This window comes from Puma concolor, chromosome D4, assembly GCF_028749965.1.
Source record: "Puma concolor isolate L17-30 chromosome D4, mPumCon1.1.hap2, whole genome shotgun sequence".
NCBI lineage: Eukaryota > Metazoa > Chordata > Mammalia > Carnivora > Felidae > Puma > Puma concolor.
Window position 1 is genome coordinate 93958139 of NC_141679.1, and position 115653 is coordinate 94073791.

Below are 115653 nucleotides of genomic sequence, written 5' to 3' on the forward strand. Positions count from 1 at the left end.
CCGACAGAGCCGAGCTGCCGCCCACCCCACCCCTGCAGCCCGGCCAGGCTGTGGAAGCAGGGGCCTGGCCCAGAGCGGTGTCGTGGTCTGTGGACAGTGGGCTGCGGGTGCTGTGGGTGGGCCCCCCGGCCCCGGCAAGGAGCGGGACACCTGCTCCACCCGGGGCCCCGCCACACTGGGGGCTCTCACAGCCACGAGCATTTGCACACAGGCCACCCCTGCACCCCCGCGGAGCGGTCCCCAGCCCCTCGGGGAGGGCAGAGGGGACCTCGCTCAGAGAGAGTGGCACTGGTAGGTGTGAGCAGGGAGGAGGCAGGGGTGGTCGGGAGGGAGCAAATGTGGCAACAGAAGGAACCTCGGGGCCCAAATGGGGGCCAACCTCCAGCCGGGCCTGCATCTTGGCTCAGGGTTAGGGGAGAGGCTGGGGCCTGATCCATGTGGGGCGTGCCCCCCCCCCAAGACTGTGGTCTCTGCTGTGGCCTTGTGGTACCTGGTGCCCACGCTGCTGCTCGTGGCCCCGGCCGCTTGTGGTCACCCCAGCAGGTGTGAGGGAGCCGGGGCAGTGCGTGCCAGGGTCCACGGAGGGTCCTGGGCAGGGAGAGGCCCTGGGGGCTCGCACGTCCCCTGATTTGGAGCCGGGCTAGAAGCCCGGGTGGTGAACCAGATCTGTGGAGAGGTGCGGCACCCACGGAGGGGGGCGGAGGTCGGGGGCCGGGGAGGAAGTTCTGGGCTTGTCACCGCTCACAGAGCAACGACGAAGCTGGTTATTTTCACGTGCACACACATTCGTTTCATGATTTCGCTTTTATCAACTCCAGGGCGTTGAAGCAGACTGCTTCATCGTGTGTATGTATGTATTTATGTGTATTTATTTTCAGAGGAGGGGAGGGGAAGAGAGAGAGAGGGAGAGAGAGGATCCCAAGCAGGCTCAGCGCTGTCAGCACAGAGCCTGATGTGGGGCTCGAACCCACAAACTGTGAGATCGTGACCTGAGCTGAAAACAGGAGGTGGACACTTAACCCCCTGAGCCCCCCAGGCGCCCCCCCCCCGCACCATCGTATTTATGAAATAGCTGCTTCCTGAGGAGGGAAACTGCTCACGACCTATTTCTGCTCAGAGAGCCCCTCCCTCTCCCTTTAGGGATCAGGGCTAGAAAGTTGGGGGGACGCTGGGGGAGAGTGATGAGGGCCTGAGCGCCTGGCGGGGGACACGGCCGCAGTGTCGGTGGGGTCCGTTGGCAGGGCTGCGGGGGGTTCTGCTGAGCTGTCTCTGGGAGTCTCCTCGGTTGTGCAGCCTGTAAGGGTGGTGGGGACACCGTGGTCACGCCCTGGGGAAGCCACAGTGTTCCCAGTCCCACCACCCCCAGTTTTAGCAGAAGCTGCCCGCAGGCCCAGTGTACCCCAGCTCGTGCCCTGAAGCTGTCCTGGAAGGACGCCCCCCCCCCCCCAGGCTCCCCTGTGCCACCCCGGGTCAGCCCTCTGTGACACTGACCCCTCGCAAACATCGTAAAGGAACACAGGGGTGGGACCCGCCGTAGCCTGGCCTCACCGGGGAGCAGGCAGGCCCAGACAGGGCGGGACTCCCCACCAGGCGGACGCGGCAGAGCGGGAGGGTGGCTACAGTGCCACCGGCAGGGGGACCTGGCCACGCAGGTACGCGGAGGCACGCCCTCGGTCTAGGCCACCAGGTGTGGTCGAGGGCCCCGGGGCCAAAGGCTGGATCTGGGGTCCCGCGGGCTCTGTGCCCTGAGAGGCGCGCCTTCTGCGCCTCGTCCCGACCTCAGGAGAAGCCACATGGGAGAGAAGGGACGGCACCCCGCAGTGCAGGCTGGTCCCGTCCCTGGGGTGGGTCCTCTCACCCTGCTGGCGGGACGAGGTGGGGGGGGCCATGTCCACCGCGACAGGGCCCTGCTGGGCTCAGGACCTCGCCCTGTGCCCTGCCGCCCTGCCCCTCTGCAGCCGCCTCCAGGCATCTCTGCTTCCCCCGGACAGGCAGGAGGCCCTCCATTCTGCCTTTTGCTTCCTCGGGGCGTCCCGAAAACGAAGTCTTTGTAACCCGCTCAGCCACCCGGCCGCCCCACTCAGCGCCCCCTGCTGGAGTGAACTCACCAGCTGCTCACAATACCCGGGGGGCAGGGACAGGGTGGGGTCTCTGGTTGCCCGAGGTTACTCAGCCGGCTGGGGGCGCAGCGGGGATTTGAAGGAGCTCTGCTCCGGGGGACCATGCCCAGCTCAGAGCCAGCTGACTGCAGAGTCGTCGAGGTGACAGGACGCCCACTGCAGGTGGGCCGGGCTGGGGTGCAGCCCTGGGAGTGCAGGGCCCAGGAAGCAGGCCCGGGGCTCCCGGGGCTCAGGCGTCTTCAGCTGCTGCTCCTGTGGGCAAAAGGGTGTCCCGAACCTGTGGCAGGGCGAGCCGAGAAGCCAGCGCCCACTTCCCGTGACCAATCCCGAGAGGCCGAAGGCAGGGACCTCGGCAGTGTTTCCGAGTTGGCGTCGGGGCCGGAGCACACAGCCTCTCGTCCAGCCGCTGGGGACGCGTCCTGGGCCGGCTCTTCTCTCCCGCCCCGGGTCTTCCAGGCTGACCCTGCCCAGAATCGAAGCCTGAGCCCGGCATCGGCCCGGAGGCCACCCCACTCTGCCCCCAGCCCCTCTCTGTGCTCCCACTCTGGCCCAGCCGGACCGCAGCCCCGGCCAGTACACTCACCACCCGCGCAGCCGCTGGCTCCGGTGCCCTGGGAGGAAGGGGGTGGGGCCCTGCCCATCGCCCCAGCAGGAGCTGAAGGCCTCGGCCCTGTCGCTGAGTGACGTGGGGTTATTATGCTGTCACGGGCCACCCAGAATTCTCTCCCACCCTGCTAAGAGGCAGCTCGTTAGAAAGCCCCCCGCCCCCCGCCATTCCAGCCCAGGGCCCGGCAGCCCACCATGTCTGCCCAGTTTCCACAAGTGTCCCGAGGGTCTCCATCGTGGGCCAGGGGACTGGAGAAGGCCAGCCGGCCCAGCCCGCGCAGGGATGGATGTCGGGCCTCAGGCCAGCAGGCTGCCCTGTGAAGGCCCCATCTGTGACCTCAGGGCAGGCGGTGACCAGGGGGCTCACCAGATCCCGCCCTCGGCCCGGCCCTGGGGCCATGTCGATCTCGGTCCCGGGAATGCCGCCGGTCCTCCTAGGAGACACGACCCAGTCCCACCCCAAAGACAACCTCGAGGCCCGGGGCAGGCCAGCCGCCAGGAAGGCTAGAGCCAAGCCCAGGTAGTGTCTGTGCCTGCCCCCTGGGCCAGGTGGGGGCTTCCTTTCCCAGGAGGGCAGCCCGGTCAGCATGAGGACAGAGGACTTGGGGGCCTCCGCTGCATGCCTTCTCCAGAGCCTCAGTTTCCCCATCTGCAAACTGGGCCGATCGTGGTGCCTTCCCCAGGGCCTCAGTTTCCCCATCTGCAAATTGGGCCGATCGTGGTGCCTGCCTCAAAGGCTCCAGGTGGCCGTCCCAGGGGACGTCACAGCGGTGCCGTGCATGGGGCGTTTCACTGGTCCCCTGCACCTTCCTTGGCGGTGGGCCTTCTGAGACAGGAGAACGAGGGAGCAGGAGGGGTGCTGGGCTGGGGGGGGGGGGGGCGGGTTGTGCCGTGTGAGATGTTCTTCTGCTCGGCATGGCCGGGTCCCCACTCCTGACCGGCCAGTCTGCTTCTCTCTCCCCAGGGACTCCGGGCTCCGTCTATCTGCGGCTGATGATGATGCCATGGCTGCCCTGAGGTGGGCCAGGCCCTCCCGGCAGCCAGGTGACCTGCGGGGAGCTCCCCACGTGGCCTGGTCCGACTACACCGAGCAGCCAGGCCCCCAGAGGAAGGCCTGCAGCCTCCTGGGGTGGTCCGAAAGCGAGGAGGCCGGGGATGGGGACAGCTCGGTGTCATCAGGCCGCCTTTCCGGCTCCTCCGGGGGCCACGAGTCCTGCACATCTCTCCCCGGGCCCTGGAAGGAGCGGCCCCCCCAGGTGCAGGGGCCCCGGCGGCAGCTGAGAGAGAGCAACCCACGACTGGAACGGCTTAGGGACAAGATCCGGGCCCAGGCACAGTGGCAGGCCAGCTGTGCCTCTCTGGGCACCTCAACGCCCTCCAGTGCCTTGCGCCTCTACAGAGTCTCCAAGCCAGATCCCCGCAGGAAGGCCGGAAGGCTGGCACACCCCGATCTGGCCCCGTGGGACGTACTTGGGCCTGGGGCCACCATCAAAGGTGCTGCGTTTGTAGCCTTTTGAGCGGCTGCCGGATGGGGACCTTTTCCTGGAACTTTGCGGAACCTGTCTCACGATGCTCCCTCTCATCTTCTCCAGGCTTAGGCACCCCGAGCGAGGCTCCGTGTGGAGCGGAAGACAAGGCCATCCCGGGCCGGGGGCGAGAGCCCTCCAGGGTCCCCCAGCGCCAGGCCTCAGGTGAGCCCGTTTGGACACCCAGGCGGCGGTCGGGGCCACACGGTTCTGGACCATACAGCTTCCCTCTCCCTAGGCGATCGGCTCTATTTGATCACACTCAGACGGGGACACTAGAGAGGGTCCCAGCCCTTTATGAAAGGGCTGAGCAGGGGTCTGGACCCAGCCCGCCATTCCGTGGGGGTAGGACTTCCGAACCTCGGCGCCCCCCTCGGGGAAGGAGTGCAGGCTGGCACCGTTTGCAGATGGCGAGGGGGAGGAGGGCGTCCCTCACGTGCAGAGACAGCCTCACTCCAGCAAGATTTGAGGGGGTGGGGGCCCTGGAGTGGGGGAGGGGGAGGGCCTCGGGAGCAGAAATCAGGCTGCCCTGGGACGCCCGAGGCTTCTGGGGTCCTCGGTGCAGGGGAACAGGATGGGTTTTCCACGGGGCAATAGTGGCACCGAGGGTGGGCAAGAGGTTGGTCAGCATGGGATTTGGGACCCCCGGGGCAGCTGTCACAGGGGCGTTTTTGGGTGTGTGTCCTGCCCCAGCTGGATGTGTGAGCCGAGTACAGATGCCGGTGGGGTCCAAGGTGCCTGCTGATCAAAGCCAAGGGGGCCGGGCCCAGCTCTGGCTAACGTGGCCGGGGGCTGCGACAACTCCCCGTAGCCGGACGTCCAGGCGGGCCGTGGCTCACAGCGATCACCCTGCCTTTCTCCTCCTCCACCCACGGGACCCCTACGGCCTCAGCTCTCCCATCCGCTCCCATCCCACAGAGGCCACTGGGGCCCCTCAGGCAAGGACGGGACTTGGCCATTGGTCACTCAGCACCTGGTGTCATCGGTCACCAGTCCTTGATAGTCACGTCTCCCCCTCCCAGCTTTAGAACCCTCCGGAAGTAGGTGTGGGGCAGGGCCGAGGTCTTTTCCTTTTTTCTTTTTTAATTGTGGTGAGATACACACAAGATTTACCGTCGTAACCACTTTTAAGGACGCAGTTCGGGGGCGTCAGGCGCACTCACACTGTCGTGCAGCCGTCCCCCCCCCATCCGTCCCCAGAACGTGTTCGTCTTCCCAGACTGGACTCGGTCCCGTTCCACGTGGACCCTCCCCTCCCCCAGCCCCACCCTCCGGCTCTCCGTGTCCGTGGCTCCGACTCCTCCAGGGCCTCCTGTGAGTGGATCCTGTAGAATTGTGCTTTTGTACAGGCCTGGGTGCTGGAGGTCCCTCCTGCCAGCGGGTTGCGGGCACCGAGGACAGAGGGACCGGCCAAGGCCTGGAGGCCTGGAGAGTCCTTCGGGCCAGCCTTTCCCCGAGCGCCCCCGGTCCTGCTCACACATCGCTGGCTGATTGGCTTCTCGGTGCTTCCCGGACACGGCCCCCAGGGACGAGCGAGGCCAGACAGCACGGGGAGAGGGGCCCCACTGGCCCTCAGGAAGCTGGCCCACTCCTGCTGGCCGCTGTGCTTGCCCGGGGACTTGGACAACCTCCACCCCCCGCGGTCTCCGTGTCTTCACACGTCCCGCCAGGGTGGACCCCACCACGCAGAGCCCCTCCCCCCACGTCCCCCTGCTGGGCCGCCTCTCCGCGGCGGCCCACTCGGCCGTCTATTCAGTCAACAAACACGAGGGCCACATGGCAGACCGAGATGGTTGCGGGCAACTCAGACGGGAGGCCGTTCCTGTCCTCGGTGGCTCGCGGCCCCGGGCACCTGGGCATTCGTGACCAGTCGGGGCGTGAAGGGGGGGCCTGTGCAGACCACCAAGAGGCGGACGGCCACGTGTGCCCCTCCGGCCCTGCACTCAGCTGCCCGCGCCGGCACAGTCCCCGGGAGCAGGCAGGACGGGCGCGCGGCTCTGTAGGGGCAGGGGGCCGCCAGCGTGGCTGGCCGTGTGGCCGTCATTGCTCACCCTCCCCGCCTTCCCTCCTCCTCTCTTCTCCCTGAAGCTCCACGGGAGAAAACCAAAAGAACAAAAACCCGTCCTTGCACAAGGGAGAGAGCCCCCCGGTCGCCCACCTCTAGAAGAGATGCCAAAGACACAGGTAAGGTTTGCCCGTTTGGGGCCCCGGCAAGGCCTGGGGTAAAAGTCTGTGACCCGGCTCACTAGGTGGGCACGCGGCTTCTGGTTCCGATGCTGCTGATGGACGGGCGCCCCGGGGGCCTGGGGCGCTGCGTGCACGGGGGCCTGGGACGGGCAGGGGCCGAGCTCGAGTGGAGGGTCTGCCACGCGTGAAGGAGGGGAGGCACTGGCGTCCGCATCTCGGGTGAGTGTAGACCCTGCCTGGGTGTCACCGGGGCGCCGCGTGGTCCCCGCCGGCACAGGGGTCATCCGCCGTGAGGAAGCGCGAGTCCACAACCCCCCCGTGCCGCGGGCTGTCCTTCCAGCACCCCTAGACCAAGAGAGTCTGTAGGGACACGGAGCCGCTCTCCGCGATTGAACGTGCATTCAGTCTGTGCTCCGAGGCATCACTCGTGAGCGGCGGGGGCTGCTGGAGGGAGAGGTCTCCCTAGGCACCTGGCCTGGGATTGGAATCCAGACAGCAAGCCCGAACACCTGCCTTCCCCCAGAGCACTCGGTGATAGGAAAGGCCTTAGATAGTGCCCACTGTCTCCCAGCCCTTTGGGGACTTGGGGCCATCAGGCAGGGGTGCGCTTCGGCCGATCACATCCCAGGAGAGTCCGAGGAAAAGCTGGTGACGGTGGCAGGCCTGAGGTCACACCCCGGGGCCCCCAGAGGTCGGGGTTTGGGGTGTTGACATCCAGCAGGGACCCAGCTGCCCAGGCTGGGTCGGTTTGTGACCCTGCCCTCGTGGTGGATCTGCCAGCCCCAGAAGGGCCACTTTGGTGTGTGTGGGACGAGGGAGGCGGTGTTCCCCTGGGGCTTGACTGTTCCCGGCGGTCAGCGCTGGCTCTGTGTGCCTCGTGCTCTCCGGACATCCGCTCAGGGACCCCCCACAGCACTCCCCTGGGGTAGACGGGCTTGCTCCCGTTCTGTAGGTGGGGACACTGAGGCTCGGCGAGGTTCAACAGCCTGCCCAGGGCTGCACTGGTGTGCTGGCTCCAGGCCTGTGCTCCTCACCTGAGAGAGCCAAGGGCGGGTGCTCTGGCCATCTTTCTGCTCCCTGCCATCAGACCTGCCGCCTCCACTCTGGGAGAGCGCGGGTTGCCGCCGGACGAATGAACATGTCCCTCCTCCGCCATTGGCTTCAGGGACCCTCGAGGGAGGCGGGCAGCCATGGGGGCAGACATGTCTATTCAGCAGGGTAAGAGGTGACCAGACAGCAGGGAAAACCTCCACTCGAACCTGACAGTGAGGGATGCTGGGAGCCACAGAGAAGGTTCCGGAAGGCTCACTGAAAAGGCACAAAATACAATAGTTTTCTGCATCGTTGTCTCCCCCCCCCCCTCAGCTTTTTGGTTTGTTTTATTTTAATGGCTCGCTTGAAAAATGACCTGCTTTCTGTCTGACACTGGGTCAAAGGGCATGCCACTGGCCGCATCCATCATCGTAACCACCGTGTCACCCTGACGGAGCTGACCATTAGTTTCTGTCAGTGACCAAGTCACAGCTGGGCTAAGGAGAGATGAGCTTGGGTTCAGAGGTCAGAGCCGCAGGACTTGGGAATTGGATGAATTAGAAATTTGCTGTAGTTAACAAAAAATTAAATCACAATAGTTATAAAATATTCATCCATCCGGGCTGAAGGAAAATGAAGCCCTATATTTAATTTCAGATTATACCGCCTCACTTTGCATTTTTTATCATAGATTAAGTCGGCCCTGGAACTTTGACAGGGCACTTGGGGACTTCATCCATTTCCACAGATTAAAAATCCTCTCGTAAAAAAATTAATTGCCATTAAACTGCTCGGCGGAAGAAAAAATGTGCCCATCAGGACCCATTTATTGACCTGGACCCCTCTGGCGGGCTAATGGGGGATGAGCGGCCAGTGATGGAGGGGCCTGTGGGGAGGGTCCCGGCCAGCGGGCAGCCCCCTCGTCCAGAGCAGGGCCTGCACGGTGGCAGGGAGGAGCGATGACTTTGTGCAGGTCAGCAGCGACAGGGGCCAGGACGCAGGAGCCTTGCTGGGGAGCCCCCAGGAGCCTTGCTGGGGAGCCCCCCCCCCCCCGCCCTCCCTCGGTACCATCCAACACCCAGGTGCGGCCAGCTGGGCAGTGCCGGCCTCAGCCCTGGCCTTTGTCTCTGCCAGCGGAACCCTGTCCCTTCCTGGCCCACCCCGTTTCATGCCTGTGGTCTTGTGGGGAAACCGAGGAGAGTCACTCGCCCGAAGCCCATAGCTAGTAATCAGCAGAGCCAGAATTTAAACCCGGTCTGGGATTCCCCAGACCACGCATTAACCTCCGGTGTTCCCGGGCCCTGGCGTGGGGGGCGTGGCCTCAGGGGCCCTTCCCGGAGGGGTGTGGTTTGTGGAAGGCGTGGCCTTGGCTTCGGGTCCTGAAGGGGCGTGGCTTTACAGAAGGCAAGCTTTCGGGGCGTGGCCTAGGGAGGGCGTGGCTTGGCGTGGCCCTTTCCCCTTCCTGCAGCCGCCGGTTCAGGCTTGCCTCTCTCTCTGGGTCTGGGCCTTGGGCCAGGGATCCTTAAGCGTGTGTTGGGGAGGGGCCTGACCCTGTTGGTTGCCTGACCCCGGGGGTCACCTCTCCTGATGGTCTCTGCTCTAAGTCACCCTTGCTTGGCAAAAACTGGCCTCCGCCACGGCCCTTGTGGATGGGTTTGTAACGATGGTGGGGCTGGCATTGGCATTTGGTGAGCGTATTCCGGGATTATGAAGAACTTTGATAAATGACGTTCCTCAGGTCACAACATTTGTTAACAAAACCTCGTTTGCGTTTGGGACGCGGTGGGTGTTTGTCCGTGCTCTCCGGGACCCCTCGTCGTGCTGGCCTGGGTATCCTTGTTGGTGCCCAGCCCCTTTGCTGCGGAGCCACACCGGCTTAAAAGCAAATAATTTGCTGCAGCCCGGTGCGAGTGGTCAACTGTGGCCGTAGCCTCCCACTGGCCCTGCCTGTGCTGATGGCTCTTCGTTATTACCGTCCTTGTCACTACGGGCCGGTGTTTACTGAGCACGTGCCGCGCACCTGGGCCTGTGTTGCTCCCGCGGGGAGCAGCTTTTATTGTCCCGTTAACCGAGGGTCAGAGAAGTCAGGTCACCGTCCAAAGTCATCCTGGGACTCAGCCCTGCCTCTTGCTGCCTGGTGGCTGAGGCTCACCCCAGCTCCTCTGGGGGCGTGTGAATTGGTCCCAGGGGACTGCCCGGGGCCAGCAACCTCCCCGTCTGGGCCGGCACTGGGAAGGCCCCGGCTGCTCGGCTGTGTGTGCGTTTTCTCTGTTTAAGATTCTGAGTTGGTCGGTGTTTATGCCTGGAGGAAAGGACCAGCCCTGGCGAGAGCCCTGCTTGGGCCCCCTCCGGCCCTCCCCAGGCTCCAGAGGGAGGCTCCCTCGAGAGACCAGGCCCCCGCCGCGGAATTAGGTACCTGGTGCCTCGCCTCTGGCTCCTCCTGCCGCACTGTAGCCTCTGGGCGGTGGGCGCAGAGGGCGAAGGAGGGACATCAGGTCCAGGAGCAGGCCTCTCCCCAGCGGCCTGTCGGATGCCCTCCAAACCTGCCATCAGACAGGACTTGGGGGAAACCATTGCGTTTGAAAGCCTAAGGAAAGGATTTCTGTCCCCGAGAGACACCTTTCAGGCTCCCAGGAGGCTAGGCTTTCCCGACTGAGGGAAGGCAGGGTGGGAGGGGCCGGGGCTCCTCCGGCAGACACACGTCACCCCCATCACGCTGTGTTCACCGTGTCTGGGGTGAACGTGCCCGGGCACAGCCTCGAGTCACCAGGATGTGGCATGTGCACCTGGAGGGCTTCTGCAAACCCATGCTGTGTGCAGGGGCCAGGAGGGGCTGGGAGCAGGGCCAAGGGTGCTTCTGGGGGGAGGGAGGGGAGCTGGCTCTGCTCCCCCCGGGGCCCTGCAGCCCCTGACACCCGTGACCACCTATGTTTGCAGGAGACAGCAAGAAAGTTGGAGCTGCTAAGAGCTCCCCTCCCCGTCCCCGGATGCCCAGTCCAGCCTCTGTCCGCGGCGGCCTGCAGGTGTCCGCCAATACGCCCAACCTGTCCTCCTGCGAGCAGCCTGTGACCATCCAGAATGCCATGGCTGTCCTTAGAGACCTCCGCCAGCAAATCCAGGCCGGGCTGGAGTTGGCCCGGAGCCACCGCCCCAGGGGAGGGCCAGAGCCGGGGCGGTCAAAGTTGTGGCTGCAGAGCCTGGCAGAGAGGAGGCAGCAGGGCCCCTGGAGCACCCCAGATGTTCGGGGCTCCTTCTCGGAGAGTCCTCGGGCCTTAGAGAGGGCTGGCAGCTTCCCCACGGGGCATCGCTGGAGCACCTTGGCTGGGTGGGAGTCCTGTCCCCAGATGACCTGGGCGGCCCAAGGACGGAACCCCTCCTTCCAGAGGCCTGGGAGCCCCCCTGAAAGGCTGACCTCCTTCCCTCAGCGGCCCTGGAGCACCTCAGCCGGGCAGCCCTCCCAGCCCCAGAGGACCTGGGCTGCTCATGAAGACTGGGAGAGCTCTGCCCAAAGCCCGTGGAGCCCAGCGGCCCAGAGGCCGTGGAGCGCCTCCTTCCTGCGCAGCAAGGGCACCCCATGCAGGGGCCGAGGCTCGCTCCCGCCTCCCTCGGAGCCAAAGCGAGCCTGGATGAGGCCGGCCCCCGGGGCCCCCAGGAACGCCCCTGGGAAGGAGAACGAGGTGAGGGTGCCGCCACCCTGCCCGAAGTCCCGGGGGGTCCTGGGTCACCCCTACAGCTCCGAGTCCCTGCGGGAGTTCATGCGCCAGAAGACGCTGGCCCGGAGGCGACAGGCCCTGGAGGAGAAGGCCTCGGCCCTGCGGGCGCTAGAGCTGAAAAACCAGAGGCTGCAGGATGTGTACAGGAAGCAGAGGGAGGCCATCCTCGGCAAAGCCGTCCCTGTGGTGTCCCACACGACCCCCGGCATCGTGACCTTTTTTCCGCATTGTGCACAGTCCAAGGTACGCGCAGCGTGCCGGTGAGGACGCGGTGCTGAGTTTCTGACGTCCCCAAGTGCCTGCCTCCCTGGGTATGGTGGGGCTCTGGAGGGACCCCACTGCCTCTGTCCCAGCCCCTAGAGAGGGGGCCCCCTGAGGGCTCCAGCTCTGAGACCCTTAGCTCTGGGACTAAGGGACAAGGTCTCAGGGTCTTTTGTCCGAGGCGGGCTCTGACCGTGTTCTCCTCTGCTTTAGGGCCTGGAAGCCTCTGGGAGCCTGGGGTCGCCTGTGATGGAGTGGAGCAAGGTGACCTCCGGCATGGTGCTGGGGGACCAGGAGGCCCCGGGCAGGTGGGTAGGCAGGTGGGGGCTGCAGTTCCGGGGGGGGGGGCGTTCCTCCAGGCTGAGGCGGCTTCCTCTGCCCAGAGCTGGTGAACAGGGCTGTCCCGGGTTCCACAGCCCCTTAAGTGAGCCATTGAGGGCACACGATGGCGGGGGGGGGGGGGGGGGGCATTGGGCACCTCCCCAGTGTCGTGTGACCACCACCTCTCTCTGCACACACAACATCGCCTCACCCCGAAAGGGAACCCCGTACCCGTCGGCGTGGCTCCAGTGCCCCCCCGTGGCCCCCCCGCCGCCCCAGTCTGCTCCCCCCTCTACAGATTCACGTCACTGGAGTCTAGCAGGGCGTGGCCGCTGGGAGGCCGCTTCTCTCTTGGAGCGTGTTTTCTGGGCGCGTCCGTGTTGTCGCGCGCATTAGGGTTTCGTTCCGTCGTTATGGCCAAACCCCGTTCCGTGGCCTGACGGCCACAGATGGTTTATCCGTTGGTCTCCGTGGACGTTTGGACTGTTTCCCCACCCCCCCACCCCGCCCCCCACGCTGCCGTGGTTAGTGCCGCTGTGGATGAATTCACTGAATGCCTATTTCGTGTCCCTTGTTACACACCTGGGAGTGGAATTGCCAGGCAACTTTATTTGAAAACTCGGTGTTTAACTTTTCGAGAAACCGCCAGATGGCTTCCCACACCGGCTGCCTCGTTTTATATCCCCACCAGCGACGGAGGAGGGTCCCAGTTTCTCTGTGTCCCGCCAACTGCTTTTGTTTTTCACCCTCCTGTTTTTGTTTGGTTTTCACTATTGCGTATTTTAACGGAGCCGGGCACCTGTTCAGAAAGCCCCTCCCCGGGGCGGCACCTTAAAGCTCGGGGTCAGGAGACCGTCCCCCACTTTGCTTGGGGCACTCCCGGGGGTTACAGGTCCACAGAGCAGCCCAGGAGGCTGCGCGGCTTTCAGCTTCTTAAACTTGACGTCTGGGAACATCCTGAAGAAGATGCGGGTCCCAGGTTGTGCAGCTCAGTGACGTTCACACACTCCACACCTGCATCCCGACGGAGAGACCAGCCACTGCCCAGGGCAACCCCCGTCCTCCGCGGAAAGGCCGGCCGAGGGCTCCTGGCCGCCTTGACGTGATGCCCGCGGGTCGGTCCCCCGGACAGCGGGAGTGTGGGCCCTTCATCTTGCTTTCTTGTGTTCTTTTTCCCCTCCACGTTTTAAAGAAATTGTGGGGAAATACACACAATGTAGATTTACTGTCTTTAAGCACATTCACGCTGTCATGCAGCCGTCCCCTCCGTCTGTCCCCAGAACGTGTCCACCTTCCCACCTGTCAACACTGGTTATTTTTAATTTTAATTCATTTATTTTTATTTAGTTAATTTTTTTTTTGAGAGAGAGAGAGAGGGAGCGAGTGGGGGAGAGGGGCAGAGAGAGAGGGAGAGGGAGAATCTCAGGCAGGCTCCACGCTTAACGTAGAGTCTGGTGTGGGGCTCGATCCCACGACCCTGGGATAATGACCTGAGCCGAAATCAAAAATCGGACGCTCGCCCGACCGAACCACCCAGGTGTCCCTTTTATTTATTGTTAAGTCGTAGGCACCCTGACCGCTGTGAAGGGGTATCTTACTGCCATCTGGATTTGCGTCTCCCTGATCACCCGCGATGTTCGGCCTCTTTTTCGTGTGTTCATTGGCTCTTTGGAGAAACATCCCCTCAAATTCTTGGTGCACTGTAGCTGTTGGATGGCACGTGTCCCTTATATGCTCTGGGTTCCGACCCTCATGGGACGTGTGGGTTGTAATAACTTCGTCCCATTCTGTAGGTCACCTTCTCACTCACGATCGCGCCCTCGGTGCACATGAGTCATACGTTTTGAAGGACTTTGATCTGTTTTTTCTTTTGGTGCCTCTGCTCTGGTGTTAAACTCCAGAAATCACTGCTGGGTCTCCCTCACGGCCTGGTGTGGTCCCTTGCTGTATAGACGCGCCCCGGAGCCAGCCCTCCGGGCCATAAACTGTCACCGTGAAGGGACGCCATCGTCACAGACACTCATCCCGCCTCCTACACGTTTCGAACTCGCTCGAGGCCGCAGGCGCCAGACCTGACCCTCTCCACCCTCTCTCCCTGCAGCTTCTGCCTGTGTCTGAACAGAGCCCCGAACCGCACTGAGACGCTGGGGACAGGCGGCCCCACGCGGATGTCCGCCCACTCCTCCCTGGGTCCCCTGAAGCTCCAGGACCTCGCCACCCAGGGCCCGCGTCCAGGGGTGTGCATCTACCTAGACCCTGAGGAGAGCGAGCGCCTGGGCACATCGGGGCCCCTGCACTTCCGCTACAAGCAGGCCCGGCTACAGGCTCTGGAGACCATGGCCAACGTCCTGAAGCAACGGATCGACATCCTGACGGCCAAGCTGCACAAGTCGGAGGCACTGGACCCTCCCGGGGACCCGGTCTCCGACCCGTCGCCCTCATACCTCAGCAGAATGGCTGCGGCCCCCACGCCCACAGCCCCCGTCCACTCCGGAGCGTTAGTGCCCCGTCGGGGCGGAGGGACACCCTGGAACTGGGCGGACACGCAGGCCAGGCCGCCGGCCTCACCCACCTGCTTCCCGGACAGCAGGACGCCGTCCTGGAGCCCTGACTGGGAGCGGTGGCACAGCGTGAGCCCGGGGGCCCCCCGCGACAGCCAGCCCCGAGGTAGGTGGCCACCAGCCCCAGCAGTGGCCCCACTCTCTCCCTCAAAGGAAGAGGCCGATGACGATACCACGGCGGGTGTGTAGGCCGCTCGGAGGGACGTAGGGGCCGTCCTGGCGGAGCCCGGCCACAGGCTCAAGTTCCACCGGCTGTGGCCTTGTCCATGGCTTGGTCCTGGCGGGTGGAGGGGTGAGGCCTGGCCCTGAGGCTTGTGTGCCCACCCGCCCCCCCCCCCCCCCGCCTCCAGAGAGGGGCAAGAAAGCACACACAGCCCACCAGGCCCCTCCTGACACGGGCCAGGGGTGTCCCCGCTCGGTCCCCAACCGCCGGCAGCTCCTCCTTCCGGGGAATGAGCCTGGTGTCCGTGTCCCCCAAGGTCTCACGGAGGACGGATGTTTGGAGCCGGGCAACAGGCTGGCGAGAAACACGGACTCCCTCCAGGCCCTCCGCCCCTTCATCGGGAGGTGAGCCTGCGCCCTCCACGCGCCCTGGCCGAGCCGCGAGCTGCTGGCCGTGCACAGCCCGTGCACAGGGGTGCGCAGCGGTCTGGGTGCAGCTGGGCTGGCGGCAGGGGGTGGTGACACAGTCCTGACCCCACCGTGAGAAGCCCCCGGACCTGGGTCAGGGCCTGCTGGCTCTGGTGCTGGCCAGGGTGGGGGGGACGAGCCCAGAGACCCCTCTCTGGCTGGGCTGTGGGCACTGGGCCCCTCACCGAAGGCCCCCGCTGATGGGTGGGCAGCCCCCGGGATGCACCCCGTCCCCACACACCTCTGTACTGGCTCCGGGCCCAGCGGACACTATCGGCCACACTTTCCTTGATGATTGGCGGGCTGGTCGTGTGTGGGTATCTTCCCACTCAGGTCCCGTGTCCCGTGTCGAAGTTCTCAGGACCACCCAGCCACAAACCCTTGTACTTTTTTGTGCTGGCCACCCCCACCCCCGCCACCGCTGCCGGCTGCCCAGCCTCCATCCAGTCGGTGGACCTGAATGATTACTGCCAGTAGGGGGCAGCATTGGGCTGGACTTCTGGTTCTTGGCCAGCTGCCCGCTCCCCAGACCTAGGGGAGAGGCAAGGGATGGGAAAATTGCCAGACGTGAACCATCGGTGCCCCCGGGCTCCAAGGCGGACGCCCCACATCTCCCTGTCCCACTGCTGGACGGCCAGTGGGGCCCTGCAGGGCATTCCCACCCAGCGCACCCCCACACCTGGGCCCCGCGTCCTCCCCGTCCCCCCGCACCCACCCCGATCAGGCTGTGCAGAGTTGTGCCCTGGACGACTCAGCGGCCTTGCTGTGTGGGATCAGGGCCCAGGGCCTTCCCGGCCCCTCAGTGTGTCCAGAAAAGCCGCCTGGCCGGCCCTTCTGAAACAGCACTTGCCGCCCCGCTGGCGTCTCTCTGGTGGGGTCCGAGGATGAAGGTCGAGGCCCCCGTCCAGCTTGTGGCCCCCCAAGTTCTCCAGATCTGGGGCCTGGCCCATCCCGCTGCCTCTCAGGCCAGCTTTTGAGTGCCTGAGTCGGGGAGAGACCACCACCCGCACTGCCGTCCTCTCTCCGCTGGGACCGTGGGGCTCGGTGCTGGCCGGGGACCCAGCCCATCACCAGCACCCACTCCTGCCCTCCAAGGGCCCGTCCATCCCGGCATCTCTGGAGAGAAGGGTGGCGGGGTGCCTGCCCCAGCCGTGTCCCTGCAGGCGTCCCTGCACCTCGGGCAGTAATTTCAGGATCCTGTGAGATAGATTCCCGTTCCCACTGCACAGACCGGAAAACTGAGGCCCAGAGAGGTGACTTTGCCAGGATCTCATGGCTCATAGGAGGGCAAGCCAAAACTCAGGCGCAGGGCTGGACACAAGAGCCCAGGGTTCTTCCATTAAGCCCGTTCCCTAGTCGAGCAGTTCTCATTCTGTTCCCTGAGAACTCGTTAGAAACGCGGAGTCCCGGCCCACCCCCGCCCTCCTGAACCCGGTACGCTAGGCTGGGCCCGGGGCTCAGTCCTGCTGGTGACGTGCTGCACACCCAAGTGTGACAACCGCTGCCCTGGGAAGTCTAGGCAGGGGCCAACGAGCCACAGCCACGTGGCCCACTGCCTGTGTTCACAAATAAAGCTTTATTGGCACACAGCCCCGCGCATCCTTTACCTCGGGAGTGCGGCTGCCGTCAGTCATGCTGCAATGGCAGAATCGTTCCTACAGAGGCAGGGTCTGTGGTGACCTGGTCCCTCCCGTCCCCTCATGGGCACGCGCTCTTGCAGCAGCCCCCACCCCATCCCGGGGTGGGGGGGGCTTCCAGATTCAGCTCCTGGGCCTGGGCATTGCTTCCTCTCTCCAGGACCCTCTTCCACACCATCTCCCTTGCAAGGGCCCGGGGCTGCAGAGGTGGGGGCTGGGCGTCCCAGCAACGTGTGGCTGTTGGAGGGCCACATCCCCCCCGCCCCCGCTCCACAGCCTGCAGTGTGTTCTTCGTCACCCCGGCGGTCCGGAGTCCCCATGCCGGCACGGACAGCCGCACCCTAACGAGAAATGTGAAGGGAGGCAGAGCCGTGCACCCTGCTGACACAGGCCCCGTCTCCTGGGCTCCTGCCGTCTCGGGGAAAGCCCACCTCCTCCCAATCCTAGGGACCCTCGCAGGCCACCTCAGGGTCGGGGGTTAGCTCGCCCTCCCAGCAGGCAGGTACCGAGTCTAGCTGGCCCCTGTGACCGCTGCCTGCTCGGCCCCCTGGCCGGCTCAGCCTCCCTCTGTGGGACGGGACAGCATCTTGGGGCATGAGCAGGTAGTGGTGAGGGTTAGGGCTGGTTGTCCGCCCTGCTCCACTCCAGGCCCGGTGGACACAGCCCCTTAGCAGGCGGCAGAGGGAAAGACGGAGGCGAAGAACAGGCCCATGTCCCTCATTCCCAGAGTGGGTGGCTCGCCCCGTAGGGCCCGGGGTGGGAGCAGGCCCAGAGCAGGCACGGGCTTCCAGGCAAAGGGCGTTCTGGTCCCATCCAGGGTGCCCAGCGGTGATGATGGCAGCTGGGCCCCAGCCGTCCGAGCTCCTGAGGGCTGCTGGTCCCCCGGGTCCCGGTGCAGAGCCCCAGGCTGCCACTTCAAGCTGGGGGACGCTGCTGGGGTGGATCCGTGGGTGCCCCCTGTCCACTGCTGCCCTCCTGGTCCTCCAGGCACGGGCCCATCCCCCTACCCCCTTAGGCCTCTGGCCCTTGGCTTCGGCCCTGGTCACTGTGGGTCTGAGAGCCGCTTTGTTCAGGCCGAGGGAACCCGGGTCCCTGCCCCCGCAGACCCCAGCGGCCTCATACCTCATGGATCGGTCCTTGCCCGACTCTGCTCACGTGTGTGTTTGCGTGTCCCCAGCTCACTCGGGGTGACAGCCATGCTGGACCCCACCTGCGACTCCCTGCATCTGGAGATGCCGTCGGCCAGAGGGGCCGGCTTGCTCACGCCCCGGACCACGCGAAGCTGCGGTAAGGGCGAGCCCGCGGACAGGCCCTGGGCTGGCTGGTCGGGTGGCCGGGGAGGTCCGCTGGGGACCCCCTCCACTGCCTGATGCTCCGGCGAGGTCCTACAGGTGTAGAGAGAGCCTTTTCTATGTGGAGAGCATCCGTGTATCAGTATTAAAGTTTTTTGGAGGCTTTCGGGACCCAGCTGCTTGCTACGTGCCCCTGCAGCGCCTCGGTTGCGACCTATACTTGCCCGGGTGAGGGCTGACTGCGTGTTTCGTCGAGGGCCCTGCTCCCGGGCCGCCGCGTCCGAGCATCTGCCCGCCCAGGCCTCTGCCTTTTCTTTTGCTTCTGAAAGGTTTTGTCCCTGGGTTTCAGCTGAGGAGACTTGCTCAGGGCCACGGAGCTGGTGCAGAGCGGGGGGTGCGTGGGGCAGCGCCCTGTCTGGTAGCCCGGCCTGGCCGAGGGCCCATGCTGAGGGGTGTGGGCGGACTGTGTGGGCTGGCTCGGGGCGTGCTCAGGGGTGAGCTGCAGGGCCCTGGCACAGCGGCTGGGAACCGGGACTGAGTGGCTCGGGAGGTGTGTCGAGGGGGGCCCACTGGGCTCGTGCCCTGGGCCCTCTGGAGGAGGAGGGGTCTGTGCCTCCCCCCAGTGCCATGGCCGACCCGCTCCCGCCTCCTTTGCTTCTTGGTCCGGGAGACTCTCCAGCCTGTGCTGGGGGCTGCGGGGGGGGGCCTGACCCCTGGCCTGCTTCTCCCGGTCTCCCGAGCACCAAGAGCCCCCTAATTCATTTGTTGGTTCCTGTCTCTGCTTTTCCAACTTGTCCCCACTGAGTACCTGCTGTGCCCGGTGCTGACCTGAGATCCGGCCCTGCCCTCCAGGCACTTGCTCCTTAGCGTGGGGCAGGCATCGGGAAGTGCTCGGGTGACAGCACACGACACGTCAGGTTCTGAGAGAGAATCCACCGGGAAGCCGGTAGAGATTTCCTCCGTGTTTGCAGCCCCAGAAAATGCAGCCCAGAGGGAGCAGCGAGCAGCCCAGGAGTGCCTGGGATTGAGCTGTGACCAGGGCCTGAACGCGGGTACCAGCACTGTCTATCCCTTGCTGTCCTTCTGGAAGGCTGGCTGAGCAGGGGGTGGTGGCTGGCTGCTGTGAGAGTCAAGGGTGATCCCCAGTCGCATGGGGCTGGCTGCCTCTGGGCCAGGGTCCTGCAAGGGGGTCAGGCTCTGGCCTTCCCTCCGGAGGGGACAGCCCTCTCTTTACCCCTGAGCCCCACTCACTGGCTCCTTGCTCTTGGGAGTGTGGGGCCACGGTCCCGGAGCCCCCTTGAAAGGCTCCGCCAGGAGCAAGTGCTCCAGTCCCTGCAGTGAGGCTGGGGTGTGGACCTGAAGGCACCTGCTTTGGTGGCTTCAGGGGACGGTGGGGAGGCCCCCCGCCCATCACCTCCACACCTGGGGCCCTGGCCGCCTGGAGACCTTCGCTGGACCCGCTGCCAGGATCTGGGCACAGCCGCGTGCTCTGGAAAGCTGGGACAGCTCAGGTGCCCCCTGCCCCTCTCGACCGTCACATGGGGCGATGTGGGGACTCAGAGTTGAGGTGGAAAGCACTAGAACCTGAGGACAGCCCCCGCGGGGCTCCGTGCTTTTGCCTCTGCTGGGCAGCAGCAGCAAGTGACTCCTCCTGGGACCCGAGGCACGCATGCGCCCCACACACTTGCGCTTCCCGCGCTGTCTGCCCACGGGGGGTGGGTGCGGGGAGGCGGTCGACATCTGGGGGGTCGGGCAGGTGGCCCATGGGGAGGGGCGTGAGAGCACAGCTAGGGGCAGAGAAGGGGGCCCTCTCCAATCCCAGAGGGGAAACCTTCAGTCACCGGTTGGAAGGACAAAATACTTGCATTGTGGACCCACAGCCCCCGTGTGAGCTTTCTCAGCGACTCATTCACGGGAGCGACAGTCGGGGGGCAGCCTGGGCACCGGGGCGAGGACAGCCCTCCCTGCACAGCTGCCCCCTCCCCGCAGGCGCCTCTCAGCCGGGCAAGGGGCTGGGCCTAGTTAAAGAGCGCCCCACGCCAGCCCGCTGTGTCCCCAGGGCTGACCCCAGGGGTCCCACCCACACCTTCCAGAGAGAGACGGAGCAGAGCCGTCACCTTGAGAAATGTCCCCAGTCCCCTGCTCCATGCCCATCTCCATGAGCGTCCCTCCTGGAGCCTCTGAGGCCTGGCGTCGGCCCCGGGATCTGGCAGCTCCCACGGGCCGAACCCAAACAGGCCAGATGCCGGGCCTTCCGGAAAAACCCACTCTTCCTGGCTCTGCCTCCAGGCTGCTTCTCCAGAAGGCAGGGGGAGCAGGACGGGTGGTGCAGTGGAGGCCCGCCCCAAGCTCCCTGTCCCTCCCTGTCCCTCCCGCGTCCCTCCTTACACTCTCCGTCGTCGGGCAGGACCTACCTGTCCGTGGGCGGACTGAAATTCTGTGATGGGGCCTCTTTATCCTGAGACTCTAGGCAGGCCCCCCAGAGTCATTTGAAATCCGAGCTGCTCCTGCCCGGCGTGGCCGAGAGCAGGATCTTGGGTACCCTGAAACCAAGCAGTGAGCACCTGTGCCGGGCGGGTGTCCGACGCCTCCTCCAGGAAGCCTCCCGGATAGCACGCGGGCTGGGCCAGGTCCTGCCGATCGCCCTGCCGTAGCTTGCTCTGCGGGCCGCGAGGACTCACTGCAGTCCCAGCCAGTGCCCGCCAGGCACGTGTGCCCGGGGAGCGTTTGCTGAGAGCCTGAGTGAACTGAACGCCCTGATCGCCCCGGACCGGGCACCGTGTACCACACATGGGTCTCGCTGGTCTCACCGTGCCTGGGGCCGGGCCCGTCCCCGTGCTCTGCTTATGGAGGAGGGACCTGATGCTCAAAGAGGCACCATGGCCTTGGGCCAGATCTGTGGCAGAGGGGGGATTCGAACCCAGCTCTTCCTGCTGGGGCAGCGCTGCCCACTGGAACTTTTGAGACCCCTCTAGACCAGTGCTGCCCAGTAGCACTTACTTTCAAGACTCCACCAGCCAGCACCACGTTGTCCAGCAGAAGCTTCTGGGTGGAGGGAAGCGTCCTACACTCCGGGCTATCCAGTAGGGTAGCCATTAGCCACGCATGGCCGTCTGGCCAGTGAAATGGGGCCGGTGGGACTGAGGAGTAGAATGTTTCGCTGACTTCCCTTTCGCGGAAGTTAAATGACAGCAACACGTGTGGTGGGGGGCGACTGTGTCTCCACCCAGCGTGGGGGGGCGGGGGGTCCCGTCAGCTTCTGGCTCGAGGCGGTGACTCCCCGATTCCAGCCTCCTTCCTGAGAACATGCCGATGACTACAATCATGGTCGTTACACAGCCGTGTCGGGGACAGCTCACTTTCTCCTGGGTCGCCACTCGGAGCTCAGGGGCACTCGGCCCGTGTCTCCCTGGTGACCGTCTGGGGTGCTGGCGTGGTGTGGCCGGAGGTGACAAGGAACACCCCTCCCTGAGCCTTGGAACCTCCCGGGTGGCCGGTGGGCGCTCAGGCTGGTGGGGCCTGAGGGGTCCTGGGCATCTTCTCCGGCTTCAGTTTCTCTCAGTGGCCACAGAACAGAAGCAAAAGAGGGTTTTTCCTTGTCGAGGGAACTTCGGCTCAGAAGAGACACGTCGAAACGTTCTCCCATTCGGGCCTTCGTTTCCCACGGAGGCCAGCTGGCGGGGGCAGGGGGAGGGCTGCCGTGTGCTCAGCACGGGTCACACCTAACTGCTCCCCCTGGGGCTTCCGAGTTTCCCCCGCACTGCCGTGGAAACGCCCAGGAGCTGGTTCAGCCACTGCCCACGGCCTCTGCCGCTCCGACCCCGGAAAGCTGAAGCACACTGGCCAGCGATGACCGAGGAATTCCTCTCAGAGCCACCCACAGAGCGGACGCCCTCCTCTGCCCCCTTCCACCAACAGCAGGCCCGGAAGACGGGAGGCGGGCCAAGGAGGGAGCGCGCTGGGCCCCCTCCGGCCGTGGAGTCGCCCCTAGAGGCCCCCTCAGGGGGGCCAGCAGCACCAACCTGTGCGCAGAGCCCGAGCCAGACCCTCGGGGGGCCACCAAAGGGAAAGAGGAGCCCCTGTGGCCTTCCTGATCCAGGCCGGGAGGCCGCGGTTTTCACGCCCCTTCTCTGGAGCAACCCCAGAAACCCCAGGGACGCCTGGGGCCCTGTGCCTCTGTGTTAATAGGCACCCGCCCGGCCGTGACCATCGTTACGGTGGTGACCGCTGCCATCCGGCCAGCCTGTGTTAGGTCACCCCTCCAGCAGGGAGGTGGGAACCTCTGTTTGTCCCACCGAGGCTCTGAAGGGCTAGCGATTTGTTTTAGGTCACCAGGGAAGGCGGGGTGAGCCCGGGTCTGCCGCTGGGCTCCGACTCACCATCTCTGCAGACTTGGGCACGGCTCCCCGGGGGAGTGCGGCTGAGGGTCAGGCCGAGCCGACGCTGGGGGACGGCGAGGAGACGCAGGAGCTGTCTGCCTCCTCCTGCCACGGGCAGCCCTGTCCTGCCCCCGCTGGACGCGCGGGAAGGGACTGTCGTGCTGGGAGTCTCCCTGCCGGCCACTTACCTGCCCCTTCTCTGTGGCTTCCACAGGTCAGCATTCCGGGCACCTTGCCAACATCCCCCAGAAGTCCCTGGGCTTTCTCGAGTCACTGAAGGTGCGTCCCACCCCATTCTGCCAGGCCGATGGCAGCTGTGTCCCCTAGCGGCCTGCTTGGGGCGAGCTGGGGGCAGCCCTCGTCCCCCTGAGGCTGAGCGAAGGCCCCAAAGCGGGCAGCTGTAGAGTGTGAGCGACGGCTCTTCCGCGGGGGAGGCTGCGCGGGAAGGAGGGAGGGGACAGGCAGCTCAGGACGCCGACCGCCTCAGCCAAGAAAGGGAGCAAGCAGCGGGCTGGGGGGAGGCCCGGCCACGAGTGGGGGCTTTCGAGCCCCGCCCCCGAGAAGTGTCCCGTTCCCCGCGATGGCACTGCCTGCCCTCATGGGCTCAGGGCTTTTGGAGAGCTGTGGGGGCAGCAGTCTGGGCCCCCCCCCCCCGCCCCGGGAATCCCGAGGCTCGGCCCTCCCTGCAGCTTGACCAGCAGAAGCGGAAGCAGGCGTTGGCCCTTCTGCGGCAGCGGGCGAAGCGGGAGGTCTGGGAGACACAGAAGGCCCTGGACGAGCTGCTCTTCAAGCACCGGGTGCAGGTCAGGCACGGACAGGCCCCACGCGTGGCCCTTCCCAGGTGGCTTCACTCTCTGGCTGCGTGGGGGCCACCTGCCTTCACGGAAGGTCGAGGCGGGGAGGGTGCGGATACAGTGCCACCTGAAACGTGAGCCCTGCCGGTGCCCAGAAGAGGAGGGGGGCGGCTGCGGCCAGAGGCCAGCTCGGTGGGCTGCACACAGATGCTCACAGGACATTCTGGCCCACCGCTGACCCGGGGGCACCTGGCTGGGGGGACAGATGACCGCCCGCGCCTTCCACCCGCCTGTGTCCCCGGTGGCACCAGAGTCTTGGGCTCCCTGTTGGAGCTCGTGAGCTGATATGTGCCGGAAACTCACAGCCCTGGCAGGTCGGCCGGGAGGGGAAGGGGACCCACATCTCCAAACCACCTGTGCCCGGCCCCCCTGCGTTCACTGGTCGGGATGGCCCCGGCCGATGTCCAGGATCCGCTTAGAAGTGATGGGCTTTCTCTTCTCTGTGTCTCTGGTCCGGGGGCTGATGGGATGGACTCACGCACAGCACATCTGGGGAGGCATTCCCGGGAGGGTGCCCCAGCCTGGGGAAGCACGTGCACATGCGTGTACACGCGTGTGTCTGTGTGTGTGGGCAACATACACACCCGGCCCCTGCTTCCTCTCCTTCCCTCTTTCTTCCCAGCACCACAGCTGCTGCAGCTGAGAATCAGGGCCCTGGCTCCCGCCGTCCTTCATGCAGCCAGCACCCCCCCCCCCGCCCCCGGCCATCTGAGACCCCCCAGCTTTGGGGTGCTCCAGCCCTGGCCTTGCTCTGTGTCTGCCGGGCACCTGCCACCCTCCCCCACCCCGCCACGTCCAGCCCTGTCTGGGGGGCAGGGAGGGACTGTCAGCCTCGCGTGGAGGCCTCTGAGGTTGGGGCCCCCACCACACACCCCACTCTCCCGTTCTCACAGCAGCGGATGGGGAAACACTCCACCGAGGCCAGGCCGAAACCGGCTTCGGAGGGGAAGCAGCCACAGGTGTGCGGAGGTCTGGAGCCAGTGACTTGTCTGAGCACCGTGACAGCCAGACCCAGGTGGGGCCCGAGGGGGGGGCGGCTGGCCGCCGCCACCTCCCAGCATAGAAGAGGGCGGGCAGGGCATCTGGGACAGGCTGTGTCTCCAGCGCCTCTCTCCCCCCACCCCTCCCCAGATCGCACCCAGCCCAGGGCAGAGCCGTGGCCACGCCCTCCCAGGACCCCCGGGAAGGACAGCAGAGTCAGGAAGGCAAGTCGGCTCCTGCAGGTAAGGGTCTTGCAAAGCACACACGCGGCGAGTGTCCGGCCGGCAGCCGTGGGCAGAGGGCCCCGGACGGCGGCGGGCAAGGGCTCGTACGTACGGCCCAGCCCTCAGTGACAGCAGACTGTCCCGGTGCCCTGTGCACCTCACCCAGATCTTTCCTGAACTCCACCGTAGTTCCTTATGACCGTGCTGTCGACGCTCGGTCAGCTTTTAACCAGTCCGTGCACACCCGTTCCCGGTGCTCGCTCTTGCTTTGTGTAGACACGATTCCCGCCCCGGCGTCGCGCCGTCCTTCTGCCCGGAGGACCTCCCTCAACGCTTCCGGACGGGGGGAGGGGGGGGCGGTGGCGACATCTTTTAGCTTTTGTACGTCTAAGGACAAACTCATCGCGTCGGTGTTTCTGAAATACCCTTTGCGGAGTGTAGCCCAGGCGGACCGTGTCTCCCTCCGGCTGGCAGTGGCGCCCCGTCTTCTGGCCGCGTTGTTTCGCACCGCAAGCCTGCGGTCAGCGTCGCTCTTCTCCCGCGCATGCTGTCCCTTTCCTCGGGCCGCCTTTCTGGCTTTCTCCTTGTTACTGCCTTGTGGCTACTTGATGTGATAAGGTTGCGTTCGGTTTCTCTTTAAAAGGCTCTCGTGCTTGGGGTGCGTTGCGATCCGGGCACCCGAGAGTTTATCGTTTGCCTCGTGCTTGGGAATGTTCAGCCACGGTGTCGTCTGTCTCCTGGCCAACAAGCCTCCACTGGCAGGGACGTCAGGACACCTGAAGCGCTGTGCTCGCGAGGCTCTGTTCTGTTTGATTCTCTTTTTCTTCTGTGTTTCCTTGTGGAGAGCTCCAACTGCCATGCCTTCAAGTTCATTACTCTTTTCTTCTGTGGCCACTGATCTGTCATTAATCCCATCCGGTGTCTTTTCCTTCTCAGGTATTTGGGCTTTCATTTCTAAAACTTCCACTTGGACACTTTTTTATATCATCCCTGATTCTACTCAACTTTTTAAATATATAGAACACAGTCACAAAAACTTTAAAAATTTTTTTTAATGTTTATTTGTTTTTGATAGAAAGAGACAAAGCACGAGCAGGGGAGGGGTAGAGAGAGAGGGAGACACAGAATCCGAAACAGGCTCCAGGCTCCGAGCTGTCGGCACAGAGCCCGACGCGGGGCTCGAACTCACGGACTGTGAGATCATGACCCGAGCCGAAGTCGGATGCTTAACTGACTGAGCCACCCAGACACCCCCAGGTAGAACAGCTTTTAAAGGCCTTCTCTGGCTAATTCTACCGCCTGAGTCAGTTTCTACTGACTGTTCTCGTGATAGGTCGTGGCTCTTCTTCCCGTGCCTGCTGAACATTTTGACTTTTACCTTGCCGGGGGGCTCCGCACACAGTTGTGAGCTTTGTTCTGGAACGCAGTTACTTGGATGCAGCTGGAGCCTCCCGGGTGTTGCTTTCCTAATTTGTTAGGTGGGTTTGAAGCAGGTGTCCCCCTGGGACAGAGGCAGGACCTTCTGTGCACTCTGCCCTGAGACCCGTGGAGCGTGAGGTTTTCCAGCCCGGCTGGCAGAGACAGGCATGGCCCCCAGGTTCTGATCCTTCCCGATGCTTCTCTCCCCAGCGTGGGGAGCTTCCTCACATGCTTTCACCAGCCAGTTCCCACTGAAGGCTGAAGTGGGGGGCACTCCAAATCTCCAGGTTCTCTCGGCACAGCCCTCTTCTCCCTGGTCCTTTTTCCGCGAGCTTTACATGCCTCGGTCTCTCCAGACTCCCAGCTCCATCTTGTCTCCTCTGGGGGTCTGACAGGTTCTGCCTCAGTTTCCCCTTCTTGCGGTGGAGCCTAGAAACACTCTCAAGGCAGTCAGCTGTGACAATCAGGGGTCTCACTGAATTTGTTTTCTGTCTCTCAGGGATCACCGTGCTATATGGCCTGACGTCCAGGGTCTGGAGAATTGTTTTTTCATATACGTATTGTGAATGTTCATATATGTGTACATGCATAGACATAAGTAATTTTTTTGTTTTGTTGCTTTTTTTACTGTTTATTTTTGAGAGAGAGACAGACAGAGCATGAGTGGGGGAGGAGCAGAGAGGGAAGGAGACACAGAGTCCAGAGCAGGCTCCAGGCTCTGAGCTGTCAGCACAGAGCCTGACGTTGGGCTCGAACTCACAAACCGTGAGGTCATGACCTGAGCCGAAGTCCGACGTTTCACCGACTGAGCCACCCGGGCGCCCCTATTCTGTTGCTTTTTAAAGTCATTTTTAGCGGGACAGTAAATCCACGATCCGATCCCTTTTACTCTCTCGGCGGGAAGCACAAGTCCTCAAATTAACTTTCTAAAACTATAGAGTCCTTTTCCATCCACCCAACGCAGAAGGGACAGCTAGTAGCGGCCAATGCCAAAAGAGCTGCTTAAGCCCGGAATCTGCTGCCTCCCCACCTGCTGGATGCCGGACCTCAAGGGGTCACGCTCTGGCTCTGGGCCTCGGTCTCGGAAGTGAAGCCGCGGGACCAAGTCATTCCTGAGGCGCCTCTCCCTTGGGTCCGGTTTCTGATCAGTGCTTTGTATGATCAGTGGGTTCACACACAACTTCACACCGGCACTAAAGAGGCGGTTAAATCCTCCTGGTGCAGCCTTGTGAAGATCTGATGTGAAGCTGTGTGTATGGGGGGGGGATTACACTACCCCAGATATCCTACCTTTGAGAGGCCCTCCCGTAGAAAAGGCCACTGGAACCCTTACCTGACCCAGCAGGCTGTCCAGAACCCCTACAGGGCCCAACCACAGACTGCTTTCTGTCCTCAGAGCCCAGGCAGGAAGAGAGGCCAGACCAAGCCCCCTCCCAGCTGCCCCTGGCCAGGCTCTACTCTCAGGACAACCCCACCCACCAGGTACAGGGAGAGGTACTCTGGGGAGGCAGGTTCAGGGGAGGTACTGGCATTAGCTCTTAGACCCAAATCCTCCCTCAGCTGCCTGGAGCCGTCGGGTGCTGAGGCCCACCTCTCCTAGAGCCTGCACTCAGAGGATCTCTGCTGCAGATCCTGGGCTGGGATGGGGGTGGGGGGAGGCACTCCCTGCCATGGGCATCGCCCACCCTTCCAACTGACATCTGCCCAAGCCCCTTCCTCATGCCTGGGGTGGTAGGTGAGAGCAGGCATTTCGGCAAAGTGCTTCAGGCAAGGCTGGCCCCCACCTTTCAGGTTGCACATTTCAGGGCAGGTGGCCCAGTCTTTCCTCAGCCCTCTTGGGCACAAATACGTGCCCAGACCGAATCAAGGCAAAAGACCAAAATGATGAGGACCGCTCCCCGCCCTCGGGAGCCCGCAGTCGGGAGGGGGGTACCCCGCCCCAGGAAAGGAGGCACACAACTCGGGATGAGTGGAGCAGACAGTCTGGGAGGGCTTCCTGGAGGCGCCGGCCTCCTCCCCTAGGCTGGGCACCGCTCCCATCCGGCGAAGCTGGTCCCGGAGCGGCCCGGTCGGTCTGCCCCGCCCCAGCGGAGCCCGGCGGGGCCCTGGAGCGCGAACCCCGGAGCCCTCGGCTGCTTCACGCTGCAGATGCTTGACGTGAGCCTGCGGGAGGCGGAGCTGCGCGCGCAGCACCAGGCTGCGATGCTGCGCCTGCGCGAGAAGGCGCTGGAGGAGAAGATGCGCGCCGAGCTGGCCTGGCTGGAGCATCAGCGAGAGTGAGCGCGTGCGCGGCCCCGCCCCCGTTCCGACCCCGCCCCCGAGCCGCCCCGCCTGCCACTCGGGCCCCGCCCCCGACCGGACTCCGCCTCCCACCGGTCTCGGCTCCTGCCCCGGTCCTGACAGCGTTACGGGGAACAAACCGAACCGATGCAGATAGTAATGGGTGTTTGCGGGAAGTTAGATAAGGCAGTGAAGTTCCAGAAACAAGTAACGTAAACATTTAAAGCACCCGCAGTCCCACCTCTCCCAGACAGCCCCTGCGTATTTTCCAGTCTGTCCTGCCAGCTCTCGTTGCGGGAGATACACAGGGCCGTTTAACAGCATTCCGAGAACACTCCGCTGCTGTCTTGTGACCTGGGTTTCCACTCACAAGTCAGGAAAGCTTTCAGAGCCCCCGCGTAGCCGCTGCACCGTGCAGGGCACCCTCCCCCCCCGACTGACCACACAGCTCCTTTAGGCCCGTGGCGGGGGGGGGGGGGGGGGGGGGGGGGGGGGGGGGCTCCAGCTGCCTCCTGCGGAGGAGACACGCCCCCCCCACCCGGCCACCTCCCACTCTCCCAACTTGGGCAGTTTAGGAGCCCGGCAGGCTGTGGGGGTTCTATCCCATGGTGGGCCCTGAGCCCCGTCCCAGGGGACCCTTTGGGTGGGCTAGAGCTCCAGGGTGGGAGGCGCTGCCCTTCATGTGTCAGGCCCGAAAGTGGTCACGAAGAGCGGGTGGGGAGAGTGACAGTCCAGACTGAGCCCCCGGCCCCGGGTTCCCCCAGCCTGCCCCTGGTGCGTGGCACTGGGAGGGGGGCGTCCCAGGTCCACCTGGCCGGCCAGTTTTCACATCCTCTTCCTGAACCTGAGGTGGATAGTCAGTCCTGCCTCCCCCCTCAGGTGTCTGGGCAGCGAGGGGAAGGACACGATGCTGGCGGCCTTGGCAACGAGGCAAGAGCAGGGGCTCAGCAAGCTTGAGCAGGAGCAGGTAAGGGTGACCCAGCCCCGTCCGGCGGGCAGGTGACCAGCACCGAGTTGGTCCTGCCATCCTCCTGGCTGGGAGTGTGGGCCTTCTGCACCACACCTTGATCAGTCCCCAGCCCTCGCCACCCTCCAGGGCCGCTCAGGACCCTGTGGTGCATGGGGAGCGCCCAGTGGCCGGGGTGGGGTGTGGCCCTGTAGTCCTGTGTCCTGCGGCCTCTTGGAGCCTCAAGAACGGGAGAATGACAGCAGTGTCTGTCGAGGGGCCGGCGGGGCTTTAGTGCAGCCAGCACTGACCAGGGTGAGCGTGCACCACTGCAGAGAGGGCTCAAGCCCAGTTTCCTTCGCTGGAGAATGGGCACTGGGGCCGCTGTGCTGGTGATCTCGTCAGTGTCCCAGCGTGCTGTGTGGTGGGGACTAGTGTTAACCGCCTCCCTTTATGCAGATGAGGAAACCGGGGCTCAGTGTAGGGGGCTTGTCTCTCTCAGGGACCCTCCGAGGGGAACGAGGGCTGATGCTGGACTTTGGGTTGGCAGAAAACTTCCGCCCAAGGTGGCCTGTATGGGCCGGGGGGGGGGGGTGGCAGATGTGGGACATGGCAGTTAGTGGGGGCAACAGGAGGAGACCCAGAGAGAAAAGTGCAGGTGACACCATCTGTTGGGCACACCCTGACCAGTGAGCTGTGAAGAGGACTTAGAAGGAGGTCCAGTTATCAAATGGCAGCTAGGTTCTGTGTTGCAGGCAGAGCCACTGTGGAGGAGGCTGGGGTCTGGGCCCCTGGCCACCGGGGCTTGAGCAGGACAGCTCTGCTGAGCCTTAGTTTCCTCTTTGACCTAGGAAGGCCTCCACCCCCCAAAGTGGGCGTGCAAAGACCCCAGCAGGTGCTCCAGGCAAGGTGGCTCTGCTGAGGGATGTGCCATCAGAGACAAAGCAGGGACCAGAGGACAGATGGGGACGGTTGAACGAAGGGACAAGTTCCCTTTGGGTGGGCGCAGTGCCCGGAACCTGGAGACAGGGAGGGCCGAGTGGGGGAGGGCGGAAGGGCAGCCGGCCTGTGCCAGTCTCGGTTGGCCGACCCAGGGTACGACACCCTGCCTTCCCTCCTGCTTCCTGCCAAGGCTCCTGGGGGCCAGCAAGCCGAGCAGGACGAGAAGGGCGGGGGGTGTGGAGGGGCTCAGGGAAGGCCCCGTCGGAGCTGGGCTGCCCCCACCCCCAGACACCCTTTATCCCTTTGATCACGCGTGCACGTCTCCTCAACGTGTGCCTGGGTGCGGGCTTGGGGGTTTGCTGACGTCTTCCCTGGCCGGTTCAGAGAGAAATCCGATACCTGCGGGACATTCACCTGTTTTCACACCAAGAGAGGAAACTTCTCCTGCAGCATGAAAAGGACATCGTCTCCCTGCAGAGATCCATGATGCACCTGCGGCGGGAGCTTCAGGCCCGGACCAGGCTGCCTCAGGTGGGCGCTCTCACTGGGCTGGAGGCCAGGAAACGCTTGGCACCTGGCTGTTCTGTGGGACTGTCCCTCGTAAATACGCTTGTGACCCAGGGAGGGGAGGGACCGAGGAGGAGTGCAAAGGGAAGGCAGGAGGGGCACCCAAGGCGGTTTCCTGGACACAGTGGCCCGGCTGGGCTCTGGAGGAGGAGCCCCCACAGTGGAAGGTGCTCCAGGCCCAGTGGTGTGGGTGGGAAGCCCAGTGGGAAGGAGGGAGGTCAGGCTAGAGCTGGGATGGGGCCAGGGCTGTACTCACTGGGGGGCAGGGCTGGTGGGGGCTGAGGCCAGAAGCAGAGGTGGCCTGGGCTCCTAGGGGGAGCAGCCCCTTGGGGGACCCTGAGCAGCAGGGGTGTCCTTGCTCCAGCTCCCCCTCCCACCACCTGTGGCACGGAGGGGGCTGTGGGGACACAGAGCAGGGCAGCTGTCCCCAGCCCAAGCTCTGTTGAGCTGCGGATGCTGTGGCCTTGCCTGGTTGGATGAGGATGGGATGAACTGGGTTCTCTGTGTTAACAGTCACCCTGCAGGGGGGGCAGTTGAGCGGTGTCCTCCCTGCCCCAGGCCGGCCCGCAGGGGAGGTGACCCAGGGCTGCCTGCTGCCAGAGCATGGCCTTGGGTGTGAGCTCGGTGACCCGGGCAGCCTGCGGCAAGGACTCTCCAGCTCTGGGCCTGTATCTGCCCTGCCTCGGGGCCGCTGCCCTGCCTCGGGGCTGTTAGCATGGCATGCAGGGCTCCTGCGAGGCTAGGACCACCTGCTTCAGCTGGTGAAGGCCGACCTGCGGGGGCACACTGGCCGCCGTGCTGTACGTGAAGACTGCCACCCGCTTCCCCTGAGGGGCGGTGACCCACACGTGTCTGTGCCAGCTCCCTCGTGCTGTTTCTCATAGAGTTCCGGCCTTGAGGTCAAGACCACTCAGACGGAGGGGTCTGAGACAAGTGTGCAGCTGAAGGGCCCTGCACAGGGCTCCTCGCACCCCTTGTCACCGCCCGGGCCCGCCAGCCCCGCCAGCCACTGCCCCCGGACAAGCCCTGAGACCCCACGAGTCCAACAGTGAGTTGTCCCCGGGCGGCCCCGGTGCTTACCATTAAAAAGCTTTCCTGTGCTGCTGGCTGGGGTGTCCTCCCCTCTCTGAGCCCAGTTCGTCATCTGTTAAGTGGGGACAGGGCTGCCACCATTCCCGAGACGAAGCGAGTAGACCGGCCTTGCTCCAGGGCAGCGGGCGGCACCCGGGTGGCCACGCGGCGGCCAGGAGCCCCTCCGAGGCTGGCCTGGGGCCCTTCTGCCAGCTGTGGTGGCCAGGCCTTCTCTCACGGGCCTGGCCACGTGGCCGCTGGGCTCGTTTTGCAGCAGAAGGGCCTCTCCCCGCACACTAGAGGGGCCCTGCCCAGGCTGAGTCACCGTGAGGGCGGAGGGGGAGGCCGGTGAGCGGTGCCACCTGACCGGGAGCCTCGCTGTGGGAGAGAGCCATCTGCCTCAGCCATCAAGAGCGTCCCCGCGTCCCTGCGCGCTGGGAACGCCGCCTCCCCTCTGTCTTAATTACAACGGCCCCAGGGCTGGCTGCCCACGGCCAGGGTCTAATGACAGGAGCCTGGGGGGTGAGGGGGCGACGGTGTAGGAGGCAGCCCCCACCGCCCCAGAAAGGGCCCGCCCCTCCCCGCCGGGAGCGGCCTTTGCAGGGACCCCTGTCTGCCTGCGGGGGGCACCAGCGCCTCCAGTGGCCTTCCTCCCTGCGGGGGGGGGGGGGGGGCCCTTTGCACGCCTCCTCCGTGGAAGGGGGTCAGCGCCCCCTCGGCTGCCGGGGCCACGAGCCCCACTTGGCTGCCCTGAGAGCGTGCTTCTCACATCTCAGCACGGGCCCACGCAGCCTTCGAGTTACCATCGACTGCCGGATCTCTGAGGACACTCCGGGCCGACTGTACCCTCTCGGTGCCCAGGAGCTGGTTCCTGAAGCTGGGTGGGCGGGGCCGTTAGCACAGGCTTAGCACAGGCGGGGGCGGGGGGGGGGGGCAGGGAAGGAGGGTGCAGGCCGCAGTCCGTCCTCCTGCAAGGCGAGGCCTCCTTTGCTGTCCTCAACACAGCAGCGATGCGTTGTCATCGCTGGGAAGTTGGGGACCAGAAAGGCTGTGTCCACGTTGGGAAAATTTCAGATGGCTTCTAACCGCCGCCTCCGTCACCGTGAGAGAGACTCTGAGTTTTTGCTGGGGCCGTGCTACGCAGAGAACTAGCTGTCCCCCCTCGGTCCAGGGGAGCTGAGCAGCGCTGCGAGTGGGTCAGGGCCCAGGTGCATCCTTGAGCTCTGCCTGTGGAGCCACCCCCCTGCACTCAGCCCACAGGGCTCCTGGCCTGAGACCTGGGGGGGGGGGGTGGGGGGTGGGGAGAGGGGTGACAAGACTTTGAAAGGGCTCCAGGGGCTGCCATTCCAGTTTGATTCCTGAGGCACCTCTGGGGGGCGGGTGATAGGCTCGGGCGCACACCCCTTGCTGTGTCCTCAGGGTCCTTGCTCCTGGGGCCAGGCAGGGGCCTGCATCTGGGACACACTCATGGGGACAGGTGCCTCCCAGGCCTTGCCCCAGAGAGGCCAGAGCTCCAGCCCCTGCCTCGTCTCCATCTGCAAAGGCCCCAGATTCCAGGCACCGAGGAAAGCCCTTTGACCCCACTCCCCGTTCACAACCCAGATGCCCAGGGCCCCCTGGGGGAGTTGTAGTATCCGAAGGGAACAGAAACAAGTCAAGCCACACCCTAAAGAGTGGCCGGTGTCCCAGCTGGTCCCTCCGCCTGCATTGTCCAAGGGTCAGGAGACCTGGCAACCTTGCCCCCCGGCTGCCTCCTTGAGGCTGGGACGGGGGGGGGGGGGGGGTGGTTTCCTGATGCCCGTCAGTGTGCTCAGAGCATGGCAGCGGGTCTGGGCATGTGGCCTCCCGGAGCTCAGGTGGGCCCGGTGGTTTGTCCCCACGGAGAACTCTTGCCGGAGCGCCCTGTGCTGGGGAACAGGGACAGGCGGACGCCTCCGGCCCATCACGCTTTGGCGCTGTGCATGCACCTCGCGAGCCCCCAGCAGGGACCCGTCTGCTTGGGAAGCTGCCTGGGAGGGGAGGGCCCAGGACCTGTTTTCCTGCACCCGTGTGGTGACCGCTCGGCCACCGACCACAGCCATCCCCCGAATGTGACACGTGTTGTCCCATTTGTGGAATGTTGTGGTCGGGGCTTGTCCCCCGGGAGGCCATAGCCCGGGTAGGCAGTCCCCGCCCCGCCCTGCCTTACAGCCTTCTCAGCAAGCAGGCGGATGGGACGCCCCCCCAGGCAACCTCAGCTGCGGAGAGTCACCGGCCGCCTCCAAGGCCCGCGTGGGGAGAGGACACTCCTGTGGCCAGCAGCTGGCCCGACACGGGGCGCCGGCTGGAGGAGAGCCACAGCCCCGTGGACCAAGGTAACCGGGCACCACGGTGGCTGCGGTGGCAGCCGAGGACAGACGGTCACTCTGGCCCTGGCAACTGGGGGCAGCATCGGGCTTGAGGTCAGACAGACCTGCGTCCTGGCACGCCTCACACGCGCCGTGTGGCCTCCCTCTCCGTGTCTGGGCGCACGGCGGGCCCGTTTGCAGGAGGGCCACCTGCGTGCACCTCGACCGACGTTCCCGGGCAGCGGGGGCTGGGCGGGCGCGGAGGCTGTCCTCCCTTCCCTCCGTCTCCTCCTCCGTGTGAAGAGGGGCCAGCTCAGGGGGTGTGCACCCTTCCCAGGGCTGATTTTCTCACAGGACTTCATAATTCCTGGACGCTGTGCCCCCGCGTCCTCCGTTCTGTGCCCATCAATGCTGACAGTCCCCTTGCCTCACAGGAGACCCCCAGAGCAACCCCAGCCCCACGTCAGCAGAGGAGAAGACCCGGCCTCTGACAGACAGCCGTGCACAGAAGCTCCAGGGCCCCAACTCCCCGGGCGGAGGGGGTCCCTGCGGCCCCCTGGAAGCCAGCGTGAGTTGAGGCTAGGTCCTGCCCTGGCTGCAGGCAGAGTGGGGGCCTGGCCGTGGCTTAGTCGGGCTCTACCGTGTGGCTTTCGGTGGGGGCCGCCCTGTCCACCAGATGATGGTGTTGAGGGGATGGGACCTCTTTGGCCCTTCTCATCTGGATTCCTCTGTTGAGGGGCCTTTGGTGCCTGCTGGGAGGAGGGGTATCTGGTAAGTGGGGGTCTCCTCGGCGATCTTTAAGGGGATGGTCTTTGTTCCTTACGGTGGTAACTCCATGGGAGCACAGGGCTTTACCCACGGCTAAGGGGCACGGACCGATGGCCTCGTGGCAGTGGCCACACCCTGGCTGTGGTCTTTCTCCCACAGGTGGTTGAAGGCCACATCGGCCTAGCAGGGTCAGAGCTGGGGCTGGATTTTGCCAGCAGCCCCGTGGAGGAGCCCCACAGAATGGAAGGCTGGTGGCCGGGGGAACAGAGGTATGCGGTCTGGAGGGTTGCCTGAGCCCAGGGGACCCGCAGGCAGGGGGTGGGGTCCTGGGGCATGGAGACGCCCGTCCTCTCGTTGGAAGAGGACAGCTCACTCTGTCCGGGTGCCCCTCGTCCTGAACCGGGTCCTCTGTGCCCCCTCAACCCACCCCATGCCCTCCTGAGTCTGACCCCCTCTGTGGAAGCAAAGATGTCACCTGGGGAGTTGGCCCACGATCCCGTGCTGGGGGCAGCGGGAGGGGCCCTTCCAGGGAACGGGTGCCTCTGAGCCTCTCAGAAAGCAACGCCCCCCAGAGACCTGACCCAGTGGGGACTGAGGCCAGAACCTCCTAAACACGGGGCCCCCTGCCCCCACCCGGGGAGCCCTGCGCTCTGACCGTCACCTCCTGTCGGGGCAGATACCTGGCGGGCACGGGTGTCAAGCTTACGGGGGAGTTGAAGGCCCCGTGGAGGCCCTGAGCCGTGGGGATGAGGCCGGGGGATGGGGCCCTCTCCTGGGCGCCCCCTGGGACATCCGCACAAATGTGTTTGCAGGACTGAGAGCTGCGGCCCCTTCTCTCCACCGGAAGCCGCCCAGCTGACCGCTGCTCCAGGTGAGGCCCCGCCGTGCACCAGGACCACGGAACCCCCACCCGCGGGTCCTCCGCCACCAGCTCCTCCTCGGCCAGAACCACCCTTCCCCCAAAGCCCCGCGGGGGAGCCCCGCCCACTCGCCATACCCATGGGCCGGCCGTCCAAGCGGAGGACTGTAGGGAGGGCCCCTGTCTGGAGCCGTCATGCCCCAATAAACACAGGACGGCTGCAGTTCTGAGGCGGGGCCCCCAAGGCACAGAGATGTCCCCCCAGACGTGGCGCCCTTACTTGTGCTGGCGGGTGGGTGGCCGAGCTAACAGGTGTGGAGCCGGGGGGGGGGGGGGGGGGGGGGTGGCGCTCCGCAGACCACGCTGGGGCTGTGGACCTTTCTTCCGCCTCCACCGGGCCCTTCTGGTCCCGATCCGCTGGCTTAGGGGCTGTGGGGTGTGGGCCGCAGGGGTGGCAGGGGGCGAGGGCTGGGGGCCTCACCCCCAACTCCCCCCTCTCCGCAGCTCCGGTACCACCCAGCCGGCCTGAGGGCAGCCCCCTGCCGCCGCTCAGGGCCCCCTCGGACCCGGGCCCGGAGTCCGAGGCTGCTCCCCGGAGCTGCTCGGGGTCTTGGGCGGGGTCCCCTGCCTCCTCCTCCCCGAGTGGGGTGTCCTGCCGCTCTCTCCAGGAGTTCCAGAGAGCAGCCGCCGTCCTGGTTCAGCTCTGCGAGAGCCCCGTCTCCGTGTCAGACTGGGGGGGTGGGGACGTCCCAGACACGGACCCCAGCTGTTCTGGGGAGCTCTCTCCTCAAGACTCCTGGGGGCTCCACCGGGGCGGGGGGCAGGTGGCCCGGGAGAGGCCAGAGGGCGGTGGGGCCGGGCCCCTGGGTGGCCCCTCCACGGAGCCGGGGGGCGTCCTGCGGGAGGGCTGGCCGCTGCCTCCCCCGGACGCCCCCTCTCCGAGGTCAGGGTCAGAGCTGTCAGAGGCGTCCAGCGAGGTCTGGGACGAGGAGAACCTTCTGGAGCCTGGCTCGGGGCCCTCCTTGTCTACAGGAGGCTCGTCCCACCTGGAAAATGGCGGGGCGCCCGGCTCTGCACTTGCTTCCTTGGGCCCTGGGGAGGGGCAGGAAGCGTCTGGAAGCACTGGGAGCCTCATCCGTGAACTCACCACGGAAGAGGGCCCAACAGACGTCCCCCGAGGCTGCCCGCGTGCCCTCCCGTCCACGCCCTCGTTCTCCAGTGACTTGGACCTGTCCCTTTCCTCTCCCTCGGGGTCCTTGGCATCCGAAGGGGCGGATTCTGGCAGAGGAGAGACCAGGCCTCTGCAGGCCTCGGCTGCCTGCCCAGAGGGGCCCTGGGACGCTGCCCTGAGTCTGCCCAGCGACAGGACGCCACGACAGTCCCAGTCTGAGCCTGAGGTCCCCGTGACCCCGCGGGCTCCTCCTGGGGACCCTGGCGGTCTGGTGGCCCTGACACCCCAGGGCTGGGCACCCAGATGTAGGGGCAGTGGAGACTCCCCTGCCCCCGAGGAAGCCTGCCCCACGCCGTCCAGCAGGGCCTTGCCTGAGATCCTGTCCCCCGTTGACGAGGTGCTATCCTATGGCAGTGCCGACCTGTCCTCCGCTCACAGGGATGCCCACCTCCCTCCTCTGCCTCCCACCTTCCCAGCAGAGGATTTGGCCAACACGACCAGCCCCGACTCAGGAGACTTCCCTTCCCCACCTGAGGATGTCATGTCTCCTGGGAGCTTGCCGGGCCCCCCGGGGGAGGATGCCTCCATCAAAACTGGGGAGTTGCCCTCCTTGTCTGAGGAGGACACACCCGAGGCACCATCCCCAGGGCCCCAGGAGTCGGGGCTCTGCCTGGGGGCAGGCAGACAGGGCGGAAGCCTTGGGGACAAATTGGGTGAGTCACATTCGGTTTCCAGGGATCAGGCTGTGGGCAGCCAGTGGTCTGACCCAGCCGGCTGGCCAGGGTGCCCCTCTGGGGGCAGGGCAGGAGACGCCCCTGGAGGGCTCCCAAGGCTGCCGGTGCGGCCCCCGACCCTGTCCAGAGTGGCCTTTATGGCCGGGGAGGGTCCACCAATGCTGTCAGCCGCTGGCAGCCCTGGGCAGGGTGACCCAGCTCCTGCTCTGGGCGCGGGCCCCTGCGCTGACCTGCCGGGCACGGAGGGAGCCAAGGTGGTGGATTTGGTCTCCAGCCAGCTTAGCAGGAGGATCCTGTGCGACACACTGGCTGTGCTCTTGGAGCCGGCCCAGCCGGCGGCCCCCTGACGGAAGAGCCGCCGTGTCCCGCAGCCTGGCCCGGCGGCCGCTGCAGGGCCTCGGGAAGACAGGGCCCACGGTGACATGGGGTGCCATTGCGCATGCGTGTGCATGGTGTGTGGGATGCTCTGGGAAGCCTGGGCCACCGAGGGCAGAGCCACCATTCAGAACAGCCTGCCTGTGGCTGGCCTCCAAGTAGTCGTCTGGTGCTGGGCTGGGGCCTGGGCGGGGACATGGCGGCCAGTGCGGTGAGCTCTGTGTTCTTCCGGATGTTGGGGCCGCTGCGTCCGTCAGGCGCCTGGAAGGGCCCCTGATCCAAAGCCTTTAAGAGGCGGGAAGGTAAAAGGTTGTGCGGGCGTGTCCAGAGGCTGGCGGGTCGAGGAAAGGTGTGGAGGTCATGGATTGACAGAGAACGGTCCGGAGGGGAGCGGTCCCCAAGGACGAACTGGAGACCACATGCCAGGAGGCAGAGCCATCGGCAAAGGCGGGACGAAGAGAGAGAGAGCCGCTCTGGGGGGACAGGGGGGCAAGGGGCAGTGGAGACGGGCTGGGGGTCACGTCCGCACGGACTCACACCCCAGCTTGGCGGCTTCTGAAGGCCAAGGGCATGCACGTGGGCCGACCCCACTGTGGACATCACAGATCTGTCAACTCAAGGGCCGGAGGTGACCAGTCACGCCCCAGGACTGCCCTCTGGCGGGAGGTGGGCCAAGGGCTCCTTGAGGACTCAGGACTCCGGGAGAGGCCAGAGTCCGATTCCTGGTGGCTGTCCACCATCGAATGACCCTCGGGATGCAGGGCGGCCTCGGAGCAGGGAGCAGTTTGCAGAGGTGTTCTCGGGTGCGATCCCTCTAGGGCTTGGCTCCTCCCCTCCAGGGCACGGACTTCCCCGGCCTCAACAGAGGAACTCCTTTGGAGATGACACTTATGGACCCCTGGGGAGCCGGCGACTTCTGTGCACTTGCGGTTAGCTGGGGGGCGTGGAGGAGCCCAGAGTTCTGCCTGTGCCCTCCACCTTCCAGCCTGGGAGCGGCGGCCGCCTCCAGGCAGCCCTCCACCAGGCCCCCGCTTCCGGGCAGCCTCCTGTATCCAGGCCAGCTGCTCGCCAGACGGACTTTTGTCACAGGCTCACTCGTCCGGTTTCACGGCTCAGGGAGGCACCAGCTGAGACAGTTCATGCTGATTTCGCACTGGGTCCCCCCACGCCCACCAGGGAACCCCGGGACGGGCTCGGGCGGGGGGCAATGTGCTCTTGCTGTGCGTATGCGATTTCAAAACAACTTCTGAGCTACAGGTTTCCTATTGATTTCCTTCTAGTTTTCTGAACAAATCAGTCTGTAATTTTTTATTTTTTTTCTATTTATTGCTGACCCTTTTGGATTTACGAGGCCGTGCGAGAGGGATTATGTATTTTACACACACACGTTTGGCATGGTAATAAATCTCCCACCTCAAAACCCTGCAGATTTGCCTCAAACCCCATCGCCCCCTTTCTGGTCGCCGTGGGGGGGGGGGGCGGCTGTGCTCTTGGCGGGGCCACGGGCCTCCCAAAGGACCTGTCTGGGGGCCGCCTGCACCGGTGGCCCCTCGCCCACGACAGCGGGGCCCAAGGGAGGCCACGCTACGAAATGAGCTCCATGTTTCAGGTCGGCGCCGTGGAGGGTGTCAGAAGCCCTCCGTCTCAGCTGACACGGCGAGTGAGGGGCGTGGGCTCCGAGGTCCGTCTAATGACAGGCAAAACATACACACCACACTGCTGCCTTCACAGCCTCACTGCGCTCGCCTCGGCTCCAATCCCTGCTAACCTCTGGGGCCGATAAATCTTGGTCTCCAGAACGGCCATTATCCTTCATAGAAAGTGGTTATTTCTGGGGCGCCCAGGTGGCTCAGTCGGTGGAGCGTCCGACTTCGGCTCAGGTCACGGTCTCGCGGTCTGTGGGTTCGAGCCCCGCGTCGCGCTCTGTGCTGACAGCTCAGAGCCTGGAGCCCGCTTCCGGTTCTGTCTCTCTCTCTGCCCCTCCTCCACTCATGTTCTGTCTCTCTCTACCAAAAATAAATAATTGTTAAAAAAAAAAAAAGAGGTTATTTCTTAGTTAAAGCCCACGTTTAATTTTGCAGTCTGTCTCTTTCAACGGCCCCTCTTAGCTGTACCCTCCTGCATGAAATGCCCACGGATGCACCTTCAGCATTTCAAATGCCAAATCACCAGACCAGCTTTAGGAAGCCTTTGATTCCTTACCACGTGCGGCCGTGACAGCCGCCCCTATAAAATACAGCGAGGGGCCCCCGAGGGCAGGTACAGAGAAGTGACAGCCTTGTGCACTCCGGGGGAACACAGCAGCACCCGTTTGGATGGCGCCTTCCTGTGCCGGGGGCACCTGGCTCCCGGGGTGGGGGGTGGGAGGTTAAGTGACCAGGCTGGGTCCCCACCCCATGCCAGGCATCAAACGGCCAAGCTGCTGCTCTACATTCCCAACGGCGTGCACACGGCTGGGAGCAGACCGCAGTGTTGGCAAAACAGGACTACGCGTTTAGGGCGCGAGGCAGGATCGCGCGTGAACACATGCGCCCACACATGCACCCCGGCCCTCCCAGGGCTCCTGCGGCTGCCCCCCAGTTGGGGCCCTTTCTGTCCGGCAGCTGTGTCCGTCCAGGCTGTAACGTGACACAGCCAGGGTGTTCAGTGATGCTCAGAGCCCTTCCTAAGTCCTGCTCTCCACGTCTCACTGGGGTCGTGGCAGGGACCCCATCCCCGTCTGTGCCTCCCTGGCCACCGCCCCTGCCTTCCCCCCCCCCCCCCGCCCGTGTCACTGTGAGGACACAGGATTGTCGCCACCAGGCTCTGTCCCCGGCCCGCAGCAGTGCTCTGGAACAATCCTCCTGGTAGGTCTTCCGGAGAATGGGCGTTCTTCCTAAGCGGCCGTGCCCAAACGCAAACACCAACTGGGGGCAGGTCCTCGGAGGACAGGGCCCGCTCCGGAGTCTGGGCTGTGGCAGGAGTTCAGAAGCGTGTGTGGGGCGCAGAAAAGGCACAGTGGCCCTGCCACCCGCCCCCAGGGCCCCTCTCGCCGCCCCGCAAGCTGGCGTGGCTGCGGCACTCAGAGCAGGGAGGGAGCTCCGCCTCTGCCCCTGAGCGTCAGCGGCACTCAGGCTTGAGACCCCCTCTGTCGAATGTGTGCCATGTGCCCCTCACCATAGTCCGTGGCCCTCTGAGCCTCAGTCTCCCCCTCTGTAAAACAAGAACACAGATGCCTCGCTCCGTCAGCTCCGAGATGCAGACCTGCCCACGTTGGAATCACCGCGAAATCAGAGCGCGTCCTTCGATTGGAGGCATCTGAAAATGGCAGCGGTTTCCTTCCTTCGTAGCACCTGCGATGGTGGTTCATCTGACGGTGGCCCAGGGCCGAGCGCCCCCTCCGTGCAGGTGGAGGAACCGATCCAGGGGGTCTCCAGGGTGGGGTCACGGGCTTTGAGCCGGCCGGGAAAGCAATGGAAGCTTGGAAACTGTCTCTCAGACCCTAAGATCCAACCCCCTCCCCCACACCCTGTTTTAATGTTTCTGAGTCTGGCTGCATTTTACAATCAGTGGGCGCTCTTCCTAAGAACCTTCTAGTGGATCGACATGGGCTGCAGGGCCAGTGGCGCTCTGGGTTTGAGAAACGACCCGTGCTGTGTTCAGGGTGCTGAACAAAGTCCGGTGCCACGGGCCCCATGCCGCGGAGCAGGTGTGGGGTGAAGTAACACCCGGCCACGCTGACTGCACCCCGGGGTGGGCTCACAGTGTCCGTGGCGCCAGCCTTCCTCACTTCCCGTGGGGTGGGGCTGGTCCTGGGGAGGGACACCGTGCTTCGACCTGCCTTCCCACAGCAGGAAGGGGGCACTCCTCCAGCACTCCCCAGGGGGATGGCTGGCAGAGGAGGGACCAGGAGACCCTAGTGGCCCTTCAGTGGGGCCAGCACGCACATCGTCTGGCTGCCCCTGAGACGCCCCTCTGGCTCCCTCAGCACGTGGATGGGGACACACAAGCCCTGGGGAACAGTTGTGACAGCACGACTTGCACCTGGGTAGGGGAGGGGCACGGTCCTTCCAGGTGGCTTTGGGCATTTGCTGTGGACTGAACTGTGTCTCCCCAGAATTCATTCATGGAAACTTGCCCCCAATGTCACGGTGCTAGGAAGCACATTAGGGTTTGATGAGGTCACGAGAGTGGGTTCCCACGATTGCCCTTGTGCCCTTATGAGAACAGACCCCAGAGAGTTCTCTGTCCACGAGAACACACAGAGGGACGTGAGGACACCTCGAGAAGGCGGCCGGCGATCTGTGGGCCAGGAAGCGGGCCTCTGGGAGCTGACCCTGATGACCCTGATCTGGAGTTTCCAGCCTCCTGAGCTGTGAGAAACAAAGGTCTGTCGTTTAATAAATGCCTGTGCTGTGGGGTTTTGTTACGCAGCCTGAGCCGACTGAGACAGTGTTCAGAGTTAAACCCCTCCGGGAAGGGTGGGGAAGGGTGCCTTGGGCCTGAGTGCTCAGAACCCACCCAATAGCCCGCCCCTGACAGTCTTTGCCCCCTGGATGACCAGAGCTGGTCTGCGCCCTCAACGGTGGCCGTGTGACTTCATGGCCACGCCCCCAGGCCGAGGCCAACAAGTCAACCTGGTCACAGGTGGAGGGGGGCAGGGACCGGTGAGGCTGAGACGGGCTCCACCCCAAGGGCAGCAGGGGACGCCAGGGGCACCCAGCAGAGCAGGAGGGGCACCTGGAAGCATAGGCTGCATGCGGGGGCTCCCCTCGGAGGCGGAGGCAGCACCTTCTGTGGAGAGAGGCGGAGAGAGGCTGAGCTGCTCAGGTGCAGGGTGCAGCGGCCCCTTCCAGCCTTGTATCCCTTGGTGCCCACGCACCCAGGGGTCACCTGCCTCCTTCCCCTTGCACTCCACGAGGCACACCCTGGCTCTCCCCCACCTGTTCCCTGCCGGGCCTCTACTTCCTGCCTGGATCTCCACTCTCCTTCCCCCACCACCTCCCGAAAACCTCCTGGGAGGAGCCACCGAGCCTCTCCTCTTTCCCTCCACCACCCTTTCAGTAAACGCCTTGTCCCTACGTCACTCAGAACACCTTTGTCCAGTCGCTAGGGAGCCATGCCCCCCCCCCACCAGGCATCTGTCATTCTTTCCTCCCCACATCTATCCTTCACCTCCGTCTCTGCCCTCTCCTGTCCTCCTCCAACCTCCAGGTTGCTCCTCTGCCTCCCCCCCCCTACCCCATTTGCTTCAGTCCAGGGCTCGGGGTGTGGCCAGTCCTCTTCTGTCCCCGTGGCCTCCTGTGGTGACCTCAAGCGGTCCAACCTACCCTCTGAGCCCAGACTCTCACAGCCAACCAGTGGCCTGGCACTTGCCTCAGATGTCACAAGGTCAACAGATCCAAAACAAGCTGGAGTTCCACTCTCATCCCAACCTCCGTCAAGTGCAGCTTCCTGCTTGCAGCGGCTCTGGCCAAAACCCTGCGAGAAGACACGACCCCTCCGTCTACACTCGGGATTTAATCCACCGCATGTCCTACCTTCCAAACACACCCTAAGTCTGACACTGTCACTAACATTGCCACCCGACCCTCACCTGATTCCCACCATCTCTTGGAGGGCTGTGACAGCCTGTCACAGCTTTCCCTCCTGCCCCTAATACACAGCAGCCAGAAGGGCAGAACCACATCTCTGCTCAGAATCCTCTGATGGCCACCGTGGCTTTCAGAGCCAGGGGCCCTAATCTGCAGCCTGCCTGGTGAGGCCCCTCCCTGTGTTGTTCTTGGCCGCTTCCCTGGTTCCCTCTCTTCCCCTGGCTAACTCTGCTCCAGCCACACTTGGCCTCCTTGCTTTTCTTCGAACGCGCGTGTCCCTTCTACCGCAGGGCCTTTGCACACGCAGTTCCTCTGCCTGGCGTGTGTAGGAGCCAAGTGGCCCGAAACAAGAATTTGAACTTCCAGGCCAATGACTGTTGCTGACTCATATCCGCTCTGCGACCTACTTCCTTTCTTTTTTGTTTTGGTCACACAGTTCAGAGAAAATGTTGATATGCATAACAATCAAGAATAGCAATGTAAAAACCAGGTCTCCTGTTGAATTAAGCAGAAAGTCACAGGAAGCTTTACTTCCTAGGGCTGCAAAGGTCACCTGGAAAGTCCTAAACTTGGGCACCATAACACGTCTGAATCTGTGTGGATGTCTTGCTAAGTTTCCCAGAGATAAAAATCTCATATTTAAAGGTCAAGGTCAGGGGAGCAGACACTCTGAAGCCCCAGGTGGGGTTTCCAGATGAAGCGCAGGACCCCCAGTTAAATGGAAATTTCCGATAAGCGGCCAGTCGTTTACGAGTCCAAGAACTTCCCGTTAAATTTGCATCTCAGACGCGGGGCATTTTCGTTTGCTAAATGTGGCGACCCTGGGGTGGGGAGGGGCGGGGCCAGGCCCTCGGGGGCGGGGCCTGGAGGGCGCCTGGGAGGCGGGGCCGGGCGCTCGGGGGCGGGGCCGGGCGCGCGCGGCGCACGTGACGGCGGTTGCCAGGGTGAAAGGTCAGGCGCGCCGAGGCACTCCCAATATGGCGGCGGCCGGGGCGGCGGCGGCGGCGGCGGCGGCGGCAGCGGCGCGCAGCTCGGGAGCCCCGGCGACGACGGCGGCCCGAGCCCGGCGGCTGCCTCCGCTGCTCGTGCTGCTGGCGGCGGCGGCGGCGGCGGGCCCGGGGGCGGGCGGCGCGGCGCGGCTGTACCGCGCGGGCGAGGACGCCGTGTGGGTGCTGGACAGCGGCAGCGTGCGCGGGGCCACGGCCAACAGCTCGGCCGCGTGGCTCGTGCAGTTCTACTCCTCGTGGTGCGGCCACTGCATCGGCTACGCGCCCACCTGGCGGGCCCTGGCCGGGGACGTGCGAGGTGAGGCGCGCCCGCGCGGGACCCCCGACCCCGGCCGGCCGGCCGGGCCCGGCCCCCCACCTCCCCGGGCCCCGCAGCCACCCCCACCCCCCCCCGGGACAGCCGGGCACGTTGGCGGCCTCGAGTCGCAACGGCGAGAAGCCCTCTTCCGGCCCGCACTCCGCAGCTGCGGACCGGGGAGCCCCCCTCCCAGGGTCTTGGGGAAGAGCGTCGGTGCCTCCCCCCAGCCTTTGTCCTAGCTGTTTTCCGACGCACAGCCCGTCTCCGTGCCTCGGAGCCCCCTTCCCTTGAAGTCCTGCGCCGTCACCCTCTTCTGGCCATATGGTGGATGCTCAGAGCGAGCCAGCAACTTAGACAGACGTCCAGATGCCCCGCAGACCTCTGTGGAGGCAAAACAGGACCTTCGGAGCCTGTCATCGGGAGGCGCCTCGTTCCTAGAGGCGCAGCCCGTGGTTGACCTGACATCCACCGAGCTACATTTTATGTTGTTGGCAGTTTCATCAAGCTGCCAAGTGCTAATCAGTCCCTCGTTACTCGCCTGCCCCGGTGGCAGAGTTGGGGGTGGGGGTGGGGGGCGGGTCTGCGGCTCCCTTCCGCCGGGCTTTTACACGGCATGCGAATCGCTCTGAAGTCCGTGCTGTCCTCAGCGAGAGTGAGGTTTGGCAGGACCCTTGCTGGTGCTCAGCTAACCTCTAATTACATATTTCCGCGGGCCAGAGGATAACAAATTGCTACACTCTCTTCCAGCACTGTTGTTTTTTAAGGCTCCTTTCCTAGTCTGTTGTGATTTTCTCATAACTGAACAGGTTCCCAAACTTCTTAAAAGCCTAAGTAGGGGTTTTGTGCAGAATCGTAAAAGATTGTCTTTAAGATGCATTCTCATATTACCTCGGGGAGTTGGGGCCTTTTGATTCTGAAGGGCCTGTTCTTTGATCTCGTGTTTTCTGAAGTCCCAAGTGTTCGGCACTGTGGCCAGAACAGAGGTGGACGGACAAGTCCTTAGTGGGCTTTCTCAAAGCCTTTGCTTTGGGAACAAACAAACTTTCAGAGTGCAGAGAACTTCTCAGTTCTCGTTTGTCACTCAGTGGCAGAAACACAGATGTGTAACTATTCTGTAGTTGAACCAGCGTGTAAGGAGCCTTGAAAATGGCCCCTGGAACTTGGAAGAAAGGTTTCTTCTGGAAATGAAAGTGGCAAAACCCATACCTGATGGTGTGATTCACTCAACCCTTAGCTAAGTGAGGTTATCTTAAAAGGATTGGACGCTGCCCGGGTCGGGCAGGATGAAGGCCTGGGACCGAGGGAGATATGGCTGAAAGTGAAAAGCAGCTGTGGTCTGAAAGACAGTGGGGACAGCCGCGGGGCACCTGGGCAAAGCGTCCCGAGAGCCAAACCGCCGCTGGAGGCAGGGGCCTCGGCACTGGGGAGAGTTCCACATGGGCTCCCCAAAGAGAGGTCACCTGGGGACTTGTTAGAGACGCACCGTCGGTCCCAACCCGGGTCTGCTGGGTCCGAAACCGGGCGTGAGGCCCAGCATCCTGTCAGCACAAGCCCCACGGCTGGAGGATCACCGTTCTCGGGGACACCAGCCCCGTGACGCACCTGCAGAGAAGCACCCGTGGCCAGGATACGTGGCATATGGACTCCCCCTCGTGGATGTCCCAGTATACAAGGATTCCCCAGAAAAGGAGTCCATTAACTTTTTAAAAAAAATTTTTTTATGTGTGTTTATTTAAAAAAAATTTTTTAATCTTTATTTATTTTTGAGAGAGAGACAGAGCGTGAGCAGGGGAGGGGCAGAGAGAGAGGGAGACACAGAATCCAAAGCCGCTCCAGGCTCTGAGCTGTCAGCACAGAACCTGACGGAGGTCTCAAACCTGCAACAGTGAGATTACGACCTGAGTTGAAGTTGGATGTTTAATCGACTGAGCTGTCCAGGCATCCCCCTTCCTTTTTTAAATGTTTATTTATTTTTGAGAGAGAGAGAGAGAGAGAGAGAGAGCGAGAGAGCACAAGTGAGGGAGGGGCAGAGAGGGAGGGAGACACAGAATCCCAAGCAGGCTCCAGTCTCTGAGCCGTCAGCACAGAACCCGATGCGGGGCTCGAACCCACGAACCATGAGATCATGACCTGAGCTGAAGTCGGACGCTCAACCGACTGAGCCACCCAGGCGCCCTAATGTTTGTTTATTTTAGAGAGTGATATACAGAGCACCAGCGGGGAGGGCAGAGAGAAGGAGACACAGAATTGGAAGCAGGCTCCAGGCTCCCAGCTGTCACACTGCATGGAACCTGACTCAGGGCTCCAGCTTGAGGTCGTGACACTTAACCGACTGAGCCACCCAGGTGCCCCTGGAGTTCACTAACTCTTAAGCCTTTGCTTCCTGTGTGATCGACCACAGGGCTCTTTTTGTGACTAATCCTGGCCCGCTCCCAGTGGAACCACTGAGAAGCCGCGGCCGTCCCCAAGGGAAGCAGGTCCCCATTGCCCCCCCATGTCCTGTGTGAACACAGGCTTCACGCCCGTTGTCACCCCTTTGGTGCCGTCAGTCACCTGTGAATTGGGCTGTCCAGTCCCCGGGGCACACGGACCTTGCACTGGGCCCCCATGGGTGCCCCTCCCCACCCCTCTTGAAATGGAGACCATCCAGCTGGCGTTTTTCCCCATCCATTGCTCCCCTGTGAGATCGCCTGGGATGGGGGCAGTGCTGTTTCCCCTGCTGTCCCTCCACCATCACCTGGGGGGGGGGGGGGCGGCTTCCATTTGCTCAGAAAGGACAGAAGGCCTGAGGGGTGGTCTGGAGAGGGTGAGGCTCCTCCCCCGCTCTGGAAGCGTCTTCTGCTCAGAGCTGAGGGTACTTTGCTTTCCTGAAGGACTTAGATTGAACTTTGGCAATTAACTGACATTTTCAAGATATTGAAAATAAATGTTTTTCCTTGTAACAAGGCGGCTTAACGAACAAAAGGTCTACCGTTGGGTGTAGCCCAGAGTTCCTGCAGTGTTTGTGTGGATCTGGCTTACGCCTGTCACTTCTGAGTCCTTTGTAAGACAAAACCCTGCTGTGTTCCCGGAAACATTTAGCCCGGAGCTGTGGTGTTAGCGGTTTGTGGTGCCACCTCCTTTTACGGACAGGAGACACCTGCGGCCCCCAGCAGCACCCCACCATCGCGCTGCCTTTGAGGTGTCTCCGTGGAGACCGTGGTCGCTGGAGGAGCGCCCCTGTCGAGGGTCACCGGGGCCTCCCTCTCCCTTCTTACTGGTCTGGAGGAAGCAGGGGCACATTTCCTGTAATGGGTCCTGAAATTCTAGATGAGGCAGGAAGGGGAGGGAGCCTGAGACTTGGTGGGCAGTCACCGACAGCACGCACCTTCTCTTCCCGTCCGTGAGCAGGTGTCGCCCTGGGGCCCAGTGAGGCCGGGTCCTTCACTTTGGGTCGCGCAGCTGAGCACCAGGCCGGGTGGCCCCGGGGCCCGTGGCTCTCTGTCCTGGCCGCTCCGGTGCTCTGGCTCGCCCCCCTGCAGCTCCTCACTCACTACCGGGTCTGGTCTCTCTGCCCACCTGGCTAGGCCACAGGCTCCTGGAGATGAGCCGGCGTTCCCCCACGGGCCGCGTTCGTGGGTGGGGGGGGGGTGACTGAGTGGGGAGGGGTGCTGACGGCGCACCGCCAGCAGGGGTGTGTGAGGCAGGGAGCCCCAGGAGGCACCGGGAGCTCGCCGCCTGAACTCTGGAGAGGGCTGTCCGGGGGTTGGAGGCAGGCAGTGGAGATGCCCGCTCGTGATGGGCCCAGGAAAGGCCGCTGTACCCCCTGCCCCTGCCTGGGCAGCTGTGGTTTCAGCCCAAGGGAGACGCGCCAGGGAGGCCCAGTTTCTGTGATGACCACGGCCAGAGGAGCGCCACCGGGCACCAAGGTCAGCGATGCCAGTGTGAGAACACAGGTCATCAGTGCGGCCCGGAGGACGGCCCGGGGGCTTTTCCTTTCTCCCGAGGCGGGGTCGCCAGGCTTCAGCAGTTCGCCAGGAGATGCGCTGGGCAGGGGGACGGCTGTGTTCCGTCGAGCCCTCCGGCCACTGCGCCGAGGGGCGAGGGCGCCATGGGTAGCCCGCCCCGCCTCCACTCCCAGAGGAGGCTGAGACGAGTGCCCGACTCTCCCGCCACCTCCAGTGACTTGTAGCTAACGCTTGCTGGCCTCTGCTTGTCAGTATGTGGGCTCAACTTCTACCCAGACCTCTAGACCAAACTTGCCCTTGAACTTGGAGTTTGTCTGAAAAGACCTTGCTCACCCAGGACGGAGCCTGCGCCGGGGAAGAGAGCGTCCTGCGGTGGGTGGACCGTGGGCACCCATGCACCGTCCCCCCCCCCCCCCCGCCCCGCCCAGCCTGCACCATGACGGAGAAGCCACGGAACAGCCCTGCGCCTTCCAGACAGCCCTCCTCTCGCTCCCTCTTAGACCTTGGAGGTTAATTACTCTGTGCTGTAATCATTTTCTAGAACTAACCGATGCCGGACTTCTAAATCAGACTTCTATGGACATTTTCATGAGAACTTGACCAGTACTGGTGAAAGGCTTAATCCTGAAGGTTAAGTGATAGGGTCCCTTGATAAGTAAACTTGCAATAAATATTAGTTTGCTCTCACAGAGAAGCCTAATTATTTCTCAAGGATTTTTTAAGCCTGTGGTACTGAAAACAGGCTTGTGAGGAGAGCAGAGCAGGCCTTGCGTTGCGACCCCCGCCCCCATGCCCCCAGTGGATGCCCCTGGAGGCGCGTGCCTCCCAGCTGGTGCCCTTTACCCCCGCTTTAGGACATTGTCCCCAAAGCAGGCAATTTGCATTCAGTTTAGAGAGTTTCTCTCCTTTGTGTGGTGGGATCCAGACAGGTGGGAGAGGCAGGAGGAGGGGAGGGTACAAGTTGAATGTGGCCAACACCCTGAAGCTAGACCTTTGAGATGCTTTGCATTTTATTTGATAAAACGGACTGTGTCTTTTGTGTTGCCCTGAATGCCTCCATCTGCCCGGGCAGTCTGACTGCGGGTGTCTCTGTAACCGAAATCCTCCCTCATCTGCTTCCCTCAGGAGCCTTCCGGCCTAGCTTAGCCTAGCCTAGCGTGAGCAGCCTTCCTCCCCAGGACAAAGGCCTGGTGAGGCGTCAGCACCTCCTCCCGCCAGGACGGCCAGCCCAGCTTTGAACCGGCCGAGCGGAGTGCTGTGTCGAGGGGCGCTGTGCAGACGCGCCTGGTGGCGGGGTGCTGAGGAGCCCGGGCAGGCGGCTGCCCCTGCGCACAGCGCGTGGCACTGTCCTCGGCCCGTCCGTGCTGCCTTGAGCTCCCCGCTCCCTGTGCAAGTAGAGCCTGACGCCTGCCCTGCGTTGACTCTGCACGTCGGGACCTGTCCTGAGTTGTGCGTGGCGCTGGCAGGTGCGGAGAAACCGTGAACGACCCTGGGAAGGTCCGAGTGGGGCCCGTGTTCCAGAAGAAGGGGCGCTGACGGAAACACAAACAAAATGAGGTTGATTGGAGCTCCTAAGTCCTGGGAAAATAACCAGGATGATGGAATTGGCACGGGGCTGTGGGGGAAGGCCTCGGCTGGCATTTGACACTCAGCAGATGAGGGGCGAGGGGCACGGCCAGTGCCAAGGCCCTGAGACAGGCAGGACGGCAGGTGTCCAGAGGACTGCTCGCGGCTGTTGTGGCTCCAGGGTGGGGAGGTGGGGAGGTGCCCGCAGGTGGAAGCCGGCGGCTCTGGGTCCAGAGGCTGGGCGAACCGCGTCCTCATTCCTGAGCAGCGGGAAAGAAGAGTGGCTTCAAGTAGGGGGTCATTTGATCTGGTGTCTACGTTAAAAAATCTGCGCCTGCTCCCTGGAGAACCAGGGCCAGCGGCCGATGGGGGTGGCGGTTGGGACGATGCGGGCCAGACTTGGGGTGGTGGGTCTGGGCGGGAAGGAGGACCGTAGTGTTTCGGCAGCGTTGGGGGGGGGGGGGGCGGCGTCTCGGAGCGGGCCCTTCAGCGTTGTAACCAGGTGGTGGTCCGGTTCTGGTCAGACGTGCCGAGTGAGGTGTCTTTCCTTCCGGGAGCAGGGCGGGCACGGGGATTCGTGGCCCCTGTTCCCACGCTCGGCGGATGCCAGTCGCTTTTCCACAGTGAGCTAGTTTTCTTCTAAGTCCTGTCATCAAGGACCGTCTAAAACCTAGAAATGTGAGAAGAGGGTGGGTCTCGCGTCCTCTGTCACTGGGGCCTCGCCTCACAGGCTCCCCCGAGGGCTGGCTTTCCGGGGGAACGTGTCTGGGTTTGACGTTGCGTGATGGCTGTAATTAAGGGCTTTGCCTCTGAGGCTACGCGTTGGCTCACAGACCTTCTCTGGTAGAGGAACGGACAGCTTCTGTCCGGAAGAAGACCCCCAAACGCCAGGGTTTTCCTGCCCTGTTGGGCGCTGGAGGGCCCTGTCTCGTAGGCTGGCTGTTCTTGGTGGCCCTGGGCCCGATCCGCGCACCCTGATGGGGCCCTTCGGTACCTGTTCATCCTGTGCTTTTCCGAGTCATGCCTTTAGCTCTTTGAAAACTATGCCCTGACACTGGCCGCGGGTGGATTCGCTGTCTAGAGACCTCACGCTGGTGAATTTACCAAGTGCCTTTATCAGCGGTGTCGGAGCAGAGGTTTCTGTGGCCTTACGCTCTCTTGAAGGCCCTGCAAGGCATTTCAGAAGCACCGGGCTTGCCGAGCACCCTGCTTCTCCAGGCGACACTGCGACTCTGGCCCTTTCGCTGTTGTGATGAGAAGAAGCAGTGGGTTGAAAACCCGGTGAAACCAAGGTTTCTCTTTATCTTTTTCATCTTGAAGCCCCTAGCGGTTGTGCCCTATTTCAAAGGGCAGGGTCCACCTCCCGGGTGCCTGGGAAAGTCGAAGGCGCTTGGGAGGCTGAAAAACCAGCGTTGGTGACCTCCGTCTGCACCGCCTCGTTTCTCTGTGGCGGCATCTGCGGCCCAGACCGAGCGTTTCCCACCGTCTCCCCCTCACTGGGAGAGCAGCTGGCGCCCCCCGCCTTCCAGGACACAGCGGGTGGAGGACCCAGGGGCCTCTTTCGGTCACGTTCCGGGAGGTCGAGCCTGGGGCGCCAAGTGGAGACAGCAAGTGGGCAGGGGTTGCCTGCAGCCTGGGCTGGGTGAGGCCCGCGGGCAGAGGCCCGGGGGGCTTGACCTGCTGAGTCAGAGCCCTCCACCCTGGCCCTCACTCTCGGTGCCTTTGACGGAGAATGTGGCTCCTGTGCCCGGTTCCTCCAGAGTCTCTGAGGCCAGAGGTCGTGGCCGAAAGTGAACATCCGACTGGCCGTGGGTCTCGGGCTGGGCGGGGGCGCCCCGTCTACCCAGAATCCGTGTGCTGGGCTGTGGACAGATCGCGGAGGAGCCGTCTCAACCTCTCTCGCTGGAGCTGCCGGAGCCCCAAGGAAGGCTGCCTCCCGGGTGTCACGAGACACCGAAAGGGGGGAGGCACGCACTCTGTGGTCTCTCTGACACTGGGACCCTGTGCTGCTGCCATGGTGACGCCGTCGGTCACTCACCACCTGCAGGGGTTTCTGGGTTCCCTGTGCGCGTCAGTGCCACCTGGGACAAAGGACAGGCTCCCAACACCTGCAGCTTCTCAGGGACTGGCCCCACTGCTGACTCTGGAGCTGTTTGCATGGCCGCCCTCCCTGCCGCCTGCTGCTCTCCACCCAGAGCTGTCTCCCCTCCCCTCCCCTCCCCTCCCCTCCCAGGCGGTCCCCAGTGTCCCGTAGGATGGCAGTGCCCGGGGTCGTCGGGAGTTCGCCGCTGCTCTGCTGGCCGTGGTGAGCACTCGGAGCACATTCTAGTAGCAGACGCTTCCCAGCTGGGAGCGGGATGTGGCCGTTAGCCCGTCTGTCCTCGCGGCCCCCTTAGCGGGTCATTCCCTGGCCTCTGTCTTACAGGTGTGGCAGCTGAGTTACAGACACTGGTAAGTTGTCCAGAGTCTCCAAACCTGGTAAGAGGCAGGGCAGCACGTGGGCTGCGCATCTGCCTCCGGACGGGGTCCCCATGTGGTGTGGCACGCCGCTGCTGAGACAGGCCAGGCCTCTCGGGGGCACCCGGAGGGCCAATGGGAACGAGCTCAGTAAAGGGCGCGGAGGCCAGGACCCACCGGGACGCGACTGACTGGGAACCTGGGCGCCTGTGCAGTGCGGCTGCTGGGGGCAGGTGGCGGTGAGGTGCACCGGGGCGACGGGACCGGCAGAAAGCGCTTGTCTGGACTGTGGCTGGTTGAGAAGGGCCCCGCTCCCGGGACCCTGGGGGCCGTTCAGGGCCGTGGCCCGGTCCCGGCTGGCTGCCACCCTCGGAGCCCTGACGGGGGCGGGCTGCCCGAGCCTGGATGGCTCCCGGGGTGCTTCTGCATGCCGCTCCCGCCCCGGCACAGCCGGCCCCGGCCTGCCCTGACGCCCTCGCCTGCTTCTCCACCCCGGTGTCTCCCCCCCCCCCCCCCCCCATCAGGCAGGAAAGATTCCCCGCCTTCCCGGGATGGTGCGTCGTCAGCGCCGAGCCGGGAGACTTGGTCTGCCAGTCGTGCATGGCTCGCCCTGCGTGGAGCTCGTTGGAAAAGCAGAGCTCGGGGGAAACGTGTCACGAGTGTCCTGGAGAGGAAGGGGCCTGGGAGGTGAGGACCGTAAGCCGCCTGGTACTTGCTGTGCCTCCCTAGTTACTACCTCGAGGTCAGAGGATGGCTCCGCTCAGGCGCAGAGGGCTCCTCGTGGCGGGGGCAGCCAGGAGGCCAGGACGAGGGGGGCAGACGCCGGGCGCCCCTCACTTGCCCCTGGGGCCTTTGAGCTTGGTTCCGTCACCTGTGGAGGGGGAGTGGTGACGGTCTCATCCCAGGCTGGGATGTGAGGCTTAGCTGGGACGGCAGGGACCAGAGCGCTTTTAGAGCACTGAGTGCGGGACGAGGCGCCAGAGGTGATCCGGCCTCCTCGGGCTGGGGCTCCGCACCCTCCCGACACGGTTCCTGCCCGTGGGGATGCGGCCACCGTTGGAGGGAGAGGCTGTGGGAAATGTGCTGGGAATGCGAGGAGAGGTCGTTTTTCCAAAGAATGGGTTTTCTGTGCATTTAAGAAGGAAGCACGCCGTGTGCAGGGGCTCCCTGACGAGGTGGGCGCCGTTGGTTCCTCCCACGCGTGACCGCGTGGGGTCAGAGGAATGGGAGGGGCGGGTGGGAACGGGGAGTGTCTCCTGTCTGCGGGCGGTAGGGTAGAGGGAGGAGACTGTTGTGGGAAGACACCCACAGCACGTTGAGGAACTTGCCGGTCGGTGGACACCTGTCTCATGTGCTCTGCGTGCCTGTGACAGTGGGTGACGGTCAGCTGGTTCTGAACCCTGGGCGGATTCCTCAGCCTCTCTGACCCCCAGCCGCCTCTTCTGTGACGTCCTGCCTGTTTCACAGAGAGACTTCCGTGGTGGATGACGTGGTAAGAAAGCATGAGGCCCTGTGTAGTTTACTTTGTTCTGGAAGCAAGGCTGGTGGGGAGCTTTTCTTGTCGTGTTGACTGTGCTTGGGCAGGGAATCAGGGAAGGCCTCTCTATGGAGGTGACGTTTGTGTTGAAGTGGACAATAAAGCAGCAAGTGCAGATCAGAGGCAAGTGTGCTGCACCCAAGGAAGAGCAGGTGCAAAGGTCCTGGGGCAGGAGTGTGCTCAGACCCGTCTGTGGCTTGAGGGGAGGAGCGAATGAGGGAGAGGAGGGTACAGGTCAGCTGATGAAACGTGCCACGAAGTGCTCCCTCGGGAAGGTCCCGGGGACACACAGGAAGTGGTCTCGCCTGCAGACCCTATGCCTTGCTGGGGGCTGGGCACCCTCCGGGCCCCTTCCAGCCAAGGTTGGAATTGAAGGAGTCACGTAGTTCAGTGCTAAGAAAGGACGTGCTCCTCCTTACGGCGGAACAACCAGCAGATACCGGGGTGGGGGAGCGTGAAGTCTACTGGAAGGCAGAGCAGCTGGAGTCGGTAGCACAGGAGGCCTGGTGGGGACGCCGCCCAGGAACACGGGCTGTATCCTTCGTGCTGAGAGCCGGCCGTGCGCACGTGACGGGGCCAGGGTCCTCCGGGCCGGCTGCTGCGTCCCAGGGTCCCAGGGTCCCAGGGTCCCAGGGCTGGGGGGCTGCGGAGGCGGGCAAGGGAGCGGGGGCAGTTTCGAGGCCTCGCTCTGGTCTGGGCCAGCAGACTGAGCCCGGGAGCAGGTGCTGCGAGCCTGACAGGCCCGTGTTCCCCAGGGTTCAACGCCCGGAGTCTTGCCTTTGGGGTTACAGAGCTGTTGGGTGCGGGGCTCACAGCCGTTCCTACCAGCCCCGCGTGAAGTCTGCGTGTTCGCGTGGTCTCTCGGTCTCTCGTGCTGTGGGACACTCAGGAGGGTTGTGAAAATGTCGGCACCACCGTGGCCTTGGGTCCGATTTTGCTTCGCGTCATTGTCACCTGCCGCGTCGTGACCCGTGGCGGCTGCTCTGTGGGGTGCTGTGTGCAGCCTCTTCACGCTGAGGACTCCAGGAGGGTGGGAACTGAGCAGGGGACACAGAGCCAGCAGAGCGTGGGTGCCCGGGACACAGTCTCCGCATCCTGGAGGCCCGACTGGGTGTGTTTGCTTTTGCCCATAAGACGTACCTAGTGGGGAAAATGTGAAGAACGAGGAAGTCGGACCGAGTCCCGCCGTGAAACCAGACCGTAGTGAGCGTCTCGGAGCGCATTCTTAGCGTCGTTTTTCTGTTTCTGGTCCGGCTTGATTATTCGTCGGGATTATATCCAATGCTCAGTGCTGGCCCTCGGGGCAGTTTTTCATTTTCCTACATACCTTTTCTGGGTAGCGGGTGCTTTTCCTTTTTTTAAACATGAAATGAAAGCACGTCATGGAAATTGCGTTTGTGAGGCCAGAAAGAGGCAGCAAATAGGAGGCGCTTTGGCAAGATGGATGGGAACAGAAGCAAAGATGACAGGCTGGGAAGGGCTCCCCCCACAGGGCCGCTGGAGGGCGGGGGGCCTCGTGGGCGGCGGGGGGCCACGCGTGGAGGGAGCCCTGCGCGTTGGGCCATCTGCCGCACTAATTGGATGAAAGTATTAACTGTTCGTCCTGAGTTCCGTGTAATTCGAGACTCAGGAAAGATGTGGCCTGTGATTCGGGAAGGTCCCGTGACTCTCGTTCCCATCCACGGCCTCGGGACCGGAGTTGGTTTCAGGGGAGCCACGTAAGCGGAACAGGACTTGGCCATCAATTGCGAAAGACGGCTGTGGTTTTTTCCACTCTGTCCTCTGCGTTGTGTCAATACTGGTAAACCTTGGGCACCTGGGGGGCTCGGTCGGGTGAGTGTCCGACTCTTGACTTCGGCTCAGGTCGTGGTCTTACGGTTCACGGGTTTGAGCTCCGAGTCGGGCTCTGTGCTGACTGCGCGGAGCCTGCTTGGGGTTCGCTCTCGCCCTCTCTCTGCCCCTCCGCCACCCCCCACGTGTGCGCGCTGTCTCTCTCTCTGTCAAAGCAAAGAAACTAAAAAAATACGTACTGGTAAATCTTTTTTATAACTGTGGGGGAGACAAGTGTGTATTTTTTAAAGTCAAGGAGAGTTTTAATCCTCTGCCACTTCTTTTTTTTTTTTTTTTTTTTAATGTTTATTTATTTCTGAGACAGAGCTTGAGTGGAGGAGGGGCAGAGAGAGAGGGAGACACAGAATCTGAAGCAGGCTCCAGGCTCTGAGCGGTCAGCACAGAGCCCGACGCGGGGCTCGAACTCACAGACCGCGAGATCGTGACCTGAGCCCAAGTCGGTCGCTCCACCGACCGAGCCCCCCAGGAGCCCCGAAAGGTGTGTATTTTTAAGTACAAGTGGCATTCTCGCTCCTTCCGGGCATATTGCTCATGTAACCTCTGAAGTTTAGGGTCATAGTTAGAATCCAGAAAAAACCTGTGACATGATTTGTAACCAGGTCCCTGGTTCAGGCCAGTGGTGTCACATCCGAACACGAGGCAGCAAAGAGCCCGGTCAGTGTCTCGGGGACAGCCGTGCGTCCCCACTGAGAAGTCATTGGACTGCAGGACACCGTGAGGGGGACCGGCCCATCCCCCCAGGGCAGCCAGTGTGTGGGGCGCCTGGGTCTCCACCTGGGCTTTGTCTCCTCGCGACCTACATGCAGTCCCCTCAGGAGCCAGTGGGCGGGTGCTTGGCTGTATAACCGGAACCCTGGGGAAAGGGATCAAATGTTTGTGTTTTTTCTTTTTTTTTAAATTTATTTTTAAGTTTATTTATTTTGAGAGAGAGAGAGCACGTGAGCACTGGGGAGGGGCAGAGAAAGAGGGAGAAAGGGAGAAGAACCCCAAGCAGGCTCTGCACTTTCAGGACAGAGCCTGATGTGGGGCTCGAACTCACGAACCGCAAGATCGTGACCTGAGCTGAAACCAAGAGTCAGATGCTTAACCAACTGAGCCGCCCAGGTGCCCCAGCATCAAATGTCTCAAAGAGAGAACCTCACTTTTTGGAGGATGTCGAAGTTGTGCCTTTGAGGCTGGTGACCACTGGGCCCAGCCGAGCACCTGTCTCCCTGTGTGTACCTCGCCTCAGGGTCGCCGTGAGCTAGGTTCCTCTGTACAGCCGTGTCCCGCCCATAAGCAAAGCAGGGATGAGATGGGCACCCCGTCTGGCTGCAGCCCTCAGGGGTTCATGCGTTCAGCGGGCCATCAGTAGGAAGGAGGGCGGCCAGAGGTCCCCCGCCTCCTGGTGGGACCGCGCGTCGCCACCTAGGAAGCTTCCGTCTCCCCAAAGGTGTGCAGGTTTCAGAAGATCCAGGGGGAGGGGGTGCAGCCACACAGCCCGATGGTGGGACCGCAGGACAGAGGACCTTCAGTGGGGTCTTCAACGAGGGTGTGCGGGGTTCGCGGAGCAGTGGGTGGGACATCTACCACTCGGAGGCGCCCCGTCAGACTCTCACGGGGCAAAGGGAGCAGTTAGGGAGCCGTGAGCCCGGAGTAGAGCGCGTGTCTGTGTGACTCGGGGTGGCCGGGGCCACTGCTGGCCATGACCCGGCAGCGGGGCCTGGCGGGAGCAGATGGCCGTCGATGCTGAGCTGAGGGTCGTGGCGTTGCCGTGGCGTCACCTCGGTGGCATTCACGTGCAGGACTTTCCGTAACAGACCGGAAAGGGGGAAGCACTTCCTAGAGAGACGGCCGGTCCGGCGCTGGGGGCCTGTCTCTCACTGGAGCGCATGCCTGGGAGTGTTGGCACGAAACGTCCCGGACCCGGTCTGCGTCATCCGCTCGTGCACCTGCTGCCTCTGTGCGTCTGGGATGTGCCCGGTTAGGAGCGGGAGCGGTTTGCCGCGTGGTCGGGGACGGTGTCCGCGCGGATGCGGGCCAGACCGCCACACCGAAGGTCGCGTTCCTGCTTTTCAGACTGGGCTGCTGCCATCCGGGTCGCCGCCCTGGACTGCGCGGAGGAGGAGAATCACGAGGTGTGCCGAGCCTACGACGTCCACTTCTATCCCACCTTCCGGGTGAGCACCGCCCTGCCTTCCGTGGGCGGGCCGGCTCTCTGCCCGCCCTCTGTCCTCCCTCCCCGCGATCACCGATCACCGTGGGGGAAGCCGCGGCACTCTGGCAGGCGCGGGCGTGTGGCTTCAGCTGAGAGGAGCTCGTGTTGGCCCGGGGCCCCCTCTTGTGCTCCGCCCCTTGTAGGTTGTGCACACGCACGCACGCACGCCCCGGCCCCCACTGGCGCCCCGCGGGAACGGGGGAGGCGGGGTCTGCCGACCCGGTGGGCATGGGGGTGCTCGGGAGCTGCAGTCACAGCTCGGGGGGCAGGTCTCTCCACCCCCTCGCGTCCCTGTCCAGCCGGGCCTTTCCCGCCTGCACGGGGCCGGGCCAGGTTGTCCCAGTGAAGCCTGGAGAGCCGCCAGCGGGTGGCCCCACGGGTGGGTCGCCCCACGGGCGGGTCTTACCCGTTTCTTCCACTGGGGGCGGCGGGCGAAGGGATCCCTTGGAGGTGTGAAGGGGCGTGGCCCTTGCCGGCAGGCGAGTGGGAGTGCGAGTGCGCGGGGAGGTATTTACTGCCCAGAAGACTCGCGGTGCCTTCAGAAGTCCCCTCCGAGGGAGCTTTGTGTCCCCTCCCCTCCCGCTCGGCCCTCGAGCCCTGTGCCCTGTGTGGCCTGGCGCCCCCGCCCCGTCGCGTCTCGTGAGCCCTGCGGAGCACGTCCCCTGCGCTCTCGCCTGTTTCGTTTTGTTCCGGCTGCACGAGCACAGCATCGCGCTGGGTGTGAGCCGGGCCTTGTCTCTTGTGAACAGGGTGCGGCCCGGAGCACCCCCATGGCCGGGTGTGGCGGAGGCTCGTCGGCCTTAGTCACCTGGGAACGTGCCCGCCCCCACCCCGGGTGCCGGTGGCACCGCTGGCACTCGGCCTGTTCCGGGCGAGGCTGCTGGGAGCGCTCGCTCGTGTCTGACCCATGACCACGGCCACGTCTTCTGTTCACGGGCCCGGCGTCCCCCCTTCTTCTTCTTCCTTTTTATTTATTTTTTACTTTTTTAATATTTATTTTTGAGAGAGCACGAGCAGGGGAGGGGCAGAGAGAGAGGGGGAGAGAGAGGATCCCAAGCCGGCTGCGCGCTGTGAGTGCAGAGCCTGATGTGGGGCTCGAACCCATGAAACCGTGAGATCGTGACCTGAGCCGAAACGGAGTCGGACACTCAGCTGACTGAGCCACCCAGGCGCCCCGATACTAACCTTTTTTGTTCCAGTTGTGAGAACTGGAAATGTCTTCACCCGGTTTGTGACGGTCTTCTCACTGTCTTTGGTGTCTCTTTTAGTAAAAGAGCTTTTCTTCTGCTCAGAGACATAGCATCTGGCACTCTCCTGTAAGTCCTTTGTGTCTTAGAGCGTTAGAGCCAACTCTCAGGATGCGCGTTTGATTCCACGAGTCAGGGAAAGTGCCTGTTGAGCCCTCTGGCCTCTAGCCCCGTTGGGTCAGAGAATGTAAACGGCAGAACTGTGGTCAGTCCTCACCCCACACAGGGTGAGTCTGGCCGGAAACACTGACATCCACAGACACACATAGAATCGTGTGGTTTGCTATCGCTTAACGTCATCTCAAGCAGATGGACTAAAGCTTTCTTTAAGATGATGGTCGCTGTCCAGGGACGCCTGGGTGGCTCAGTCGGTTAGGCGACCGACTTCGCCTCAGGTCACGACCTCACGGTCCGTGGGTCCGAGCCCCGCGTCGGGCCCTGTGCTGACAGCGCAGAGCCTGGAGCCTGTTTCCGGTTCTGTGTCTCCCTCTCTCTCTGCCCCCACCCTGCTCTCGTTCTGTCTCTCTCAAAAATGAATAAATGTTAAAAAAGAAAATTTTTTTTTTAAAGCTAATGGTCACTCCCTTGCTTAAATATTTGCACAGACACCAGATGAGGCTCTTTCTTACTTGTCCTGTTTTTCTTCTTAGTATTTCAAGGCATTTACAAAGGAGTTTATAACTGGAGAAAATTTTAAAGGTAAGGACGTAAGCTTTCTATTTCACTCTCTCAGCATCGCTGCCTAAAGCCGTTAAAGCGGGGGTGGTTTCAGGGCACAGCGAGCCCCTGCTGGGGTCTGTCTGCCCGTCCCCCCTCCCCCCACTCCGGCACCCCCTCCCCCCCAACACACCCACATCAGTCCTGTCCGACCTGCCTTTCCTTGGAGGGTTCCAACGTGCATCGTGTCAGCGAGAATTTTATGCTTTGCCTTGGCCAATTCGGTGGTGGAATTTTTGTTTTTTATTCACTTTTTTATTCACAAGGCATTTGGAGAAGTGCACAGATCACACACAAATGCTCACCTTACGTGTTTTATGAGACAGCCACCCAGGTCAGGCTCCAGCACGTGACCGGCCCGTCCCCGGGCGGCAGCGGCTCACGTCAGAGGTCACTGTGCCCGTTGGGAGCGTGGCGTAGGTGGGGCTGAGGCGCGCCTGGCCGCTTCGCCTCCACGCTGCGGGTGGGGGATTCGCCCCTGTTGCCCATTGGCTCCCACACGGGTCTCCGTGCCGTCTCCTGATGTGCGAGCCCACCGCGGTCTCTGGGCGGCCGCCGGCGAGCCCCTCTGCGCGCCCTGGGGGGCCCTGGGGTGGGCGGCGGTGATGCGGTGTGGTTCCCCACAGGGCCCGACCGAGAGCTACAGACGGTGAGGCGGACGATGATCGACTTCCTGCAGAACCACACGGACGGACACAGGCCCCCTGCCTGCCCGCCTCTGGGCCCCGTCCGGTGCGTACTTGTGCGTAAACGGGGGCGTTGGGGGTCGAGGGTAATTGTGCAGAGTGCGGGTCTGCACGAGTGACGCGGGCCCTGGCACACGACGGCCCGCTCACTGCTCTTGAAGGCACTGAAAGCCTCTTTTTTCTCCTAAAAGGCCCAGTGACATCCTTTCGCTCCTGGACAGCCGCGATGGCCGTTACGTGGCCATCCTGTTCGAGAGCAACAGCTCCTATGTTGGACGGGAGGTAACTGCGTCTGTCGCGTCTGTGTCTTTCCCCGTGGCACCTCGTGGTGCGATCCGGCCGCTCTGTGGGAATGCCCGTGGCCTCTGCTCGGTGCTGCTCCCGTTCGTCCTTGTTGATTCCTGGAATGCAGGCGCGGCGTTGCCCAGCACGGGGGCGGATTTGCGGGCTCCCAGGGCACGCTGCCTTTTTCCTTGAGGCCCTTTATGTCTTGTGCGCTGCCATCAAGGTTGTTTCTTGGCTGTGTCGTGCACGCCACTCGTTTCCCAAATCCAAGACTCTAAAACGTCATTCCTGTCGTGGACCTTTTCTGCTCTGGTCTCTCACGCGCGGCTCTGAAGCCTTCGCCGCTGGCCCCAGACACAGGGGGAGTGGGGGGGGGGGGATGACAGGAAACCCTCACCTCCCAGCCGCGCCCCCCTCCCCCCCCCCCCCAACTCCACGAGCTCTGGGAACGGGGCGGGAGACCACGTGCTCCCCGCGGGAGCTCCCGTTGACATGCACTCGGGCCAAGGCTGCGGATGTTAGTGATCGCCCGCCTCGCCGCCCCTCCTCCCCGTGCCCTCCGAGTCTGGTGGCGACACGACTCGATGCCACCTTCTCTGGGCCGGCTGGGACTCCCGGTGGGGGGGCCGGAGCAGCCACTGGCCGCCGCACGGCATCCTCGTGTGCCGCCCCCACGCCGTCCCCAGGCTGCCTCTCTCACCGGCGCTCTGAGGCTCCCCCACATCCCGCACGCGGGCCCGAGCGGGGACCACCCTCTGGGGCAGGCGGCCTGGCCTCTCCCCAGAGGGCCGCCTGCCGCTGGGCTCGAGCGTGGCCAGCTCCAGCAGACGCACGCGCTCACCGGAGTCCGGTGACTGCCGCACTGCGTGAAGCGCCCCGTTCAGGACACGCTGGTTCTGCGGCTGAGAGGCCAGGGATGCCGCTTCTGCACCTGATTGTGGCGGCACATGCCAGGCCCGAGGGGCGCCTTTCACGCCGTCCGGCCCCTGAGATGCCCCCCTGGGGTCCTTCTGCTGCCACATCCCCGTCGCCGTGCCTTCGGCCTGAGCGGGATGGGACAGGGGCAGGTCGAGGGAGGGACCGGCCCGCCGGAAGCCGGCCGGCACTTCAGGGGGCCGACCGCGGCCGGGCCGCCGTCCCGGGATGAGGTTGGCCTCCTGGTGCGCAGCCCCCTGTGTCGAGGGAAGCTCCGGGCCGGGGCCGCGGCCCCGGCCCCGTCTCCCTAAGTGGGGGTGAGTGTGCTCGTCCCCTGGACGCCACTCCTGTGGAGGACGTGCTGGCCCAGGAAGCCCAGGGCGAGTTCTCTGGCAGACGTTTTCTTTAGAGTCCGTGAGCTTGCTGAGCGGGGCTGCCCTGCCCTGCGAGCGCAGTGAAAATGAAGATGAGCCTGGCTCAGAGAGCAGATAAATACGGATTTATTCTAAATGAGGTTGTTGGTGATTTCTGCACTCACGCTGCCTTCGTACTTGGTCAAGGCGACGTTTCCTGGGACGCGGCCGTCCACAGCCTGGTGACGCTATCTCCTCCTTGCCCAGGTGATCCTAGACCTGCTTCCGTACGAGAACATCGTGGTGAAGAGAGCGCTGGACACAGACAAAGCCTTCCTGGAGAAACTTGGGGTCTCTTCCGTTCCCTCCTGTTACTTGATTTACCCAAACGGGTCACACGGATTAATTAACATGTAAGTGTGGTCCGGCCTCAGGAGCGTTTGTGACGCCGGGTGGGATCTGGGGAACCCTTCCAAGGGTGGGGGCCTCCCCTGGGCGAGTTGCCACGCACTCCTCGCAGCTGTGACCACGGAGCCCATCCGCACGCCGTCTGCCCGCACCGGGCCCACTGAGCCACAGACGGCCTCAGGCGGGGTCGGGAAGGTCACAGGTGAGCAGCCGAGCCGATTCCAGGGGCCTGTGGTGGCCTCCCCGGCCCCAGCCTCCTGTGGGTGTGGGTGCCGAGGACCTGCCGGACCCCACCCAGCCTGTGCTGACCGAGCGGGTCCCACGGGGTCTCCGTGGGCCGCTTCCTCCGCCCCAGGGCTCCGGGTTCAGCTTCTGAGAGGCGGCCTCCCCGGAGCCTCAAACCCCAGGCCCTTGGGTGTGCTTCTGTTCTCAACAACCGGAAGTCAGGGAGGGACGGCGGCCTCTGTGGAGCGGGTCACCTGCTGTCAGGCTCCGTGAGCGAGGTCCTCGGGCCGCTCCAAGCACCCGGGCCCGCACACCGGGGGCTCCGGCCTCGGCGGGGGCGGCCAGGGCCAGGCCCACAGCAGATGTCGCCCTCGACGGGCTTTCCCTCAACAAAACGCCACTTTCTTTTGAAGAAAAACGCTCGTTTTGTATGAAAGCGTCACCTGTACGACTCGTTCGTGTCGAATGACTTGGGTGTTTTACCTTCTCTCTTTGGGAACGAGAATGAGCCCTTGATGCTGTTGATGACCCACAGCCACTGTGGAGATGTCCTGACGGCCGTGGCGCGTCCCCGGAGCGCATGCTCCTCCCCGTCCGTCGAGGGGCCCCACGGCCCCTGCCGCCCCCCGCCGCCCTGACTCCCGGGTGCCCCACTCAGAGGGCGTGCGGAAGACCCTCCCAGCTGGAGTCAAGCTGGTGCTGGCCGCTGCTCAGACCAGCCTTGCAGACTGTCCCGATGTCCCCACTGAACAGAAATGAATCGTCACACTGCAGCTGCAACCCAGTCATCTGTGGCTCTGTCTTCTCCGGGAGGGCCAGCTCCCCCACACCCTGGCAGAGCCAGCATCCCGGCCCTCCCCCCTCAGTCCCTGCTTCAGATGCCCAGAGAGCGGGCGGGCTGGGAGGTCCAGGCCACATGCCTGCATCTCGGAAGGAGAGCCCTTCTCGAGGCGCGGGGGAGGGGGGCCGCACAGGGGACTGGGTGCCCTAGTGCACGGCTCAGACACCTGCGGGTTGGCCAGGCCGGGAGGCACCCTGGCTCCGAGCCCACACTTTGTCCCCTTTCTCGCAGCGGAAAGCCTCTCCGGTCGTTTTTTTCCTCTTACTTGAAGTCGTTGCCAGATGTGAGGAAAAAACTGCTTTCGGTGCCTGAAAGACCCAACAGAGCAGAAACTCCAGAAATCGTGGTTTGGAGAGAATTTGACAGGCAGGTATTTCTCTCGGACCTGAGCTGCCCAGGGGCACGCGTGGGTGCGGGCCCGGTGCAGACGTGGAGGGCTGCGGGCTGCGGGGCTCCTTTGCAGGCGGGATTCAGCGGAAGCACACCCCCCTGAGCCGCCAGCTGTGCGGGAACGACCGACGTCGGCCTGTGGGGAGCGGGGGTCCCCGCGGGCTGGGAGCGAGGAGGGGGAGCGTTGGGCACGACGGACGTGTCCTGACCCGACCGAACGCTGTCTCCCGTCAGGTCAAAGCTGTACACGGCTGACCTAGAGTCAGGGCTACACTACTTGCTGAGGGTCGAGCTGGCCGCCCACAAGTCCCTGGCGGGGGCCGAGCTACGGACGCTCAAGGACTTCGTCACTGTCCTCGCCAAGGTGCGTGGTGCCTGACCCGGGCCGCGGGGGGCCGGGCTCCGTGCCTGGGGATCCGCGGGGAGTGACGCTGGCCTCAGCGGGGGGACTGGTCTTTCCTCCCGCTGCACGCGCCTGCCGGGTGCCCACCCAGTTCCGGGCCCCCAGACGTGACGGGGCCTCAGAAGGGGCCGGGACCACGACGCGCCCGACAGGAGGCACTTTCGGGGGGCCGGTGGTGCTCGGGCAGGGAGGCAGGGCAGGCTGAGAGGAGAGAGGCTGTGGGGCCTGGGCGGGGAGGCCGCTCGGGAGCCATCCCTGTGTGCGGAGTGGGCCCCAGCGGCCGGGACCCGGAGCCGTGGTGGTGCACGTGTCAGTGGCCGCTGGGAGGTGAGGGGCCGTGCTGCCGGGACTCTTCGCTCCCGGGGCAGAGAATCCAGGGCCTCCTGTCTCTTCCTTGGGTCAGAGCCTCGGGAAGCGGGAGGGCATCCCTCTCCCCTGGGGGGGGGGGGGGCGCCTGGGGCCCCTCTGCTCTCTCACCTTGGGAGGGCTTCTGGCACAGTGGCCTGGGGACAGAGCCCTTTGCTCCCGCATCTGGTGCCCAGCTCGCCTGTAGTCTAGAAGGTCAGGAAGCTTAGTTTTGAAGGACTTCTCTCGGGGTGCCCGGCTGGCTCGGTGGAGCACGTGACCCTGAGTTCGAGCCCTGTGCTGGGCGTAGAGATGACTGAAAAATGAAATCTTTAAAAATAAAAAAAATCAAGGACTCTTCCTGCTAAACGTCAGGTGCTCGGTACAGTGGTTCCTGGTCAACACTGTCGTAGATGCAGTTTGCTTGTGTCGTACGACTTCTGGGGTAAACTGTAGGAGGCGGAGTCGATGGTGGACGGGACGGTGAAGCCGCACAGCGGGTCTCCAAGAAGAGACGGAGGCTGTGTAGCCGGGCCTGTGCCCCGCTGTGCCGATCAGAGTTCAGAGGCCGCGCCGGCCTCCTTCGCTTTCAGTGAGTCACAAACGGGCTGACTCCTCACCCGCCACCTCCTCTGTGTCCTCGGCGTCAGGGAGGGGTAGAGCTCCACAGCCCAGGAGGATCACAGATTACCCGGGCCGGTTCCTCTAAAGCTCGCCAAAAGTGGCAGTCCAGCGCTGGCGAGTTGGGAGCGGCACGTTGTCACCGGCGCAGGAAGTGGGGTTTTGCAGCCTGAACTGTCCTGTCCCTGCTGCAGCAAGTTTCCGCTCAGGTTTCTGAGCCAGTGGCCGCCTTTGTTTCGCACGCTTAGCAGGCGACACGTAGGGCAGGGCTGCACCACGGGGGTGGCCGAGCCGGTGGGCGAGGTGCAGGAGTCCGGGCGGGCGAGCCTGTGGGCCAGAAGCCTCTGCCTGTGGCCCCTCCCGTCCCCTGCTCTGTGTTCTGGGAGCCCCCCACCCCAGCACCGGGAGAAACCCGTGTCAGGCAGACCCCACCTGGTCTAGGTCCCCAGGAACGGCGCTGCCGCGGGAGGCATCTTCCCGGACGACCTCTGAGCGCGGGTCCTTCCTTGCTCAGCTGTTCCCCGGCCGGGCGCCAGTCAGGAAGCTGCTGGAGACGCTGCAGGAGTGGCTGGCCAGCCTTCCCCTGGACAGGATCCCCTACAACGCCGTCCTCGACCTGGCCAACAACAAGATGCGGGTGAGCCCGGCCCCCGCCCCCGCCAGAGCTCAGGGCCCGCCCACTGCCGCCACCCGTCTGGGTAGCCACCCCCTGACCCCCGCACTCTCCTCCCTCCGGGGCCCCACGCCCAGCCCGGCGTGGGGAAGGAGGGAGCTGGGCTCGGGTGCCGTGGCACAATGCCTCCCCTCACTGCGTGGGAACCGCCGTGTCCCTCCGCGGTTTGCCGTGGCTTGTCCTGTTCCTGGGACGCTTTCTGTGCACCCCCCCATCCCCGCCCCTGCCCCCCGCCTGTGGTGCTGTCAGCTCACGGGTTGGTGGGAGGCAGGCCGCGACGGAACGGGCAGCTTGCTCGGGTGGTGTGGTGGTCGGGCTGGTGTGTTATTTCAGTTTTCAGCAAACTCCTAACTCCCGGCCAGAAGACACAAGGCCCGCGTGGACGTGGGGTGAATGCTTGAAGCTCCCGCTCGCTGTGGGCACGTGCCTCCCTATCCGTGGTGGCTGAGAATGTTCCACAGCTGGGCTTCTTAGTAGTCTTGGGGGGGGGGGAGGGGCATCCTTCAGGCTTTTCTAGTGTTCTCGTTTGTCCGGACACCGAGGAGCCCTTCCCCCCTCCCCGAAGGCAGGGAGGAACAGGCCACACCGCCCTGTTTGGAGACCTCCTTTCGTGGTGTGGACACTGTGCTGTCTCACGTGTTTCCTGCTGAATTTAAACACACAACGTGCTCAGATGTGCAGTTGGTGAAGTTTTAATAAACATACAGTCTGTGTAATCACCACCCGATCAAAGCAGAGGACGCTCACCAACGGTCTTAATTTTAACTATTCAATTATCTCTTATTCTACCCGCCTCCCCCCCCCCCCCCAGATTTCTGGAATATTCCTTATTAATCACATAAAGTGGGTTGGATGTCAAGGAAGCCGACCAGAGTTCAGGGGTTACACGTGTGCTCTCTGGAAACTGTTCCACACTTTGACCGTCCAAGCTGGGGCCCATCCAGAAGCGCTGGATGGCACAGGTAAGCCGTCCCCGTGCCGGTGCCTGCCTGGCATCGTGAGAGGCTGTGTGCAAGGCCACATGTCACCGGGGCTGCCCGGGGGTCCCCTGCTCCAGAGAGGGGTTGGGGAGCTTCTCTCCACACCTTCTTCCCAGTCCCCGGGTGGGTGCTCGGTGCCCCCGAGACCAGCCTGTGCACGGCTGAGCCGCAGGAAATAAATCCGAGAGCGAGAGCACGCTGGCCAGGAATTCCTCTGCAGGGCAAACCCCTCATTTTTCTGCTTTGAGGAGTATGACCGTCAGCGAAACCTATTTGGAGACGTGTGTTTGCTGTCTCTTGCTGGGTAACAGCCCTGCTGCTTAGCAGCTTAGCTTCATCTCAGAGCGTCTGTGGGTCAGGAGCTCAGACGTGGTCTGGCTGGGGTCCTCTCCCTGGCCTGTGGGCCCAGTGTCGGCTCAGGCTGGGGTCTCACCTGAAGTCTCTGCTCGGAAGGGACCCTTCCCCAGCTCGCTGGAGGGGTGGTGGCCGGTCCGGGGCCTCGCTCGTTCCTCACCGTGTGGCAGCTGGCCTCGTGGGCCGGCCAGGGGGAGAGGGCGCCCTCCTCGGCGTGGTGTCCTTCCCGTCTGTGTTCCCTGGGCGGGCGGTGAGGCGCCAGCCCAGCCTGCCTGGGGGTGGGGGGCTGTGACGCCGCTCTGAGTCCGCCTGCACAAGAGGTTAGAAACCACAAAAGACGGACTTGGCTTGAATAACTTTGATTATCAGGAAAGCATGGTCGTGTCTTGTGCCCTGCACGAGACACCGAAAACTGGGCTGGGCTGTTTTATCCACCTTGAGCCGGGCTGCGTGTGCCCTTCCCCTGCGAAGCGGGCCGCTGGCGGCCATGGGGTCGATGGCCTGCCCTCTCTCTAGCAGTTGGTTCAGTGAGGCGGCTTAGCTATTTGTATCGAGCAAAGGCTGCGACTCACACGCCCGACACTCTTTCCAATAAGGCCGTAAACTTCTGGTTCTCTTTTGGTGTGTGACAACCTAAAGCAAACGCTGGGGCTTGGAAGAAACACCCTTTTGTTTGCTTGGGATCCTGTGGCTCGGCAGTGTGGGCCCCGCTCAGGAAGGACCTCAGGGCCCGGGCGAGCCGGCACAGGGCATCGCTTCTGTCGCATCCTATTGTCCCGCCCAGATCCACGGGGCGGCGGGGGGGAAGTCCGCCTGGCGCCAGGGAGGCGGCAAAGTCAGGTTGCGGGGGTCGTGTGCGGTCTTTGCGAACCCCTGCCACCCTGGCTCTCCTCGCGGTGACCTTGGACCTTGCTGGGGGAGGTGGGGAGTGCGCCTGCTGACGGGCCGTCCAGGGGGCTACGCGGGGGCTCCCGGCACCGGCCCCAGTGCCGCGGCGGAACGGCGGCCGAGCGACAGCGCACGTGGTCAGAAAGATCTCCGGGGCACAAACAGGCCGTACCCGAGGAGCGGGCCTCATGTCACACGCAAAGAACTGGGTCAGATGGACCCCGCTGGATTAGGTCTTGGAAGGTTTTTCCTCTCCTTCGTGCCTGTTTAAAGCCCATCGACTAAAAAGCCGCCGCGCTCTCTAATCCCCCACAGGTAGGGTTTATGGTCCTCGTCCACTCTGAAGATTAGGGTGGCCGGCCGCGCAGCAGTCCGGCGGGGAGAGGGAAGGAGGATTACCCAGTGATGGGCGGCAGCTGGTGGCCGGGGAGAGGCGGGCAGGCGAGCCGGCCATCGGGGGTCCTCCCCGCGTGCCCACCGTCCCGCCCTGCACGCCACCCGCCGCCCTCGGGGACACGCCGAGCGGAGGAGAGAGTGGCGTGCGCTCAGTGGGGGCCTTCTCTCGGTGAGGCCGGCGAGGCTGACGACAGGCGTGGGGACCTGGGCCGAGGCCGGGCCCTCCCACCCAGAACCACAAAGTGGCAGCGAAGGAAGGGCTCACGTGAGCCGCGAGGGGCTGCTGTTGATTCAGACGGATTCGGCCTCAGAAGCGCGGCTGTTTTTTTTTTTTTTCAATTATTTTGCTGCATTTCTTTTAATGCCGACGTTTAATCTGTTCTAATCTCAGTCTTGTTTGTTGGCTCAATCCCCGTATTAGTTGTCTGAAGGGAACCACGGGCGCCAGCCTCATGCCCGCCCCCCTCTTGCTGACGTGAGGGGTCCTCGTTTCAGTGAGGTGCGGCTGTTTCCTTCTGCTGTCGGGGGGGGGGGGGGCTGTTTCCTGGAGCGAGCGTGTTGTTCCCGGAACGTCTTTTGGGCAATGCCGGGGCGCCCCTCGCCGGCAGGCTCAGCCAGCCCGCAGCCCCCGGAAGGTCTGGCTCGTTGTCCTGGGTGCCGGGGCGCATCCCGGGGCGCGTCCTGCGTGTTCGGGGCAGCCCACCCCCCCGCCCCGGGCACAGGGCCGCTCCTTCTGGCTCGGAAGGCGTCTGGGCTCAGGCTCCCTGCCCGCCCGAGCCCGGGGTTCCAGCGGAAGCCCTGGGACGCACCCCACAGGGCTGCCGGTGTGTGTCCCCTCTCTCACCGCAGGTTTCGAGGGGGACCCGCAGGCAGTGCTGCAGAGCATCAGGAGGTACGTTCGCACCTTCTTCGGCTGTAAGGAGTGCGCCGAGCACTTTGAGGAGATGGCGAAAGAGTCCATGGATTCCGTCAGAACCGCAGACCAGGCGATCCTCTGGCTTTGGAAGAAACACAACTTCGTAAACAACCGCCTGGCAGGTGAGCAGAAGCCACAGCGGGGTGGCCGGTGTGAGGTGGCTGCGCGCATGGCCCCCCAGAACGCGTCCTGCCGCACACGTGCTGATGACACCTGACCTCTGCCACCATGCTGGCTGCCCCGGGGATTGCCAAGGATGACCGCCCCTCCAGGCTGCCAGCGTCCTTGGCTTTCCAGACGGTGCTCCCCCTTCTGGGGCTCCTGGGCTGCATGGAAACGGACACGCCGCCTCCCCCTGGGGTCACCGCCAGGCCCCCGAGGACGTTTGGTGCTGGCAGTCGTGGATCGTGATCACTTGTCAGTAAACGGTTTTTGTGCGATTACAATCTGCTCTCAGACTGGAAGCAAACCCCTCGAAGCAGTTTTGTTCCAAGACCAAATAGGGTGCATGTATTTTCTCAGAGTTAAGTAATTCAAACTGTTCCCAAATCAGTGGCAGATTAAAATTAGGCTTAAAAATAATTCCACTGACAAATAAATCTTAATAGAGATGAAGAGGAAATTCTACTAAACTATTGGTTTTTGTTTAATCCACCGCATTATAAAACATATTATAACTAAAGCACTAAAGAAAATTGGTTTTTCTTTGCGCTCAGAGCTGACCGCTGTGGCTCTGGTCGTGCGGCCACAGCGCCTCTGTGTTTGCCGGGGTTTGCCCGTGGCCGTCAGCTGCAGGGCAAGGCGTGTCCCCTGCGGCCCGGGTTCAGAGCCCCCACGCCTCTGCGTGTCGGGCCCACCCTGCTCCAGGAGCCCCACGCACCCCCTGAGTCATCGCGTTCCTCCTGGGTTCTGTAGCCGCCGCCCCCCCCTCCCCCACCCACGCTCCCCGGTCCCACCTCCGGCCTCCGGATTGGGACCCGGGCTCCCTGGAGGCCCCGAGACCTGCCCGGACCTCCCCGTGTCTGTAACGTGAGTGTGTGTCAGTCCCCGGCAGGGCGGCTGGGCCCCCGTGGTCCACACGCCCTCCCGCCCGTGCCTGTGGGCAGAGGAGAGGGTCTCCGTGGCTTCAGACCCATCAGACGGAGGCATTTCATCCACGTTTACTTGCAGAAGCACCGGCAGGGCCGCGGTGGGGGGGAGTCCGGGAGCCGAGGGCGCCGTGTGCCACACTTGCTGTGCTCCTGGTCCGTGTGGTCCTCGTGGGCAGAGGCCCGGGGCCGGCCGACCCGCGGCCTCGCGCACGTGTGGTGCTGACACGCGTCCGGGCACCATGCAGGCGTTGGCACGCGGGGCGGGTTCGCGTTTATTTACCGCGTGGAGCCCGTGCCGGCCAGAGGGCGCGTGCAGGTAAAGCCTGCCGCGTGGTTCCGTTTTGTGACCACACGTTTACACGTGTGGAGGGGAAGGGCTCGCCCCACTGGTGTCGTGTCTGGAGCAGAACCGGGAGCGGGCTCTGCCAGGTTTTCTGCACACAGGCAGCGAGGTTTCCCTGTTGCGGGTGGGCCTCACGCCCAGAGTCGTTTTCGGAGATCCTCTTGGGGTTTGGGGAGGGCCGGGGGGGGGGGGGCGGGGGCTGCACACGCCTGAAGTGCCTTGGAGCCATCTGCACCGCCGGCTTCCGGGGCAGGCGTACGGGTGCGGGTGGGACACGCACCGGATCATGTGGGGGCCTCGGGGTCTCGGGGGACAGAGCAGCTGCGGGTGGGGGCAGGCCTGGCCAGGCGTGGAGCCTTCCCACCATCGTGGGTACCGGGGGGGGGCCAGGCGCCCGTGCAGGAGTGATGGGAGGTCACGGTGGACGTGGGGGGATGGGGGAAGGGTTCGCAGGGCACGGGCCCGGTCAGGGCACGGGTCAGGTCATCAGGAGGCACCTCGACTGTCGCTCTCTTTCCCCTCCTAGGCCATCTGAGTGAGGACCCCAAGTTTCCGAAGGTTCCGTGGCCCAGCCCGGACCTCTGCCCAGCCTGCCACGAGGAAGTTAAGGGCCTGCACAGCTGGAACGAGGGTCAGGTGCTCCTGTTTCTGAAGCAGCACTACGGCAGCGGCAACCTCGTGGACACATACGCCGAGGACCAGGGAGACGCCAGCGACGGAGGCGGCCCGCCCGGGGGCGGGGAGCGCGAGAGGGGCCACGCTTCCCCAGAGAAGCCTCGGGGGGACCAGCGTGCCGAGAGTGCCCGTCCACCCAGCGTGCTGCCTCCCAGACCCCGCCTGTCCGAGGGGTCACAGCTTGGCCTGGACGGGAGACTCCAGAGCGTGAGCTGGGCTGAGGGCCGCAGGGAGGCAGAGGCGGTCGTGCCCTTCCTCGGGATGGGCTTCTCCAGCTTGGACATGAGCCTCTGCGTCGTGCTGTACGTGGCCTCGTCCCTGTTTCTGATGATGATGTACTTCTTCTTCCGGGTGCGCTCCAAGCGATGGAAGGTCAGGCATCACCGCCCGTCCGTGTAGAACCGAGCGGGACCACAGAAGCGCCTTGAGAAACAGCCCCACCGCGCCCCTGCAGCTTTAACGATGACGATCAGGGATTTTATAAACACATCAGACCTGGTTTCATACCAGATGGCCCCAAGTCCTCGTTTAACGAATGGTTTTCGTGCCGAGGACGAGCCGCTGTTTGTGGGGCTGACTGCTGTCCGGGGGTCCTCCCTGGACGCCTCTACAGATCCGACAGCAAAAAGACATCTGTATTTTTACCCTTCTAGATCTGAAAACACGAGTGGGAGTCCAGGCCAAACGGACAGAATTCTTCCCGCCTGCCTTCACCCTGGGTTTCTAGACGCACGTCGCGTTCTGCACCCTGGCTTGGGGTTTGGAGCACAGCCAAGCCCTTCCCTGCACCGGGAGGCCACCGGGCAGTGTCTTGCCACCAGCCGCGGCCAGAGCAGAGAGGGAGCTCGGCCGCCAGCGCAACCCCACCCCCGGCCGCCACTCGAAGCCAGTCGGGTCCTCGGAGATTCGCTTGTGTCTGCGCTTTTCAGCTGCTTGGTTGTTTCTGCTGAAGCCGCTCACAGCCAAAGGGACGACTTCTTCGTCACCCTCGTGCTCTGCAGGCACCTTTTGCTGCAGATGCAGAGTCTGGAGAAAGCGGGAAGGGAAGAGGAGGGTTCGCGGTGTTGCTGCATTGCAATAAACACCCCCCCAGGCCGTGTGGAGCGCAGGCTGGGGACAGGATGGTGGCAGAGGCAGGGCCTGTGTTAATCTGGTGGCAGGACGCCAAACGGCCCGTCCCATGGCGCCAAGGGCGGAGCCCCTGGGGAGGGGGCGTGGGGGACACACTCCTCCGGAGGGGAGTCCGCAGGGGAACGAGCCCCTCACCCTCTGTGTCACATGGGGCGGCGCCTGCAGGATCTGCCGGTGACCTGAGAGGGTAGGACCCGAGGGCCCGGCGAGACGGTGACGCCCGGTGGCCCCCCGGGGGTGGCCTGTCCTGTCCCCAGCATCTTTAAGGCCAAATTTCATCCCCCTGAACCTGTTTTATGAAGGGTCCTGGCACAGGGCCCCGGTGCCCCAGGTATTGGTGATTGACTTTTTTACCGTTTGATGATTTTAGCACATTATTCGTCAAACCCGAGTGATTTAGAGGTAAGTTTGCCTCTGAAGACGTCAGCGGACAGAATGGACCGTGCCCTTCTCGTCGAGATCCTTTGTGACTGTCGGTCTGTCCCACAAACTCAGATGTGTCTGTGCTCTTGTGTCCGTGAGGTTCTAGTCTTTCCCACTCTGCCTCGGGTGTGCTCTGTGTTTACTGACCACAGTTGGCCACTGGCCTGTACCTGTTCGGGCGCCGCAGGCTGGGGGCGGTGGGCTCTCACGGCCACGGCCTCGAGGCCGGTGGAGCCGGGCCCTCCCTGGGCGGCCATCGGAGCTTTCTTTCTGTTTGACGCTTTTTTAACCCCCAGGAGCCTGTGTGTTTCGTACGTGGCCGTGTGCTTGGGTTCCGGAGGACCCCGTGTTGTTTCCTTTCATTGAAAAAATCAGGCAGATTCACACACAGAATCAGAAGGGAAACACTTAGCACCGTTCACTAGACTGCCTGTTGGTTCACGTCAGATGCTTTTTCCTGCCCCGAGTGAGTTTCCTCGCGTGGTGCGAACCGGCACCAGGTGGCAGGACGCGACCACTGCCAGAAGCTCCACGAAACCCGTCGGAAGGGCAAGACTGGCTCTAGGGTCCCTCACAACATCGCAGTCGAGGTCACCACCGTGTGAGGGACAAGTCTGAGGCTCCCTGAGGGGCCAGGCTTCCAGCAGTCCGCGGGCAGTCCGGGAGAGGTGGTTTGCCGAGACGGCCCCGGACGCGCGTCCCGTGGGTGCCTCATGTGGCTTGCTCAGAACCGGGCACTACGTTTAGGCAAGGTTTAAGGTCTGTTTTCTAAAGTTGTAAGTATTGAGACTAATGAATTGACTGGTTCGGTAATTTAAATGGGTATTTATTTTTAATGGAGGGATTTTGATTAAAAAGAAGCTAATTGACATGGAAATGTCTGGAATTTCTTACCTGCAAGGAAAGTGAACGTTTTGTATTTAAGTGAACTATCCTGTGCACATTTTTTAAATAAATAAATCTGACATTTGAGAAGATTGTAATTCTTTTGAGACTGTGAGCTCCCTGGAACAGTGATAGGAGTCGGGGTGCAGAAGGGAGCCCTCCTTCCCTTCCGGAGTTTGTGGACTGGACATCTGAAATTCCAGAGCCTCTTGTACTGAACCAGACGCTGAGGTGGAAGGTGAAAACCGGACGATGAATTATGGATTCTCTTCCTGGGGTTGATCTAGCTGGGAGCCGCCCGCGGGACAGCGGTTTTGGTTCAAATCACACGGCAGGCAGATGGACTGAGATGGGACAACAGCTGAGACACATGTGAATTGCAGGACTTAGGGCACCAGGGGCGCCCCGGTTAAGGGAGCCTCTGAGGAACCCTGGGAGAAGGGAGCCCCCAGGCACCTGTTTGTTGCCTCAGAGTCTGAACTGTTTCTTCTCCTGCCTCTACCTTTTTTTTTTTTGCTGGGGGCTGGGGGGGTCCCCAGTCACATGTGGCTTCCCAGAGACCTGCTGGCTGCGGTTGCTTCGGATTCACCTTCCCAGCCAGGCCCTGTGGAAGCTGGTAGGTAACCCCCTCCCTGGCACAGGCAGCCCCTGGTGGTGCCAGCTGGGCAGGGCACTGACCGTTCACCATTCCCGGCCTGTGTGGTGCTGGTGTTCGTGTAGATCCCCCATCTGGTGACCCCTTTACAGCCCTGGAGTCCTGAGGAGTGTCTGTTGGGGTCTCTCCGGGCGCTCCTCCTCAGCTGTCCTGGGGGCGTGGGGTGGGGGGCCTGCCAGCAGGAGATCTGGGCAAGAGGTTGTGAATGCAACAGGTTCCTCTGGCCAGCAGCAACAGCTAATTGCTGAGCCACACCTGGAGCCAGGGACTCATGGGGGCCTGGGCTGGAGGCCAGTGGGGCTGGAGGGGCCACCTGCCGAGTCCTGGACTCTGCCACGCAGGGCAGGGTGGACCGCCCACTTACTTCAAATCCCCAAGCCTCTGGGCTGGCCTGGAGCTCAGGGCAGAGCCGGCAGGACAAGCTGCCTGCAGCGGCAAAGGGAGGGGCCGTGGGGAGGGGATAAGCCTGGCTGAGGGACTGGGGGCCCTGGGGGGGGGGGCTGTGGGGGTGTGGCCTGGAGCCTGAGGAGAGGAAGTGGGTAAGGAGGAATCTAGGGGAGGGTGGGGGAGCTGGTGGAGAGACCAGAGACCTAGGGAGGTGGGGAAGTGAGGAGGAGGGGCTGGGGGAAAGGCAGGCAGAGTGGGGGTAGGGGGTGGGGGACAAGGGCCTGGGGAGGTAGGGAAATGGGCAGGGCAGGGGGGAAGTTGGTGCAAGGACAGAGGACCTAGGGAGGTGGGATGGTGCGGAGGAGGGCTGGGGGAAGAGGGTGGTGGGCGGAGTTAGAGGACGTGGGGAGGGGTGGGGGACAGGGGGCCTGGGGAGGTGGGGAGGTGGGCAGCCGCGCGCCTCCTTCAGCACCGCGGACAGCGCCCGGGCCCAGAGTCTCCCGCCTGGCCACACCGCGCACCACAGGCTCGCCGTTCCGAGGCTCCCGGGACCTTGGGGAGCTCCGAGCCCTTCCCCGGGGTGGCAGAGGAGGGAGGAGGGCCGCCCGGGGCCACTCGGGCCTCATCTTCGGCCTGGTGGTCGCCATGCTGCTGGAAACCGAGCTGGGTAGAGACAGAGATCGGCCCGGGGCCCCCGGGGCCGCTGCCGTCTGCACCTTCGGTGGGACTCGGGGTAAGGACCCCCGTGAGCCCCTTGGCCTCCAGCCCGAGCAAGAGCACCCACAAGGGGAGAAACGGCAAGGGTGGCAGAGTCAGGCGGAGGGACAGCGGGGAGGAAGGGGCCCAGGACAGCAGAGAACAGAAGGGGCCCTGCAGGCGCTGCTGGGGCGGAAGGGATAGGGCAGAGCGAGGGGCGCCAATTTCCTCCAGACTCCACGCCCCTCAGCTGTCCCACACAGACCTCCTAACCGCCCAACAGTGCAGAACTGGGACCCCTGGGCTGGATCTCCCGCCTGAACCACCCTCCCTAAGGGCCACTAGATTGCCATGGACGTTGTGAAATAATGGAGGCATTGCCGGCTGGCTGGCCAGATGCTGAGCGTGTGGGGCCGCCACCTCCCGGACCCGCTGTCTGCTTGCCCCTTCCCCCCTCGAACCACACTCGGTCCCTCTAGGCAGGCCTCTGCAAGCAGCTGACACTCAACAGGCGACACCCCAGCACACCCAGCACCCACTCGGCTCCCCAGCGGGTGCACCCTTGCCCTGTCCTCTGGGTAACAAGTGTCATATGAGCCTTCGCTCAAAACCGTGAGACTTCGGGTCTGCTGGGATCTGGGAGGCGCTGTGTCCTGCCCACATCCTTCCAGGCTGGCCCCCTTGTTGCAGCGCACAGACCCGGCAACTGGAGGCCAGGAGAAGGAGTGTAGGACTGCCCACTGGCAGTCCCAGGTGGAGGGACCTGAAGGCTGGCATAAACCCCGCTGCTCCCCAGCACTGCCTGGGGTGCCTGCCCTCACCAGCCCCAGCCCGCAATGGCCCCACACTGCTGTGTCTTAATTATTGCACCGGGGGCAGGATATTGGAAAATTAAGTGTGGGACCTGCATTCTGGGCAAGCTGGGGCGCTGTGGGTGAGGAGGAAAGTGAGGGCGGACCCCGGCTTTCCCAGCTCTGTCCTTCCTGACCTGAGTCTTGGCCGCGTGTCCAGGCCGAGGACACCGGGTGTACCTGCCGGGAATCGCCCTTCTTCTCTGCGCCCATTCTGGTGGCGGTTCTCAGGGTGGGGCTCAGAAGCCGGTCAGAGCGGGGAGGTCTGAGGTCCTGTCTGGCTCCTGGTGGCTTGGCTGAGAGCCTTTTGGCGCCACACTCGTCCTCGCTGGGTCTCGGGTCGCGTTCTTGCCGACCAGACGTTGTCAGCAAGCCTCCCAGCCCCGTCTCTCAAGCGGCTGTAGGACTCGGCTCCTTCCGGGACCGCCCTCCCCGGACCCCGAGCCTACCCGCGAGCGTGCACGCCGGAGCCCAGGCCTCAGCCCGCGGCTCCGGGCAGGTTAGCTGCGGGACCGGGGCAAGCGCCCGCGGGCAGCCCTGGCCCGGCTCCTCCCGTGACTGTCCCCGCCTTCGGGCCGGGCACTCGGGGGGCGCCCGGGCACCCGGAGTCCCCGCGCAAAGGCGCGCAGAGCCGGCGGACCGCTGGGGCGCGTCTCAGCGACACCCCCCACCCCGGCCCCGCCCCGCCCCGCGTCGCGGCCCCGCCCCCCGGCCGCTCCGCCCTCCGCGCGGCCTGAGGCTCCGGGCCCCAGGGCGGCCCGCGGGCGCGGCGCCCAGCAGCGCGGGGAACAGCTCGGACACCAGCCTGGGGCCACCGAAGCCGTGGCCTCGCCGGGCCCCGGGAAAGTTCGGGGCGGGAGAGCAGCGGCGCCAGGAGACGGGTCCCATGGAGGCGCGCGGGGAGCTGGGCCCCGGCCGCGAGTCGGCGGGCGGCGACCTGCTGCTGGCGCTGCTGGCGCGGAGAGAGGACCTGCGCCGAGGTGGGTGCCCAGGCTGAGCGGCCGCCCCGGGGACAGCCGGGGGTCCTCGCTCCTTTCCGGGCCTGGCCACGGAGGTGGCGGCAGACAGGGGACCGGGGAGGGCATGGGTGCAAGGGCCCCAGCAGCGAGTTAGCGTCGGGGCCCCTGGAGCTGTGTTGTCGGCTGCGTGGTCGCAGCGCCGCACTGCTCAGGCCGGAGAGTCCGTGGGGTCCCAGGACTAGCAAACCCTCTCCCTTATCAGGAGAGTAGGTGGATAGAACCGCGCAGCTCAATGACCACGGGGCAAGAGGATCCCCGAGAGGGCCGACCCCACCCAGACCCTCCACACTTTTGGGGGGGGGGGGGACGGGAGAAAGAGAGGCAGAGGCAGGGGCCAGGGGGTAGAGCTGGAGCCCGCTGGCAGGTCGCTCCTGGCGGAGATCTTGTCTGCACCCATACGCACCTGCTGACTGGCCGGCTGCAGACGGTTCTCAGGACCCGTCTACAGGAAAGACCCAGCTTCCCGGTCCAGCTTCCCGGTGGCACCAGCCTTGCCCCCCGCTCCCCTGTGCACTGCTTCCAGAGGAGGGCCATCGGCAAACGTTCTCCGGCCCGGGAGACCACGGGAAGGAGACGGAGGCGGGCCTGGGCCGGCGGGGAGTGGCAGGGACGGAGCAGGTGGGAAACAGGTTACATCCAGGCTGGGGGGTGGGGGGAGGCTCATCCGTCCCCTACTTATTTATTTATTTATTTTTCCGACGGTTCCTGGGAGGGGTTGGCCGCAGGGGCTGGGAGGAAGGGGTGGGAGGGCGGAGGGAGAGAGAGGGAGGGGAGGCGGGCTCCGAACGCGATCGCTCAGGAGAGCTGGTCGGGAGCGGGCGGCGGGGCCGAGGCTCCGCTGGGCCCCGCGGGTGCTGAGGGTAGGAGACCCCGCCGAGGCTGGAGCCGCCATGCAGCGTAAGGCCGGGGTCGCAAGGCTTGGCGGGGAGCGCGAGGGGCGCGCGGCGGGAGCGGCTTTTGCAGGACGCGGGGCCGGGCTGGAGGTGGGGGGGTGGGGGGAGAGCTCGGCCGGGCGCTGTCCGGGCCGCGGTGCTGAATCCGCGCGGCGCGGGCCCGACCGGCCACCAGCTGCAGGCCGGCTGCCCTGGCGGCCGGCGAGGGGGGCCCGGGTCGCGCGGCGGATGCCCGCGCTCCTGCACCTGGGGCCGCGGTTTGGCCCGACGCGGGATCGCGTCCGTTTGGAGTTTCCGGTCTCTGCGGACGGAGGTCGATCCCGTTCTTTCAGGAGGGAGGCCCTTCTCTGGTCCCCCACGCACTACCGGCCGGCCTGGAGCGGGAGGGGCCGGCGGCTGGCCAGGAGGGCACCGCGAGGTGGGCATGGTGTTTGCACTGGTTCCAGTCCTGCCGCTGGCTCTCCTCTTCGGAAGACCTTTTCTAAATCAACAGGGACACTCACCCCACGGGCACCCTGCAAAGCCCCTTATGGGCCAAGTGGCTCCCGCAGGCCACTCCAGAGTTTCCCCAGCCTGGCTCCCCCAGAAGCCTGCAGTCCCGGGGCAGCAGGACCAAGTCCCAGCAACTCTTGCCAGGCACCGGAGATTGGATCTGGTGACCAGGATGCATTTGTCCAGCCCATGCATAAGTACCCCCCAGGGTTCCCAAAGATGACAAGGACACCAGTGTTTACGTTGGTGCCTGCAGACAGGGCCACGGGGCTGGGTGGCCACGCTTAAACAAGCAGTCTCCAGCTGCAATGGTATCTAATTGTGCAAAATAATGATGGGGGTTGGGTGGTGGGTGCCCCACGACCATGCCTTGCCTCCTGGTGACGGAGAGAGCCCCTAGGGCGGGATTTTCATTTGAGCTCAACGCGCACCCTTCGTGCTAACTGGGAACACTTTGCAATCGACGGTGTCTGGCCTAACGGGGCGGCCTGGGCCCCTTCCTGCTCAAGGGCACACTTCTAAACCGTTTTCAGTTTCCCCCAATTTTAACCGCGGGCCCGGCTCTGGACTTCGGTGCTGGGTACTCGCTACGCTTGGCAGGCCAAGCAGCCACTCGTGCCAGCTGGGGAAGAGGGTTGCAGGGAAGGGGGTGTCCCTTGGCAGCCCCGGCCGGCCCCGGAGGCTGGAGCGGGAAGGTGACCACCATGCTCCCTCTCCGGGCGGCACCCCTGACGGTGGCGGCTCCTCGGCCTACAGAGATCCCGCTGTGTGCCGGCTGTGACCAGCACATCCTGGACCGCTTCATCCTCAAGGCGCTGGACCGCCACTGGCACAGCAAGTGTCTGAGGTGCAGCGACTGCCACGCGCCCCTGGCCGAGCGCTGCTTCAGCCGCGGAGAGAGCGTCTACTGCAAGGACGACTTCTTCAAGTGAGTGCGGCCGAGCCCCGGCGGGGAGGGCAGGGGGGAAGTCTGCTCCCGCCAAGCCGGCCCCTCCTGCCACCCATGTGGGGAGGGGGCAGGGGTTGGGGCAGCTCCACCGCAGCCCCGGCCTGCGAGGCCGGGCGCCTAATTTTTCCTAGGTAATTAATTTTGTAAATCATGGGAACAGTCGTTCAAAAGATAACCCAGGTTTGCAGAACTCGATTGGATTTACTCCCTCTTAACTCTGGTCTTGTTTTTGTCCTTAATGCTCGGGAGGGGGTGCTTTCCAGGCACAAGCCTCGGGGGTCTAAGGGACCTGGCCCACGGATCCAGCTTCCTGACCCGGTCCCCAGGGTCCCTGGGTCCCTTCCCTGTATTCTGTGCGGCTCCGCCGAGGCTGCCGGGCCGGTGATTTAGGGGCAGGGCCGGGGTGAGCCTCCCTCCTGAACCGCCCGGCGCGGCGCCCCGCTCGCCGCTCTCCAACCCGCTCCGGGCGAAGGAGCCGCCAAACGCCACGCTGAGCCGCGCCCTGTGCGTCCCGCAGGCGGTTCGGGACCAAGTGCGCCGCGTGCCAGCTGGGCATCCCGCCCACGCAGGTGGTGCGCCGCGCCCAGGATTTCGTGTACCACCTGCACTGCTTCGCCTGCGTCGTGTGCAAGCGGCAGCTGGCCACGGGCGACGAGTTCTACCTCATGGAAGACAGTCGGCTCGTGTGCAAGGCGGATTACGAGACGGCCAAGCAGCGCGGTCAGTGGGCGGGTCCACCCACCCTCCTGTCCCCGTCTGCAAAAGGAGGCTGGCGCCCGTCGGGTCGGGGCGCGGAGGGATCCCCACGTCCAGCGCCCGCCGAAGCGCGCTCGCTCGGGGACGCGAACTTAAGCCCCTTCCCTGCAGGCCTGGGGTGGGGACTGGGGCTGGAGCCGGGTGGGGACAGTTTGCAGAGCGGCCGGGGTCTCAGCGGCCTCCTCACTCGCGGGCGCGGGGAGGCTGGTCTGGCTTGGGTGGATTATCACCCCTGGTCTGAGTTATCGCCCCGAACCCTTGCCCGCGAGGATCCGGCCTTACCCGCAGCCTCGGAACAAAGAACAACCGGGAGGAGGGGAGGTGGGAGGTGGGAGGCGCGGGCCGGCGGGGGCCGCGCGTTCCTCCTGGCGGCCCAGGTCGCTGCGCAGCTGCCCCTCCGCGCGGGCCCCGGACGCGCGCCAGCCGCGTCTTCCCCGGGGTCCCCGCGCCCGGGCGATGCGTCGGGCGGCCGAGGCGCCCGGCCTCACCCCAAGCCCTCCCGGTGCAGAGGCAGAGGCCACGGCCAAGCGGCCGCGCACGACCATCACGGCCAAGCAGCTGGAGACGCTGAAGAGCGCCTACAACACGTCGCCCAAGCCCGCGCGCCACGTGCGCGAGCAGCTCTCGTCCGAGACCGGCCTGGACATGCGCGTCGTGCAGGTCAGCGCCCCGCGCCCGGCCGCGCCCCCACCCCCTCCGCTCCCCGCCGCCAGGCCGCTCGTCACCCCCACCCCACCCCCGCCCCGCAGGTGTGGTTCCAGAACCGCCGCGCCAAGGAAAAGCGACTCAAGAAGGACGCCGGCCGGCAGCGCTGGGGCCAGTACTTCCGCAACATGAAGCGCGCCCGCGGCGGCTCCAAGTCCGACAAGGACAGCGTCCAGGAGGAGGGGCAGGACAGCGACGCCGACGTCTCCTTCACCGGTAACGGCGGGGCGCCGGAGCCCCCGCATCCCCGGGAGCCGCAGCCCGGGAGTCCCGCGGCACCTGGGCCCATTGGGCGCCCGGAGCCCGCAAACTGAACTTCCTCGCTAGGGGACCGTTGATGGACCCTGGCCCCCACCGTCCCCCAGCCGTGGGGTTTGGCCCCTGGGGCGCTGCTCAGCTGCTCCCCTGGGGGTGGACAGCCCCCGTGGGCCACCTGTCCTGCAGCAGGCTTTCTCATGGGGAAAGGGTCCAGGCCAACCCTCTGGTTCCTGGCCCTTGCAATGATTTTTTTAGGAAACTGGGCAGCACAGTTCTGGGGTAAGTGATGAAAAGTCTTGGCTGTTTGGAGAGGGGGGGAGCCCACCGTCCCCTGTGGGGTCTGATTGTCTCAGTCTCGGTGCCAGGGAGACCTCTTTCTTACCCCTTGGTGCCCGTCCTCAGACAGTTTCTGCAAGAGATTCTCTTTGGCTGCACTGTGACCTTGGGCAATGAGTCACGCTGCCTCTCTGAGCCTCAGTTGAGCTGTCTGCAAAATGGAATTAGTGGGCTCTGTGCTACCTTTCCCAAAGCCGTCTCGGGGACTGTCCTGCAGCTCCGGGTTTTGACTGGTTTTGCTCCCCCCAGGGGATCCCACCGTTCCTCAGATGCTGGGTGGGATTGAGCTGCACAAGCCCAGGCGGGGGGGGGGGGGGGGGGGGGGGGGGGCGGCGCCGAGGGCAGCAGGAGTTCTAAGTGCAGAAGAGGCTGGCCGGCCACTGCTGGGGGAGGGGCACTGAGGGCAGGAGGGGGAGGAGGGCGGGCCCTGAGCTGCACAATCCACTTCCGTTGCAGATGAGCCGTCCATGGCCGAGATGGGCCCTGCCAGCGGCCTCTACAGCAGCCTGGGGGAGCCCACCCCAGCCCTGGGCAGGCCCGCGGGAGCCCCGGGCAGCTTCCCGCTGGAGCACGGAGGCCTGGCCGGCCCGGAGCAGTACCGAGAGCTGCGGCCCGGCAGCCCTTACGGTGTCCCCCCGTCCCCAGCTGCCTTGCAGAGCCTCCCTGGCCCCCAACCCCTTCTCTCCAGCTTAGTATACCCAGATGCCGGCTTGGGCCTGGTGCCCGCAGGGGCCCCAGGTGGGCCCCCGCCCATGAGGGTGCTGGCAGGAAACGGACCCAGCTCTGACCTGTCCACGGGGAGCAGCGGGGGCTACCCCGACTTCCCTGCCAGCCCTGCCTCCTGGCTGGACGAGGTGGACCACGCTCAGTTCTGACCGAGGCCCCCGGCTCCCCCGAGCGCCGGCCATGAGGGGTGAGGGCTGCGGTGCCGCCCCACCCCCCGCCCCCGGCTGGGTGGCCTGGAGCCGCACGGCCCTCCTTTCCCGAAGTCCTGGACCTCCGCGGGATGCAGGTGCCACTGGCAGCAGTGGAGGACAGGATGAGGGCCTCGAGAGAGGGCCACACCCCGCAGCCCCTCCCTCGGGCGCAGAGGGCGTCCCCCTCCCTGGACATGGGGCCGGCCCGCCCGCAGCCACCCGCGAGCCTTGTTTTGTAAGCAGATTCCTCCCTTTATGGACCAATTAACTGGACGCTTGCTGTTTCTAGACCCGAACCATCACCCGCCCAGGCTGGGCCTTCACTCCGGGCCTCACCCCACACCGTCCTCAGGCGGGAAGATGCTTCTCTTTCTAAAATCAAGAAAATAGTACGAACCGTGCTTTTATTTCCCAAGCTCCATCTGCCTGAGCTGTGTAGCCCCGCGTGAGGTCGGAGATGGGTCGGTCTCCTCTCTCCAGACAGGCGGTGGCCGAGGGGGGGACCACGCCTGTGTCCTTCCCGGTCCCTCCGGGAGCCTCCCTGACCCCAGCCCCCACCTTCCCCGGAGCCTCCTCTCCCCTCTTCCCTGGGGCAGCTGGCTCTGGATCTTTCTGTTCTTGACTCCACTGCCCCTCCGAAGAGATGCCACTCCCGGGGCGTCCTTCTTCTCCACGAACAACCTTTAAGGCCGTGGGGACCTCCCTCCCTGTCACAGCCGCCCCCAGGCCCTCAGTGTCCAGGCCACGCCCAGCCCACCGATTTCCGTTGCCAAACAGCCCGAGGCTCTCCCTCTGGGAGCCGCTCTAACTGCCTGAGGATGGGGCGCCTCCTCCGCCCCCGACAGCGACAGCGTGTAGCCGCCCGCCCCAGACTCACAGGCCGGCTGCGGGTGAGGCCCAGCTATCCCCACAAACGTGCATCCCAAGCTACCTGTTGGTTCTGTGGACGTCCCGTGTTTTTATGTACTCTTTGACCATCAGCTCTTTCCAAGACTTCAATAAATTTGTCGGTTATGGTCTAGAGGGTCCGTGTGTTGAGTGGGGCTAGGGGTGCGTGGGGCAGAGGGGGCAGTTCCGGTTGGAGTAGCCGCAGCTCCTCCTCAGGGGTGGCACCATTGGGCCCCTCTGTCCCTGCATCTTGGCCAAACTTCTGAGCACCGGAAGGAGACGTGGGAGAAATGGGGAAGGGGGTGCTGGGGCCTGGTCCCTGGGAGAGACAGGGGCTGGGGCGGCCCGGGAAGGTGTTCACAGCTGGAGAGGCACCGGCGGTGAGGACGGTGTGGAGTCAGCTGGTCAGGAGGTTCACGGCACGTGGTCGTGGGGGTCTTGCCAACTTGGACTCCACTCCTCGCCATCTGTGACTTGCTGTGTGATGCTGGGGAAGTGAGCCGCCCCCTCTGAGCCCTCCTGCGAGGTGGAGACAGAGGTGGCAGCCCCTCCAAGGGAGATGTAAGGAGAGGGTCTGTGCGCCTCGGGCCGCCCCTCGCCCGGCAGGTGCGCCACCGGAGGGCACGACCCGGCCCTTTGGGCCTCCACTGCATTTGGGGCACCGGGGCGGTCGGGGGAGGGGGGGCGGATGAGCATCCAGTGCAGGGAAGAGGGGTTGACGCTGGGAAGGAGGAGCTGCGTTCCTGGGAGGAAGGTCCCGGCAGCTGCAGGCTCACGTGCCCCCACAGGGCAGCCCCCGGGACAGGGAACGGGGAGGCACCAGGAGAAGATTCGGGGCAGGACGCAGGGGCCCCGAAACCATTCCGTGGGGGGTGTGGGGCAGGGAAGAGCCAGGCCAGGGCAGGAGGGTCGGAGGCACCTACCGGGAGCAAAGGCGTGGCACCCGGAAGTGTGAGCAGTCCTGGGTTAGCCGGGCAGGATGGTGCTCAAAGGTCAGGGCCACCCAGGGGGTGGTGGGCGGGGTCCTGGAGGGGAAAGGGAGCCCCCGGGGAAGAAAGAAGCCTGGTCGGAGTTGGGATCTGGGGGCCCGGTGGCGCAGGAGCCGGCGCTGTCTGACCTGGTGGCCCCGAGGGGGCGGGCGTAAATCCTCAAGTCGCCCCCTCTCCTCCTCGAGCCCCTCCCCCAGGCCGCCCGGGACCTTTTAGGCGCTGACAGGTTAATAAAGTGCTAAGTGTCCCCGCGGGGCTCTCCGCCTGTTGGCAGTTGCTGCCGAGCGCGCTCCAGCTGGCGGCGCGTCGATAATCCCGGAGCCAAGTCAGTGCTGCGGAGCTGGGGGCGGGCGGCCTCCCCCCCCCCAAGACCCCCGGGGCCGCCCAGCCCGAGCGCGGAGACCCTGGCGGGTGTCGGAGGGGACACGTGAGACGTACCCAGGCACCTGGCAGATGTGCTCGGCCATCAGACCCACAGCCGCCCCGTCCCCGCGGAGCCTCCCCGTCCTCGGTATCCCCATCCGAGCAGAGCGCCAGCTGGGCAGAACCACAGCTCCCACGTCCCATCCCGGGACCACAAAGCCCATTAGCCGGGTGGGTGTGGGCGGCCCGGGGCCGGCGTGGCGGCGGGAGGGGTGCCCAGGAGGACCCTGCCCAGGACGACCGGCATTGCTGGTGAGGAGGAGGGCAGCCGCCCGGCTGGCAGACGCTGGGGTGGGGGCGCCCTGTCGCGGATTCGGGGCCCCCTTGAGCTCGCGAAGCTTTTTGTGAGGAAGGGCAGGGTCGTTAACTATTTTTTTCTTTTTTCCTTTTTGAAGCAGGCTCCACGCACAGCGCTGAGCCCAGCTCGGGGCTCGAACTCACAACCCCGAGGTCAAGACCTGAGCTGAGATCAGAGTCCGAGGCTCAACCGACTGAACCACCCAGGCGCCCCTGTTAACTTCTGAACCCAGCGATGTATTACATTATCAAGCGTGAATACCTGAATAGTGTAAATGATAACATCAGCCGACACATAAAGGGTCTTCCCTTAAGTATAAAATTTGCACAGGGGGGGAAACCTCAAAGGATGATTCCCAAAGCAGGGACATCTCCCTCCCTGAGACCTGCTCCCCTCCCTGCTTCACCTCCCTCCTCGCCACCCCACCCCCCGCAGGAGGACTGGCCGGCTTGTTGGGGGACCGGCCCCCCAGATGTGGACAGGAGGGGGTTGGGGTCCACACCCTGGGGACTTGCCTGCTTGAGTAGCAAGGCTATAAATCAGTGGGTTTTCAAAGGAATCAGTCTGGAACGCTAAATCCCAGGGGCTGTAATGATCAATTCTTTAAGCCCATAATTGTTCAAATTACTCTGAGCAACATAAAACATTAATTTTAAGAAATTTAATAGAAAAAAGCTCTTTAAATCCGCAACGAGATAAATGACACCCAGCACTGCGACCTTTCTCCATACCTTGGTGACATTGAATAATCTGAAAGGTATTCACATTTTCATTCTTCGTGGAAAATGTTGACAAGCTTTTGGCCGTGGGCGAGGTGTGCGGCCGTGCGGAGGGCCCCCTCCCCCTAATTAATGGGGGAGCCACGGCTTCATGAAGCAGGATTTTCATCAGTCTGCCTGGGCGACGTGGCAGAACCCACCCCTCTTGGAGCTGAAGCAACATGGCTCATTTTTTACCATAAAGATATTCCCTCCTGACCGGCGGAGCCCCCTCTTGGCATTCAAAAGTAGACAGGGCGCTGAGAAGCCGCTGTCACGCGGGCGGAGCGTGCGTGGGGCCCGAGGCCAAACCTGAGGGAAAACTTCGGGTTCCGCAGGCCCCAGAGTCAGGGACGCGCGTGTGCGATGGGTGTGCGTGAGCCCGTGGGTGTGGCCGTGGGGCTCGCCCCTGGAGGGGTGGCCACAGGCCCCCAGGGGCACGCACAGCCCTCAAACCCTCAGTTCCATGTGCTCCTGAGAAACCGTCCAGGGGAGCCGCCGTGGGGACCCACTCGCTGACACCTGTGTGGGGAGCTGGGGCTGAGCCAGGTCCTGGAGAAGGTGGGGGGGGTGCCCCCGGCTCCCTGCCGAGCCCCTCACGTCTGTCCTTAGGGGTCTTGCAGGCACCAGAGCCCAGGGTCGGGGTGAACTGGCCCAGGCTCCTCCCAAGCTGTGTGACCTCGGGCACTGGCTCAACCTTTCTGAGCCCGCACACAACAGCATCATGCCCTGGCTTCCCGGGTCACTGCGAGGGGAACAGCCTACGGGCTCGGATGAAGGGCTGGGCAGAGGTGGGGAGGGTGAGCGCCTAAACCACCTGCTCAGGTGTGGAGGGCAAATCCCACGCAGAGGAAACAGCCCGGCCAGACCCGCGGCATCCCCAAGACTCGGGGCTCTGTGACCGTGAGCACGCAACCCCCGCTCTGGGAGGACAGGGCTCTGAGCCACGGGGGGTCTGGGTCGGGGAAACGTTGGGTTGTCACAGGGGGTCAAAAAGTCCCTGGCCCGCTGCCCTGACTGTGTCACATCAGAGCTGCTCCGAGAGGGGGGATGGGCGGGCTGCCCTGGGACCTTCCTCCGTAACCTGTAGGTCTTGGTGGCTGTGAGGGAAGCGGGGTTGTGTGCACAGGCTCCTCCCCACTTCCGATGGGAGCGCCCAGGTCGAGGTGTCCTCTGAGCCAGGTGCTGGCGTGGGGGGCCCAGGCCACCGCAGGAGTGTCTCATGTCCTTCTGCCCCCCTCCAGCCCGTGTCGACCCCAACAGTGAGTGAGACGGAGGCAGGGCGCGGGATTGCTGGGGGAGGTCATGCACTCAAGGTGATCGGTCTGGAAAGACCCCAATCCAGAGGAGACGCTGTCGCAGAGGGGTCCCCTCTCTCTGAAGGGTCCCCTGCCCCTGAGGGTCCCCTGTCCCCCAAGCCCTCTTGTCCCTGAAGAGTCCCCCATCCTTGAGGGCTCCCCGTCCCTGAGGGGTCCCCATCCCTGGGGGTCCCCCATCCTTGAGGGCTCCCCGTCCCTGAGGGGTCCCCATCCCTGGGGGTCCCCCGATCCTTGAGGGCTCCTCATCCCTGAGGAGCCCCCTGTCCCCGAGGGTCCCCAAACCTGAGACCACCATCATCCTGTCCCCCACATCCACGGCCTGTCAGCTGTGGGCCGAGAGGTGGCTCCTCGTCTGTGACGGGGTGATCTAGTCAACAGCACAGGAGGAGGCACGCACCAGGGGCCTCGAGGGAAATCGAGTCAGGACCGCAGTGTGAGAAGCCACCGGGGCCCCACGGGACGGCTACAAAGCAGGGCAAAGCGGACAGCAGCGAGTCCTGGCAAGGACACGGAGGGACGGGGCCTGGCGTGCTGCTGCCGGGGACCTGGGGCCGCAGACCACGGGGACAGCATCCCCCCGTCTCCTCAGACACCTGGCGGTTCCATTCCCCCGAGGGGCTGAGAGCAGGAACCCAAACAGACACCCGAATACGAACGTTCACGGCAGCACAGCAGCCCAAGTGTGGACACAGCCCGATGGCCATCAGGCGATAAATCGATAGGAAAAGGGGGCCCGTCCTTGTCGTGGCCGCGGTGGGGTGGCACCAGCCAGGAAGACAGCCACGCGCCCACGCGCGCCACGGCTCCACGGACCTTGAAACATCCTGCGGCCGAAGGAAGCCGGACACAGAAGGCCACGTGCTGTATGATCCACGTTATAGGAAACGCCCAGAACAGGGACAGCCACGGACACAGGAAGACGCGGGGCCGCGCGGGCGTGGGGTGTGGGACGTGGCCGCTGACGTCGGCCTTGTGAGGTGCCAGAAACGGCCCCCGAGCGCGGAGGGCGCGGGCCACACGCCGCGGCACGGCCGATTTGACCACGTGGGCCTGTCACCTGCGGGGTGGGGAGCGAAGGAAACCCAGCGGTGCCCGTGGGGGGGTCTCCCACTGCTGGGTGGCGGGGAGGCCCCGCCGTGGTGGGACGTGCAGAGTCCACGCCGCCCTGGGCCCAGCGGGCAGTGCAGGGGGGCGGCCCTGGCGGCAGAGGGACCCTCCCCCGATGAGCACAGCTGGCCCGGGACTCAGTGCCCCCTCCCTGGGAAAGGGCCTGTGTCCAGGGAGGTCTGACCCGGTGGCTGAGCAGAGAGGGCATCTCCAGCCCCCAGACGCACCGGCCGCCGGCCTGGTGGTCGTCTACAGAGTGGCTCCGTCCTGTCCCCCAGCCTAAAGCTCTCCCGGAGACCCCTGACCATTGTCCCGAGGGCCAGCCCGCCCTGACCACCAGCTTTGTTTGAACTCCAGGAAGGGCAGGGGTCGAGACCTGTGATGTTCCAGGGTGACCCGGCGAACACGCCCTTTTCACGTGCCCCCCTCCCCCATTTTTTTCTCTGCTGGCAGAATGCTGGCTGCAGACGGGGCGGGCGGAGTCTGCACTCTGGAGAGGCTCCCCTCGGCCTCCCTGGAGGACAGGAGGCGGGTGGTCAGCCGCCACCAGCTCTAAGCCGCGGGGGCCTCCTGTCCCACCCCCCCCACCCCCCCGCCCACGACAGCTGGCAGGGCCTAGAGAGGGATGGCGGAAAGGACAGTGCCCCTCGAGCCCCACCGTGTGCTGGCATCTCATGTGGTACTCACTCTTCCTGGAACCTGAGGTCGCTGTGTCCACAGCCGCCCCGCCCCAGGGCCCTGGCACCCTGGGGCGGGGTTTGGCGGGAGCCCCCAGACTGTTTCCCTGGGAGAATGCCAGCCCCCCCGCCCCCCATAGCCAGGCCCATCCTGGGGGCCGCCTCAGAGGGCCTGGTGCTGCGAATCTCCTGGTCTTCCAGAAGATTCCTTCTCAGCTCCCTCAGCCAGAAACCCCTCTGTAGTTTACAGCCAAGACCCCCAACAAGCCTTTCCTTGGGGAGGGGGCAGCGGCTCCTCTCTCCCTGACAAATGTTTCCATCGGAGCTCTGGCTAATCTTCAGAATGACAAGGTTTAAAATTTAATTAGCAGGTTCCTCTTATGCAAACTCTCCTCATTAAACTAAGTGTCCTATTAGTTAAAATGAAGCCCCGTGGGGGTTGGGTTTGGATATATGGCTGGCAGGGCAGAGACCGACAAGCAGGCAGGAAATCCGATGGTGGGTAGGTTGACTCGGCTGCTGCCGGTTGGGTCGTAACTCAGGGGGGTGGCTTCTCTCCCAGTCCTTCCGGTGACGTCAGGCGTCAGAACCTGGGGCTGGTGGTGGGGCCACTGCCCAGAGGGAGGACGGCGTGGGTCCCCACCAGGTCCCTGAAAGGCGGGCAGGCGGCTGGTGGGGGCTGCCTCTGTCCCTGAGAGGCCACTGGGTCCTGCTGCCCTGGGCCCCTCCCTGGGGACCCCTCCCCTTCCCCCGGCCCATCTCTGCCCCATCCGCCCCAAGAGCTGGAGGGCATCCGATGGGGCTGGGGGCCAACGCCAGGGGGTGAGCCCCGGGAAGAGGCCTGTCCAGGCTCGCACCCAGCCCGGTGGCTCTCATCCCCCACCCCTACATCTGGCCATCCTCTCGTCCATCTGGCCCTTTGTGCGTGGGCCACAGGCTGGTGGGCAGGCACTCCACGAGGGTCCAGGAGGGGCCGCGGCCCGCCTCCCCCAAGGGGCCTGGCTGGCCCGCCTCCTGTCACTGTCCTTTAGCAAATCCTCTGAGGAATTTCTCAACGGAGCTGTCTCCTGACTTCAGGGGATGAGAGGAGCTCCCGGCCCAGGGTGGAGGGGGGCGGTGGTGGGGGGTGGAGAGCTGGGCAGGGGTGGGGGGGCTGCTACCTCCAGCCCCCACCCATGTTATTTCCTGCTAACTCAGAGTGTAGAACTGTGTGGGATTAAAGGACTGCATACACAGCTTCCTGTTTTTGTCTTGGTCAAAATAACTCCAGCCCAGTAGTCTGTGATTCCAAGTAAAATGTTTAACTGATTTCAACTTTTAGGTTAATCTCTTATTAACTTCGGGGGCCACACTGGAAAACAAGAAGACCGGTCTCCGCGTTTTTACGCTTGGTGCGTGTTTAGAGACATCGTGACTTGTGAGACTCCTCCCTTTGCGTCAGGCAGCTGAGGTGACGCAGCTCGCAAGGCTGGAGGCTGTGGGTTGGGTTAAATGTTTAAGAAAACTGAATCGAGGGGTAGAAGTTCCCTAACATTGTTCTGAGAGTTTGCTAAGCTTCATAATTGAATCGTATTAGTAACCTAAACTTTAGAACTTAGCAGACTTTCAAGTTAATCAGATTTTTGAAACACCAAAATAATTACACCGAATAATCTGTTCTTTTTTTTTTTTTTACATTTATTTATTTCTGAGAGAGAGAGACAGTGTGAGCAGGGGAGGGGCAGAGAGAGAGGGAGACACAGAATCGGAAGCGGGCTCCGGGCTCCGAGCCGTCAGCACAGAGCCCGACGCGGGGCTCGGACCCGCGAACCGGGAGATCACGACCTGAGCCGAAGTCGGACGCTCCACCGACTGAGCCACCCGGGTGCCCCTCGAGTCACCTTTTTTAAATGCTTAAAACAAGGACTGTTTGGAAGCACACTGTCCTTGGCCACCCGCTTCCCAGCCCCCGGGACCCATGCGCAAGCACTTATGTGAAAGGGCCATGTCATTGAGTTGAGATGAGGTCACACTGGGTCGGGATGGGTCCTAATCCAGTGACTGGTGTCCTGAGGGAGAGAGAAATTGAGACACGGACACACACGGGAATGTGGCTTCAGAGGCAGAGACAGGAGGTTCGGGGACAAGCCAAGGGCCGCCAGGGGAGGTCTGGAACGCAGGCCTCGGAGCCCGAGGGAGGAACCAGCCTGCCCACATCGTCACTGGGGACTTGTGACCTCCGCAGGCGGGAAAGAATGCAGGCGTTTTCATCTACCCTGTGTGTGGTACTTTGCCAGGGGCCCCCCTGGTCAGCCGCTCGGTGCTGACACCACCCCTGTGGTGTGGGTCCCTCCAGTCCCCGCTGCCTGCAGGCCACAGGGTGAGTAGGCCACAGGGAGGGGCCCAGGGTACCTGCTGGGGTCCCCGGGGGGCCTGGTGCTTCCTTCCATACCAGCTGGGTTGGTCCTGTCCCTGCCCCAGGCTGTCCCTCCCTGGCTGTCCCTCCCCCTGCCCCAGGCTGTCCCTCATGACTGTCCTTCCCTGGCTGTCCCTCCCCAGGCTGTTCCTCCCCCTGCCCCAGACTGTCCCTCCCAGGATGTCCCTCCCTGGCTGTCCCTCCCCCTGCCCCAGGCCGTCCCTCCCAGGCTGTCCCTCCCTGGCTGTCCCATGCAGGCTGTGGGCATCAACTCCAACCTGCCACCCAGTGGTGCCCTGGCCCCTTCCCGTAGGCTGAGGGGGTGGGGAGCCAGCCCGTCGGCTGACCGCCCCCCAAAGAAGGCCCCGCGACCCTGCCTGGCCCTCCCCAATCCGCCAATATTAGAAAGGATTTGTGTCCCCGATAAATAATGCAAAGTTAAATTACATCCGCTCCGGCTTAAATTTTCATATTCCTGTCTCTCATCTCCATAAAGAAATGCTGCTCCCCGGCCTCACGGCGTGGCCTCTGCCAGCTGCCAGGAAGCTCCTAATGAAATTACTCCTCCAGCGACAGGCAGCCCGGGCAGGGGGTGGGGGCTGCCCGCCTGCCGGGGGGGAAAAGGTAAAAGGCCGGAGTTCAAATTATTTATCTCCCTAATAACGTAACCGATCGCAGGCATCGAGCGGCCTCGGGCCGGGGGCAGGCGGGTGATGCATGAGGAGGCGGGCTGGGGAGGCAGGCGTGGGACCTTCCCGGGGGTGACCCCACTGCAAGGGCACAGCAAGGGCGTGCCTTAGCAATGGCCCAGAGCCGGGGATGTGGGGGCCACATCCAGGGAGAGGTGGGGTCAGCGTGACACTTCCGGGGCTCAGGCAGTGAGCACGGCCCCACGAACCCTTCAGAAAATTCAGGACGGGCCACAGGCGCTTCCTCGGGGTCCTTGCCCCTCTGTCATGGCTGAAGTCAGGGGCTGGCTTCTTCGGGCTGGTTTTCCCAGACCCGGGACAAAGCCGGTGCTTAGAAAATGTGGCCTGCACGATGTTGCCCAGCTGAGGGGCCTCCCAGGGTTACAGGCAGGAGGGGAGACCCTGGGCCGGCCTCGAAGGTGCCAAGGGTCCAGACAGAATGACCTGGAATCCCAGGCAGGATGGGGAGAGGCCCCTGCTGGCCGACATCCTTGGGAGTGCCAGGCCCGGGGGCTGTGGATGGCGGGAAGGGCAGGGGGGAGTGGGGAGGAGGTCCCCAGCAGGGAGTGGCCCTGGGAGGAAGGGCCTGTGGTCAGAGTTCCGGAAGGAACCAGCCCGGCAGACCGCAGCACGGGCCGGGAAGCCCCCCAAACTAAGACAAAGACCTGAAGAGAGAATTTAAACCCTTTGTTACCACTGCAAGGAACGGGGTCCCCCTACTCCGCGCGTCCTTCCCGACTGCAGGGGAGGTCACTGGGCCCCTCGGTTCTGCAGACTGCGTCCCTGGGCTAGGACCAGGGGTCCGCGGCTGGCTCCCGCCGGCCCTGGCGGCCGTGCCCCGGGCCCCCCTACCTCCGGAGGGGGCAAGGCGAGCCAGGTAGCCTCTTTGCCCCGTATCTTGGTCCCGCACCCCACTTTTCTTCCCACCCGGGTCCGGCACCCCTGGTCGAGCCCCAGACCCTCGTTGCACAGGCAGCACCACCCCGGTGTCCTGCCTCGTCCTCCGCCTGCTGCCCCCTCCCCTCGTATTTATGGCCACTTAATCTGTGTGAGCGGCCAGCCCCAATATATCTCCAAGTATTGATCAGCTTTAGGCTGATAGAAGTTCAAGCTCACAGGGCCTCGCTCTTTGACCCCCAAATAGGGTATGAATCTCAATCGGATAGACTGATATTCGCACACGGCTTCTACCCTGGGCTAGAGGCTGCGGGAAAAATCAATGGAGAGTGCTAATGACTCACGATTTATAGAACACCTGCCATTTTAATATTAGAATAAATGTTATATTGCGAAGGGAGGGGACACAGGGGGTCTCAGGGAAAATATTTCTTAGAGAGCCTTTTCTGCTGGAAAATGATGTGCGTGGAATTTTATGAAGTCAAATTTATAGACCTCATTTAGGCTTATAATTTAAAACTGCTTAGAGAAAGACATTCAGTAGAGAGCGGGGGTAGGGGGCAGGGGTTGGACGGGCGGGTGGTCCCAGAGCTGAAGGGGGCAGGGAGGCCCAGGGAGGGCGGCCCTGGGGCCCAGGGTGCCAGGCTGTGGCTCCTCCGGGGCCTGAGCAGCTGGGTATCTTGGGGGTGGGGCTGGGGGGCAGCCGGCATGGCAGGATCGGTCCGGGCCAGGGGCCAGCCGCGAGCGGGGGCGGAGGGGCCAGCCCGTCTCCCCTGCCCGGCCCTGGGCTTGGCAGAGGAAGGAACACCCCAAGAAGGTGAGCCTCCCGGCAGGTGTCCACACCCACGCGAGGCGAAGCCAGGCACACGTGCACCCGCTCCCCTGAGTCCGCGGGCGAAGGTCTACACCCGTGTCGGCCGCTGCAGGTGCACACACATCTGCTCTCAACAGCCTCCCCTTCACCTCCTACTTTAAAGCCACGTCTCTGATTTCTCTGCTGAAGAAAACTCTTGGCCCCAAGCTTCCCGCCCTTACAGGGGCTCAGAGTCACCTGTGTCCTGGGCTGGGTGGAGGTCAAAGGGTACCCTAAACATTGTTACTTAGATACACTCTGCCGGGCGCCTGGGGCTCCGGGGACACCGCCGTCTGGTAGAAATGGGCAAAGGCCAAGGAGGGCGTCACCATCCGGCTGATACAAAGGCGAGAAGCAGCCGGCCCTCCAGTGGCAGAGGACAGGACCAGGAGGGCTTGTCCACGGGATACTTGGCCCATCCCCGCCGGCAAGTCCCCCCCAAGGGTCTGTGCGTCCTTCCCCTCTGGGCCTCAGTTTCCCCAACTGCACCCGGAGCGTTTCCTCATCTGATGGTCTGGGAGCCCCCCGTCCTAGGCTCCAATCTCTGATCCTAAGGAGGCTCTTGTTGGGACCCCGGTCTGATCCTGCAGGCCCCCTACCAGGAAACAGGCCTGGGAGGCTGTGGCTGGCCCCGGAGCCCACGTGCAATCTCCCCGCGAGGCCCGGCCTCTGGAGCTGGCATTTCCGGACGGCCGGACAGGGCAGGGACCGGCCTTTTCCTAAGTGGAGTCATCTTCCCCGAGGAGGCCCCTGCAGGTGTGGGGCTCCCTGCTGAGATCTGGGGAGCCGTCTTTCAAGGGCGGGAACCTCGCCCAGCTCCCCCAGCTCCCATCCAGAATCGCCACCTTCCCTGCCAGGCGCACAGGCTGTCACTTAGTTCACAGAAGCGCGGCAGGGCCGCTTCATCCAGAAGGAGGTGACCGCTCCCTCCCCTCCGTGTGCTCGCAGCACGCTGCCCGTGGCGCCCGGTGTGGGACGGGCGTATTTTACATTTCCGACTTTATTAAAGGTGTGTGCGGAGCTTGGGAACCGCTGCCTTCTCTCTGTGGTCAATTCCGCTCCTGGAGGCCATAAATCTCCGGGCCTATGATTTGTGACTCCGCACTCCCGATAAATTAAATCTTTCTTGATGAAAAGGTTGGAGCTCCCGGCTCTGCTCCCGGTCACTGTGCTCGTCCAGGGTGAGTGGTGAGGGGCCCAGGCGGGGCTCCCCGCTGTCCCCCACCGGCTGCCTGCCCACAGCAGGGAGCAGGTGTCGCGTTGGGGGGGGGGGGGGCGGGGGGCGGGCAGCCGGGCAGCAGGGTCGCGGCTCGCTGGCACAGCCGGCGAGCAGCCAGACCCGCGGACCCCCAGCCGCCAGTGGACGTTTGGGCTCTTGGTCTAAAATGTCTGCCGATGTCCAAAGTAAGAAGAACAAAGCCGTTCTCGGTTTTCTCAGATGGCAGGGTCGCCAGGGACGGGGCCCGTCCAGGAAGGCCTGTGAGCACTGCCCGGGCCCTGCAACAGGGGGGGCCGGCCCTGCACGGTTCCAGAATTGACTGTCAGGGATCTTTGCCACCGGGGTGTGGGGGGCAGAGGCAGAGTCTGACCGCTGGGCTCCCCGGGCGGCTTCTCCCGCCACGCCTCCCGGCCTCCCCGGCATTCTGGGTCTTCTCTGGGACACGGCCCCGGAGAGCTGGTGTGGTGCTGCACCTGCCAAGCCACCGGCTGTCAGGCCGGGACCTACAATGGCCCCAACTTCTCCACGGAGAGGGCCGGACGGGGACGGCCAGACTCCTGCATGGCGGCTTCTAGAACCAGCGAGGAGAGCAACCATCCTGCCAGCCCCTCTGGGTCGGAGGTCTGTGCCAAGGACAGCCCGAGCCTGGCTGGAAGGCGGCGGGCACCCTCTCGGAACAAGAGGGAGCAGACAGGCCTCTGACCCCAGGAGGGTCCGAAAGCGGTTCACAGAATCATCCAGGACTTCTGCCCCGCTCTGCGAGTATCACGCAGATGTGTCTCAGAAACCAAAGGGAGTGAGGTCTGCATTTTGGAACAGAAAGATTTACGGCCTCGGTGAAGAGTTGATCCCAGGGAAAGTGCTGGAGAAATCGCTCTGCCACAGAAACAAGATCCCACGGACCCTGGCAGACGGAGCCCAAGTCCACACAGCGGCCCCAGAGCTCCGGTTTCAGGGTGGTGTCTGGGCGGGGAGGGGGGCACATTCCTGCCTGGTAGGGGCTTAGGTGCGGGCACCCCAGACAAAAGCCCTAACCCCTGGCTTCCTGGGGCTCCATTATGCTGATGAAGCACTCAGGCCTTTTTGGCTGATTGCATGGTGGGGGGAGGGCTCCTCCTCATCAGGGTGGGGTGGGGGGCCATCCAGGGTCGGTGTCCTGGGTGCTGAGGGGAGGCCCATTTGAGCGCCAATAACGCCCTGGTCTAAATACAGGTGTGCCTTTGTCCCTGCCCCTGCTGAGTTCAGGGAGGAAAGGGACGCAGGAAGTGGCCCCTGGCAGGGGTCAGGGGCCCCCTTGGGTCCAAAGTCCTGGATGGTTCAGGGTTCCTGCCCAGCGAGGGAGGGGCTGATCCGGCCACTGGGCTTCTGGTCCGGTGGCCTCGCTGGACAGACTGTGGGTGAGGCTGAGACGGACGCAAGGCTGGCCCACAGCTGCCCAGGCTAGCCCCAGGGGCTTTCTGACAGAGGCTCCTGGCTGTCCAGGGGTGTGCTCAGAAAGGTCACCCTGGACAGGCCCCTACCCCGCTTCCCAAAGCCTCTGTCCACACCTGCCACCTCACTGCCCCGGGGAATTGGGTCTGCCCTCCCTCAGCCAGGAGCCCACCTTCTGGACAGCCCCAGCGCCCCTGCAGCCACCAGGTGGGAAAGGACTGGGGCTCTTGAGGGTAGGGCAGGCCTCCTTCCCGTTCGCCACCCGCTCTTGGCAACAAGAGCCGGCCCTGCCCACTGCCCGGTTCCTCACAGCCCCGCTCGCCCAGCGCCGCCGCACCCCCCAGCGCCTTGGCTGCTTTCTGACTCTCTGGCCTCAGGGCCTTTGCACCTGCTGTGTCCAGCGGCCACCTTGCGTGTGGCTCACACCACCTGGAGTCGCTGGGGTGGGTCCCAGTGCGCAGACCGTCCCGTAGGGCCCGAGCGGGAGAGCCTGGGGCCATCGGAGGGGATGAGACGTGGAGAGGGGGCTGGTGGCAGGGTTCAGGGTGCGCGGCTCCCAAATACCATTCCTGGGCACACGAAGAAGCTGGCAGTCTCTCCCTGAAGAGGCTCTCTCCTCGCACCTGGGGACGGGAGCCCCCTGGCTCCAGAGGCAAGGGGACGCCAGGAAGCACCAGGACAGGCAGACCCTGCCCAGTGTCCCCCGCTCAGCTCGCTGACCGGTCCTGCCCCTCCGTGACCGTCCGCTCTCTGTCCAACACGCGAGTCAGCTGTCCCTTGTCACAGAAAACGTGCGCTAACACGTGTGTGTGCCTTTGTCCCGTTCGTCTGTCTTGCTCAGTTCACCTCTCAGACCCGCCGGGGACACCGAGGGGGCCAGGGAGACTTCCTCCTCCGGTGCGCTGGCCTGGGCCAGGTGCAGAGCCGGATTGCAGGGGTGACAAGGGGCACACACGCTTGGGGCCCCCGTAACCACGACCACACCCCAGGGGGCTTCAGACAACGGGAACTTAGTCTCTCCCGATTCTGGAGCCATAGTCCGAAATCAAGACGTCCACGGGCCTCCCTCCCCCCAGCGGCTGTAGAAGAGGGTCCTTCCTGCCTCTCCCAGCTCCTGGTGGCCCCAGGTGGCCCTTGGCTTGGGGCCACATCACCCCAGTCTCTGCCTCCTTCTTCACGGGCTTCTCCTCTGCGCCCGCCCCTCTCGCCTTCCTATAAGGACGCAGGGCCCGCCCGAATCCAGGAGGGTCTTGACTCTGAGATCCTTAACCGATTACATCTGCAGAGACCCTGGGGCTGCCCCTCGCGGGGTGACCATGGGCCCTGGCCTACCCAATGCCTCCGCATGCCCATCTGTAAGGGGCCCTGACCGTCCTTGCTTGGAGAATCGGCAGCCTCTAAGAGGCTCCCTGACCACTTGCGTGGACTCTGGACTGAGATCAACGCCCCTAACAGCCCAGTGGGCCCAGGATTCGAAGGCCTCGAGCCAAGCCGACAGATCTGGTCTCCCGTGTGAGGCATTTAGGTCTCAAAGAGGTGTCTCCGCGCGTCTGCAGAATGCCCCTGGGGCCAGCTGGAGGGGAGCCATTGATTCAGGCGAGCTTCTAGAAATTTCTGCACTCTCAAGGCATCAGAGCAGGGAATGGATGGTTTTGTGTCCACAATGATTAGCCCCGTGGGGGGAGCCGGCCACCTCTGTCGATCACTACGGGGCCTCAGGCAGCCTCTGTCTGCTGACGCCCGTGGGCCTGACATCCAGGGACCCTGCTCGGTCCGCCCACCCTGCTCTCACCTGCTGGGTTTGGACAGAGGACCAAAGGCTTGCTCAGGCCCTGCCGCTCACCCACAACCTCTTCGGACTTGCCAGTGGGGGGTCCCTACCCGATGCCGCACACACTCATGCCTGCACAGGGCACGTGGGGGCTTCTCGACCTCGACGTTCTTCTCACCGACAGCAGGGGCACGGCTACCAGGCGCGGGGCGGGACTCTCAGGGAAGCCTGAGACCCTGGGCATCTTTGCGGATGCCTGTAACCGTTTACACCCCCATTTACAGATGAGTAAACTGAGCCTCCCAGAAACGACACTGCTCACTCAAACTTATGGCCGCTTGGGGGGCTGGGGCCGGGGAGCCGGGTCCAAGGTCACTTCCAGCTGATGCTAAGGGCTTGCTGCCCACGCCGTCTCCCCCGGCCGGTCCCCCAGCTGCCCCAACTCCCACACACACAAGCTGAAGTTTTCCAGCAGAGCGGGAGCCCCAAGGATGGCCAGCACCTCCCCAGAGGCCCCCACCAGCCCCCCCAGAGCAGCCTCCGAGGCCGTGGGTGGAGACAGCCTCCAGGGAGCAGTTTCCGGAGGCCCCGTGAATACGGCGCAGGGAAGCCGGGGACCCTCGCAGCCCGGAGCTCACCCCTTAGCGCCCCGGTCCCCACAGGCACCTTGCCCCATCCCTGCCCACCCAGCACCTGGGGAGCAGGTGTGGGGGCTGGGCGGGGGCAGGAAGTCCGGTGTCGGCCGCAGGGCAACTCTGCCAAGGACCTTGGGTGCCAGGCCTGAGCCTGGGGCTCTGGGGGAGGGGAGGGCCGTCCCCAGGCTCCTGGGGTGGCATTAAATTGCGCAGGACGGAAATCAGACCCTGTGCACCTACATCTGAGAAGGGGACATTGTTTGTTTGCTCCTGGGGGGGGAAATTCCAGCCTCCCGGTCTCCCCTCTGCAATTCTGTTGACTTAATTTGGCTTTTGTCTGGGTGGCCCTCGGGGGGATTACCTAGGGGTCCTGTTACATTGAGTTCAGGGGCTGGAGGCAGAGGTGAGCCAGAGGCTCGGCTTGCTGTTGTCCTGGTAACAACCTGGCCGCTCTGGGCTCTGGCGGCTGCAAGGCCTGTGGCAGGGGCGGGAGGGGGGGTGGCAGATACTGAGTTGATCAAATGGGCACTGTGGGGGGATGGGCACGCTGGAGTGGAGTCCACTTCACAGAAGAAAACCTGAGGGTCAGAGCAGCCCAGAGGCAGCATCCTGGAGATGCAGCTGATGGGCTGAGCTGGGATCAAATTCCCCCCACCCCCACCCCCCTGCGGATTTCAACCCGCCTTCTGATCACTGCGGCCAGTGCCTCTTCCTGGGTCCCCAGCCAGAGCAAAGACCCCGTCCCTCTTCCTGGGTCCCCAGCCAGAGCAAAGACCCCGTCCCACCTGGCCGAGGGGCCTCGGCCTCCTACACATTCCCCAGCGGGGGAGGGTGAGCCCTGGTGTCGCCACCCCCACCCCGCGGCTGGCCGGCCTCTGCTGCCCCCTGGCGGCCACCCCGGCCCGGGGAAGCCACGACCCCACCGTATTTTTACCTCGAGGCTCCCTCTCGGGCCCAACCTGGGATTCTGCAAACAGGTTCACCAAATTGTCAATTAAGTGAAAATCAATCCTGAGTCATTCATCACGGGCGGCCATCGATCGGGGCCCCCAGGGAGCGATTGAGGCCAAGTGCAGCCCGCATCTGCTGTATCAGGGCAGCCTCTGTGATCCATCATCCGGATCGGCCCCGGCGCCCACAGGGGCTGGGGGCCTGGGCTGGCGGGTGGAAACTGGCCCTCTGGACTCAGGACCCTCGTCTCTCTCCTCGCTGGCTCCCATGGCCCTGCTGGCTCTCTCTCACAGTGCCTGTGAGGACACTGGGGTCTCTCACGAGGAGCCATAGCCCTGAGGTCGTGGCAGGGCCCCGGGAAGTGTGTGGGAGATCAACCTTCCTCCCATGCTCAGCACCCCCCTCCTCTGTCTGGCCTCCCAGCAGTGGGCACACTGACCTCTGCTCCCCCATCACCGCCGCCTCCAGCACGGGGCTGTAACCCACGTGGCACCTTAATGCACGACCTCCAGGCACCTCCTGCAGGGACAAAGTCCGACGAGGCCCATCCAGAGGCCCATCTCTGGATAGCAGGCCAGAGATGCTTCCCCAGGAGACCAGACCTCCTCTCCCCCCCCACTTCCCCAAATCTGCAAACCCCAGAAACACCAGCTTTCCTTTATACTTCCTTTATTATTTTTTTTTTTTTTTATAACATTTTTTTTTTTCCAACGTTTATTTATTTTTGGGACAGAGAGAGACAGAGCATGAACGGGGGAGGGGCAGAGAGAGAGGGAGACACAGAATCGGAAGCAGGCTCCAGGCTCTGAGCCACCAGCCCAGAGCCTGACGCGGGGCTCGAACTCACGGACCGTGAGATCGTGACCTGGATGAAGTCGGACGCTTAACCGACTGCGCCACCCAGGCGCCCCTATACTTCCTTTATAATACAGCACTCAGACTGCTATCATTATTTTTTCTAGGTTTCTTTATTTTTGAGAGAGACAGTGGAAGCGGGGGAGGGGCAGAGAGGAGGGAGACAGAGGGTTCAAAGCAGGCTCTGTAGTGACAGCAGAGAGCCAATTTGGGGCCCAAACTCACGAACCGTGAGATCGTGACCTGAGCCAAAGTTGGCCGCCCAGGCGCCCCCAGGCCGTTATTTTTATGTCAGGACGAAATAAACTATCTCCACACTCCCTGCAGTCAGTCTGTTCCCCGGTCCCTCAAGGGAGCTGCACCAGCCCAGACTTCCGGACCCTCCCAGCAGGCCATGGGCTGGGACCCCATGCATGTGGTCAGTGCTCGGGGGCTGCACACCTACGGGCCAGTGGTCCCCCTGGTGGAGGGGCCCCTCTGGGCACCCTAGTTGTCCCCAGTGGACAGATGAGAGTGTGACAGGGCGACCCCCAGGCCCCCTTCCTGGGCTTCAACGTGGAAACCAACCCCTTCCTCTGCTTGAACTCAGGATTTGGGCTGAACGTGGGGACGGTCCCATGAGGACCGGAAGCAGCCCGCTGTCACGGCTCGAGGGCCCCACAAGTGTTGACACCTGTCGGCATCCCGCTTGCACGTCTGGGGTCAGTTCACAGCTGGGCAGCCCTGTCTGCCTTCTGTGAGCCGGGTACTGTGACCGAGAGGTGGGCGGGCCACCCCACTCACCCTTGTGGAGCCCAGGCAATGAGTAACCCGAGTAGGGGAAAAATCCTTTGATCAAAGGCATGCTTAGAGCCTCACTCATTCACTTATTCATTTATTCGCCTAGAAATATTTATTAAATCCTCAGAGGGCTTCAGCGTCTACCCATGACAGAACACTAGGAACTGAATTTGCCCTCATGCTAAGATAAAACAACAGGGAAGTATATTAAATGTGTACGTGGAACAAAATGTTGGAACAAAATGTTGGACGACAGGCTGCCCAGGACAGCGATCCAGGGAGACAGGAAGCAAGTGAGGTGCGCCCCCAGTCCCTCAGCTTGCTTCCAGGCTGGCGTCACGGGGGCACCCAAAGAGAGAAGGCTGCGTGGACAGACCCCGGGGTCTCTGACTGACCTGCCGGGCTTGTGCGTGTGCGGAAAGCGCCCAGGTCTGGAGAAGAAACACAGGAGAGGCGGCGTAATCCTTGGAACTCACACAGGGCTGGGGTAGTGTAGGTTTCCACCAACCAGAGCGAAGGGACATCAGGTGCAATGCTCAGAAGGGTCTCACCTCAACGCGGGGGCAAAATTAGCCCCAACAGTCCTCTGGTCTAACAGGCCGACTGAGCCCAAGGGCCAGCATCCAGAGGAGCAAAGGGTTCCTTTAACAACATCGCAAAACAAAGCTCAGGAGAACTTGGATACAAAATATCCTCACAAGAGGATGTGGTGAAATCTACAATGTCTAGCACCCAAGCAAAAATTACCAGGTTGGCAAAGAAGCAGGACAATGCTCCTCCATGGCGAGGAGCAGATCAATAAAATGACCCAGAACTGAGGCGGGAGAGAGTGAGCAGAGAAGCCTCTTGCAACAGTGACTCCAGGAGGCGGAGGGGAGGCTGAGTGTGTAAGGGAGGGCGTGGAGGACACAGAGAAAGAAAGAGGGCGCGTGATCTCAGAGACGGGGTGGAGGAAACACAGAGAGGAGAGGCCAGGAAAGCTGGCCGAGTGCACCTGTCTCCAGAGCCCTTGGGGGAGAGGTCAGAGAAGGGAAAGTGCATGAAAAGTAACGGCCCAAACCTCCCCAAGATGGACAGGTCCTATAAGCCCACGGGTCCAAGGAGCACTACAAACCCCAAACACAAGAAGTGTAAAGACAAACGACACTGAAGCTCATCGTATTTCTCAAAGCCGGCCATAAAGGGGGCACCGCGAGAGCAGCCAGCAGGGACGGGCACATAACGGTCGGAGAAACGAAGGCCAGCCCGCCCCTCATGGAAGCATCGCAGGTGTCTCGCAGGCTCTGAAAGAAAATGTTCACCACCGTTGAATTCTACGAATGGGGGAGGTCTCTCAAAAACGAAGTGAAATAAAGGCTTTCCAGGCATAAGAAAGCTGACAGAGTTCTTTGCCAGCAAAACCAGACCGCAAGAAATGTTACAGGAAATCCTTCAGACAAAAAGAGAATTATTCCCCATGGAAAGATTGATCTGCACAAAGAAATGAAAAGCACGGGGAACGGAAACCACATGGGTAAATAGAAAATGCTTTCTTTCTAGTAAAAAAAAAAAAAAATTGTTAAACAATTGATGGTTTTAGGCCTAAAAAGTATCGTAATGCGGGGTGGGGGGCACGGCCTGCGGAGGCATGAGACCGCAGCGCGCAGGCGGGGGCGGGCACGGAAGTCCACCGCGGGGACGGTCGTGGGTGGACGGAAGCGGTAAGACGTCACTTGAAGGTAGACCGTGGCAGGGAAGGGCGTATAATCCCTAAAACAACCAGTAAAAACACAAAGATAAAGCGTCATCACTGATCAGAAAAAGGAGGAGACGCAGCGAGACAGTAAAAGTACCTGATGAAGTAAAGGACAGCACAGGGAAGGGAACAGAGCAGACGGAGGAACAGAAAACAGCAGGTGCGCCTACGGCCACGGTGACCGGGCCAACGGCCCCGTGAAAACACAAGGGCTGCGTTCCTCGGCCCGCGACACAAGGTGGGTAAGCGAGAGAAGAGAAACTCGGAGCGTCTGAGTCTGTTTATGAGACGTACTGAGAGGCGCCTGGGGGCTCAGCGGGTTGAGCGTCAGACTCTCGATTTCAGCTCAGGTCATGACCTCGCGGTTTGTGGGTTCAAGCCCCGTGTCCGGTGCTCTGCTGATGATACAGGGCCTGCTTGGGATTCTCTCCCTCCCTCCCTGCTCTCGCTCTGTCTCAAAATAAATAAACACGAAAAACAAATTTGTAAGACCTTCTGGAAATAGTCCAATTCACAGAAACAGAAAGTAGGACACAGGTTACCTGTGGGGGGGGGGGGGGGGAGGGGAAGTCAGCATTTAACCAGGACAGAGTTCAGTTTGGGAAGGTGAGAAAGTTCTGGAGACAGACGCTGGTGAGGGTTGCACAACAGTGTGAGTGTCCTTGGTGCCACCGAGTGGTGCGCCTAAAAGTGGTTAAAATGGGGGCGCCTGGGGGGCTCAGTGGGTTGAGCACCAGACTTCGGCTCGGGTCATGATCTCACCTCATGGTTCATGGGTTCGAGCCCCCATCAGGCTCCGTGCTGACAGCTCGGAGCCTGGAGCCTGCTTCGGATTCTGTGTCTCCCTCTCTCTGCCCCTTCTCGGCTCGCTCTCTCTCAGAAATCAATAAATGTTTTTAAAAAATGTTTTAAGGGGTTAAAATGGCAAATTTTATACGTTACATATCTCTCACCACAACTTTAATTTTTTTTTTTTCAACATTTATTTTTATTTTTGGGACAGAGAGAGACAGAGCATGAACGGGAGAGGGGCAGAGAGAGAGAGGGAGACACAGAATCGGAAACAGGCTCCAGGCTCCGAGCCATCAGCCCAGAGCCTGACGCGGGGCTCGAACTCACGGACCGCAAGATCGTGACCTGGCTGAAGTCGGACGCTTAACCGACTGCGCCACCCAGGCACCCCATCACCACAACTTTAAAAACAACGCGATCTAACAAAACCCGTCGAGTCGTACAGTTTATTTTTGTTACTGTTAAGTCATCTCTACGCCCAACGTGGGGCTTGAACTCACGACCCCGAGATCCAGAGCCGCGCACCCCTCTGACTGAGCCAGGCGGGGGCCCCAAACGGTGCCGTTCAAATGGGCGCAGCCTCTGGTACGTGAGCTACGTAAGCTGTGTCTCAACGACGCCATTTAAAAGAAAATCACGGTGATCGTCAGACTCGAGGTAAAACTCACTGTATGCCAGGCACCGCTCGACACCAGTGGTCTGGACACTGTGACCCCCACACCGGGGGGGTTGCCAGCGTTGCCTCGCCCGCCCCCGGCCCGGCTCACCCGTGCAGGGTAGACGCGTGACGAGGAGGCGCCGGAAGGGGCCGGGGCGGCGAGGCTTCCGGAGGCCGTGGGGCCCGGGGGCGCCGGGGAAGAGGCTCGGGGCGAGGGAGCTCCCGGCTGGACCCGGCGTGGCCCATCTTACCAGCATTATTAATAATAGCAAAGAAATAGCATCCTCCCAGATGTCTAAACGTCGGGGAAACTATTAAGGGTTTTATGCTGCAACCAATCCGTTGAGGATTTTTGCAGCCATTAAGAAAATATTTTTCAAACAGAGTATTGACTAACTCAGGGAAACGTCCGCTACCACGAGCAGAAAACAGGAAATAAAGTGACCACGTGATGCAATTATGACGCGGCGCTCGGCGCGTGTGCACGCACACAGGTGCACACACACACACACACACACACACACACAGCCGGCGTCTCCCCCACCTCTGCGGAGGAGGAATTATGGCCCCATGACAGCCACCGCCCTGGCCCAGCCACCGTCGGGAATGAGACACTCTGCGGCTACTGCCTCCTGTCCCAGGCTGGCCCCGCCGTGTCCCCAGGGTAACACGTGCTGGGGTGACCCCTCCCTGTCGCCCCGTCATGTCCCCCTGCCCGACAGCCCTTGCCCGCGGCCCCGTGTGAGGGCACGCGGACAACGGGCCACGCTGTGCCCTCGATGCACAGATTCCGCGTCCCGGGAACAAACGGGAATCTTACTCGAATCCTCATAAATCTTCGATTCCTGACAGATCCAAAGGAAGACGGGGCGAAGGAGGAAGGGGGCGGGAGAGAGCCGGAGTCCCCTGCTAATTCTTTCAAACTGCTGTTTATTGAAATGAGGCACCGGGGATAAACCACAGCCTGATCGATAATGGCCTGTCTAATACAATCAGCGAGGGCCGCCCGCCCCCCCAGGTGAAGGCCAGAGGAGAGAGAGGCCGGAGCGGCGCCCCCCTCATACCTGAGCCCCCGCTGCCGCCACCCCACCCCGGGGACGCCGCGCGCCTCTGAGGCTGGCCGCCGGGCCCCCCCGCAACCCCTCCTTCCCTGCAGGCAGGGTTACCCAGAGAGGAGGGCGGCCCGAGGGGAGCAGAGCTCCCGGCCAGCCTGGGGTGCGGCCACACTGCGTGCTGCTGCCCACGGGCTCTAGCTTGCCGGTGGGCTTTGCTCCCCGTATCACAGCGCCCGGTCCCGGGAACGTGCGGCCGCTGCCCGCTCTGGGTACCCTGCTCCCAGCCTGGGCCTCCGTGACCCTGTGTCTCTCAGTGTCCAGTGCCCGGACCCCCCGTTCCGGGGGGCGAGCTGCAGGGTGGGGCGAACTCAGGGGCTCCCGCTGGAGGCTGCGTCTCCCCAAAGCGGCTCTGACTTGGCTGGCGGCCCGGGCCCAGACCGCCCTCCCCCTCTTGCTCCAGGCCGCGTGGGGTCTCGTGAGTCCCAGTGGGGGGCGCAGGCAAGCTGACCCTGGCCTTGTGGGGTGGAGACCCCGGCCGCTCCCAGCTCCCCAGCGATGGTCCCGCTCTCTGTGCGCCTCCCTCGCCTCCCAAGATGATGCCGAAAGTGACCCCTACCACGACCTCAGCTGAGCCCAGAGCTAGTCTCAGGCGAGAGCCTGCCTGGTCCTGCCCCAGGCGAGGACTAGTCCAGGCTGGGGTGGGGGGCACCGAGGCAGGCGGGGCTGCAGCCAGGCCAGGTGGTGCCCGCACAGTGGCTCTGAGTTCATCAGTCGTTGGAAAAGAGCCACTTGTGAGCTGTGCTGGCTTCCCTGGCCCGGTCCGTCGTAGGAGTGTGACGGACACAGGCCACCGCGTGCTGTCCACGTCCCCACCCCACCGCGAGGGAGAAGGCGCCCCGAGATACGGCGGCCTCAAAGCAGCGTGCCCTCGCTGGGGGGACGTTTACCCCATCCCGCGGAATGGGAGGGCGTTGTGTGAACCCCCCTGTCCTGCCAGGATCTCTGGGGCTGAGAGGTCTCCGTGATGCTGGGCATGAGGCAGGCCCCGGGAAATTTCAGGTCCACCAACCCCACGCCAGCCTTTGTCTGACCTCGAGGGTCAGCTCGCCCTCGACCTTGCCGGGCGAACGCTGTGGCTTTATGGTCGGTCGGCTGCCTCTCTCCGGGAGGCTCTGCATCCCCGTTCAGCTCCTACAGGTGAGGGGTGAGCGACCGGAGAGGAGGCCGGTTTGGCAAGGCCCCGGGGCCGACAGGTGCGGCAGGACCCAGGCTCTGCTCCCCGGCTGCACAAGCAGAAGGGGAAAGTGACCCCCCCACCACCGCCAGGTTTTACTTCTCCGGGGGACACATCGCCTGCAGGCAGCCTTTCCTGGAGCCCACTGACCCGAGCAGGGTTTGCCGTGTCCCCTCTGCAGGGACGTGGGGAGGGGGTGGCCAGCCAGCAAGGCCAGGCCTGGCCCCTACAGGATCACGAGGGACCTGCCCTCTGGCCCTTTCTTCCTCCAGGAAATGTCTTCCCTGTGACTGGTCCCACGTGCTTTCCCCCAAAGGAAAAGCACAGGACAGGGTGTTGGAGACACTGCTACCTGCAGGAGGGGAAGGCCACCTCGCCCCCAGGGTCCCCTGACCAACCACCTCTAGGCACCTGCTCCTAGAGGCCCGGGCTCCCGGGCCCCTCCCTTAGGGGTCCTGCCACAGGCAGCGTCCCCGCGTCCCTGGGAACACAGTGGCTGCCACAGGGCGAAAACTCCAGAGCCCAGTCCCACAGCCCTTTGTCCACAACTCTGGCCCCCGAGGGCTGGCCACAGGTCTGGGGAAGACGAGGTCGCACTCACGGACGTGCTGGGCGTGAGGCTCGCCGGGAGAGCAAGGAATGGCCGCCTCACCCGACCCGGAGACCCCCACCCTGTGGGCCTGGGGAACGGCAGGGGTCCACAGACTCACTAACTCCAGGCGGGTTGGCGGTCCGAGGGAGCACCCTGGCCTGGTGCCCCCCAAGACTCAGCTCTGCCCAGGGGACGGCGGCCCTCCGGGGGCCAGTCCCGTGCAGGCTGGAGACCGGGCTCGTGTCCACGCACACCTTCCACAAGGCCAAGCCCTCCCTGGAGGTGGATCTGCTTCTGGCTCCTCTGACCACCCTCCACTCTGGCCTCAGTTTCCCCACCTGCAGGGGAGGGGTCTGGGGTGGCCCCAGTGGTTCTGGGTGCCGGTGCCACGCCCGGGAGGGGAGGACTCTGCTCGCCGTCCCTGGGGATGACCAGGTGGCCATGGGTGCCTTTGTTTCGAGCGGGGACCAGCGGACGGGAAATTCGGGGCCCACCGGATACAGGGTCGGTGAGGCTGCCGGCAGGGCCGCCCGGGCCCCGGGCACGGGGAGAGGAGCGGCCGACTCTGAGAGGAAATCAAAAGCAAATTATTTTCGGGATTATGGCTCTCGAGCCTCGGCAGGATACGGCCCATTTTTCAGAGCAGACAAAGCCATTTTCCGAGGGATCAATTTTGCCCGAACAAGTCTCCTCCTCTCGGCCCACAATCCATCATATCTCCCCATTTGCAATTTCTCGTGTCTGAGTGTTTTAAGTTTCCTATGAATTATTTCGTAAAGCTTTCTTTCCTCCCGCCGAAGCAAGGCGCTCCGGCCGGGCCCGAAGCTGCGGGCGCACGCTCGGTCTGGGGCCCGGCACCGTCAGCCCCGGTCACGGTCACGGCCGCGGAGGCGAGACCCGGGTGCAGGCAGGCAGGCCGGCGGAGAGGGCGGGACGGTGGCGGGGACGGGTCCCCAGCACTGGGGGTGGGGGGTGGGCGGGGAGGCGGGTGCGGGGAAAGTTTTTGAAGAGATTTATTCTGATGTGCTGCTGAGGGAGGGCCATCCTTCAAGAGGCAGGGTGTATAAAAATTTCCCGGCCTGTTGATTGGTCTGTCACAGTGATTTGTGGCTCTTCCCCCGAGGTAATGGGGAGCAACTGTGCCCGTGAGCGACAGCCGGACAGATTGCTGCGCCGAGCGGGCGGGAGGCCGCGGCCGCCGGCAAGATTTATTGACCTCGACCCACGGAGGTCCCCTCAGTGCTTTTAATCTGGCCTTTAAGCTTGTCACCAGCACTGATTGCGGCCCGGCCGGCTCCCTGGGGCCCCACAGGGCAGAGGCTCGGGGCCGCCCCGGGTCTTGCCATCTGGCCCGCTGCCCCCCCCCCTTCCCCGCCCCGGGTGCCCCTGTCCCGAGGAGAGACAGTGACCCTCTGCCGGGGCTGCTGCCTTTTCATAACCCGGCTTTATTGAGAGACGAGCCGCATACCACGCGGTTCACCCGCTGGAAGTGTTTGTGCGGTGGTTTTATGGTGTTCACGGGCCGTGCGGCCACCACCACGGTCCACGGCTCTCCCCGCCCCAGAGAGAAACCCCGGAGACGGCCCGGCAGTTTCTTACTAGACTGAGCAGACTCTCACGACGCCAGCCGGCCGGAGCTCTCCTTGGTGTTTACCCAGAGGAGTTGAGAAGTCACGTCCACACAAAAATCTGCACACGTGCGTTTGCAGCGGTTTGCGCGGAATCGCCAAGTCAGAAGCAGCCAAAACATCCTTCCGGAGGTGATGCGAATGTGCGCTGGGGTCCAGCCAGGGCGCGGAATACTGGTCAGCGCTAGAAAGAATTGGGCAAAGAAGCCGGGGGAACACATGGAGACACCGAAAACACTGTTGGTAACTAAGAGAAGCCAGTGCGAAGGGACCGTCCGATGCGGCTCAAAACCACCATGAGTTGTAGGGGCGCCCGGGGGGCTCGGTCGATTGAGCGTCCGACTTGGGCTCGGGTCACGATCTCACGGTTCGTGGGTTCCAGCCCCGCGTCCGGCTCTGTGCTCACGGCTCAGAGCCTGGAGCCCGCTTCGGATTCTGTGTCTCCCTCTCTCTCTGCCCCTCCCCTGCTCGCGCTCTGTCTCTCTCTCAAAAATAAATAAACATTAAAAATAATTGTTTTTTAAGCCACGAGGAGTTATCACGGCCCGCCTGTTAGAACGGCCATCGTGACGAAGACAGGAGATGACAGGTGCTGGGCAGGACGCGGAGACGGGGTCCCTGGACCAGGGCCGGGGAAGGCAGGCTGGTGCAGCCGCCGGGGAAACAGCGTGACGCTTCCTCGAGAAGCCGTGCAATCCAGTAACGCCACGTCTGCGTGTTTATCTGAAGGACATGAAACCGTCGTGTCACAGAGGCATCCGCACCCGCATTCACTGCAGGGGGCTCGTCACTCACAGGGGCCAGGACTGCAGGCCACCCGAGCGTCCCCTGATGCCATAGGGTGGAATATTACGCGGCCACAGGAAAGAAGGCAGTCCTGTCATTTGCAACGACGAGGATGGGCCCGGAGGGTGTTACACTAGGGAAACGAGTCAGGCAAATGCCCTGCGATACCCCTTGTGTGCGGGACCCAAAAGCACCTGCACCCACAGAGGCAGAGAACAGACTGGTGTCACCAGGGGCGCAGGTGGTCAAGAGATACAAACCTCCGGGTGTAACGAGGTAAGTACGGGGCTGGGACGTGCCGCACGGTGACCGAAGTTAGCGACGTCGCGTGTTTCAAAGTTGCCGAGACAGTAGAACTCGTGAGTTCTCGTCGCTGGACAGAAGGGCTGTAACCTCGAGGGGCGAGGGGGTCCGCCGCACGTACCCCCCCTCCCCCGCCATGCCTTGTGGCCCGTGCACGTCAGTCCTGTAATAACACCCAGGAGGGGCTGATGACTGCAGGGTGCCACCTCTGTGACCTTCCGGAAAAGGCGAAACTTGGCAACAGTAGGAGGGTCAGGGCTGGCAGGGGCTGGGGAGGAGGCCGGGACGACTGGGGGGGCCCAGGGCATCGTTAGGGCCGTGAAACACCTTTGTGCAATACTGTAAAGGAGGACACACGCGCCCAGTCCCGCAACAGCACGGGCGAGCCTCGGGCACGCCGCGGACATTGGGTCATGATGACGTGTCAGTGCGGGCTCAGCAGGTGTGACAAATGGGCCACGAGGGGGGGTGTTGGTAGCGGGGGAGGCCTTGCCCAAGTGGGGTCAGGGGTGGACGGGGGAAACCTCAGTCCCTTCTGCCTGATGTTGTGAACATAAAACCCCTCTTAAACATAGTCCAGTGGTATTTTTCAATGTTTATTTATTTTTGAGAGAGAGAGAGAGAGAGAGAGGGACAGAGCAAGAGCGGGGGAAGGGCAGAGAGAGAGGGAGACACAGAATCCGAAGCAGGCTTTGAGCTGTAGGCACAGAGCCCGACGTGGGGCTCAAACTCACCAGCCATGAGATCATGACCTGAGCTGAAGTTGGATGCTCAACCGACTGAGCCACCCAGGCGCCCCTAAATACCTTTTAAAAAAATTTTTTTTTTTTTTTACTATTTATCTATTTTTGGGAGACAGAGTGTGAGCGGGGGAGGGGCAGAGAGAGAGAAAGACACAGAATCTGAAGAGGCTCCAGGCTCTGAGCTGTCAGCGCAGAGCCCGACGTGGGGCTCGAACTCACGGACCGCGAGATCATGACCTGAGCTGATGTTGGACACTTACCCCACTGAGCCACCCAGGTGCCCCAGTCCAGTTTTTTTTTTTTTTTTAAGATTTCGTTAAAGTTTATTTATGTAGGTAATCTCTACACCGAGTGTGGGGCTCAAACTCACAACCTGGAGATCAAGAGTTGCGCACTTCTCTGCCTGAGCCAGCCAGGAGCTCCCAAAATAGTTTCTAAAAGGACCCCCTTCCCCCACACCCCTCCTGGTGGGCCACGCCCCCTGCAGACGAGTCAGGGCGGATCCCTTCAGGGCGGAATGACGTCCCCTCCTCAGGACAGGAGTGTCTTCTTTGTCCGTCATCTGTGGACGGGCCCGTGGGCTGTTCCCCCTTTGGTGGCCATGAGCGGAGCCACCATGGACGGTGCACACTGTCATCTACATCCCCCCGCCCCCCCCCCCCCCCCCCCCCGCCGTGGAAGCGAACGTGCCCGCTGTCCAGACCCGCGGCACACAGAGGTGCGTGGAGAAGCAAACCGCCGCCTCCCGCGGACCCCGGGCGCCAGCACACCTCCCCTTCTGTCCTGGGCCTCGTTCCCTCCGCGCCAGGACCCGTCTGCCCCCCAGCTGCGTGTCTGCCTGTCTTAGCCGTGACTCCGTATTTAGCGTCAGGCTTTCCCCGCGCTCCTGAAACCCTCCCGCGCGTCATTTTAAACCGACGTCTGCGCGTCCGGGCAGTGGAGGCCCCGCTGTTTGCCTGACGTCTTTCCAAGCGCTCTGGGCACCAAGAATGATGCCTCCCAGAGGTGCCATCCAGCCCCCTGCTAGGGGCCCAAGTCCTGGCGTGGCCATCGGCCAGGTCAAGGGCCAATGATGGAGACCAGAGCAGACCCTCGGGGCCCAGCGTGCGCCTCAGGCTTGCCTCCATGACCCGCAGAGCGCCCATTCTTCCCTCTGGGTCCCCAACTGGCCTCCACCTGCCCTTCCGGCACCCACCCCAGGCCCACAGAGGGTTTCTGATACCCCGGGCTAGGGGTGGGATGGGCGGGCCTGGCCACCTGCTCCTGTCCTGTCCCCGGGCTGCGTCCCCTGCACATTGCAATCCACGTTCCTAACCTTGTCTCCTGTGTGTCCGGGAGGAACGTGCTCCCTGTCCCGACAGTCACAGGGGGCAGAAAACTGCCCGCAGTCGGGATCAGAGTTACCAGCACAGAGCCCATACGTGAGCCGCTCTGTTCCGGGCACGTCCCTGGTGACAGATCACGGAAGCCCTTCTCTCACGGGGAGGCGCCCCTTTCACAGATGAGCAAACCGCAGGATGAGAGGGGCCTGCTCCAGGTCTCAGGCTGGCGGGTGACCGAGCTGGTACCGCCCCGGCTGGCCCCTTTCACTCTGCCCTTTGAGGAGAGGGCGTCAGGGGCAGGGGGGCCCGACCCTGGAGGAGGGAGGTCTTGTGCAGGCTGCCGTCCCGAGCAGAGGGCTGGACGGGGTCCCCTCCTCGTTAAAGGACAGCAGATCTGTCTCCTGAAAGCTCGAGGGTGACCCAGGTGGCCAGAGTGAGGGCCCAGTGTGTCCCCTGGAGTGAACCCCCACCCTGCCCTTTCTTCTGGACCTTGTGGGGACATGACCCCCTCTGGAGGCATCTGAGGGGCAATGGCACCGGCACACAGCCCACGACGGGGGTCTGGTCGGAGGGCAGCTCCCCGCCCCTCAGCCAGAGCTGGGAGCCCCCAAGGAGGACGGGGCCGGGAGGCCGAGGGCAGCCCAGAGGGCGAGGTCCACGCCTTCCTGCCCTCTCAGGGACCAGACCCGCCGCGGGCCCCGTGGGAGGTGGTGCACTGTGGGGCTCCAGCCGGAAAGTGGGATGGGGGCCTTGCGCCCCAGATTCTCGGGGAAATGGGGAAGTCATGGGGCAGCCCGTCTGTCACCTTCACGGGGGCCAAACCCCCTTTCCTCCAGCAGCGCGGGAAGCCTCGAGCATTTGAAGATCAGAGTAATGATCGCAGCGACACCAGGGGCCCGGCGGGGACGCTGAGAGGAGGTGACTTGGAACCGATCCACTTCGCCCCTTTAAAGACACCTTTTCTGAGCCCCTCCCTCGGCCGGGACTTGGGCACAATCTATTCCGAGCTCGCACTTGGAAATTAAATTCCTTTTAGCCAAAAAGGAGCCTGGCTTCAATCAGCCTGGGGCACGTCCTCCCTCGCCCGCCCCAGCCCGCCCTCCCCACCGCGGCCTCCGGAAGTATGCAAATGGGGGCACCTTGCCTTGCGGCCAGCCATCGATCCTGAGGCTCTCATCAGGAAAATGAAATTAAAACGGAGCCACGGCTGCGGGGCTGCTTGGGTATTCTCGGACACGTCTCTCCCGGGCCCCGCCTGGCCCCTGACCCCGCTGCTGTGGGAGGGCCCGTCCTGTCAGCCGACGGCCCTGACCTTGAGAACTTCCGGCCGGCCTACTGCAGGACCCCCAGCCGGGTCGGGTCCCACGAGCACCTCGTGCCCTGGCGTGAGAAAGCAGGTCCCTAAAGCGAGTGTCCCTCCAAGCATGGCCTGTGGCCCGCCGGGTCAGACTGGCCGGCGAGTGTGATGGGAATCCAGGCCCCGGTCCCCATGGAAGATCCCAGAGTGGGGAGGGGGGCTGGCTGGGCCTGCAGTCCCCTCCCCCGGGGTGACGATGCACACCCCTGAACCCTCACCTTCGTCCACGCACCCACGCATCCCACAAATGGCCAGGGCTTCGGGGAGCCGGGCCTGGTGCCGGGTCCCGGAGATGCGGAAAAGACAGATGTCGCCCCCAGAGCCTGTCAGACCGTGATTGCTGGTGAAGGGCTTCCGGGAGGGGAAGGATGGCTCTGTGATGGTGGTGGTGGGGGGGGTGTTCAGGCTGGGGGTGGGGGTGGTGAGGGGGGACCCCCGTGGCAGAGGTAGATCGGCAGGGACCCACTGCCACTCGTCCCAGGCCAGAGCAGGCCCCGGAAGGCACTTCTGGGGTCGTGGCCCCTTCCCTGCCCATGGGACCCCCCAAGCCAGGAGGCAGGGGCTTCCGGAGGCAGGAACAACATGAGGGAGTTGGAACGTACTTGGGGTGAGGGCGCCCAACCTTTCCCGAGCTGCTCTTGGGCCCTGTCCCCACTCAGGCTGCCCTGGGGGCTGGCAAGTCAGGGCCGGACCCACCCCAGGGGCCCACAGGAACGGGGCCTCGTGGACGCAAGGGGCAGAGCGAGGGGACACCGTGAGCTGATGCTGTTGGGGAGGAGGCAGGATGACCGGTGGCTAGGCTCTGCTCACCCCAGCCCACCCGCCTCCTGGGGCCTCCCGTCCCTACCACAGGACCTTTGCCCCTGCTGCTTCCTGCCCCCAGGGCCTCCTGTAGCCGATTCCTTCTCGTCACGCAGGTGACCTCCTCCCTGCTGGCCTGGATCAGCTCCCTGGCCTGCAGGTCCTCTGGCACGACCCCCTCGACTTTCACCCACCCTTGACAGTTACATATTCTGTCCGTCTGTCTACCCACTGGCCCCCTGAGGCCAGGAACTTGGTGGAAAGCCGCGCTTGGCTCCCTGAGCTCAGACCTTGTGCGCAGACCATCCTGGCGCTCTGTCTGTGCATCTCACTAACCCTCCCACCAGACCCCTCATTTTGTTTCCGTTGTTACCCCCGTTTTAACAGGGTG

At 63.6% G+C, this 115653-nt stretch overlaps 3 protein-coding genes and 2 long non-coding RNA genes across 6 annotated transcripts; 3 read left to right on the top strand and 2 right to left on the bottom strand.

Moving 5' to 3' along the window:
- Positions 1 to 2258: 2258 nt before the first annotated feature.
- Positions 2259 to 2775, bottom strand: LOC147575163 (uncharacterized). Its single transcript, XR_015243235.1, has 3 exons — positions 2704 to 2775; positions 2469 to 2583; positions 2259 to 2372 (listed from the first exon to the last, which is right to left on the bottom strand). It is a non-coding gene; the product is annotated as an uncharacterized LOC147575163 (long non-coding RNA).
- A 123-nt stretch (positions 2776 to 2898) lies between these two features.
- CCDC187 (coiled-coil domain containing 187) lies at positions 2899 to 39210 on the top strand. Its single transcript, XM_086683958.1, has 25 exons — positions 2899 to 3246; positions 3691 to 4220; positions 4319 to 4417; positions 6341 to 6436; positions 9749 to 9883; positions 10409 to 11427; positions 11659 to 11753; positions 13868 to 14433; positions 14807 to 14894; positions 17772 to 17881; positions 22480 to 22544; positions 22955 to 23068; positions 24013 to 24134; positions 24251 to 24342; positions 27140 to 27225; positions 27892 to 28019; positions 28903 to 28990; positions 30296 to 30442; positions 31363 to 31526; positions 32326 to 32430; positions 33605 to 33903; positions 34311 to 34444; positions 34804 to 34913; positions 35457 to 35515; positions 36008 to 39210. The coding sequence occupies exons 1-25, from the start codon at positions 3014 to 3016 to the stop codon at positions 37753 to 37755; spliced, it is 6432 nt and encodes a 2143-aa protein (XP_086540084.1). The 5' UTR covers positions 2899 to 3013; the 3' UTR covers positions 37756 to 39210.
- Positions 39211 to 41551: 2341 nt separating this feature from the next.
- LOC147575164 (uncharacterized) lies at positions 41552 to 44189 on the bottom strand. The gene is made up of 2 exons (XR_015243236.1): positions 42503 to 44189; positions 41552 to 42135 (listed from the first exon to the last, which is right to left on the bottom strand). It is a non-coding gene; the product is annotated as an uncharacterized LOC147575164 (long non-coding RNA).
- Positions 44190 to 44333: 144 nt separating this feature from the next.
- On the top strand, positions 44334 to 74497 carry QSOX2 (quiescin sulfhydryl oxidase 2). The gene is made up of 12 exons (XM_086683959.1): positions 44334 to 44661; positions 58078 to 58178; positions 60114 to 60162; positions 60807 to 60912; positions 61058 to 61148; positions 62687 to 62832; positions 64125 to 64259; positions 64518 to 64647; positions 66167 to 66289; positions 67137 to 67287; positions 69793 to 69981; positions 71820 to 74497. The coding sequence occupies exons 1-12, from the start codon at positions 44334 to 44336 to the stop codon at positions 72365 to 72367; spliced, it is 2097 nt and encodes a 698-aa protein (XP_086540085.1). The 3' UTR covers positions 72368 to 74497.
- A 1535-nt stretch (positions 74498 to 76032) lies between these two features.
- On the top strand, positions 76033 to 84342 carry LHX3 (LIM homeobox 3). Of its 2 annotated transcripts, none has more exons than XM_086684517.1 (6): positions 76033 to 76182; positions 80157 to 80328; positions 80867 to 81069; positions 81614 to 81765; positions 81855 to 82026; positions 82861 to 84342. In XM_086684517.1, exons 1-6 carry the CDS (start codon positions 76095 to 76097, stop codon positions 83277 to 83279), a joined length of 1206 nt encoding a protein of 401 aa, XP_086540643.1. In that variant the 5' UTR covers positions 76033 to 76094; the 3' UTR covers positions 83280 to 84342. The 2 variants fall into 2 exon arrangements, with proteins under 2 accessions (XP_086540643.1, XP_086540642.1); XM_086684516.1 differs by lacking the exon at positions 76033 to 76182 and adding an exon at positions 77778 to 77976.
- The last annotated feature ends 31311 nt before the right edge of the window (positions 84343 to 115653 follow it).

Coding starts and splice junctions, on each gene's coding strand:
- LHX3 (XM_086684516.1), top strand. CDS start 77,883: ATGGAGGCGCGCGGGGAGCTGGGCCCCGGCCGCGAGTCGGCGGGCGGC. Junction 81,070..81,613: donor CGAGACGGCCAAGCAGCGCG/GTCAGTGGGCGG, acceptor CTCCCGGTGCAG/AGGCAGAGGCCACGGCCAAG. Junction 81,766..81,854: donor TGGACATGCGCGTCGTGCAG/GTCAGCGCCCCG, acceptor CCCGCCCCGCAG/GTGTGGTTCCAGAACCGCCG.
- CCDC187 (XM_086683958.1), top strand. CDS start 3,014: ATGTCGGGCCTCAGGCCAGCAGGCTGCCCTGTGAAGGCCCCATCTGTG. Junction 4,221..4,318: donor GCCTGGGGCCACCATCAAAG/GTGCTGCGTTTG, acceptor CATCTTCTCCAG/GCTTAGGCACCCCGAGCGAG. Junction 32,431..33,604: donor GAGCTGGTTCCTGAAGCTGG/GTGGGCGGGGCC, acceptor ACCCGTGTGGTG/ACCGCTCGGCCACCGACCAC.
- QSOX2 (XM_086683959.1), top strand. CDS start 44,334: ATGGCGGCGGCCGGGGCGGCGGCGGCGGCGGCGGCGGCGGCAGCGGCG. Junction 62,833..64,124: donor TCACACGGATTAATTAACAT/GTAAGTGTGGTC, acceptor CCTTTCTCGCAG/CGGAAAGCCTCTCCGGTCGT. Junction 64,648..66,166: donor TCGTCACTGTCCTCGCCAAG/GTGCGTGGTGCC, acceptor TTCCTTGCTCAG/CTGTTCCCCGGCCGGGCGCC.